General features: G+C 36.6%; 1 protein-coding gene across 1 annotated transcript; it reads left to right on the top strand.

Moving 5' to 3' along the window:
• The first annotated feature begins 21,733 nt into the window (after nucleotides 1-21,733).
• On the top strand, nucleotides 21,734-91,283 carry LUZP2 (leucine zipper protein 2). The gene is made up of 6 exons (XM_015825618.1): nucleotides 21,734-21,787; nucleotides 22,894-22,968; nucleotides 23,696-23,860; nucleotides 74,979-75,068; nucleotides 88,956-89,009; nucleotides 90,902-91,283. The coding sequence occupies exons 1-6, from the start codon at nucleotides 21,734-21,736 to the stop codon at nucleotides 91,004-91,006; spliced, it is 543 nt and encodes a 180-aa protein (XP_015681104.1). The 3' UTR covers nucleotides 91,007-91,283.
• The last annotated feature ends 16,970 nt before the right edge of the window (nucleotides 91,284-108,253 follow it).

Below are 108,253 nucleotides of genomic sequence, written 5' to 3'. Positions count from 1 at the left end.
GCTACTCTTACTACCAACATGGGAAAAACTAGTAAAAACTAAAAGAATCAAAACTTCCTATGAAAATCAAGAGTCTGGATGAAGACAATTACTACAAATATCTGGACATCCTTCAAGCTGACATTAAGCATGCTGAAGTCAAGAAGGCTAGAATGCCTAATATCAGTTTGAAGGATGTCCAGGTATTTGTAATAATTATCTTCATTCAGGCTTTTGGTGTTATTTCAATGCATAGCAACACTTGAGCTAGCACAAGACAGAAACCACTATATTTAACTTGAAGCAGAAAAGTGTGAACAGTAGTCATGCTTCCTAGAGGCTGGATATGAGTAGAAAATGACAACATCCATATCTGCTGTCCAGAATGATTGATAGTCATGGCATGGCACTCTGGCAGTGGAGATGCACCCTAATCAAGGTAAATAACCTCTGATTAAATCTCAATTGAACTGGTTTTCTGCTGAATTTAGCCTCAGCTTTATCTTGTGACTGGGTCCAGAACTGGTTAAGAATTGCTAATATTAACATGTGATTATTCATATTTTTCCTCTAAATTCTAATAACATTCTTTCAGTATATATTATGCAAAATAAAATAAAGTAGTATTTTTATTTTATTTTTTCAATATCAATATCTACAAAGCATTATTAATATTACCTTCATTGCACCTTTTATATAAATAAATGATTGGTACAATCAGGAAATGAGAGAAATAAACAGGGAACATGTTTAGGGCTTCACTGGAAGTGATTTGCTCTATTGGAAACAAATAAAAGTTTCTTTATACCATTGACAAACCTAATATTACAGAAAGAACTCTCATTTAAGTTTTGAAGTTTTGAAGTTTGAAGTTTTATTGCATTTATATCCCGCCCTTCTCCCAATGGACTTGGGAGAAGGGCGGGATATAAACTTATACAAAAAGACAATAAAGTTCCTTTCTGTGCCAAGCTTTTATTTAATGCACCAATTTTGTTACTTCTTTCTCTGCTTCTTGCATAGGTGATAAATGGTTTGGATCCCAAAAGATTATCGTTTAACCAAAATGCAAATTCTGAGAGAAGTCGACTTCCAGGTAGCCACTCCAGTAGGATTTGTGGTAATTCAATTGGGTTGCTACAAACAATTTTCTCCTTTTCTCACAACATCCATCTAGCCTCCCAAAAAATCTGCTGAATGGTATAGATTTGAGTATAGTATATGACAATAGAATAAAGATAATTACTTAAACCAAGCAAGAAATATGCCTTCTCTGGACTTGTGATCATCTTCAAGATGGCCTCATAGTGAGCAGAGGATGAAAATTTTGTACTCCAAATTATATAGTTTGGCAACATCTTTAAAATTTAAAACAGTTCATCTGTTTTTCATACAGTGAGCATTACATGGATAATATTGTATATATCATAGGTTTCCTCTAAATCAAATGGATAGCATGAAATGCAATGTAGGTGCCCATGGTTTAACTCAGAACTAATTATGCAAAGTATGCTTCTTAGTTTAATTAATTTCTGTTGAAATAAAAAAAAGGAAAAAAGCACATAAAGTAAACATTGGCTGTATACAAAGCCAAACTAAAAGAACATCAGGCAGTAATTCCCATTATTATCCTTCCAAATACCCAATTCTCTTTAGTTTCTGGATCTTACATTTATAAAGTTTAAAAATACTTTGAATAATTAATTCCTTATTTTACATTTTAAAAATCCAAGCATCTGCTTTATAGGCTTAAAAACATTTTACTGAAAAATATGAACATTGGTTATCTTCTAATAATAGGTCGAAGTAGGGTAATCAGAGAATTTGCTTTTGTTCAAAAGGGTTGAAAGCTAAAGATAACACAAAGAGTAACAAGGGTTTTGGAAAGACATATCTTTTAGTATCTTCATCTTTAATTTATTCAGGCTAATGTTTATGCCCTCCTAGCAAAGGCTACTGCTATCAAAGATGCCTTGCATATGTCATTCCCCAGATGAATTCATAAGACTCTGCCACACATGAATAAATAATAATTGAGAATATATGTACCTCAAGGTTGAACTGTTGGCTTTTTGATATTTCCTGTTTCCTGCTTATTTCATTTTGGCTGCTAGGGAAGATGTGTGGTGGGGTGTTTATCTCCCTCCTTGACCATTTAAATAAACCCCACCTATATATCATGTAAAATATAGAAAAACGTTAGCAATGGAATCCTCTGGATTTCAGCAGAATAGTATAATTATAAATACATGATAAATAAATATCTGAAAAAAAGGAAAAAAAATATTGAGTCTAAAAACAGCCGTGTAAAAGCAATAGAACAGATTGCAATTTGTAAGATTAATACATCCCTAATCTCAAAATGTCAAACTAAAACGTATCACTGATAATGTTCATTCAGGTAACCAGGATCAAATGAAGCAATAAATTGTGGCCCGCCAAGGACTTTACTGTTTCAGTCAAGACCATTCTATCTGTGAGGCTTTCAAAATTTTATATCATCAAATCATCATTGTTTAGCAATCAATATTTATTACATTATTTGGGATCAGGGAAAAAAACCCTGATATTTCTAAAGATTTACATTGTAGAACCCAATATTACTTAATAAAAATAGTATTCTTTACTGAAGTGGCACTATACAATTATCAACTTGGGACAAATTTGACTAAGCCAGGCATGATTTTTCTTGTATTATTTGATATGTTTGAGTTTCTGGCTAATAAAGAGGCAAATCCACTCATCACATTAATTATGTACAGTGCAACTAACACTCTTTTTTATTTACTCTAGATTAAGCCCACAATTCTTAACTGAAATTGGGAGTATTTTGCGAGTTTGAGAAAACATAACCACCAGCATCTGTTTGGCTATGTCAAAGCTCAGAAGCGAAGCAGGGTTAGGCCTGGCTAGCACTAAGATATGAGATCACCATATGCCAGTGTAGATTGGGAAAGAAAGAAAAACCCACCAGAAGGTAACAGCAAGCTACATCCATACTGTGGCAAGAAAAGTATATGGCTGTGTGCCCAGAAATCAAATTCAACTCAAAGGAGTTTTGCCTTTACAAATCTATCCCACCTGTTCTGTTTGCTTCCCTTCTTTTCAGAGGGAAGGAGTTCCACAGTGGTGGAATGGGGAAAGGAGGAATGTTTCAAACATCTATCTGTCGTGTGTGTGTGTGTGTGTGTGATAGAAAGAGGAGAAATATTTATTTATGCAATCATTTCTCACTTCCAATGACTCAAGGACATTTACAATAATAGTAATATAATCAAAACCAGAATCCAATTTATGAGAAATTTCTTCAGATAACAATAGCCATCCTCCTGCTCAATTGATGTGCTTAACTGTATTATATTCTCATGCCTCTAGATTCCAAAGCAGGAAGATGAACTGGAGAATCTAAAACTGATATCAGCCTTACTAAAATTCCATCATGAATTTACTCCCAGAGACCCTCATAAGATAGATAGATAGATAGATAGATAGATAGATAGATAGATAGATAGATAGATAGATAGATAGATAGATAGATAGATAGATAGATAGATTATATAATGTTTATCATTTCTTTATTTATAATTTATTTATTTAATATCCTGCCTTTATCATTTCTACACATAACTCATGGCATTTGTACAAATAACACACTTACCTCTTCCTAGTTTCCCTAAAACAACAACCTTATGTTTAGCTTATGTGCTAAATCAAACTATTTTCCAGATAATTATCTTTTTGTTTTAGCATTTCAGTGTTTGTGACTGCCCACACATGGTGATGAAGTTCATCTTTTATTTATTCATTTTTTTAAAAAATCCACATATTTATTTATTAAATGAATGTTATTTTACTCCTCTGAACTTTCTCTTTCCCTTTATCAGTAATTAAATAAAAAAGGACTAAATTCAACATTTGGTTCAACCCTTCTTGCTGAAGTGCCATTCAAAATACAGCTAAGTTAGAAAAAATGTCTTATGTTTAAAAAATAACAATCTCCTGCATTCAGTTCTTATCCTTATTCCCAACACCTTTCTCTTCATCTTCTCTTATCTACATTGTAGTTAAATTTTAAACTGTAGGATTTTTAGGGCACAGACCTATCTGGTTTTGTTTTTTTAATTTGACATTAAGTGTCATTTATGTGGATGATGCTATTTATATAATAAAAATCTATCATCATATATTTATATAATATAAGCCTATGATCATTATTGCAATTTATATATTATTACTGCTAGTCGGGGGTGAGTTTGTGTGATGCTACGTCAAGCATTTTTGTCCAAGAGGTAAGGTCAGATATATGCTTAAAAAGACATAAAATAGAATTATTTATCTCACTGCAAATACAAATACACAGAGGGGAAAAAAAAATCTGTGAACAAATGAAGTGAACAAAATGAAATGATATTATTATGTCAGTTCACTGCACTAACACTATTTTAAAAATTTATAGAACGTTTGGATGTAAAAAAGAGGAAGTGGATATTTTCCCCTAGTGATAGAAATTTCATAGTGGTGAGTTTGTTGTAGATGAGAAAGAGATATAGAAACTCCTGGCTAAATCCAATATGTTATCTTAGTAACAAGATAAGCCTGGAGACAAGGATCTCTAAAGCATATTATATTTTTATTGCCAAGCCACTGTTAGCATATTGTTTGCCAGAGTAAATACCAAAACCTATTTAATTCTGAATGGATATGGATATGATGTGAAGGCATCCAAAATGGCAGCTACTTTTTGTAGACTATGTCCTTAGCAGCGCATCTCTTTTGCAAACTTTTTCTTTTTCATCAAGAATGGTTTATGTAGAAAATAAAATAATGTCTTGTCTTAGAATTTTACAAGTTGAACCTGGAAATCATCTGTGAGGACAAAAATGGATTTTTATTTCCCTCAAGGTGGAATTGAAATGTTCATTTCTTCAAAGTAATAAAAGGAAATCAAAGTGATTCTTGAAACTTGAGATAAAGCATGGTAATGCACAGCTTACACTTTTAATATAGTTCCTAAGCTCCAGCATTGATATGCTACAATGACTCTCAGTTAAATTGTTTAAAGGCAGAATGCTCACTTACCCACCTATGTTCAAAGTTGCTATTGTTAATCTAGCTTTAAGAGCTGTTGTGCCACAGTGGTTAGAATGCAGTATTGCAGGCTAATTCTGTTGACTGCCAATTGCCAGCAGTTCGGCAGTTGGATTATCACTGACTCAAGGATGACTCAGCCTTCCAGCTTTCTGAGCTCAGTAAAATGAGGACCCAGATTATTTGGGGCAATATGCTGACTGTAAACCACTTAGAGAGGGCTGTAAAGCACTGTAAAGTGGTATATAACTCTAAGTGCTATTTCTATTACATGACAAAGGAAGTCACAGCTCCTTTACTCTTCAACTCTGTACAGAAGAGACAATTATTATCAGATAAATAGGTCAAAAATACATCCAGTATAAGTAATTTGATTATAGTAATATGTTTGAAGTTAGATTTGTTATTAGATTTGTTATTCTATACATACATAATGGTTGGGCAAGTCATTTACAAAGAAACAAAACTATATAGAAGAACACACAGTTGGGCAAGTAATTTATAAAGAAGCAAGCAATCTACTGGAGAACTTGATGGATTAATTAAAAACACTTCATGAAATCTGATTTGGCCCATAGGTAAGAATGCCATTTGTGATCTTTTTCATTAAAGTAAGTGTTGTTTCATTATATAAAATGGTTGTTGGTGTGTATGTGTTCAGATGTATGTGTGTGTGATCTCTTCAGTCTCCACTTTATCAACTTTATAACACATTTTGTACAACATGTAAACTGAATGAAACTGAGTGAATATAGGGTGAAAATAATTAAGAGGAACAACTGCTCCTATGTGTCAGGTGTGATGACAACTTTGAAAGTATGATGGGAATCTGTCTCATCATCTTACGATCAAACGTTGGGACTGGGTGGAATCTTTGCTTAAAGAAAGTTTCCATTACTAAACCCAAAACATAAAGGGAATTTCTGGGAATTATCAAACCTTGATATAACACTTTGGAAATATCTCCTGAAACAGGCTTTAATGTAGCCTAATTAATTACAGCTGATAGCTCCTCCCTTACATCATAAGCAACAAAAATAGTAACAAGGCTGAACAGAAGCCAAGACTTACTTAGTTCCTGCTTAGGAGAACAAAACAAGAATCAATGTACATTTTAAAACAGAGCACTGTGGGCAGTTGAGGATCAAAAAACTTATAAATTATTTGACAAGCAGGATCTCATTTTGATTTTGAGTGACTTTTTATTTGGGCAGCTCTGGGCTGGTTCATAACCTTTCCAAAGATTTTCAGTAGTTAGACATGACCCACTTTCCTAGAAATGCAGAATCTAAATTACACAGCAGTATCAGAAACAGGATATCCTGACTTACACAACCTGCCTCTTAATATTTATCTAGTCAAGGGGAAAGGGTGATATTTTATTGAATTGTCTATAAATAATTTGAAATCATCAAAGAAAAGAAAAATACACATGCAAAAGTGTATAAGTTCTATAAAACTTATGTTTTCTTTGAGGAGAAATTTCAATCAAGAAAACAAGAGAGGAATTTGAGTTTAACCCAAATGCTTTTTCAAGAGACAACTGAACTTTTTTTTTTTCTTTGAAGACCTTTTGCTTCTCATCCCAGAAGCTTCTTCAGCTCTGGATGAGCTTCTTGGATGAGAAGTGAAACATCTTCAAAGAAAAACAAGAAAGTCCAGTTGCCTCTTGAAAAAGCACCTTTGGGACAACCATGACTTAGATGACTGAGAATTTCCATAGACAAATCTGAGTTTATCCAAATTATTCTCTTCTCTTTATCTCCTAAAAATAATTTAGTTCGTTCTTGACTTATGATCATTTACTTAATGACAATTCAAAGTTACTACAACCTTGGAAAAAGTAACATATGACCTGTATTCACATGAGCATTGCATTACCTTCGCAGTTATACAATTACAGTTCAGGTACTTGGCAACTATCTTGTATGTAGATCAGTTGTAGCATCCTGTGGTCACATGACCACAATTTTCCACTTGTTTTCTGATTTCTGGCAAAAAAAAAAGCAGCTCATTAGGGAAAGCTAGATTTGTTTAACAACTGCTGTAAAAATTGTCATAAAATCGGTTCCAACTTGATTTATAAGCAATTCTGGTCCCAACTGTGGTTGTAAGTCAAGAATAACCTGAATTACAAAAATACCTCAGCTCTCACATGTCAGCTGAAAAGCAACAATAGGAACAAAAAGGATAGACCAAAGTAAATGTTTTCCATTTAATAATATGCACACATCAGTTTAAGATTTAAAAAAAAAACATCTATCCAAGGAATCCAAGGTGAACATAGAATGCAATAGGAGCATGTATACATGAAATAATTCTTATATAAAGTTATGTGAAATGATTTTGATATATATTTGGGAAGACTGATCACAGGTCCGTGCTTTGTCAGAGAGAACAGTTAATTTTATGTATATGGAGTGATGACTTAGTTATCAAATAAGTGCATTTATTTCAGGTACATTGACAATGGGGTGCTAACCTCAAACACATCAAACAGATGTGTACAACGCATTTACCAGCTGTGTTTTAATGCTTTTAAAAGACTATTGTTTCAGATCTTGTCTTGAGGAGCAAATTAATGACATGAAAACTGCATGCTTAATGGACTGTAGTAAACAAAACATATATATTTACTCTTGATGTGAGGGTTTGTTTGTTTGTTTTTGGCATGCTCATTATATACAGTGAGGCTCATTAATTCCAAATTCCCCAGCACAAGAGAAAAAACCCAGCCTTTGATATGGGTTTGACTGCTGTTGCGCATAAATGGTGCATCTAATCCATTTGGATAAGCACACTTGCATGAAAGCAGCTTTCTGAACACATGTTAGATGTTGACTGAAGGAGCACTGCAAGGCTGTTTATAATGCAAGTTATTTTTAAAGCACACTTAAAACTGGTCCAGGACACACATTTTTTAGGCTGATCATCATTTTATTTTTATTTTTCTCTTTAATATGTCCTATATTTAATTGAGACTGTGTTACATTTTTTAAATATAGAATCCTACTTAATGACAATAACAGGATTCAAAATGTGGACGATACCTTCCTTAACATTTTGTTAGGATTTAAGTATCCAAAGTATTAGAATCAGACATAACCCGGAGTTTACATCTTGTAACCAATAGCTTTAATTTCTTCTGCACTTCTAAATTGACAGCCTTCCCCCCCCCCGGTAGATTTCTTAAAAATCTATTTCAAAGAAGGATATCTAATAACTGTTTCTTTGTGTCAAAAGTATTAACTATCTAAACTCTGAACCTGGGAGCCTAGTGGCCTTTAGTCAAAATGTATATGCAAAACAGCCTTCTATTTAACAATTAAGGAGGACAATAGGAAGCCATGGAAAATACCTTTTGATTTCATTCTGTGATAGCATAGTTTTGCGATAGTGGCAAATATTTGTAGGTCGGGTATAGGATGATGGTGGAGATTCATTCTCTGAGATTGTTTCTGAATGTTTGTTACCAGGCTAGGTAATATCTTCAGTGAAATTTAAGGGATGTCCACACAAACAACCACACAAACAATAAAAGATTAAAACAAGCAAAGACATAAAATGTAATATCTGGGGAAGCTCAATAATTCAAGAACCGTACAGCCAATTTATGGCCTCCATGCCATTCTTTTGGTCCTTCTGGAAGGCCATCAAGGTTGGGGGCCAGCCTGGCCTGGAGGTAGGAAAATGATGTTTTATAATGAGGGTCCAATAACAATAAAACACTTCCTCCTGTGTTACATGTCTAGTGGATTGAACCAGTACAACCTTCTTTTCTGAGACCTGATGGACAGATAGATATCACTGGAGAGACGCAATCTCTCAACCCATCCCATATACCTAGCCCATTTTTCAATAATATTGCTTTCGAAATAATTTAACATAGATGAATCATTTTAAATCTTCCACTGCAAATGAATAAAAATTGCAGATGCCTGTAGTGTCTGCTAAAAGGGCAATTGCTATCTTAGGATACATTAACAAGAGCACAACATCTAGACGTAAATTCTCCAATATCTCCTCTGCTTGATTAGGCTCCATTTGGAATACTGTTGTCTGGGTACCAGAGTTCAAAAAGGCTATTGACAAACTGAAGTGAGATCAGAGAAGAGCTACCAAAAGGGTGATAGGTCTGGAAAACAAGCTTAAACAGCCCAAAGCACATCTTCCTTAGCAAACAACATCTAGATAAGCAGTCAGAGGAAAAAAAAAGAAATACCCTAATCAAATAACCTACAAGGAAGAAACTATACTCCAAACAAGACTGGTAGAGCAAGTTGCTACAGGTAGAAACAATCAGAAACTTCACTTTCTCATGCAATGTTGAGGTTACCTAGCCTGATAATTAAATGTCTGTAGGAAACAACCAAGAATAATAAGAATCCAACAGAACCAGAGTTGGTAAGTTAAAACTATGAGAAAGTAGGTTAAGGCTAGCCATTAGGAGGAACTTCTTGACTATATGACTTGTGATAGATTAGATTAAGTCATTGATTGAAAGATGGATGTGATAATATTGGAAGAATAATGGTAGTCCTCCACTCATTTAGCAATCATTCTAAGTTATGATGTTGCTGAACAAATGAGACTTATTATTGATTCTCATAGTGGTGGTTGCTGCAGTGTGTCCTTGATCACATAATCATGATCTGAGCACTTGGTGACTGGCTCATAATTATGACAAGTAGCATCCTATGCTCAAGTGATTAGCATTTGGATTCTTAACTGTTGGTTCTGACAAGCAATGTCAATGGAGAAGCCAACAGGAGGTCACAGCTGGTGACTACATGACATCACAGAGCCCTGGTGGCAAAGTAATTAGAATGAAGTATTCCAGGCAATCTCTGCCCATAGCCAGGAATTTGATCCTGATGGACTCAAGGTTGATGGACTCAAGGTCCTTCCGAGGTCAGTAAAATGGGGACCCAGATTGTTGGGGGACATATGCTGATAGTGTGAACTGCCCAGACACTGCCGTAAAGCATTGTGGGGTGGGATATAAGTCTAAGTACTATTGCTATCACTCTTAATGATGGCATGGCATTCACTTAATACCAGCAATTGGAAGTGATAGAACTGCCATAGGATTTTACTATGACATTGCATTTTACAACTGCATCACTGAGTGATGGAAATTCCAGTACCAATTATTATAGTTAAGCAAGGGTTACCTGTATACTATAATCTATAACAAACGTAGTTGATAAAAATCTTAACATCCACACCTATCAAGAAAATGAAACAGATAGTTCATCCTTGTTCAGCTTGGAAATAACTATAAGTACAGTTACCTTACTAACACTAAAAAATTAAGGTATTATTTGAAAAATTTTCACTGTGGAACAATATGCAATAAAACATCAGTATACAATATATTGTAAAGGAATGTGTGGATGGGGTATAAGGGAAAGAAACACATCCTAGGGAATGATTAGGTAAAAGAGGGAGGAGCCCATAGTCACTTAATGGTCAAAGAAAAAAAAACATAGGAAGGACCATACACACACACACACATACACACACACACAAATACAGACTCCAATTATCAAGAAAACCACCAGAACTAGGAGTCCTTCCTAATTTTACAGTGACAATGTCTTGAAACAAAAGACATGGGATTAGTTACCTGATCTTCTAATAAATGTACAGTAGCAAACTGAGTTTTTCTAAAATAGAATGTTATTGTCTATTGATAAAGAATTAATATTATATTGTTCAAACTAAAATTCAAATAATTGTTGATTAATGAGTCTGAAGTCTTTATACATCTTGCTACATCTGCTTCCAATAGATTGTACAATATTGTTTAGCTTGTTTATCAACCAGTCATTTATTCAGTTTCTCACATTTTCCTCTATACTGTAATAAAAAAAATATTGTTGTTGAAGAGTAAAGCTTTTAATGTTGCTATAGACAAAATATTTATATCAGTCAGAAACTGATGAGATGAAGAATGTGATTTATAGTTTTTTCAATATCTAGGATTTTTTTTTTACTTAGACAATTGTTTTGTCTTTTTGTATGAGGTATGCAATAGTATAACCTTGACTGAATGCTTTAATGGCTGCCTTCTCTAATGGGTCATGTTAAGTCTGTTCTTTTGTTTATGAATTAGTAATAGTAATAGTAAGTAAAGTTGGAAGGGATCTTGGAGGTCATCTAGTCCAACCCCCTGCTCAGGCAGGAAACCCTATACCATTTCGGACAAATGGTTGTCCAGTCTCTTCTTAAAAACCTCCAGTGTTGGAGCATTCACTGCTTCTGGAGGCAAGTTGTTCCACTGGTTAATTGTTCTAACTGTCAGGAAGTTTCTTCTTAGTTCTAGGTTGCTTCTCTATTATCTATGACTTGCTCATCACAAAGTACCTTTTTGTATACAGGTATAGATGCCCCTTTCCACCAGCACAAGTTAATGTTCTATGAAGGGGAAGGAATGGTATTCTATTAAATTCTGAAAGCTGCTACTTTATCTCAACACTGAATCATCAATGTATTATTTTTATAATGGCCTATATAAAATACCTTTCCTAAAATGCATAGTAAAGAGAAATAAGAACAAAAGGAGTTGGGGGAATAGGAGACAAAACCAGAACTACATAGACATTTTCAGTTGCTTCCATAATAATTTAGTGTAATAATAGGGTTGATTGATGGTTCATATCAATTTAAGTTTTCAATTTAAGTTTGCTGGGATTTAAAGAAGTCAGAGTTTTAGTTGATAAACCTCTTCATATTTANGAAGTTATTACATCTTTAATGAACTGAGAAATCCAATTTAGAAACCATCTCTTGCCTGCAAGGTGGCCTTAAGCTTCTTGACTTACATTGGAAGTTAATGGGATCCTTAATACCTAGCTCAAGCTGTTCTGTGTTACAAGGTTAGATAGATAAATTCAAGTTGAGTGTGAGCATCATCTCTACAGCCATTCTGAAATGTGCCATGAATAGCCACAGCAAGATGAAACCTTCCAGTTTGTTATTATGGCTATTGTTATTATTGGAAAGTCACAGCAAGTGTTGTTATTCACTCTGCAAAGTTGTAGAATTGCTCCTTACTTGCACTTGCTCTGACTGGGGCCTAAGAGACAGTAACAGAAATAATTAAGATACTAAAAAATCTCCAGAACTCAAAAATAGGCAATCCCATGATTTACAAAATACAAGAGCAGAAAAAGGAAACTGAAAGAGGGAGAGAGGGGAAAAAATCTAACTATATCTGCCTTACTGTAAAATTTTGGAGGGATTGGTAATTTTTGACTTAAAATAAATTATCTCATTTTGAAAGAACTGGGTTGCTTTGTTACTTCTTGATCTTTCTAAAACCAGAGGCCTTGTATAGAATAGAATAGAATAGAATAGAATAGAATAGAATAGAATAGAATAGAATAGAGCTGGAAGAGACCTTGGAGGTCTCCCCCGGCTCAAGCAGGAGTACCTATATCTGTTTAAACCAAACAGATTTGGTTTTGGTTGTCTTTTAGTTCTTCCCTCTACATGAATGCACATTTATTTTCTTGATGTGGAGAAAAAGTGGCTTACCAAAGAAACTATAATTCTTAAATTTGGAAAGGCTTGCTTTGTAAAAGAACTTGGAAAATAAAATAGGGGCACAGAAAGGGAATGACAGAACATGAAACTTTCCTGCAATCAATGGATGATGAAATAACATTTGTAGTTGTAAACTGATATTCCTTGGCCTTAATTAATAAACGTGAGCATATGAAAGCACCTGCAGCAACAGCCACACCTGATATTTTTACTTTTGGAGTCCTCATGTTGAATGGAGTCCTCATTATTGCTAAGGGATTTCCACATTCATCTTTAAGGGAGTAGCTTCTATTTGGTAGATCCTGTCTTTATTGGGGAAAGGAAATAGAATAGAATAGAATAGAATAGAATAGAATAGAATAGAATAGAATAGAATAGAATAGAATAGAATAGAATAGAGCTGGAAAAGACCTTGGAGGCCTTCTAGTCCAGCCCCTGCTCAAGCAGGAGAACCTATACCATCTCAGACAAGTGACTGTCTAGCCTCTTTTTAAAAATCTCCAGTGATGGGGTGCCCACGATTTCTGGGGGCAAGCTGTTCTATTGGTTAATTGTCAGGAAGTTTCTCCTTAAGTCCATGTTGCTTCTCTTTTTGGTCAATTTCCAACTGTTGTTTCTTGTCCTGCCCTCTGGTGCTTTGGTGAATAACGTGACCCCCTCTTCTTTGTGACAGCCCCTCAAGAACTGAAATACTGCTATCATGTCTCCTTTATTTCTTCTTTTCTTTAGACTAGCCAAACCCAAGTCCTGCAGCCATTCTTCGTATGTTTTAGTCTCCAGGTTTTTGATCATCTTAGTTGCTCTTCCCTGAATTTTTTCCAGACTCTCAACATCTTTTTTGTGATATGGTGACCAAAATTGGCTGCAGTATTCCAGGTTTGGTCTTACTAGGGTTTTATAAAGCGGTACTAATACTTCGTGTGTTCTTGATTCTATGCCTCTATTTATACAATCCAGGATTATATTAGCTTTTTTTGGTTGCTGCTGCATCATGATGGCTCATAGTCAAGTGATCATCCACTAGAACTCCAAGGTCCCTCTCACAGTTACTGTTTTTGAGTCAGGTCTCGCCCAATCTGTACTTGTACCTTTGGTTTTTTTTCTGCCTAAATGTAAAACTTTGCTTTTTTCCACATTGAAAGTCATTTTCCTGGATAGGGCCCATTGTTCAAGTTTGTCAAGATCTTTTTGGATCCTGCAAATTTGATGAGTTCCCCTTCAATTCCCTCATCCAAGTCATTGATGAAGATATTGAAGAGTACTAGACCTAAGACAGAACCTTGTGGTACCCCACTGTTTACTTCTCTCCATGTCGATGTAGTGCCATTGAAGACTACTCGTTGAGTACGGTTTGCCAGCCACTACAGATCCATCTGGTGGTGATGTTGTCTATTCCATCTTTTTGTAGCTTACCAAGGAATAGGTTGTGGCCTACTTTATCATATGCCTTACTGAAGTCTAAGTATACCATGTCCACAGTATTTCGTGGGTCTATTATTTAGTCACTTTGTCGAAGAATGAAATAAGATTGGTTTGGCATGATCATTTTTTAACAAACCCGTGCTGGTTACTAGTTATAACTTTGTTTGCTTCTAGTTGTTTGCAGATCTGCCTTTTTATTATCTGTTCTAAGATCTTCCCAGGTATTTATGTTAAACTGATTGGTCTGTAGTTTCCTGGGTTGTTTTTTTTTTTTTTTTTCCTTTCTTGAAGATGGGAACCACATCAGCCCTTTTCCAATCCTCAGGTACTTCCCTGGTGCTCCAGGATTTTTGAAAGATGTGGTGCAATAGTTCTGAGATAACATCTGCCAGCTCCTTCAGAACTCTGGGATGTAATCTGTCAGGCCCCGGTGATTTTTATTTGTCAAGGTCGGGTAGGTGTTCTTTTACCATTTTCTTGCTTATTTTAATTTTTGTTTTTAATTTGTCTTTTGCAGTGTTTTTTTTGGGGGGGGGTATGTTGGGCTATAGTTTCTTTTTGTGTGAAGATTGATGCAAAGTATGAGTTAAGCAGCTCTGCTTTCTCCCTATTGCCTGTTATTTCTTTGCTATCTTCTCTCTTTAGTGGACCTACAATTTCCTTGACTTTTTTCTTGTTGTTAATATGTTGGAAGAAAAAACTTTTTTTTTATTATTCTTCATGATTTCTGTTGCAAGTCTTTGTTTGTTCTGAGCCTTTGCTTTCCTGACTTCATTTTTGCATGTTCTGGCTGTTTGCTGATAATCGGCCTTAGTTATGTGCCCCTCTTTCCATTTTTTTGTATTTGTCCTTGTATTTGTCAGAGAGATCTTTGTGCAGGCATGCTGGTTTCTTCTTGAATTTCTTGTTTTTCTTTTTCAGTGGTCTGGGCTTTTGTGATTGCATTTTTCAGAATTTCCCATGCTTCTTAAGTTGTTTTCCCCTTTAGGATTTTCATCCATGGGATCTTTCCTAGGTTCTCTCTGAGTTTGTTAGTCAGCTCTTTTGAAGTTCAAGACACTGGTTGGATTGTTTTCTATTGTTAGTGTTTGTGTTATATTAAATTCCAGTATGACATGGTCACTTTCACCAAAGATTCCGGCAACTTCAACTCCCTCTATCACATCTTCTCCATGGCTTTACATCTAGTTCCCTCCTCCACCTTTTAGATGGCAAAATTGTTGGCTAGGTTGGGTAGGAATCTGTTTGATCTCCCACTCACTGCAGAGCTTGTGTCCCAGTTGCTACCTGGATAGTTGAAGTCTCCCATTACTACTGTGATATGCTTCTGACATACATTTGTTAGCTGGTTAGCAAAGAGTTCATCTATTTCTTCTGATTGGTTGGGTGGCCTGTAATATACACCTATGATAATGTCACTTTTTTCTCTTTTATATTCACCCATATACATTCTGGAGAGATTTTATCTTGGATCATGTGCATTTCTGTAGAGGTGTAGTGTTCTCTTACACATAGTGCAACTCCCCCTCCTCTTTTTGTAGACCTGTTTCTTTTGAACAATTTGTATCCATCCATCAATCCATTCCATTCATGGGTTTCATCCCACCAGTTTCTGTAATACCAACTTTGTCATACCATCCCTCCTATACTATTGCTTCTAATTTGCCCTGTTTGTTCCAGAAGCTTTGAGCATTTGTATATAAGCATTTAAAACTTTTATGCCTGTTCTTGGGCATGTTTCCTGCATCTCCTGATTGTTGTTTGGGTTTTTCTTTTTTCTCGTCTCTGCCTACTCATTGTTTGATTTGTTTTCTTGGGATTTATGATTGGTTTTGGGTTCTAGAGATTCTAAAGTTTGGTCATCCTCCCCCTCAATTTTAGTTTAAAGCCCTCCTGATGAGTTGGCCCAGTGTTTTTCCAAGTACATTTTCCCTGTTTTTGTGAAGTGCAGCCCATCCCTTGCTAGGAGTCCTTCACGTAGGAAATGCAGTCCATGATCCAGGAAACCAAAGTTTTCTTGGTGACACCAACCCTTTAGCCAATTGTTTATTCCTAGAATTCTTTTTTCCCTCAATGGGTGTTGGCCTTTTATTGGGAGTATGGATAAGAACACTACTTGTGCTTCTAGATTCTTAACTTTATTGTCTAGATGTATGTATTCTCTCACTATTGTACTCAGGTTCTTTGTTGTGTCATTCATCCCAATGTGAAGGAGGAGGAAAGGGTAGTAATCAGTAGGCCTAATTATTTTGGTTAGGTTCTCAGCCACATCTTTGATTTTTGTTCCAGGGAGGCAACATACATTCCTGGATTGTATGTCCGGTCTGCAGATGGATGATTCTGTTCCTTTGAGGAGAGAATCTCCTATTACCAACACTCACCTTCCTTTTTGGGGGACTGCAGTCTGGGGTGCTTTTCTGTTTATCTCTGGTGTGTTTGTTGATGTGACTTGTTTAGGGATATTTGAAGTTGTTTCTTTGCTAGGCGTCTGCATGTTTTCTTTGACAGGGAGGTTTGGGTCTGCATGTTTCCATCTAAGGGGAGAAATCAATTGCTCAGTTTTAGTGGGGCTGTTTCTGGTTGGGTTGGATTGGGCAGAAGGTGTTTGTTAGTTGTATGCTCTTCTTTCTTTGAGTATTGTTTTGTTCTATGTGTGACATACCTCCATTTGTTTTCCTCCAAGGGTTTATCAGTAGGATCAGATCCTCTGGGAGTTATTTCTTCATTAATTGGTTCGGTTTAGGTAGAGCTTTCTTTTCTATGTTGGGGTTTGGCTAGAGTTACCTCTAAGTTCCTTACTTTTTCCGCCAATAGTTTACATAGTTTACATCTAATGCATGTATACTTTGGGTGTTCTTTGGGCATAAGCACATACATGGAACATGTATTGCATACCACAATAGTATCAGTCACCTGTTCCATGAGTTTGTTGTTTGAAAATCCCTTTTTTTGTTTTTGTGATCTGCAGGCTCTAGTCTACCACTATTCATAACATTTGGTCTGCTGCTGTCTGTAGGCCTTGCTCAACCACCGTCTGTAGCACCTGGTCTGCTGCTGGCTGCAGGCCCTGGTCTACTGCTGTCCGTACCACTTGCTCTGCTGCTGTCTGTAGGCCCTGGTCTATTGTGCTGTAGTGTTCCACCACCCTCACCACATGGCTCCCATCTGTCATGCCAGTGATCTGCTTCCTTCAGCAAACAGGGCTGCCTGGATGGTTCACAGTAAACTCTCCTCTTCTCTCCCTGGTTTGCTCTCCTCCCTTCTCCACTATCTCACCAGCTCTCTTGTTTCTCCTCTCTGCCAGTCATTGCGCTGCCCTCAGTCATCTTTCCTCTCTTTCCCACAGCCGATTCTCCTCTCTGCTCTGCAGATACCTCTTCGCTTTTTCTCTTCTTTAGTCTTTTTTATTTTTCTGACTTATCTTTCCCTCTTTACCTTTTCTCTTACCGTTTTGTCTTAGTTTAGGATAACTTAGTTTAATAGCAACTTCTCTTCCCACGATGTAAGCAAGCTTTCTCTGTGGCCGCCAAAGGCAAGCTATAAATATTTAATTTTTAAATTATTAATTTTGTTCTCAGTCCTGAAACAAATCTCATACAGGCAATTTACTCAGTTCAGTGCAGAGTATTCCTAAAAAAATACCAAATAAAGTTAAAGATTGATTTAGAAAACATTTTAGTCATTGAACTACAATTCCTTAGAGTTCTCCATATTCTTCAGTCTCACTTATTTTAAGAGAGATGTATCCTAGTGAACTATTAGTATTTTAATTCTTTAGATCACTTCTGTCCTGGTTCCTTTCAGCCTCTGAAGAGAATTTGAAAGCTTCACCACCACTGTTTATAAATGTACATTTGGCTCTCTTCCAGCTGTATCCCATAAGGTTTTTGACTAAAGAACTTCAAAGCCTTTAATGGGGTTTTCAAAGGAATTTAAAACAAACTAATTTTGTTTTAAAACCAATATAATGCCAGATTCGTTTTAGATTTCTGTTGCAACTCAAGGACTCAGAATAGCATATGATTGCTCACTTTCTCTTTAACTTTAAAACAAATTTCTGAGATGGATTAAACTGAACTAGCAATTGACTCAAATTTACCTATTCAAAAGGGAATTTATCATGAATCCAAACCAGACTCATCTTTATATATTGACTAGTACATGCTTCGTTGACCTAAGCACCATAATTTATAAAATCAGTAATTTGTATTTTTCCCCCAACAACTCAACAGCCTTGAAAGAGAATTCAGGAATAAAGGTTGCCATAATCTAGTGATTTTTCTTTTTTTAAAAAAAAAAGTTGATGTTTTAAACATGGTCTATGTCTAAATGACCAATCTCTTCAACCAAATAGCTTTTCACTACAAGAATGCAAGTAAAGTGGTTATACAAGTAAAGTGGCAGCAAGATTGATATTACTACCCTTTTGATTCAATGGTCTGTGAACAAAATGGGATTTATGCAAGATATTCAGACATTAGCCTCAATCACNCACTTATTTAAAACAACTTTTGCTTGTATGTATAACTGGTTTAAATTAGAGGAAGCCTTGGATTATGTAATTATAAAATTACATGGCAGAGTAAACCAAACTGCCTATGAAATTATAAAATGATTTTATAAGTATGATAGATGTTTAAGAAAAGAAAAATGTAATGGAAGCTTTGGATATTTTGAAAGCAAGAGAATTATGAAATTCACTTTATTTTACTGAACTCTGTTCAAACTTCCCTAGTGTGATATTCTCTAAATATGTGAGACTAAATTGCAAAGCCAGTGCAATATATTGACTTTTGCCTCCTCCCACATTTGACTGTTTTAAATTGTGTATACTCTGTATATCAATAGATGTACTGTACAAAAAGTATACATTGTTTTTTTCATTATTCAACTAACTTCTATGGATATGGTGCACCAATTCATAGCACTAAATGGAGCAAACCTATCAGCCATTAAAAATTCAAACATATAACAATAAAATCCCTGCAATTCTGCTGATTGACTAAATGACCAATATTGCATAGTTCATACAATTGAAAGCAATCATTTAGAACATAGAATAATAGAGTGGGAAGGACCTTGGAAGTGTTCTAGTTCAACCCCGTGCTCAGGCAAGAGAACCTATACCATTTCAGACAAATAGTTGTCCAGTCTCTTTTTGAAAGCCTCCAGTGATGAAGCACCCATAACTTCTGAAGTGAAGCTATTCCATTGGTTAATTGCTCTAATCATTAGGAATTTTCTCCTTAGTCTAGGTTGCTTCTCTCCTTGGTTAGTTTACAACCATTGTTTCTTGTCTTTCCTTTTGGTGCTGTAGAAAATAGTTTGACCATTGGTGGTCAAACTATTTAAGCCATTGGGTGAAACCACTTGGTTAGGAATCCAAAGGAAAACATTTCTGAAAGAAGAACCTCTAGCCACCATTTAAATATATCCAGTGAAGGATACTTTGTGGAGTTAGAGATATTAATACTTGTTTACTTATATTTGAATATTATCCTGGGACTAGGTTTGGGAAGTCCGGGGGGGTGGGAGGTGGGTTTTCATATAGTACTGTGTAATATTTGTGATGTTTTTTTCCTATGATGAAAATAATAAAAATTTTACATTAAATATATCCAGTGAAGGGATCTCACCATTTTTTGGGAAAACTGATTCCACCATCAAACTATTCTGCTATCAAGCTATTTCTATTACTGAACCAGAATATGTCCTTCTGTAATTTAAAGGCATTTGTTTGTGTCTTTCACTTTAGAATGACAAAGAACAGTTTTTGAATTTCATCTGTACTATAGCATTTTAGATATTGAGTTCTATTATATCCATGCTTTATTCAATTATTCTTGATATTCTTTATTGTCCTTCTGTGAACCTGTTTATTATCTGTGATAACTAGACCTGTGATAACTAGACATTCAGACAATGTTGGTGGTGAGGGCTAACTACAATATAATAAAATGTAATTTTTACTCCCATGTTTTTTTCCAGCTACATTACACTTAGTGACCCCTGTAATACACTTATTCCGAGATCTTTTTTTCACTAATACTGTTACAAAGTTAGGTATCCCCCATTCAAAATACATGCATAAGATATATGCAGAGGTTTTTTTTCTGACAACTTTGATACTTTTATGTTCAGCTCATTTTTCTAATCTATTAGGATTGATTTGAATTTTATTTCAACCTTCCAGGTTACTAGTTACAGATCCAATTTTATGTCGTCTCTAAATCTGATAAAAATGATCTTCCCCAGTTTAGCAAATACAAAAAATGTTAAAGTATATACCTATATGCATGAATTGACTTATCATCAACATCATAGCTGAACTATCATCTTCTTTTTTTTCAATTTACATTTCCTATTGGAACTGAAACTAAAGTTGGACACTTCTGTACTTTATCTAGAACATTCTGGTTTATGTAAAATTGGTATATCTGGACACTTGCCACAAATGTAGTCCTAAATTATACAAAACTGCTCACCAGGAATATTTTAAATTGTTATCTATTTATGCGAACAAATTCAAATCATTAATTAGTATTCTAGTATATGTATGTAGAAATTCAGAAATTATTCATGTTTCATTTTTTTTCCAACTATTCTGCTGCAGACAAAAGCAACATCCCTCATTTTACTTCCTAACTCTTACTTGACTCTTCATTCTGATTTTCATTTCTGAAACCTGCCAACTGAGCTATAAAAAAAATTACACAAAGTTACATTTTAGTCAAGTTAGTCCAGATTTGCATGGTTTGAGAGCAACTATAATGTACGCCTGGACTATGGTTAATTCTTTAGGTCCTAGGTCCTTAGGCCTGTACTAAGCAGTTGAATTTTGCCCCAACAAGGCCCCTGGAGGCCACAGATGGATTGCAAGTCCTCTTGTTCAGTCAAGGATGGGACACAATTCTCCTCAACAAAGTATGTTACATCTGAAGCTTCTTGTCCAGTTCTCCTAGTTGCTAGGAAACTGGATGAGAGGCTCAGAGTAATATAAGGCAAAGAAAAGTGTTAACTTCACTTTATTTTAAAAACTGGCCAGGGAATCATATTGCTTTATCAAGCAGCTATCAAGAGATGCTGTGCACAAATTTTCATTAAATGAAGCATCCCTTAATAGTTTTGCACTATTACCAAAAAATTTAACTTTTCCCTTAACTGTCTTAATTTACTCGCCATATCTGTAGAAGGATTCCAAATTAGTTTTATATTTATTTTGCTTTGAATGTTTTGTTAATTGTGGTAGAAGGTAAGCCATTCCAGTTTTTTCTTCCATCCACTGGCTTATCATAATGACACATTAAAATATAAAAGATGAAACTGTCTCTTGCTATAATTTTATAAAGGAAATATGAAAGTCAGACATCTGGATGGTGGTAACTTTGGGAAAAATTAGCAATGAACTCTAGTAATTGCTTGTTTGGCAATGTTTAGCGAAGAGCCCTAAATGCAATGTCCTTTATGACTTGTGAGATAAAACCTTGCAAAGCAATTCATATGCTAAAAATGTCCAGTGCTGTATAAAAATTTCTTTTAGCCAACATAACCATCTGGTCCACTATCGTTTCCCCACTCCTTTTACATAAACATTAGACATAACCATAAAATTATTTAAATTTGGGGATAAAGGCAGTTATCTACCAATCACTGTGGTAGTCATATTTATTTTAAAAAAATACCAGTAGTACCCATGGTAGTTCAACATGGATGGATTGTAGGTGATCCAAGTGTTCATGTTGCTGGAGTAATAGTTAACCAATTTCAAAGCATAGGTTTCCAGTCCTAATGACACTAAGCTCAAACAAGGAGCATTGCTCTATTTATTATAAGGAATGGCTGTATTGGTGTTATTGTCAATGATGCATTAGAGATTGATTCACTAATGTCAGAAGTTGCTAATTATATAGGGCCCTCTCTTATATCTGGATATTTTTTTTTTTGGCATGCTCAATCGTGTGCATTTTCATTCCATACTTAGTAATGTTGCCTTGATATCAGTGGACAGAATGTTGTCCTGTCAGTTTTGCCCCAAAGGGCAGATTTTCCACAAGCCATTTGAAAGCATGGTGTGTCTCCATAAATCTTTTATAAAATGACTGGCCAACTGACATAGCAGTTGTTTCATGCTGAGAGAACAATCAGAAATATTGCAAAGCAGCTGATTATACAAAATGAAATCACTGTCTATCTGGTAGCAAAGATCAAAATGTATGGAGTGAAGAAAAAGTTATGAAATAATTAACATACCTCTTACAAACTGAGAAGGGGTATCAGAGAAAGAAAAGCCAGAAGAATTCTTTATTTTCCCTTTTTCAAATTATGACTCCTGATTGGTTTTCTCCCTGCAAGATTCTAATATATGGATAAGAATAAAATAGGGAGACTCATGATGCAGCCTACAGAAACAGTTAAGCAAAAACTTACGATCTTTCAGTTCTTTTGTTTAAGAAAAAGAATGGAGAAAATTTGTCTTTTCACATGTACGTGAATTGTAGTTTTTTTACATGAATAAAATACTTTCCTGTGATCCAGGGTTATGAAAGCATTACCACACACTGTATGTGTTTCAATGAAATTTCTAAATATTTAAACACAAGATGGAATATTTTCTGGTCCCTTGAAATTGATAATAAAATAATCATCAGAATTTTTTAAAATCTTCCTTTTTATGTCTTTCCTCCACACTCCCCGATATTCCCTAATGAAACTATTACATTGTCAAGATTTTTACCCCAATGTTTGATCTATTTTAGTTACCTTATTCTTCTTCCAGATATGTTAGATGAGTTTAGTGTGTGAAAAATTGGTTCATAATTTATATTAGCTAATTTGTTTTTAAATTTCCCACAGGCCCAGCAGCTTACAGACTTGGAACAAAAACTAGCAATTGCAAGGGAAGAATTAGAAAAAGCAGCTCTTGACAAAGTAAGTAGTCTTCTCAGCATATCTGTGAGCTCTATTAATAAGCAGCTTTTGGGCACCCTAATTTAGAACTAAAAATCTTATTCTTGTAAAAACATGACCATAATTTTGATTTTACCTGTAATGAATGTTTCTTTTGAAAAGTGAAAGCTACCATGTCGAGTCCAGACATCCCACTGAGCCATTATTTCTTTCATCTATGCAATATTGAAAAAGATACCATGAGTTAATTCATAGTGAACACTAAATTATAAATTGTGGGTTTTTAAATCACATGCTAAGCCAAAAGCAAACTAACCATATTATGGTTCAATGTGGTGAGTTACTCCCACCATTTGTCTGAGCGTGTCTAGCTAATCCAATGTTCTTTGCAACAGTTGTCATACTATGCCAGGGGTAGGCAACCTTGGCTCTTTTATGATTTGTGGACTTCAACTCCCAGAATTCCTGAGCCAGCCATGCTGGCTCAGGAATTCTGGGAGTTGAAGTCCACGAGTCATAAAAGAGCCAATGTTGCCTATCCCTGTACTATGCCCTTCCCTTCCCAGGGAGTGGTCCCTGCACAGCTGAGGTGAGGAACAACATATTTTTATCTATTATTACCAGTCTCAATTTTCCTTAAATGCATTGTATCTGATCATTTATTTGGTGAAATTGATTTGGTTGAAATTAGGATTTTTTAAAAGCCTGAATAAATTATTCCTTATAATCCCGTGATATTTCCTCCCAGGAATCACAGCTGAAAGCTCTGAAGGAGACTGTACAACTATGCCTCTCATCGGTTTTACACACTAAGTCTCCTACTGCCAATATAATCCCTTCAAGATCAATCGACAGACAGACATCTTCTTTTAGAAATGGTTCAAAAGCTCCACTTCAAGTGACAAACCCCAAGGTATCTGGCTTTGCTTTTTTTTAAAATGGAAATTAAATCTCAAAATTCTAGCAAAATAAAACTGAAACTTTATTAAAACAGCAGAAATTTTAAAGGCAGTACTAAAGCTATCTTTATTTCCACTAAGCTTTGTTTGTTTGTTTAAATAAGATTTTGGGTATTTATTGTCTGCTACATATATCTCATTTACTATATATAGTACACTATAGAAATGTACTATAACAGTAAATAATCGCTTCTATACTATTCCATTCATTGATTCAATAAAGTTTCTTGTCAGTTAAACTCATCTCCTGGTGACCTCATACAAACAAACAGCCATGCTGTTTTGTTACAATACTAGTGCTTTCTTCCAGATTCTTTGTTTGTTTATTTTGTTTACTTCCCAGTCTAGGCTTTTTCCCTTTTGCCCTGAAAGTCACAGCTAGGAAATTTCCATTCAAGTAATTGCTAGGGTCTCCCGTGCTTAAATTCTGAGTCCAGAAAAGGTCATAGCTATAAATTCAGATCCTATTATTTGTGCTTATTGAAAAAAAAAGTATTATCCAGCAAAAGGTTAGCTGTTAATGGTTGCCATTAAAATCAATGGCACATGTTGGCCCTGACACAATTCTGTTTTATTACTGTCCACAGAGTATTGTTTATTTTAAATTGAGGAGCGCTTGGTGTCCTCTGAGCTTGGTTGTTTTCATCACCCAAACTAGGCAATATCATCAGTGCACTGATGATGTTACCTGGTTTGGGTAATGAAACATCTGCAAGAAAACTATCAAGCTCAGAGAGTACCAATGACTCCTCATTTCAACCATGAGCTACAAATATTCTCCATTATTTTGATTTTTTTATTACCCCATAAACTGGCAGTCACTTTAAATAGTGTTTTAATATAAGTCAGAGCAATAAAATGCCATACGTGTATTGTGACTATAGCTGAACATGGTTCCCAAACTAGGATAATTATGATTGCTGTGTCAATATGCAGTTGATAATTTTATGCTAAGCAGTATGCTTCAGCCATGATGTATAGGCACTTTTAGAATTGTTTTCTATTTCCAAACTCAATTTATTTAGCCAGGTACTTTGTGCACATCTAGAGTCCAGCAAAAGTTATCTTAGCAATCAGATTATTTCAGAATGCTTTATTCACACTGTGATTGTTGTCCTGTGTCACAGACATACTTTTGTAGGAGAGTTCAGACATCATTACTTCCCTCCCATACAAATATATTGAAATAACTCCTAATTAAACTATGGTTTTCTACCAATAATGTGCCTGAACATATGGAGTTAGTATTATGGACCAATGGCATTGAACCTTTTCTCATCAATAGGAACTTTGGTCATGTAAGTAATTACTTGAATATGTCTCAGTTATGTAGAGATATTCATTGTCATCTTTCATTCTAAAGGTAGGAGGGATCTATCTACAGGTAATCCTTGACTTATAATATTTTGTTTAGTGACTTATTACATTTGAAATTACAACGGCACTGAAAAAAGTGACTTATGATTGTTTCTCACACTTGGGACCATTGCAGCATCCCCTTGGTCACATGATCAAAATTCAGACACTTGGCAATTGGCTCATATTTATGAAGCTTGCAGTATCCCAGGGTTATGTGATTACGTTTTGTGATTTTCTGACCAGCAAAATCATTGGGAAAGCCAGATTCATTTAACAACTGTGTTACTAACTTAACAATTGCAGTGATTCAATTAACATTTGTGGCAAGAAAGGTTATAAAATGGGGCAACTGTCTTGCTTAGCAATAGAAATTTTGGCCTCAATTGTGATAATAAGTAAATGACTACATCTATCTATCTATCTATCTATCTATCTATCTATCTATCTATCTATCTATCTATCTATCTATCTATCTATCTAACGATCTAACTATCATCATAATCTATCATCTGTCTATCTATCATCTATTTATCCATCAGTGTGTCTATCTATCATGTTTCTGTCTAACTTTGTGCAAATAAGATAGGAAAAAAACAGAATAAAACCAGATTTTTTAAAAAAAGGCTGAGTAAATATTATTCCTGATTCTCTTGTGAAGCACCTATGACATGTTTCTTTCCTCAGCAGTCAGAGCTGAAATTTCTTAAACAGAAGTACTTCATTAATTTTATACAATCAGTCCCCTACTATTAAGGATGAATAGGCAGGAAGGTCTGCAACAGGCCATTGTGCAACATGTTGCTAATAAGGCCAACAATGTTCACTCAAAATTTAACTCTTCATAGGTGGGACTGAAGTGGTAGCAGAGGCAATGTCATTTTCTGAAATCTGGGATTCCTTTTGGTAGATTCTGATGAAGTAGATAGGAGGTTTTCTAGGCTACTTCAGGTTATTGGGGTGGTGCATCCTCTCTTGAAGAAGACTTCCCTGAATCTCTCAGAAAACTATTATCTTAAGTCTATCCCTTATTCCCTTTTTAGGGAATATTGTTGATGAGGTGGTAGAGAGAGGGTGTGATGTAGTGAGTAACGTGCTGGACCAGAAGCAAGAAAACTCAGCTTCTAGTTTTCCTGTAGGCATGGAAATCAATTCAGTGATCTTGGGCCAATTACTCCCTCTGAGCGCTAAATAGGGATGAACAAAATATGGCTAAAAAACAAACTCCTCTTCACATTATGCATTGATAAGCTTTTCTGTAAGAACTAGGCAAGCACAGCTTAAAACCAGCAGACTCTACAATTAGGCAAAACAAATATGAAGAGAAACAATAATAACATTTCTGAGGAATTGGTGAGGCCTCAATTACATTTCAAGGCATTTGATAGAAGCAGAATTGATCATTCTAATAAATTATTCTTGTCAGAATCTAAATGTGGGAACTATATGCTGCCTGATCTTATCTCCTAGCTGCAAGGTACTGGGCAAATCATACTGGCATGATTTACAGTGAGTTTGCTCTTTCCTAAGGGGATAAGCACTAGTTGGTGACAGTGGAGTAGAATGGCAACAATAATGCATGCTTTTATGCTTTTATACTGTCCAGTTAGACTAGTGCATTTACATATGCTTGACTTTGAAGACTGCTCAGTACTGGTGGCTGACAGCCACTATAGTATGTAATACATTGCATCTATGCTAACCAGTTTCAAAGTGCTGGTTTTAACCTCTGAAGTCCATCACTACTCCTGGGTAGAATTTCCTCATCCAATGTATTTGCTCCAGTTGGGAATGGTTCTTGTACCTACAAAAAAATGACCTGACTGGAGACCATGAGGCAAAGCTTTTCCATAGCAGGACCCTGTTTCAAGCCTGTGCTTGAAGATCTGGTTTATGCCTCACTCATTTCATAAGGCAGATAAAATGGAATTCTTCTACAGGGCTTTTCAAAGTTCATACTGCCTTCTTCAATTGGTGTTGGCAACAATTACTTTTATCTGTCCTTTTTACTTTGTCAACTTTTGTCTCAAATGTTGTTTCATGGTTGCGTAATTGTGGATTTTAGAAATGGTGATATTTATAAACATGATACATGCATCATAAAGTCATCTCTTTTAAACAAGCCATCCGAGATGGAAGTAAATTGTCCCAAACAACTTCTCATATAAATTGGACAGAATATATTTAATTATAAGGTTCTTAATCAATAAGGTGGAGATTGTTGCCTGTTAAACATAACAAATTCAAGGCTGTTTCTATAGAAAAACAGAAAATTGTAACTTCAGCCTTCCATCTTATTTGGTATATAGTGTATCTAAAGGAGAGTTATTTGGCCTTTGACTATTTCAATTATTTCTAGAATCAAAATGCTACAGCAGCAATAAAAGTATTATTAGTAGTATTATCCTTATTATTACTATTAGTATATACACAACAATGTGAAATCACAATTGTCAGTACCTGGGGTTGATCTTCATTTGCATCGAGATTTCCCCAAGGTTTTTAAGTGGTGCTCCATATGTTTTGGGATTGCATCCAGGATGCTTATTGCTATTGGTACTATCTTTGCCTTCTTTTGGCAAAGTTGTTTTTCAGAAATGTTTTTTTTTTCTTTTTAAGCAAGGTCTATTCTCAACAATGTCTCCTAGATTCATTTCAAAATGTCTCCTTAGGCAGCATTTCTGAAACACCGTTATAGACTTTCTCTCCAGGGTTCAGAATAATCAATAGATTGTAATTCATAACATGTTCATTCAATATCTTTCACTGAGAAATGTGATTGCTTGTGAGATATTGCTGAGACTAGACCATGTCATGCATGTATCTGGGGAAAAAATGGGTCATGAATTTGCTGCTTTGTTCATAGAGATCTTATTGTAAATATATATTACCCGTAGTTACAGTTCTTGAAGTCTGCTACTGTACTGTAGTACTTGTTCTCAGTGAGTAATGATCCAGGTTTGAATTATACTCATCACAACCAAATTATATTATTGAACTATTATACTATATTATGACACTGAAACAGACCATAAGGTATAAACCAGATGAAAAAAACCCTTGAAATGATACTATCTGTGATGCAAGTCAATCTAGTTGCTGCTTATCAAAATGGCAAGATTCACAAGTATTACATTTATAATGGTCCCGGTCACATTTTTAAAAGTGCATATATCAATTCATTTTTAGGGGGGGAAAAACCAAAATGATTAAACTAAAGAATGGAATAGTTCTTTATATGTCTAAGGCTAATTAGCTTTAAAAATAACCAATTCCTAATATGATCTTATGAAAAAGATAACAGGATAACTGCTTGCAAGTCCAACCCCCTGCTCAGGCAGGAAATCTATATACCATTTCAGACAAATGATTGGCCAATCTCTTCTTAAAAACTTCCAGTGTTTTCACTTCTGGAACAACTTTTTGCTCCAAACATCATCGATAGTACACTCACTGTTTCTTGCAAAAGAATTGGACTGACTAGATCAGTAATTGCCATCAGAAATAAAGGATTATATTAGTTACTTTTAATTTATTAAGAACTGCATATCAACAACATAGAGAGCAGTCTGAAACAAGTAGTTAAAATGATAGGAGGAGCTGCTTAAAAGGAACACATTCACTTTATATTTAACTTTGTTAAATTTCCATGATTAGCCTGTGGTTTTTTTTTTTACTGTAATTTAAAAAATCAATATCTTTTAATGATGGAGAGTGTAGAAACTGAAAAGCTACATTGCTGTTTTTGTCTTAAGGGAATCTGTTCTTTATCATTTAATTCCTGACAGTCAGAACAATTAACCAATGGAACAACCTGCCTCCAGAAGCGGTGAATGCTCCAACACTGGAAGTTTTTTAAGAAGAGACTGGACAGCCGTTTGTCTGAAATGGTGTAGGGTTCCTGCCTGGGCAGGGGATTGGACTAGATGACCTACAAGGTCCCTTCCAACTTTATTATTATTATTATTATTATTATTATTATTATTATTATTATTATTATTATTATTATTATTATTATTATTATTATTATTATTATTATTATTTATTATTATGCAGTTCTCCAATATGTGCATGGACATTTCCTATAAAGTTTTTTCTCTCTCTCTCTCTCTTTGGAAAAGGATCTTTCTACCTTCTTCTCAGAGTATTGATTGCATGCACAATTAAATTTAAAAAAAAAATAGAAAAGTCATAGCCCCAAACAAATTAAAAATGCAAACAGGTAGGGGGGACAGAAAAAGAAGAAAAGGTTTTAGAATTTCTTTTGTTGGTAGTTATGGACTGTCTTACTGCTCTGGAGTGCTGTTGCTTGATTATTAAATATTTCTCCATCCTTTTGAAACTTCCCTCTTTATACCTCTTTTTTCATCTGAAAAAGTTCCAGACAAAGAGCTTCTTAATGATGTCTTTAGGATATCATTAACATATGGGAAATGAAAGATGGTACTACTCTTTTAGAGTTTTTTGGGGGGGATAAATAAAGAGATGGTACGGTTGAACTGATACTGTTGTGTCAGTTTTACATTTTGGGAGAAAAACAACTAAATAGCAAGCAACTAAATGAAAATTAAAGTAAATGCAGGAAAAACATCAGTGAAGCAGTACCTCTAATCACTAATCTATACGATCAGTGTTGGAATGTTATCGCAGTTCAGTCCTTATTACTGCTAAATAATTGATCTGCTCCATTGTCATTACCTTTGGGAGATCTGGAATAATCTCTATTTGTTCTTAAAATTACAATCTATTTTTCAAATAAATCATTTTTGTTTGCTAAAAATGGAACTGCTGCTGATCATTTCATTTATCATAATATCCCAATTTAAATTCAGGTTTTGACCCTTTGTTCAGAACATTCTTCTCTACAGAAAAGAAAAGACAATATAAATTTAATTATTGGGGTGGGGAATTCTCTCACATAAAGTACAAATCTCAAACTCTCTTAATGTGTATACTTTCTTTTAACCTCCATATAACAGTCCTTAGTAAAACATGTCAAAATCTCTTTTTTCTTAAAAATAAATAAATTGGGCAATATTTCCAAGATGTTGCTATGAAACTCTGTCAGTAAGGTTTCTCACATCTAATAGATAATACCATTCATGACAAGGAATTGCTTTTAAGATGCATTTTGTCTCTGTAGAGATATGGTAAGCCTCAATTCAGAGGTAAGTTTTTGGCAGAATATTGTTCTGAGATAGATAGATGTCTTGGTAAGAACAGGCCAAAGTTCTGTGAATTTATATAGAATGTATATAATTTATATATTCTGTATATATAAACAAAACAAAACTGAAACTTAAAAAAAGATAATCCTGAAAGCAAATCTAGGAATTTATGTATCAAACAAAGCCCCCTGAGGTTTTTGTTTTTTGCTTTGTTAAAATAGAGTTGCTGTCTATTTGTTTTTCTGTTTCTAATAAACATTAAGAAAACAAATATACACGTGCTAACAAGTCAAGATTACAAACAAACACATATTTCTTTCAAAGAACTGTGAGTTGTACAATATGCAACATGTTTGGCTCCTTCCTGCCCCCATCATACCTTTTGGCTCCAGTTCCAGAGATAAATGCCACAGAATTAGACTGTGTCTGAGGCTGAATCAGAGATTGACCTATGAGAGGAGAATGTCCTGAATAAATAAATACATTAAAAATTGGGTGAGGACTAAAACAGGCTAAAACAGAACTTGCCCTCCTTAACTTTTAAGCCTTCCTTTTTTTCCTGCAAGATTCTTCATGAATTTGCTGTGTGGATTAGGTTAATTTAGTTGCCAATTGTATTTCAGACAAATGGCTGTCTCTTCTTAAAAACTTCCAGTGTTGGAGCATTCACTGCTTCTGGAGGCAGGTTGTTCCGCTGGTTAATTGTTCTAACTGTCAGGAAGTTTCTCCTTAGTTCTAGGTTGCTTCTCTCTTTGGTTAGTTTCTACCTGTTGCTTCTTGTCCTGCCTTCAGGCACTTTGGAGAATAGCTTGACTCCCTCTTCTTTGTGGCAGCCCCTGAGATATTGGAACACTGCTATCATGTCCCCCCTCTTCTAAGCATATAACATCATGCTTAGCATTCAAACACCTGATTAGAATCTGTTGAAAGATTTATGTATGTCCACTGGGATTTTCTTTACTTTCTCATCTTTGAACAACAGTCCATATCATTTTTTTTTAAAGAGAAATACTGAAGAAACTAAAATCCAATGATCAAATCCAATTGATTTGATCATATCTCTCAGAACAAAGTGTTCATTGGAATTACTATCCAAATTTTACATTACTTTATAATTGAGTTTGCTTACAAAGACATGAAAATTAAAAACTTATTTTAATCAATATATTAGTGCAATTAAAAGCAATGACAAAGGAATTGAGAATGTGAACAGAATATATCTGCGAGTAAATAACACAGGCTGAAACAATTTATGGATGAATGTATAGACTAAAATCCTTGTCTTTGAAATGCCTTCTTTCAAAAGTATTTTGCTTGTAATGTGTCTTTGTTACATGCAAATGTATAGCTTTTAGGCAATAATATACCAGCAAGAACAATAAGCAGAAAGAAAAGGCAGTATTGTGGAATAAATGGACTTTTCTAAAGAAATCATTATACTGCAGTTCAATATAAAACATAGGGCTAACAAAGCAGGAAGGTATCAGCCAGTTATTTAAAAACAAAACAAAGAAAAAACAAAAGTCAATTACTACACTAGTAAAGCATTTTATTCAGGATGCAATCTTCAGTGAAAGCACTGATGTGGCATCAGTCAGATACCTGATTGATAGAAAGGGAGAGATTCATTTCTCCCAGCCCTTTTTAACAAACTTCTCTGTGGTATAGTAAGCTAGCATTAGAGGGCATAGCAATAGAATAATGGTAATCTGTTGAATTCCATCTTACTGACCATATGTTCCAATCGATAGTCCACCATGATTGAGTGTGTGATCTCAGATGTGGCACCAGATTACCCTGATACCTTGTCCTGGGTTTGAGGTCCACACTAAACTGACAGTCAGGAACAGTGCAGGATTTTATATTATTCGTTATAATCATGAATTTTCCAAGCTGATAACTATCCCCATGCATATGATTGAATAATAATTGGACTGTGACCCTCTCGTAGTCAGAAGATTTCTTGGTTATTTTTTGCCTGACCGGTAAGATAAACCTTGCAAAGCTGGGAAACTGATAAAACGATCTGTTCTAGGCATCTGTTGGATCCATATTGTTTTCAGAATTTGCTTGGGAGTTTGCTTGCTGTTGATGATGTCAAAATGTTGGTTGCTGTTGGATACAGAGATTGTCTGGACAGTTGATGTGAGAATTAAGTTATAAACTAGTGGTTCCTAGGGCAAATAAACTTGATATATAACTATCAATAACTGCTCAACTTCAAACACCAACAGAATCCATTGAAGCATAGTATAGAAAAGAGTGTGAACTTCCAGGTGTGTAAAATAAAATTTGAATACTGATAGTGGGCAAAAAAAAATGCCTTATATGGCTTCATAATAGTATTCCACAAAGGTTCGAGCCATGCCAACTCCTATATAAGAGAGCCTCTAGTGAAGATCCAGTGTAGCAACCAAGCCATGCCAAATCAAATAGCCTACTGGGGTTCCTGATGCTTGACACAGATAAGATTGCTTATGCAGTAAGATCATCTCAAGGTGCATTTCAGTTCCATAATGCTGGAGGGTTGATTTCTTCTATTGCATCTGCAACCGAAAAAGCCAGCTGTAAGGACATCTCAGGTATTGTTCTAGTACTGAGTTTGTTCGTTCTGTCCCCCATTCATTTGCAGATGATAACTAGATGACAGGCCTTGATCTGTACCTAGCAGGTCCAAAAAGGCTCTCCAGAACTCTGAGGTGAACTGGACCCCCCTATCTGATATTATGCATTGTGGGCTCCATGCAGTAGATAGATGTGCTGCACAAATATCTTAGCTAAGGCTTTAGCAGTTGGGATTTTTTGGCAAGGTATAAAGTGGACTTGTTTAGAGAATAAATCTGTCACTACCCAAATGACAGTATTTCCAGCACTTTCTGATAGTTCCATGATAAAATCTATAGAAATCTCTCTCCAGGGTGCTGAAGGGCTGGCTACTGCCTGTAAAAGGCCAGACATTTTTCCTTGCCTCTCTTTTGCTGCTGCACAAATGAGGCAACTGGCCATATAGCTTTCAATGTCTTTCTTTAGGGATGGCTACCAGAATTGTTTCAACATTAAGAAAACCAAGACCATGGCATCCGGCCCTCTCAATTCCTGCCAAATAGATGGGGAAGAAATGGAGGTAGTGACAGATTTTATCTTCCTGGGCTCCAAGATCACCACAGATGGGGACTGCAGCCAAGAAATTAAAAGATGCTTGCTCCTGGGGAGGAAAGCTATAGCAAATCTAGACAGCATACTAAAAAGCAGAGACATCACCCTGGGGGCATGACCAGGGGGGCGTTTTATCAGGTTCGCCTGATTCACCAGTTGCGACCTTTTCTGGACCGGGACGCCCTACGCACGGTCACTCATGCCCTTGTCACCTCCCGCCTGGACTACTGCAATGCTCTCTACATGGGGCTCCCCTTGAGGAGCACCCGGAGGCTCCAGCTAGTCCAAAATGCGGCCGCGCGGGCGGTGTTGNGGGGGAGGGCCTTCTCTGTGGGAGCTCCCACCCTCTGGAATGAACTGCCCCCAGAGATCAGGGTGATCCCTGATCTCCCTTCCTTCCGCCGCACCCTTAAGACATGGTTGTTCCAGCTTGCGGGACTGGCCTAGGGGAAACTTTTAGAGGGGTTTTAATTATATTTTAATTAGATTAAATTTAAATATTTCCTTTTTAACTAATTTTTAAATTGTAATGTTATTTGTGTATTTTATCCGATTGTTAGCCGCCCTGAGTCCGCAAGGAGAAGGGCGGGATATAAATTTAATAAATAATAATAAATAATAATAATAATGACAAAAGTACGTATAGTCAAGGCCATGGTTTTCCCAGTTGCAATGTATGGCTGTGAAAGTTGGACCATAAGAAAGGCTGAGCACAAAAGAATTGAGGCCTTTGAACTATGGTGCTGGAGAAGACTCCTGCAAGTCCCCTGGACTGCAAGGCAATCAAACCGATCAGTCCTAGAGGAGATCAACCCTGACTACCCTTTAGAAGGCCAGATCCTGAAGTTGAAACTCAAGTACTTTGGCCACCTAATGAGAAGGAAGGACTCACTGGAGAAGATCCTAATGCTGGGAAAGATTGAGGGAAATAGAAGGGGACGACAGAGAATGAGGTGGCTGGATGGAGTCATTGAAGCAGTAGGCGTGAGCTTAAATGGACTCCAGAAGATGATAGAGGACAGGAAGGCCTGGAGGAACATTGTCCATGGGGTCACGATAGGTCGGACACGACTTCGCAACTAACAACAACAACAACCAGAATTGTCTCTTTACTAGGTGGAAGGTTTTCATAAACCCAAAGTGTCCAGCTAGTTTTGAGTAATGGCAGAGTTGCATGAATTTTAATCTCTGGGTTGTGGGGACATATAATTTCCCCCCTGCCCATGGCAGTCCATTGTTAATTGAACAGAGATTTTTGTGGCTAAGGAACCACTCATCCTTCTCTAGAGCTTGCCTGAATTCAGTGCCTGCTGTGCTGTCCAGGTGGGGTAGTTTCTTTGCTTGCGTGCTTGTGGTAATGGGAGCAGCTAGTTGTTTCATGTTCAGCAATGGTTTGACCACTTCGGCTTTTATGCTGTTGTGCTGTTGTATTGTGGCATTATTGACAGGGCGTCTGCCAGGAAGTCCCCCCCAGGCAAATATCAGAGGGTAAAATTGAATCGATGGAAGTGTTGAACCCAGACAGCTTCCTAGGGGTCTTTAATGCTTTGAGGTTTTGGTGGCCAGTTCATACTTGAAAAGGGATTTGTTCCCTTCTAGGAAGTGTCTCCAAGTGAGGAGGGGCCAACACAAAGTATGCCTCCTTGTCCCAGACTGCTGGATCTCTGGATCTCTGTGAGTTTCTTTGGGGTGTAGGTGCACAGTTTCATCTGGCCTTCCTGGTTTTCCTGGAGCAGCACCAACTCCACCGCTATGTCGCTGGCATCATCCTGGATGACAAATGCTTTTTTCTGGATCTGGGTGTTTGAGCACCGGCTAGTGGAAAAAAGTCTTTTTAGTTTTTCAAAAGCTGCCTGGCATTCCATAATCCACTTCAATTGCTGGCTCGGTTTTGGCTTGTCCTCCCCTTTCATTTTCAGCAAGTTAGTAATGGGGAATGCAATCTGTGCGAAAGAGGGGATGAATTGTCAATAGAAGTTAATGAAGCCCAGGAAACTTTGCAGCTGCTTCAGGGTGCATGGCAGTGCCCACTCCAGTACAGCTCGCAGTTTATCTGGGTCCATTTCCACCCCTTTGTGGGAGATACGGTAGCCCAAATAATCAATCTTTTCTTTATGGAACTCGCATTTTGAAAGCTTGGTGTAGAGCTTGGCTGCATGGAGCTTATTCAGAACTGCTCCGACTAATTTGACATGCTCAGCTTTCGTTTTGGTGTAGATTAAGATGTCATCCAAATACACCAAAACCCCTTTATACAGGTGCTCATGGAGGACCTCGTTAACCAGCACTGTTACTCCACAACGTCTCCTTTATTAAAATACAGAAGGAAGGAAGAACAATGTGAAACAAATTGCATCATTCTTTGCAGACAACTTTGCAGACAAAGTTGAATGGTTCTGTTTCTACTTAAATTCCATAGCTGTGCAGGAGATAGAGATATGCTTTAGTAACCACTTTTCCCATTCCCTTTGTTTCTTTTCAGCTTATAAATCTTGAGGATGTGGACCTCTTGAGGATTTGAATGATGAGAAGCACAACTAACAAACTCATCACTTCTGGCAAATTTAATTTTTCAGGGTGGGACTGCTCCATGGTTAAGGGTAGTGATCAATACATTCTTGAGGGAAAAATGTGGTCCCAATATCTAAATAACTGTATTAAAGAAACTGTATTTCAGATCAAGTAGCCTGGAAAAGATTATCAAGAAGGCACAACCTTTCAGTTTCAGATACATTCAAATGAAATTGGTTTTATGGATCCATTTTAATCAGGCTTTCTATAGAATATGGTTATCCAGATAATTTTGCTGGAGTGCTACTACTTTATCTAGGCACTGATCTTTGATGTTACATTGGATAAATCTTGTCTTCCATTTGAGGCTTTGGAATGGGGAATCATTGGTATTCTAATTATATCTAGAACTGTTGCTCATTACCAAGGAAGTGATCAGTTTAACAATAATCTGAAAAAAAAGCTAGAACAAGGTAAAATAAAATGCAAGCAAGATAGCGGTACTATTAGCCAATAGGAAATTGAAATTCAGAATTTCAGTTCCTTCTAGTTTGGACAAGGCTGTCCTCTGCTTGAAAGATCAGTCTGGGGATGTTGCTTCAATCTTACTAGTTACTAGATTTATAGATAGCAGCTATGGCCAGGCATATTTTAACCCATTTATATCTGATGTTATAACCTGTTTTGCTTAGTATAATGCTTTGAACTTGGGGCTAGCATATTTGAAATTAGTGCAAAATACAGTAGTTAGCATGCAAAAAGATGCAAGGAAACGGATGGTATATGGCCCTTCTTGAAGATCTGTATTGATTTCCTGTTGGTTAGCTTGTATAATTTCATGTATTGATATTGATATAGGTTACAGGTATAAATAATGCAAGGCATACAGTCAGTGGTGGGATTCAAATACCTGAACAACCAGTTCTATTGAGTGATGCAAGCCTGGGCCTCTGATGTCTAGAATGGACTTTCGGAAGTGGCATTATGCACTTCCAGTGAGCGGTTCTAGGCCTGGGAGGTCTCTGAGGCCTAGACAATTTCCAGAACCCATCCAGTTCTCCAAATTCAGGTAAATTTAACTACTGGTTCTCCCAAATTGGTGTGACCCGGCTGAATCCCACCACTGCATACAGTAAATATTCCAGACTGCTTTGTCTCTGGGATGTTACTGTACATAACAAGCCCCAAACTATATAATTCCTAGGACTAATATTCCTGGTAAGAACTGAGAAAGCCAGGAAAATGATATGACTGCCAGCCACAGAGAGTTTTTCAGTCATTTCAATATTTTCAGAAGCAACTGGGTTATAAACCTTGTCTATAGGGCTATTGTGCTATCAGGGAAAAGGAAAGAAAAGAAGGAGGTGCAGTGATACTCCATAGGGCAGCATTTTGACAGCCCAGGGCCAAACCGATTAAGACTTAGACAGGCCAAGCATGAGCAAGTCAGCTTGCTTTAGGGACTTTCCATTTCAAATTTTGGACTAGTTGACATCCTGAGCTTGACAGCTGAAATGACCTTGCTTTATAAAATGTTTCCTATGTTCATTTTTCATGACTGTGTGATTCTTGACAGACTTCAGGAATGCAATATGAGTCTTATTCTGTTTATATTTGTTGAAGGAGCAGCATATTTATATGCATCGTCAAGAGGCAGCAAGACTTCTACCTATTTTGTAAAAACAATCAAATTGGATCCCTAAAATTGTGACAATGTGACACAGCTGTTTTTATTTCAGTTCCTACAAGACTTATTACTGTTGCAGAAGATTCTAGGAACTTATCACAAGCAACATTTTTGGAAGTATTATGTGTTCTATTAGCACATAATATATTAATATAAAGACATTATACATAATACGTTATTAGTATTGCTTTGGGTGTGTCTGAATAGAAATACAGAGGCATGCAGGTGTACGTATATCTTGCTAGATATTTCACTGAGATTTACAGTATGTATGTATGCATGCATGCATGCATGCATGCATGCATGCATATATAAGGAAATGTATGCCCTTTTGACTCCTTGACATATCTTTGTAGTGTTCCTGGCAAACGTTTTGGAAGTTTTGGAAGTCACTGCCTCCAAGTGTAAGATAAAGATCTGAGGTTGCTCCTTTTTATTTTTAAAATGAGTGTTCATGATAGCATTGATGCAGGGGAGGGAGCTTCTTTTCTCAAAGAGTTTCTAACTTAATACTAAATCAGACCGTATGGGCATTTCTACAAGAATTAGAGAGTGTCTGTTGTGCACTCTGAACACAAGCATCCCACTTTCTCTTTGGTAATGTTTGCCCATTTGGTCACAGATGTAACTGCTGCCAATGGGGAAGAATTTTCTTTGGCATATTTACGGTGGTGTGTGTGTGTGTGTGTGTGTGTGTGTGTGTGTAAAAGAGAGGTAGGGAGAAAGATGAAAGCAAAACTGACATTCTCCATCCTTAGGAGTATGGGTTTTCTTTTTCTTTTTCCAGGACATTCAGTCAAAACGGAAAATAGAGGGGAGACAGTTGAGTATCCTGCTTCGGGCTTCCATCACACACATTTAGACAGAGTTGCCTTGAAGATGATCAGTTTTACTTCAAGGCTGAAGAGTTAACAGGAAACAAAGAATGTAAACAAAAGCAGAGGCTTGCCTGCAGAGTTGCTTTGAAATAGAGCATAATTATAGGTGGGTTGTGGGTTTTTTTTCAGAACACAAAAACAAGGTTCTTAGTCTCCTCCATTCTTCAGTAAACATTATTTTGTCATTGCCAGAGAGAGAAAAAATCTACCATTATAGATTTTTCTTTCAGTAAGGCAATAATAATCATAAGCCATGATTTCACATTTTTGTGTAGATAATAATAATATATTAAACTTGTATGCCACCTAACTCTCAGTTACTCAGGACAGCTCACAGCAATCAAATAAATTACAATAATACTTATAAAACGTTTTTCAAAACTATGTTAAGCAAGTATCTGTGGAGATTCTCAATCATGCAGATCATGGTTGTCGTAAAGGTGCTTTTTCCAAAAGACAACTGGGCTTTCTTGGTTTTTTTTTTTCTTTGAACACATTTTGCTTCTCATCCAAGAAGTTACTTCAGAACTGTAGAAGCTTCTTGGATGGTAAGTGAAACATTTTCAAAGAAAAAAACAACCCAGAAAGCCCAGTTGCCTTTTGGAAAAATCACTTTTGAGACTATGTTAAGCGAGCACAATAAAGTGAGGGGTTTCAATTTTCAATTTTCAATTTTCAATTTTCCTTACCAGAAGAATCAGGGCTTTGTGTTTTTTCTGACAACAGCAAAGTAGGGACATCTACATCTCTGGGGACATTCCAGACAATAGGCACTGCTACAAAGAAGGCTCACTTCTGCAATCCTGAAAGATGACATTGTTCGATGAAAGGAACCCAGAACACGTTTTTAAGTAACCAGGTCTTATACCAGTGATGGCGAACCTTTTAGAGACCGAGTGCCCAAACTACAACCCAAAACCCACTTATTTATCACCGGGTGCCAGGTGGGCGTGGCCCACTGGGTGGGTGTGGCTGTGGTGATCATAGCAAACTGGGTTGATGTGGCCAAGGTGGGTATGATCACCTCAATGTTGCTCGTGGGGAGGGACGCCTGTGGGGGCCAGGCAGGGTTGGGGAAGATCCAGGGGGTCTCTGGCAGGTGGGGCGGTGGGCAGGATGCTCATCCTGCAGGGTGAGGCAAGACGAGGCGAAGCAGGGTGGGGGTGCCATTGTCACAGTGCAAGGTGAGGCAGGGGCTGGGGCGGCTGCTGCCTGACACCATCTGCCCCTGCACACAGAGGCCAGCGAACACATGGGTGCTGGGATGCATCCAGCCACTTGGGACCTCGGCAAGTTAGCGGGTGGCTGGTTGAAGAGGGACAGTTGCCATCTCTGGGGAATGGTGCACATGCCCACAGAGAGGGCTCTGAGTGCCGCCTCTGGCTCGCGTGCCATAGGTTCGTCACCACTGTCTTATACCATGCAGGGTTTTATACGTAACAACCAGCTTCTTCAATTGTACACAGAAGCAAACCAACAACCATTTCAGCTCCCTTGCCTTAAATGGGATTTTCATCATAATTCTTGAAATTGTGATTGCTATTGCTCTGATGAAAACTAGAATTTAAAATAGAATTGAGCAGACTTTCTAAATCTGATATCTGCCAGATATTTTGGGAAAGGCTTTAGTGGGGTAAGACATCTTCATACTTTATGCTGTGTTTGGAAAATATATGAATATATTTTATATGTACTGATGTGGAGTTGCACTACTGAACTTATTTTGCCATTTTTTTAAAAAACAATAGATAACTTTATTCCAAATATGAAATGTTATTTTGTCATTTATCTGTGAATTGAACAAATCTTCTCCTTTTCAATATCCCAAATTTTTCTATTGAATATCAACAATTGAGTAAGTGTCATTGTCTGGATATTACTAGCCTAAGTAACTATTATTAGGGTGTGTTGCTGTATTCATGGGGACATGGTAGCTCAGCTGTTAAAGATACTGAGCTTGCCAGCTGGTGACAGCAAGGGTTTGAGACCCAAGCATCATACAACAAGGTGAGCCCCTGTTATTTGCACTAGCTCCTACCCACTTAACAGTTTGAAAGCAGTTTGAGAGAGAGAGAGAGACAGAGAGAGAGACAGAGAGACAGAGAGAGAGAGAGAGAGAGAGAGAGAGAGNTTAGAGGGCATAGCAATAGAATAATGGTAATCTGTTGAATTCCATCTTACTGACCATATGTTCCAATCGATAGTCCACCATGATTGAGTGTGTGATCTCAGATGTGGCACCAGATTACCCTGATACCTTGTCCTGGGTTTGAGGTCCACACTAAACTGACAGTCAGGAACAGTGCAGGATTTTATATTATTCGTTATAACAATGAATTTTCCAAGCTGATAACTATCCCCATGCATATGATTGAATAATAATTGGACTGTGACCCTCTCGTAGTCAGAAGATTTCTTGGTTATTTTTTGCCTGACCGGTAAGATAAACCTTGCAAAGCTGGGAAACTGATAAAACAATCTGTTCTAGGCATCTGTTGGATCCATATTGTTTTCAGAATTTGCTTGGGAGTTTGCTTGCTGTTGATGATGTCAAAATGTTGGTTGCTGTTGGATACAGAGATTGTCTGGACAGTTGATGTGAGAATTAAGTTATAAACTAGTGGTTCCTAGGGCAAATAAACTTGATATATAACTATCAATAACTGCTCAACTTCAAACACCAACAGAGTCCATTGAAGCATAGTATGGAAAAGAGTGTGAACTTCCAGGTGTGTAAAATAAAATTTGAATACTGATAGTGGGCAAAAAAAAAAGTCATATATGGCTTCGTAATAGTATTCCACAAAGGTTCGAGTCATGCTAACTCCTATATAAGAGAGCCTCTAGTGAAGATCCAGTGTAGCAACCAAGCCATGCCAAATCACATAGCCTACTGGGGTTCCTGATGCTTGACACAGATAAGATTGCTTATGCAGTAAGATCATCTCAAAGTGCATTTCAGTTCCATAATGCTGGAGGGTTGATTTCTTCTATTGCATCTGCAACTGAAAAAGCCAGCTGTAAGGACATCTCAGGTATTGTTCTAGTACTGAGTTTGTTCGTTCTGTCCCCCATTCATTTGCAGATGATAACTAGATGACAGGCCTTGATCTGTACCTAGCAGGTCCAAAAAGGCTCTCCAGAACTCTGAGGTGAACTGGACCCCCCTATCTGATATTATGCATTGTGGGGCTCCATGCAGTAGATAGATGTGCTGCACAAATATCTTAGCTAAGGCTTTAGCAGTTGGGATTTTTTGGCAAGGTATAAAGTGGACTTGTTTAGGGAATAAATCTGTCACTACCCAAATGACAGTATTCCAGCACTTTCTGGTAGTTCCATGATAAAATCTATAGAAATCTCTCTCCAGGGTGCTGAAGAGCTGGCTACTGCCTGTAAAAGGCATTTTTCCTTGCCTCCTTTTCGCTGCTGCATAAATGAGGCAACTGGCCACATAGCTTTCAATGTCTTTCTTTAGGGATGGCTACCAGAATTGTTTCAACATTAAGATAACCAAGATCATGGCATCCGGCCCTCTCAATTCCTGGCAAATAGATGGGGAAGAAATGGAGGTAGTAACAGATTTTATCTTCCTAGGCTCCAGGATCACCACAGATGGGGACTGCAGCCAAGAAATTAAAAGATGCTTGCTCCTGGGGAGGAAAGCTATGGCAAATCTAGACAGCATACTAAAAAGCAAAGACATCACCCTGCCAACAAAAGTGTGTATAGTCAAGGCCGTGGTTTTCCCAGTTGCAATGTATGGATGTGAAAGTTGGACCATAAGAAAGGCTGAGCACAAAATAATTGAGGCCTTTGAACTATGGTGCTGGAGAAGACTCCTGCAAGTCCCCTGGACTGCAAGGCAATCAAACCGGTCAGTCCTAGAGGAGATCAACCCTGACTGCCCTTTAGAAGGCCAGATCCTGAAGTTGAAACTCAAGTACTTTGGCCACCTAATGAGAAGGAAGGACTCACTGGAGAAGGGCCTAATGCTGGGAAAGATTGAGGGCAATAGAAGAAGGGGACGACAGAGAATGAGGTGGCTGGATGGAGTCATTGAAGCAATAGGCATGAGCTTAAATGGACTCCAAAAGATGGTAGAGGACAGGAAGGCCTGGAGGAACATTGTCCATGGGGTCACGATAGGTCGGACATGACTTTGCAACTAACAACAACAACCAGAATGGTCTCTTTACTAGGTGGAGGGTTTTCATGAACCCAAAGTGTTCAGCTAGCTTTGAGTAATGGCAGAGTTGCATGAATTTTAAACTCTGGGTTGTGAGGACGTATAATTTCCCCCCTGCCCATGGCAGTCCATTGTTCATTGAACAGAGATTTTTGTGGCTAAGGAACCACTCATCCTTCTCTAGAGCTTGCCTGAATTCAGTGCCTGCTGTGCTGTCCAGGTGGCTTTGCTTGCGTGCTTGTGGTAACGGGAGCAGCTAGTTGTTTCATGGTCAGCAATGGTTTGACCACTTCGGCTTTTGTGCTGTTGTGCTGTTGTATTGTGGCATTATTGACAGGGCGTCTGCTAGGAAGTACCCCCCCCCCGGCAAATACCAGAGGGTAAAATTGAATCAATGGAAGAGTTGAACACAAACAGCTTCCTTAATGCTTTGAGGTTTTTGTGGCCAGTTCATACTTGAAAAGGGATTTGTTCCCTTCCAGGAAGTATCTCCAAGTGAGGAGGGGCCAGCACAAAGTATGCCTCCTTCTACCAGACTGCCCACCTCTTCTGGATCTCTGTGAGTTTCTTTGGGGTGTAGGTGCACAGTTGCATCTGGCCTTCCTGGTTTTCCTGGAGCAGCACCAACTCCACCGCTACGTCGCTGGATGACAAATGTTTTTTTCTGGATCTGGGTGTTTGAGCACCGGCTCCGTGGAAAAAAGTCTTTTTAGTTTTTCAGAAGCTGCCTGGCATTCCATAATCCACTTCAATGGCTGGCTGGGTTTTGGCTTGTCCTCCCCTTTCATTTTCAGCAAGTTAGTAATGGGGAGCACAATCTGTGCAAAAGAGGGGATGACTTGTCGATAGAAGTTAGTGAAGCCCAGGAAACTTTGCAGCTGCTTCAGGGTGCATGGCAGTGCCCACTCCAGTACAGCTCGCACTTTATCTGGGTCCATTTCCACCCCTTTGTGGGAGATACGGTAGCCCAAATAATCGATCTTTTCTTTATGGAACTCGCATTTTGAAAGCTTGGTGTAGAGCTTGGCTTCATGGAGCTTATTCAGAACTGCTCCAACTAATTTGACATGCTCAGCTTTCGTTTTGGTGTAGATTAAGATGTCATCCAAATACACCAAAACCCCTTTATACAGGTGCTCATGGAGGACCTCGTTAACCAGCAATGTTACTCCACAACGTCTCCTTTATTAAAATACAGAAGGAAGGAAGAACAATGTGAAACAAATTGCATCATTCTTTGCAGACAACTTTGCAGACAAAGTTGAATGGTTCTGTTTCTACTTAAATTCCACAGCTGTGCAGGAGATAGAGATATGTTTTAGTAACCACTTTTCCCATTCCCTTTGTTTCTTTTCAGCTTATAAATCTTGAGGATGTGGACCTCTTGAGGATTTGAATGATGAGAACCACAACTAACAAAATACTTGATTGTCAAATTTAATTGGTCAGGGTGGGACTGCTCCATGGTTAAGGGTAGTGATCAATACATTCTTGAGGGAAAAATGTGGTCCCAATATCTAAATAACTGTATTAAAGAAACTGTATTTCAGATCAAGTAGCCTGGAAAAGATTATCAAGAAGGCACAACCTTTCAGTTTCAGATACATTCAAATGAAATTGGTTTTATGGATCCATTTTATTCAGGCTTTCTATAGAATATGGTTATCCAGATAGTTTTGCTGGAGTGCTACTACTTTATCTAGGCACTGATCTTTGATGTTACATTGGATAATTCTTGTCTTCCATTTGAGGCTTTGGAATGGGGAATCATTGGTATTCTAATTATATCTAGAACTGTTGCTCATTACCAAGGAAGTGATCAGTTTAATAATAATCTGAAAAAAAAGCTGGAACAAGGTAAAATAAAATGCAAGCAAGATAGTGGTACTATTAGCCAATAGGAAATTGAAATTCAGAATTTCAGTTCCTTCTAGTTTGGACAAGGCTGTCTTCTGCTTGAAAGATCAGTCTGGAGATGTTGCTTCAACCTTACTAGTTACTAGATTTATAGATAGCAGCTACGCGCAGGCATATTTTAACCCATTTATATCTGATGTTACAACCTGTTTTGCTTAGTATAATGCTTTGAACTTGGGGCTAACATATTTGAAATTAGTGCAAAATACAGTAGTTAGCATGCAAAAAGATGCAAGGAAACGGATGGTATATGGCCCTTCTTGAAGATCTGTATTGATTTCCTGTTGGTTAGCTTGTATAATTTCATGTATTGATATTGATATAGGTTACAGGTATAAATAATGCAAGGCATACAGTCAGTGGTGGGATTCAAATACCTGAACAACCAGTTCTATTGTGTGATGCAGGCCTGGGCCTCTGATGCCTAGAATGGACTTCCGGAAGTGGCATCATGCACTTCCAGTGAGCGGTTCTAGGCCTGGGAGGTCTCTGAGGCCTAGACAATTTCCAGAAGCCATCCGGTTCTCCGAATTCAGGTAAATTTAACTACTGGTTCTCCCGAATCGGTGCGAACTGGCTGAATCCCACCACTGCATACAGTAAATATTCCAGACTTCTTTGTCTCTGGGATGTTACTGTACATAACAAGCCCCAAACTATATAATTCCTAGGACTAATATTCCTGGTAAGAACTGAGAAAGCCAGGAAAATGATATGACTGCCAGCCACAGAGAGTTTTTCAGTCATTTCAATATTTTCAGAAGCAACTGAGTTATAAACCTTGTCTATAGGGCTATTGTGCTATCAGGGAAAAGGAAAGAAAAGAAGGAGGTGCAGTGATACTCCATAGGGCAGCATTTTGACAGCCCAGGGCCAAACCGATTAAGACTTAGACAGACCAAGCATGAGCAAGTCAGCTTGCTTTAGGGACTTTCCATTTCAAATTTTGGACTAGTTGACATCCTGAGCTTGACAGCTGAAATGACCTTGCTTTATAAAATGTTTCCTATGTTCATTTTTCATGACTGTGTGATTCTTGACAGACTTCAGGAATGCAATATGAGTCTTATTCTGTTTATATTTGTTGAAGGAGCAGCATATTTATATGCATCGTCAAGAGGCAGCAAGACTTCTACCTATTTTGTAAAAACAATCAAATTGGATCCCTAAAATTGTGACAATGTGACACAGCTGTTTTTATTTCAGTTCCTACAAGACTTATTACTGTTGCAGAAGATTCTAGGAATTTATCACAAGCAACATTTTTGGAAGTATTATGTGTTCTATTAGCACATAATATATTAATATAAAGACATTATACATAATACGTTAATAGTATTGCTTCGGGTGTGTCTGAATAGAAATACAGAGGCATGCAGGTGTACGTATATCTTGCTAGATATTTCACTGAGATTTACAGTATGTATGTATGCATGCATGCATGCATGCATGCATGCATATATAAGGAAATGTATGCCCTTTTGACTCCTTGACATATCTTTGTAGTGTTCCTGGCAAACGTTTTGGAGGTTTTGGAAGTCACTGCCTCCAAGTGTAAGATAAAGATCTGAGGTTGCTCCTTTTTATTTTTAAAATGAGTGTTCATGATAGCATTGATGCAGGGGAGGGAGCTTCTTTTCTCAAAGAGTTTCTAACTTAATACTAAATCAGACCATATGGGCATTTCTACAAGAATTAGAGAGTGTCTGTTGTGCACTCTGAACACAAGCATCCCACTTTCTCTTTGGTAATGTTTGCCCATTTGGTCACAGATGTAACTGCTGCCAATGGGGAAGAATTTTCTTTGGCATATTTACGGTGGGGTGTGTGTGTGTGTGTGTGTGTGTGTGTGTGTGTGTGTGTAAAAGAGAGGTAGGGAGAAAGACGAAAGCAAAACTGACATTCTCCATCCTTAGGAGTATGGGTTTTCTTTTTCTTTTTCCAGGACATTCAGTCAAAACGGAAAATAGAGGGGAGACAGTTGAGTATCCTGCTTCGGGCTTCCATCACACACATTTAGACAGAGTTGCCTTGAAGATGATCAGTTTTACTTCAAGGCTGAAGAGTTAACAGGAAACAAAGAATGTAAACAAAAGCAGAGGCTTGCCTGCAGAGTTGCTTTGAAATAGAGCATAATTATAGGTGGGTTGTGGGTTTTTTTTCAGAACACAAAAACAAGGTTCTTAGTCTCCTCCATTCTTCATTAAACATTATTTTGTCATTGCCAGAGAGAGAAAAAATCTACCATTATAGATTTTTCTTTCAGTAAGGCAATAATAATCATAAGCCATGATTTCACATTTTTGTGAAGATAATAATAATATATTAAACTTGTATGCCACCTAACTCTCAGTTACTCAGGACAGCTCACAACAATCAAATAAATTACAATAATACTTATAAAACGTTTTTCAAAACTATGTTAAGCAAGTATCTGTGGAGATTCTCAATCATGCAGATCATGGTTGTCATAAAGGTGCTTTTTCCAAAAGGCAACTGGGCTTTCTTGTTGTTTTTTTTCTTTGAACACATTTTGCTTCTCATCCAAGAAGTTACTTCAGAACTGTAGAAGCTTCTTGGATGATAAGTGAAACATTTTCAAAGAAAAAAAAAACCCAGAAAGCCCAGTTGCCTTTTGGAAAAAGCACTTTTGAGACTATGTTAAGCGAGCACAATAAAGTGAGGGGTTTCAATTTTCCTTACCAAAGGGCTGAGTGAAGAATCAGGGCTTTGTGGTTTTTCTAAGAATAGCAAAGTAGAGACATCTACATCTCTGGGGACATTCCAGACAATAGGCACTGCTACAAAGAAGGCTCACTTCTGCAATCCTGAAAGATGACATTGTTCAATGAAAGGAACCCAGAACACGTTTTTAAGTAACCAGGTCTTATACCAGTGATGGCGAAACTTTTAGAGACCGAGTGCCCAAACTACAACCCAAAACCCACTTATTTATCACCGGGTGCCAGGTGGGAGTGGCCCATTGGGTGGGTGTGGCTGTGGTGGTCATAGCAAACTGGGTGGATGTGGCCAAGGTGGGCATGATCATCTCAATGTTGCTCTTGGGGAGGGACACCTGTGGGGGCTGGGCAGGGTTGGGGGAGATCCAGGGGGTCTCTGGCAGGTGGGGCTGTGGGCAGGATGCTCATCCTGCAGGGTGAGGCAAGACAAGGCGAAGCAGGGTGGGGGTGCCATTGTCACAGTGCAAGGTGAGGCAGGGGCTGGGGCGGCTGCTGCCTGACACCATCGGCCCCTGCACACAGAGGCCAGCGAGCGCATGGGTGCTGGGATGCATCCAGCCACTTGGGACCTCGGCAAGTTAGCGGGTGGCTGGTTGAAGAGGGACAGTTGCCATCTCTGGGGAATGGTGCGCATGCCCACAGAGAGGGCTCTGAGTGCCGCCTCTGGCTCGCGTGCCATAGGTTCGTCACCACTGTCTTATACCATGCAGGGTTTTATACATAACAACCAGCTTCTTCAATTGTACACAGAAGCAAACCAACAACCATTTCAGCTGCCTTGCCTTAAATGGGATTTTCATCATAATTCTTGAAATTGTGATTGCTATTGCTCTGATGAAAACTAGAATTTAAAATAGAATTGAGCAGACTTTCTAAATCTGATATCTGCCAGATATTTTTGGAAAGGCTTTAGTGGGGTAAGACATCTTCATACTTTATGCTGTGTTTGGAAAATGTATGAATATATTTTATATGTACTGATGTGGAGTTGCACTACTGAACTTATTTTGCCATTTTTTAAAAAACAATAGATAACTTTATTCCAAATATGAAATGTTATTTTGTCATTTATCTGTGAATTGAACAAATCTTCTCCTTTTCAATATCCCAAATTTTTCTATTGAATATCAACATTTGAGTAAGTCTCATTTTCTGGATATTACTAGCCTAAGTAACTATTATTAGGGTGTGTTGCTGTATACATGGGGACATGATAGCTCAGCTGTTAAAGATACTGAGCTTGCCAGCTGGTGACAGCAAGGGTTTGAGACCCAAGCATCATACAACAAGGTGAGCCCCTGTTATTTGCACTAGCTCCTACCCACTTAACAGTTTGAAAGCAGTTTGAGAGAGAGAGAGAGACAGAGAGAGAGACAGAGAGACAGAGAGAGAGAGAGAGAGAGAGAGAGAGAGAGAGAGAGAGAGAGAGAGAGAGAGAGAGAGAGAGAGAGAGAGAGAGAGAGAGAGAGAGAGAGAGAGAGATCACATACCAAGATGATTTACAAACCTCTGAAAAGTATATTACAGTGGAAAGGGGCCATATCTTTAATGGCACAAATGTCAGTAGGGCAATAGGGAGTTCTTTAGCTGGGCAATAAAGCATCAGATTGGCTGACATATTCAGTGACCTGTCTAACCAGATTTAAAGGGAGAATGAAAAAATATTACAAAAAGCCTTTTGGCATTTCTTCTGCAGTCTCTATTTTATTATTTTTTTCTTGGTTTGGGGACCACATACATTGCGATAGGCAAAGGCAACATTTTGATATAATTACACATTATATTGAAATTTTCATATTTGTTTTTGGAATAATAAACTGAGCAAAATGAGTCAGAAAGTGGCTTTCAGATTCTCATACAGCTTCTTTCCTAAATATTAAAAAAATAAAAATAATCAGAGTAAGGAGATTTATGTTTAGCCAATTACTTAGGAATAAATAGATCTGAAATACAATTATCCTCCATTCATGCACAACCATCCTCACTCCCATAAATATGCTTGGGACCTGAAAGTTAAGATGTCCTTCTAAAAATCTGTTATTTATGAAGTTAATCCTGAAGAATTGTATCAATTGCAATTGCACTGATATCCCTAGGTGTTAAATGGTATCTAATATATGAGAAGAAGTGAAGATACTTTACAATTTGCCTTTTATATTGCAAGGAATATATTTATTTGAAAGCAAACTATTTAAGAGCTACAATCATAAAACTCCTTAATCTATTATGATCAAATTCTATTTAAAAATCAGTCAGAAACAGTGGTGTGATTCAGCCAGTTCGCACCAGTTCGGCAGAACCGGTAGCTAATTTGTTGTTGCCCAGGCCCAGAATGGACTTCCGGAAGTGGCATCCACACAGAGAACCGGTTGTTCACATATTTGAATCCCACCACTGGTGAGAAAGGTGTTAAATACATTGATCTACTCCAATCTGTCTCACAAGAACAGTAGCGTGGCAACAATTAGCTTTGATCAAAGATGTTAATGTGATTAAGTGAAACAACTAAATAATATAATAATAATATAAAGTTGGAAGGGACCTTGAAGGTCATCTAGTCCAACCCCCTGCTCAGGCAGGAAACCCTATGCCATTTCAGACAAATGGCTGTCCAGTCTCTTCTTAAAAACTTCCAGTGTTGGAGCATTCATCGCTTCTGGAGGCAGGTTGTTCCACTAGTTAATTGTTCTAATTGTCAGGAAGTTTCTCCTTAGTTCTAGGTTGCTTCTCTCCTTGATTAGTTTCCATCCATTGCTTCTTGTCCTGCCTTCAGGTGCTTTGGAAAATAGCTTTACTTTGGAACACTGCTATTATGTCCCCCCTCGTCCTTCTCTTCATTAAACTAGACATACCCAATTCCAGCAACCATTCCTTTTATGTTTTAGCCTCCAGTCCCCTAATCATCTTTGTTGCTCTTCTCTGTACTCTTTCTAGAGTCTCAACATCTTTTTTACATCATGGTGACCAAAACTGGATGCAATATTCCAAGTGTGGCCTTACCAAGGCATTGTAAAGTGGCGTGATCTTGATTCTATCCCTCTGTTAATGCAGCCTAGCACTGTGTTGGCTTTTTTGGCAGCTGCAGCACACTGCTGGCTCATATTTAAGTGATTGTCCACTAGGACTCCAAGATTCCTCTCTCAGTTACTACTATTGAGCAAGGTACCACCTATACTATACCTGTGCATTTGGTTTTCTTGCCTAAAGGTAGAACCTTACTTTTTTCACTATTGAATTTCATTCTATTAGATAGCGCCCAGTTTTCAAGTCTGTCCAGATCCTCCTGTATCTTAAGCCTGTCTTCTGGAGTGTTGGCTATTCCTGCCAGTTTGGTGTCGTCTGCAAATTTGATGAGTTCCCCATCTATCCCCTCGTCCAAATCATTGATGAAGATATTGAAGAGCAGTGGGCCCAGCATAGAGCCCTGGGGCATCCCACTATACACTTCCCTCCATGTAGATGTGGTTCTGTTGAGGACCACACACTGAGTACAGCCGGCAGCCAGCTATGAATCTATCTGGTGGTGATGCTGTCTAACCCACATTTTTCTATCTTATCAAGTAGTAGGTTGTGACCTACTTTATCAAATGCCTTACTGAAGTGGAGCTCCCACATCTTTGTAGTGTCCCATCATTTCCTCCAGTGTGCTACTTTATGTTTTCACCAACATTTCTCTTTGTTTTGTATGGGATAAAAAGTCATTACAAGTAGTCCTAGTAGGGCAGAATTGAAATCTACAAGTCTTAAAGTTGCTGAGGTTGGAGAACCCTGTTCTAAAGTAATCTCCAATCCCGTATTGTAATTATCATAAGTTTTAATTCTGAGACTCCTCACTGTCTTCTGAACAGGTGGTCCCCTGCTTCATAACTGGGCCTGTACTGTGACATCATCTTCATTTGTGAATAATAACATTCATTACATACTGAATGTAGTCTATATATAAAGCTGGAGCTTGCAGTACGAATGGAGACCAGCCTTCCTTTTCATATTGTATCATCACAGATGGTACTCTACTTAGGAAAATGCCTGAATCATTAGCTAAATTGCCTTTAACAAAATGCAATTACATAACAGAAAAGTATTTGCCTCTCCTTCAGAATCCAGCAGGGATAAAAAGAGGCACAACGGAGCAAGAACAAGTTAAATGAGTCTTATTTTCTTTGTAGGTCATCAAAGAATTTTTTAACCTTGTTCTTTTCAATTCAAAGAAATTGCATGCTGATATGATTGCATGTGATAAGGAAAGTTGTAGCTGTGCTATTTTTTTTTTACAGGTTACATCAGGAGTCTTCAAACTTGGCCCTTTTATGACTTGTGAACTTCAACTCCCAGAATTCCTCAGCCAGGCACGCTGGCTGAGGAATTCTGGGATTTGAGGTCCACAAGTCATAAAAGGGCCAAGTTTGAAAACCCCTGGGTTACACAGTCTCCCTATTTTGATTCTCAGTCAAAATGAAAAGTAGCAAGCTGTTGATGTAGAAACAGTTATATGTTCTAAATCAGCATAATTTCTCTTTCTGAGCAATTAATGTAGCATCACTGTTGTCGTCTCAAAATATTGCTGTCTTATTATTATTATTATTATTATTATTATTATTATTATTATTATTATTAATTCGTTAAAACATGAACGTCAGTCAATTGAACATTCAAATTGGCTGGCGCTAATGGCTGACATGGGTTGCTACCAGCATCCTAGGTGTCAACCAGGTACCTCCTTAAAATATAAGGTGTTCCGAGTAGCGCAGTTTTTTGTAACATTGCTGGAGTTATTGCAGGAAGCTGCAGTTTCTTCATGTATTTTGCAAAGTTTTTGGACATAGTTCCCAGTGCCCGGATGACAATGGGTACCACTGTTATACGCTTCACCCATAATCGAGCAGTTTCGATGGCCAGGTCGTGATATTTTGTAATTTTTTCCAGTTCTTTTTCTTCGATTCTGGCATCTCCTGGTACAGTGATATCAATCAGCTGTACGCTTCGGTATTCTACAACTGCGATATCTGGCGTATTGTGTTCCAAATGGAGATCTATCTGTATTATTATTATTATTATTATTATTATTATTATTATTATTATTATTATTGTTGTTGTTGTTGTTGTTGTTGTTGTTGTTGTTGTTAATGTTGGAAGGGACCTTGGAGATCATCTAGTCCAACCCCCTGCTCAGGCAGGAAACCTATACCATTTCAGACAAATGACTATCCAGTCTCTTCTTTAAAACTTCCAGTGTTGGAGATTCACAGCTTCTGGAGACAGGTTGTTCCACTGATTAATTGTTCTAACTGTCAGGAAATTTCTTCTTCATTCTAGGTTGCTTCTCTTTAGTTAGTTTCCATCCGTTGCTTCTTGTCCTGCCTTCAGATGCTTTGGAGAATAGCTTGACTCCCTCTTCTATGTGGCAGCCCTGAAATATTGGAACACTGCTATCATGTCCCCACCTCGTCCTTCTCTTCATTAAACTAGACACACTCAATTCCAGCAACCATTCCTTATATGTTTCAGCCTTCAGTCCCCTGATCATCTTTGTTGCTTTTCTCTGTACTCTTTCTAGAGTCTCAACATCTTTTTTATATCATGGTGACCAAAACTGGATGCAATATTCCAAGTGTGGCCTTACCAAGGCATTGTAAAGTGGTATTAACACTTCACGTGATCTTGATTCTTTCCCTCTGTTAATGCAGCCTAGCACTGTGTTGGCTTTTTTGGCAGCTGCAGCACACTGCTGGCTCATATTTAAGTGAATGTCCACTAGGACTCCAAGATCCCTCTCACAGTTGCTACTATTGAGCAAGGTACCACCTATACTATACCTGTGCATTTGGTTTTCCTTGCCTAAATGTAGAACCTTACTTTTTTCACCATTGAATTTCATTTTGTTAGATAGCGCCCAATGATCAAGTCTGTCAAGATCCTTCTGTATCTTAAACCTATCTTCTGGAGTTTTGGCTACTCCTGCCAGCTTGGTGTTGTCTGCAAATTTGATGAGTTCCCCATCTATCTCCTTGTCCAAATAGTTGATGAAGATGTTGAAGAGCACTGGGCCCAGAACAGAGCCCTGTGGTACCCTACTACACACTTCCCTCCATATAGATGCTAATATAATAATTGCTAATAGTGATTGTACTACATTTTTTGTATGTGTGATATGCTTCCTGGAAGTTTTGAATTTGCTGTTGTGAATGACCACATTTACCATGAAAATGTCCTTGTTTTTATGTCGGCATAGTCTGTTTTCTTGAGTAGTAGGGCTTATGGTGCTTGGCAAAAAATTTAGAAAAGATGCTTTACAGTACATGAGGAAGCAAGAACTAGATCTTCTCCAGAGATCACAGTTTCCTTTTACAGCTGCTTCATGATCCCAACAAAAGGCATGCTCCAGATGCTCCTAAACCCCTATTCAGAACAAAGTCCAAAGTGCTGCATAACCCCATTTTCCAGTATAATCTTCACAGAAGTTTAAGAATTGAGCATTAATACTCAATGTGTAGAATAACATTTTATCCTTTCAGCTCACCTTGAAACAGTTCATCTAACAGCCACAAAATTTGCAAACAATAAGCTAACCCTCTACAGGTAATAAAGGAAAAATTATGTAGATTCTTGATGCTAAACACTACATTTTGCATTGGATTAGCATAAAATTACTGGCACAGGTGTTCTGTAATTGGGAGTCACTTGGAGAATTGACTCTGTTCAATGACCCTCTGCTGGATTGTTTGCCCAGTTGTGATGGAGGTAATGTGTTAATATTGTGGATTCTGTCATGTAAAATAATGCAGCACTGCTGTCTGGCGTCCCTGTCCTGACAGCATTTACAATGATAATTTTATTCTTCGTGAACTTCTGTCCATTATTTAACTGGATTTTTTTTTATAGAGAAACACTAGAGAACTTCATTTTTAAACAAATCGTTTTTTGATTGGGACTAACAGAAGGGCAGGTTTATCGCACTGGGAGAGGAGATTCAATTAACCTGAGTATTTATTTCTGACAATGGCTGGTTTTTCTAGTTCGGGTTCAATAGGCCAGGAGAGTTGGAGAATTATTTGAAATGCTGGTTGCATCTATGACTTCTGGCCCTATAAGAAGGCTCATGAAGTTGTCAAGTACAGAAACTTCCACCAAACCTCTAACAGAATTTACCACATGCAGCCTCTACTTCACTTTGAGGAGGTCTGCATTTTTTGTGTATGCCATCTTTACTTTTATAGAAATATATTAATTTTCATTGAAAGGTAAGGTGACAGTGAGACAAAAATAAATAAATAAAATTCTGTAAAACCGGTGAACTGCAAAATCAATGCAATAGCAGAGAACACATGTAGCCCAGGGTTGATCTGTAGAGTCTTTGATGTTGTCCAGGCTTGGTAGACCTTTGGTTAAGGTATTGCATTGTGCTTGATTGTCAATTTGGTTTTAATCTCTGCTTATCTGGGTGTTGACTGGTGGACACTATGTGTTCTGGTGTTTTGTTTTGTTTTTTGTTTCCTTGTTAGGTTTTTTTATTGCCTTTTTTGAATAGTGTATAAATATGATTTATCTCTAGGTGTCCATAGATGAATGATTTGTCTGAAAGCCAAGCTTCCAGAAATTCTCTAGGGTTTTAGGATTTATTTTGGTCTAAAATACTCAGATTCCCAATTGAAACTATGGTTAAATCTGTCCATGTATTGTAACATTAAGGAGATTTCATTGTGTCTTCTGATTGCTAGTTGATGTACATGAATGCACGCTATTATTTTTCTGCTTGCGTGTCTTACATAATGGCTGTTACAGTCCTTATACTATATATTGTAGATGACTGCTGGTTTTATTTTTCCCTTGGGCAACTGCAGGGGTGTTAAACTGCTGGCCCTTGGACCGGTTGCATCATATGAATACCGCACCCACCCCAGCTCCAGCAATGCAAAAAAAAAGTCGTGCTACGTCACGACATGTCGTGTGATGCGGCGAGTTTGACATCCATGGGCTACTGGGTCTTTTGGTTTACTTAAGATGTTTTGAAGGGCTTTAGATAATTTATGTGCTATCGTGATGCTGTGTGGTTATAGTAGTCTACTAGTAGTGTCTGAGATTTCAGCATGACAGCATTATCCTTTTCATTGCTTGCACTGGGGTGAATGATCAGATTTTTTAAAAAAATATTGCCTGGGTATTCATTTTGTTGGGGGATGTTGTATATGCAATCTGGTTTCACTTTTCTGATGTTTTGGATTGCTGCAGTGGATTTGTACCCAATCAATCAATCAATCAATCAATCAATCAATCAATCAATCAATCACAATAGAGCTGGAAGGGACCTTGGAGGTCTTCTAGTCCAGGAGACCCTATACCATTTCAGATAGATGGCTGTCCAGTCTTTTTTTTAAAAAAAAAACTTCCAGCGATGAAGCACCTACAACTTCTGAAGGCAAGCTGTTCCATTGGTTACCCATCTGCATGATGTTTTTATACAGCTCCTCTTGTGGTAGGTTGTGTTTTTATTTTGGAAATGGAACACTTAGTGTGGGTTGTTTTTCAATAGACTTGTATTTCTACAAACAAGGACAAGATAGCCTACCAAGAGACTATCAGAGTAAACAGTGTTTCTGCAACCACCTTTATTTCCAATTGTTAAATAAAATCTTAATTATTTGGAGTTCAGACTATAGCAGGTTTTCTTCAAATATTCAGGACTCCTTTTACAAGATGGTTCGAATTGCATTTAAAAAAAATCAACAGGCTCAATATCACTGCCCAACAAGTTCAATAAATGAGAATTGCATGGGACATAAAAAGTTTAAAAGTCTAACTCCTGGTTTCATGTACAGTATGCATTTTCCTATTCTTAACTTTCACATTGATATGATTATTTTAACGGTGACTTCTCATGTCAGCCATCATACTTTCTAAATCTCCCAGATTTTAAAAAGTGCATAATTGCATCTGTAATAACATCTAGGCCAGTAATGTCTTAGTATGTACTTACTATGCATACCACTTACAATGCATCTTGGTATGTTTTAGTACCTTTTAGTACCTCCTATTTGTTGGAAAGCAGAAAACAGTATAGCAGAGGTGGGGAACATGGTTGGCTCAGGAATTCTGGGTATTGAAGTCCACAAGTCATAAAAGAGTATCATTCCCCACCCCTGCAGTACAGCATGCTAATTAGGCTCCAGGTTAGAAAGATAGTTTGCATAGAATAGGTGAGCACATTTGGAATAAAAATAAGTTTGGTGTGTTTGTGACATACTGTACTTTATATTGTTGAATATTGTACTTTATAATATTTGAATAAAATGGCATACATTTTTTCTTTATTACTATCTTTGAACATTGATAAGTGTAAAAGGCACTTGAGAACTCTGAAGTTCATTACTTTGAAAAAGCCATTCATTGCTTCAAATTCAGTACCTCTAAATATGAATTATATTTGGACATTTTGTTTTGGAAATTAATTCTACTCAGACAATGTGAGAAGTTCCTTTCCTTTCCTTTCCTTTCCTTTCCTTTCCCTTTTGTGTTGATGATGCCAACTGAAGCTCATTATCTAGAATTAGATGTATGTTAGTACCAAGCCATTCAGAATGTGTCATGATATAATAGCATGCCTAAAGGAGATTGAAGGAAAACATACTGTGGTGAGATGTATACTAAAAATAACTCAGGGTAGTTATGAGTTCAGTTGTACTGAGAAAGCAGCTTGGATTTCAAACATTGGTGTCAATTAATGTTGCTGGATTGCTGTCCCACTGAGGGCTGGTTCCTCTTGTGTTTGGCATGCTAAAAGATGTGCTTGTGCTTGGCATGTTGGGGTACCATCACAAAACTAATATCATCTGGCAGGACTCAGGAATATATCTTCTCCAGTAGGGATCCTGTCTGTTAGAACTGCATTCCCCTTGAGATTTAGTTTGCCTGGTCCTGCCTGCCTTTGGAAAAACATTAAAGACCTGGCTTTAATTTTCTTCTTTCTTTCAGACATGGAATCTGAGGGATAATAACCTATTGGATGAGCTTTTTCTTGAAATAGATGTGTTTGTTATTTTGAATTACATTTTTATGTTTCATTTTAGTGTTTGTTTTTTATTGACTCATTACTATTTATTGGAGATACACCTCAGCCTGACCCATGTGCTGACTAGGGGAGCTATATATATCCATAAATGTTTGCTAATCAGCTCAGACCAGAAACTTCCCAGCATTAGTAGAGAAACCTGGGCCTGATTGCCATAATCCCTACAAACTACAATAGAGTCTGGGGCTATATTTCTCAATCTTGGCATCTTTAAGATGTGTCGACTTTAAATTCTGGCTGCGGAATTCTGGGAGTTGAAGTCCACACATTTTAAAGTTGCCAAGATTGAGAAACATTTTTCTGAGGAGAATGTGGTGATGCAATAACTTCCTGTGGTGCAAACAAAGACTGTTCTATTGTGCCTTCCCATGCCTCTTTTAGCTAATGGGATAACTGTATCTTGCATTTTCAAATGCAATAGCAAAATGTTGTGATATTATGCCCTGCTCTTCCATTCACTCACATCTTTTCTGCAGGTATGTCAATTAGTCAAGCATGAAATTGCTGCCATTTTAAAATAACTGATTATGACAGATTATGTGCCATTAAGTTGTTGGCAACAACATAAATAGATTTTCTCCATGGCAATCTATCCCTAACCTTCCAACAATGGTCCAACAGGTCTTCCAACAATGCACTCATCACACCACTGTAACTGGGACTTCAATATAGCATTCTGGTTTTTTTCTGATAAGTCAGAACCACTGTCCAGACTCTGTGTGTTCAACCCCCAATTCCTTCAATTAAATGGGCTTCAGGAAAAAAAGCTGGCACTGGTATTTTAACTCTCGTTTCAGGACAAGTGCTGCCTGCTCTGGGGAAACGTCTAGGGTGGCAAAACAAGAACAAAAATGTTGCCTTCTGCAGCAGGGTTTCTATCAATCAAGTATTTATCTTCCAGCTATATCAGTAACTAATAAGATGGTTTCCTTTGGCTCTTCTATCACTGGAGCTGCCATTGTCAACATTCAGTCTCATTGCTGCAGCCTCAGATGGAAACTGCTAACTGTTTTCACACTGATTGCAATAGAATAGAATAGAATAGAATAGAATAGAATAGAATAGAATAGAATAGAATAGAATAGAACCTTGGAGGTCTTCTAATCCAACCCCCTGCTTAGACAGGAAACCCTGTACCATTTCAGACAAATGGTTGTCCAATCTATTTTTAAAAACTTCCAGTGTTGGAGCATTCGCAACTTCTGGAGGAAAGTTTTTCTAACTGTCAGGAATTTCTTCTTAGTTCTAGGTTGCTTCTCTCCTTGATTAGTTTCCATCCATTGCTTCTTGTCCTGCCCTTAGGTGCTTTGGAGAATAGCTTTGGAGGTGCTTTGGAGAATCTTTCACGATTTAAAGAATTTTGGTACCAATCCTCCTCCTTTATTTTCTCCTTGGCAGCATTTTCACATAAGTAAGCAAACTTTTTAATTTTTTTTGTTGGGCTTGTGTTAAACAGTTACCCCTTGTCCCAGCAACATGGCCCTTCTATTGTTCTTCAGCTGTGGTGACTCTGAAGCACCACGGTCCCTTTGCATGGCCTCAGGAGTTTTTGCAGTTGTTCACTTTTCTACTTGCCTTTATCATAATAAATATGATTGTGATTAGAGGATTTGAGGGTGGAGGCTGGTTTCTCTAATCTTTGTGGATCAGGTGGAAAAATGACAGGTTGGTTCTGGCAGTACTTGCGATGTCTACAGCAATTTCTCTTGCAGGCATGTGGCCAATTGGCAGGATGACTCTGAGTGTTTGTAGAATGTTAAAGGCATAGGGAACGTGCTTGTGGAGCAGTCTCCTAATGGTGAGCAGTGGTGCACATGAGATTATTCCCTGATCAATATGTCTCAAAGATAAACATTTGCTGATGAGAGGCTAAAGCCTGCTGAAACCTGGCAAAGTTGTGTGAAAGAGAAAATCTTAGCCAAGCATTTAGTTTTTATCATTAAGTAGCCCTGTCTGATTTTAACTGAGGGAAGCTTATTTTACTGGAAATACACAGCTTTATTTAATTCTGCTCTGTAATTTGGTAGAAGGAAGGCTCACAAATTAATTTAGAAAAATAAAGGTGTAAGATTATTTTTTAAGCCACACGTTTAAAAAGGATCAGTGTTAAAGTGAACTTGTGTATTTGTATAGTGTGATACAAAGCCCTGACAACAATGGCTGTGGAGAGGACAGTCCCAAAATAGTATTTAGAGACTTGCCAAAGAATACCTAGAACACCTCATCTCCAGCTGGCAAAACAGATGCTATTCTGTGGTCTGTTTGGCTGATAAGAATTTTTCTCAGTTATAAGAAATTTAAGTAGAACATCATGGAAACTGGATAAGTGAGGAAAACATGGATTTTATATGTTATGCATCATTGTTTGTAGGAACAGTCTGTTCTTTATAGAGCTCTTTCTCTATGACTTTAATCTACTTTTTTTCCCAAACAGCAGCTCTGCATGTTCTATAGAAATTATCCCTAGAAGAACTCATTAAATCAGAGCAGCCTTTCAATTTTCTAAAAGCACAAAACTCATATCTGTTAAAATGAGTAGGTCAGATGCAAACTAAGTATCACTAGATTTATCATTCTAAATGTTCCATTAGCATTTGGAATGAGATTCCATAAAAGTTGGCTTTGTTTTGCAGAAATGATAGCAAAAATGCAGAATGCTAAATTACTAGAAATAAATCATGATGCTATTAACATTGCCTGAATAAAAGTAACTGGTAGAGCAGACAAAGAAACCTTAAAATTAAGGGATACTGCATAGGAAAATACAACAATCAGAAAATCAGTTTTTAACCAAGCCTACTCATATAATAAAATTTAAATTAGTTGGTTTTTTTTAATTTGTTAGATGTATATCCCATCATTTATCTAAAATATTAAGGTGGCATATATACTTCATATTTTTCCACAATTACCTTCTGGGTAGGTTGAGCTGAAAGAAAGTCCCAGCTCAAAATCACACGGTGAATTGTCATGGCTGAGGTAGACTTGAGGCTGAGTGTAAAGGTAAAGGTTTCCCCTGCCCAGTCATGTCTGCTTCTAAGATGGGGGCAGGGGGTTGTGCTCATCTCCGTTTCTTAGCTGAGGGAGCCAACATTGTCTGAAGACACTTTTGTGGTCATGTGGCTGCTATGACTATATGCCAGAACTCTATTACCTTCCCCCAAAATAGTATTATCTAATTATCTATTTGTATTTGCATGCTTTCAAACTGCTAGGTTGGCATGAGGTAAAGCAGGAATGGGAGCTCATCCCATCAGGCAGTACTTGGGTCCCAAACTGCCAATCTTCTGGTTGATAAACCCAGTGTCTTAACTGCTAGGCTGCCACACCACACCCCTACTGAGCTTCGGTCTAGCCCAGTGGTTCTCAACCTTTTTAATGCCGCGACCCCCAACCGGTTGTAAGTCGAGGACTAAACCGGTCATAAGTCGAGGACTAAACCGGTCATAAGTTGAGGACTAAACCAGTCATAAGTCGAGGACTACCCAACCAGTCGTAAGTCGAGGACTTTCCCTGCCTGGGAGCACCACGCATGCGTGGTTCCGCCCCCTGCGCCGGCTGAGGCGTAGCTGGCAAGTGGCAGAGACGGAGCAGGCCGACCACCAGCTGGCCCAGCTCAAGGGAGGTAAGGCACCCGCTGGAAAAGGGGGAAAAAATGGTGGACAGCCTTGCTTGGCGACCCCCGTGAAATGGTCAATCGACCCCAAATGGGGTCGCGACCCATAGGTTGAGAACCGCTGGTCTAGCCAGTCATAATTCAGTATCATATCTACTACACCACACTCCCTGTATTCAATAGGCCTGAACTCAGACTATGATCATGTTTTTTTTAAAAAAAATGAAACATTTTAATTCTGTTTCAAAACAAGTAGCTGCATTGGCATATTTCATTTGTTTAACCTTTCCAACATTCTCAAACTCATAAAAATGCATTCATACAAGTCCATTTAGAAACAGAGGGAAAGCCACTGCTTCCCTAGGCTTTGTTTAACTTCCGCATTTTCTTAGCCTCTCTCTCAATTGGTCATGCTGGCTAAAACTGCTGGGAATTTTGGTTCAGTAATAACTGTGGAGGCTGGCATGCCTCAGTCCTTTCAAATTAGATTAGATATACTGTTAGATAAATGCAATCTACCTAGACACCTAAGAGATGTTCAAAACAAAAATAAATGCAAGGAAAATGTTTGTGGCGCATTAAAGTTCAACACATTGATAATTACTTATGACTTTGGGATATATCTTGCAATGCTTCTCTATTTCCTCCCTCCCAACACATACTTTAGAAAACACCTTTTCTTGTGCTTCAGAGATTTTTTTAAATAAACCACCAAAAATCACTGAAATAATAAAAATATAAGGATTAAGCTCCAATGTTTTGCTGATTCTTTTTACCCTTTCCTTTCCTATGAAATATTCAACTGAGTATCAGGTCTTATTTATATATTTGGTTCAGTTTAGAAAACATCTGACTCCAACTAACTCTGGGAAGTTTACTGATAATAACAGAAAAGCCAATATAAAGCAAGATGGGATCTAGGCACAATATGTAGACAGAAACAAAAATAACACGTTTTTTTTCATTAACAGTGTGGTAAGTAGCACAGGGAAATTCAGAAGAAATAGGAAATTGCTAAAAAATCACTCTTTATGTGGTAAGAATGCAGATTGTGTGCATGCTTCTTAGAACTAAGGCAGACATGTCAAACTCGCGACGTCACGTGATGTTGCACGATGTATCGGAGCTTTTTTGCCATTGCCGGCAATGCGGTGGGCGCGACTCTGGTATGATGAAACTGGCCCGCGGGCCAGCAGTTTGACACCCCTGAACTAAAGTAATACTTGGAATATTTGAACATTATTTGATTTTCTAGAATATAGAAAAAAGAGATTCTGAGTGCAAAATTTGCAGTCAACATTTCAGTGATTTAGGAAGGAAAACAAAACAAGATAATAAGAACCTAAAAGTTAAATAGATATTTTTTTTCCTTTAGCATAACTGGCACTAGGAACTATTAGTCAATGATATACAATATATGAAGTTCTTTAGTACCATATGTTGACAGATATAACCCCACTCAGGTGACTGCTCTGTAAGTAAATCCTCAGTTACAGATACTTGTATAGTAATCATATTGTATATGATAGATGATGATGATGATGATGGTGGTGGTGATGATGATGATGAAGATAGAGAGATAGAAAGACAGAGGATAGAGAGATAATCTAATATATATGTAAAATATTATATACAACTTTTTATAATAGCTTTCTGTGCAGGTATAGACAACTTCCTAATATAGGGACATTTATACTAACTACTTCAAATTTTATTCCGCATCATCAAATATATGCATTACATGTGATTTTTGAGCCAAGAAATATTTTAAGACTTGTGTTTATGATTTTCCTGCATTTGCAGCCTTGTCAAGTGTATTTTATATCCCCAGCATCAACAGATTTGACAGACCTATCATAGACCAAGTTACAACTTCTTTTGTCCAGTGATTGCAGTAAGGCTAGTTTTTCCCGATTCCTTTCTATAGTATGATGATACTATACTGTTATATTCTATTTTAAATGAAAATATACAGTAAGAACATTCAGGTTTTTTTTCTAAAATAAAACAGCTTGTTGGAACTTAACATCCAATACTTTTATGTCAGCTACTATCTGAATGACTATTTTATTCTTTAGAATAAAAAAAAGTCTTTCCTACTAGAAATCTCCATTTCAAAGAGGCAAATATAATGCTTTGTCTGCACAAATATGTGGCTGCCTTTCTTTTTGTGTGTCATGACAAAATAGTAACTGGCAAAAAAAAGAAATAATAACAGCATAATTTCTGGATATTTTATTTTATGTCAAAGAAATGAATGTTAATAAATTCAGAAGTTTTTGCAGCTCAAAAAATTTCTTGTTTGTGTAGATAGCTTCTGAAAGGTTTGTTGGGTAGATTGGCTTAATTTTGAGAGAGAGTTGTTGAGTTTCTGCAACGGATGAACTGTTTTCAGAAAATGTTGGAAAATAATGTTTGTGCACTAAAGGATGTGATAAGCCAATATTATGACAATGTATGGAAATATTTTGCTATACTATCCATTCAGAACAAATATATCCACTTCATCTGTGCAATCGTTATTTCCAGGTGCTGAAGTTACTTCTTACTATAAGAAAAATATTATAATAAATGAATTCCTTTCCATAAAGAGGAATTTACATATTGATTTCCCACTTCAAGTTGTATACTGAAACAGCCAATTCAAAAAGATTTTTAGTCTTCTAACTAAGTGAGGAGTCATACAACAATGGACTTTATTTGTTGAAATAATGTCTCACATTATATTCATAAAAATTCTGAATAAAATTCCTGATTATTTATAATGCCTGCCGGGGTGGGGTGGGGGAATCACATTGCGGTTGACATGGCCGAATTCCAGTTTGCCATTGCAGCCACCGCAGACTCTGGAAGGCGAGCTCCATCTTCCACGTTTGATTTTGCTCCACTGGGGGACCCTGGAAAGGGTCAAAAGTCACCCTGTAGGGGTGACAAGCAAGGAGGGGACCCCTGTTTGATTGTGGGAGGGCGGCAGCCCTTCCGCTTGATCCGGGGCAGCCCTCCAAACTGGCAAAGGAAAGACCAGCCATAGCAATATGGCTCGTCATTAAGCTTCAGACAGCCAAAGTCAAACTTACCATCAAGCACTTCTGAAGCAACACGGATGAAACTGGGTGAGATCTGATCTTCTCTTTAAGATCTTAAGTATTTTTTTTCTTGTAAAAGCTGTCCAAAGTATCTTTTTCCCCTGTGAGGAGAGAGGGAAGGGAATTTCTACCCCACCCTCTAAGAACAGCGGTGACTGATTACCCAGGAGAGTTAAAGCACTAAAAGAACAATTTTAATCTAATTGGATTTATATGTTTCTGAAACTTGGAGCCCAAAAGTTTTCTTATTTTTACTGGAGACTTTTATTTTTATCTACAAAAAAAGAAATAAAACTGGAAAAAGGATTATAAAAATTTTGGCCTTAAAAAACTCTAAATGGCATCGGTGACATCTTGTGACAGAGTTTGGTATTACAACTTGTTATTGCCTAAAAGAGACTTGGCTTGAAGCCCAGACTTTAGATAAAACTCATTCAACCTTGATAGATACCACCTGTGAGAAATTCAGCTATAAAGAGAATTTCTGGGCGGCACAACTGACCTGCTTGAACTATGAATGTAAACCTTTACTGACTTTCAGAACTATATGTGGGGAATTGCTTTCCTATTTCTTTATCTGAGGAACATTTGTTATTACATGACATGATGAAATACCTTGGACTATAAAATCTTACTTGACAAGTGACTTCTACTATAAAGACCACCTACAATACATGAAATAGAGGTCCCATACCTGGTTATAAAATTATTTTTAACATCTGATTTTAAAGTCCTCAACTTAACACACTATTAAGAGAATATGGATGGAGACCAGGAAAAGATCCTTTCCATGTTGAAAGCAATATATTCTTTCAGCTTGTGACAAAATAAGATGCAACATAAAAGAACAAGATGCCAGCTTAGATATACAAACCCAAATTTTGACTATAACCAAAGAACTAACAACACAGAAGATAACAGAAGAAGTGGAACAATCAAATACTAAAACAGAGGACTCAGTTGACCAACAAATACAGTTAATGGAAAATCCAGAAAAGGGAGTGACAACACTGAAAATGGAAAAGACTTTCTATATAAATCAGAAGAAATTTGAGGAGAAAGAAGAAGAACAGATTGAATGGAAGATAAACATATCAGGACAATCATGGGGAATTGGAATAATAGGGAGACGATCTAATGAATACAAATGGGCTAGCCCTTCCCCAAAAAAATGGCAACTAAATGGTCTCTTTTATTTCAAATATTATATATAATAATAGAGGGAGGTCTATTTGATGATTTAAAAGCATTGACATGGAAGGCTAGTTGGCAAAGGAAGAAAGCCAGAATAAGGCTGAAGAAAATTGGGGTTGTGATTTATTAGAGGGGATTTCATATTACTAATTAGAGGGTTAAAGGAAAAAGTTGAGATAAGGGGAATTTTGGTCATTAAATTTAAAATATTTGGAAATTAGTTGAAAATAAGGATTCTATTTGTTTAATATTTAAAAAATTAGACCCAAAAGAAAAAAATATGAATATGTTTGATTTATTGATTAACCCAGACAATATGTATATAATGGTTTTGATTTATTGAAGGGGATACTGTATTATTAATTACATGATTTAATATGGTGGGATTCAGTCATAAAAGTTACTCTTTAATTTCAGACCTGTTATAACCTCTTCCACTGTCTCAGTTTCCTTTTGTAGCTTTGCTCTGCAGACAAATCCTTCATATGTTATGTTTTTCACTGCATACAGTAGACCTCACATTCGTGCAGTATAACTTTAAAGCTATTTATTCCTTTATCCATGAAAGTGAATGTATTATAAACATCAAGAGCATCTGTTCTGGCCACTATCAGGAAGAATGTTATTTTCTATTCATCCTCTTATATGTGGCAGCCAATTGCTCTTGTACAATAAAAACCTTTGTTGAAAGCATCAATATTCATGTTCTGCATTGCTAGGAAGTTTGATTCTGTTGGTGACCTGAGAGCATGCTAAGAAAGAAAGAACTAAACTGAGCTTGTTACTTCTCAACCCACTCCAAAGAGGGTGCTGCTCTCTGACAGAAGAAGGGAATTGACAGAAGAAATATTTATTAATATTAAGTTGGACTCAGTGCTGCTCTAGAACAAAAGGAGCTTTATTGTTGCAAGAAACATTCAATTACTTTTCTTCTTCCACTGTTGCATAAATTACCATGTCCACATAAGTAGACAGTAATTGAGAACAATCTTTTTTTTAAACAAATCTGTTATTTGATGAAAAAATATTTGAAGCAGAGGGTACTACTAAAAAAAAATAAAGCTTTATATTAAACCCTTTCAGAAGTGATTTTTCCCCTCTTATATGCCAACTCAAAGATTTTGTTCTTATGTATGAAACAAGGGGAACGATGGCACAGTAGTTAAAGACACTGAGGTCAGCTGGAAAGCTGACAGCCCAGGTTCAACACCCAAGTGCCATGCAATGGGGTAAGATTGCATTACCTTTCCCAGCTCCTGACCATCTAGTGGTTTAAAAGCATGCAAGTGTGAGTAGATAAATAGGTACCACTTCAGTGGGAAGGTAACAGTGTTCTCTGCACCTCAGCATATAGTTTTGCTGCCACATGACCACAGATAATGCTGGCTCTCTCAGCTAAGAAGCAGAGAGGAGCACCACCCCCTGGAGTTGGACATGACTGGACAGGGGAAAACTTTACCTTTATGTATGAAGCATCCATACATATAAACCAGGTACAAAACTGAGTTTGGCTTTGCATGGCACGTCAAGGAGAATATTCCAAAAGTGAATATACAAAAGGGAAATGTGAGATTCATAAGTAGATTTTAAGGAGACCCTTTAACCCTTGCAATTCCTAAAATAGAAAACAATGTTCCACATATATTTCAAAAAAATATTTCTCACCATCCACTCTGAGAGTCTCTGTTGGCCACAGTCAGAATGTTCTTGGACCACAGTTTTAATACCACTGTTATGTATTTTTGATGGTGGCAAATGCGTACATAACAGCGCAAGAGCCCCCAAATACTAATGTCAACTTTTCCCCTTCAAACTGTGCTACCATACTTTTATTTCAAGCCGCAAGCACCCCCAATTGATCCATTTAAATAACTTTGAGCTGGCTAAATTGAAAATGCATGACCAAAAGTAATTTGAAAGTGAGTAATTTAATAGAGAAGGGCCATTTTGGTGAGGCAGTTAAGATACCAGGCTAGAAGTCAGGAGATATGACTTCTAGCACCACTTTAGGCACAAAGCTAGCCCTAGAAAGAAGGCAATGGCAAACCATTTCTGAAATCTTGTCAATAAAGCTTCAGGGACTTGTCCAAACAGTTTACAAGTGTCAACAATGACTCCAATATATCTATGTGTGCGCACAGGATACAATCAAAGTACTCTTTGATAGAAGGCTCACAATATTTTAATCTGAGATGTCATACTTCCAGGGCAAAAAAAAAAGGGAAAGAAAGCAAAAGAGAGAGATCTTTGACAAATTTTGAAACATTTGTTCCATTTATTTGTTAGGAGTGAAATATTTCACCTTTTAATAACATAACACCCTTCTCCCTTTCCTTCCAGTGATGTTCCCATCATTTTAAATCATTACACTGGGCAAATGTTATGAAGAAGGATGTTATTTCAACCGTGATAGTGATGGTTACCTGAAAATGCTTTTCTTCTACAGGTCTTATATCAAAATGATGAAAGCTGTACCTTCTTTCAGTGTGTGTCATTCACCCTTGTCTTCTCTTTTATCCATGTGTAAACCACAGTCACAGTCTGGCATCCCTTGAACATCTTCACAACACTTAGAAAACAAATACAGTTCAAGAACTAGACATTCATACAGTCACTAAATTGCACATGTCTTCAATTTACAGTTTCTTTCCTGTGAAAGATAATATGCAGGGATTATTTCCTCTCAGAAGATAATATAAAGTGAGCTACTGTGCAATTGAGAATTTGTATAGAATATCTGTTTGAGATTAGTTTAACTCTAGAATAGAGAAGAAAAAGAAACTTGACTTTTTGGAAATGCAAGGATGGTGCTAATCTTGCTCAAACTAAAAATCAGGATACAGTTTTAAAGAAAACAATGGGAGAGAAATAGAATCTAACCTTGGTCATAAGTGTGTAAAGATGGAAAACCTTCATAAGAACAACTTTCTTTTGCATCTAACAAATATATAGCTGCAATAATTGATTGCTATTCAAAAAATATTTTAAAAAAAACATTCTAAGTTATATTTAGGATAAATCAACTAGGATAAAACACAGGTTATACCTTGTCTGTTTCAATAAATCAGAACTAAAATTGTGGTTATTACAAGTGGAATGTTTCAAATTTCTTCCTGCCATCAGCATTGATGAAAAGAAGAGAAGGGACTGAAGGAGCTGAAGTTCTGCTGAAACGTGTTCCTATAACTACTAAAAAAAACAAGTACTTAAGATTATGACTGACAAGGTACTATACATTTTGAAAATAATTTAGAACAGGGTGTCAAACTGCCAGCCCGCGGGCCTGATGCATCACGCAGAAGCCGTGCCCACCCCAGCTCCAGCAAGGGGGGGAAAGGCATGATACGTCATGACACATCACGTGACATGGCAAGTTTGACACCCCTGAATAAGAATAAATGCATTGGGCTTAATGCATTGAATAGCAGCCTGTATTCATTAAAGTAGCCCTACTTTCCTTCGGCTTTTTATTTTCCCTCAAGTGTCATTGCTTTAAGAGATATATAACTTTAATTAATGGCTTTCTTAAAGCAGTGTCATCCTTATTTCAGATTCAGGTAGAAGACTGGGGGGAAAAAAAGATGAGCTTATGTTAATAGCAGAAGGGCAAATGAACTTGCATGGCATACAAAATGAATAATTGTCAAGGTGTGCACGAGCCTAATATCTAACTAAGCCTGAAAGCTTTAAGCTAATTTTCACTCAAAAGTAGTTGGAGCATGTTGTTAAACCCAATTTTTAAATTTGTTTTCCCCCTTTGAATCATGGATGTGGAATTATTTCTTGCTTACCTCTTTGGGTGAGTTCTTTAAAATGCAAAGCATTACTATCCGAGTCGTGTGTCAGAAGTAGTCTAAGAAGGTTAAATTTACTTTTGGTGAAGAAATAACACACCAATATTAAAGAACGTCTCTAACTAGCATTATCCTGCATAGAGATATGGCAGCATTAGACAAGGCAGAGATAATGAAAGACCAAGAAGATTACAATAATGGAAAGGGAAATGCTAAGCAGTTTCCAAAGAAAGGAGAAATAAATAGAAGCAGTTAAAAATTAGGAACCATGCAATGGAACCAGAATGTGCATTATTTACTCCAGCAGTAAATTTGGAAAGCATTTTAGAGAGAAATAATGACCTTGGCTGGCTTTCTGGTTTCAAGTAACATGTGTTTTTTTTTAAAAATGTGTTTTCATTTTGTACCTACAAACACAAATGGAGTTTTGCTTCATCTGTATAAATTAAATGGATTGCAAATTTAAAACTTGATATTCAGTCAAGCATACTGTAAGAAGATTTCACCTGTCACTCTAATTTTGTAAAACTCATGAGCCAACTTCTGTGTGGTTCCACAAAACTGTCTTTTAGTCTTTAGTTGTTCATTTTAATTTTAAAGATTACAATTAAAAATTATTTTAGTTGCCTAGTGTAGTAACACTCAATAATGGAAATATAGTTCATAGGAGTTAAATATTATTTAAATGTGGGGATATGTTTTAAATTTGCTTAAAGGAATAAGATAATTTGAATCAGTTTTCATTTACACAGGGCAGAGCATATAGGATCAAACCATCTCCTTGACATAGGTGCTTTTCCAACAAGAAATATTTTTATTAATTATTATGTCATCAACCTATATAAGTGGTGCATAATCTGAACTGTAGCCCCTCCAAGTATTTTGAAAGTTGAATTGTAAATATAACTGTGAGTATTGCTTAAAGTTATATTAAAACTAGGGAAAGTGTTTTCTCCTTTTAGGTTTTTTTTTTTAAAAAAGATTGAATCTATATAGAGGATTCATATTATCCCCACAGCGATGAGAAGCAGAGACGGTTAAGCTGACCCTTTTATCCAAAGATGAGAATACATTTAAGCTAGCTTCTATTTTGAAACTGCTTCCAGATTTTGTGTTTACAGTGAAAAAGAAAATGAAAATTTGATTTTGTTTTTGTTAATCAGATAAGTGTATTGTTATAGAAATGATTTGTACATACTGTTGTGTAAAAGCAAAAAGTTGTGACTGTAATGTTGTTATCTTCTACTGTGCAAAAGAGAGTCGGAAGTTGGTGCCTTTTTCTTTTCTCTTCTTTTCTTACACTGTCTTTTTTTCCCCTTCCCCCTAATTTTCTAATTCTCTATTATTTTTTTAAATTTCTTTTTGTATTTTATATTTTGATAAACCAATAAAATTATTAAAAAAAACAATTATAGCTTTTAGCCAGCATGTGTATGCAGAAAGCTATTCTTGGATTTGAATGTGGTATGTTAGGTCTATATTCCAAAAGTATTATAGGCTAGGCCAGGATTAAAATATTCTATTGTGATTTTGTTAAATTCACCCATTTTGGAACTTTAAATCAGATCCCTCCAATCAGATTGTGTAATCTCTACACAATTCAAATTATATAGAAAAGTAAATCCTGCTTTCAAAGATGCAAAACTAATATTTTAAAATCAAGCTATCTGTTTCTCATTCTTTAGAATAAAAGACCTTTTGAATGTCAATATTCTTGTACCGGAAGTCATAAAGCAATAAAAAGAAGCCAGAACCAAGAACATTCTAACCTACAGTGTTTTTAAATTATTTATCTAACTCTGTATTCTCCTTTCTTCTTACAGTCATTTTAATTAACTTTGTATTGTTTCATTATGAGAAGAGTGGATATTGGAGATAAGCTCTCATTTTTAACATTTTGGTTTTAATTGGGTGGGCTTTTCAGGTGCTGAATTATCTACCAAGAAAATAACTAGCTTTTATCACCTTTCTTCACATTTTATTCCAGTACTTCATAATGCAGGAGGCTCTTAATATTAACTCCGTGCACTACAGTCTTTATTTACCACCCTTTTCCATTGTGTCTGTCAGCTGGAACAAAAGTGGCTTAATGTGCTTTCTTTAAACCAGGATTTGACTCAAACCTTTGCTGATTTTTTCCCCACAGCCATCTAGGGTCAAGAAAATATTGAAACCTATCTGCCTACCCACTTATCCTCCTTCTATGCAAGATTTCTGTCACATTCTGTGAACTCTTGGTATTACTTCCTATCTGTGAATGGGTTCATCATTGTCATCATCATATGTTTTAAGGCTAAAATGAAAGAATATTGCATTTTGTTAGAAATGCCTAATTCAGCAAAATTTGCCCTTATAAACTGGACTGATTCAGCATATTAACATGGAGCTGATCCAAACTTCTTGCTTGCCTGGGGTGAGAATGGACTACTACTATTTTAAGAGAATAGTTCTTTGGAGTTCTTGGTTCTTTCTGAGCCTGGTAGTTTGCTTGCAGATGTTTAATTATTCAATTAAGTAACATCACCATTCTCACCACCCAACTAGGTTACATGATGGCATTATGTAATTGGGTGATGATATGGAATGTATGGATGGGCTTGGGGAACAAGGGAAAAAATTCTATATAGGAAACAATCAGATTGAGAGAGATGAGCCTCCAATGGATTAGTGGTCAGAGGAAAAAGAATTAAGAAGGTCAGAGGAAAAAGAATTAAGAAGGACCTGCCCTGATTGATCAGGTGATTAAAAGTACCTTCAGAGTTGCAAGATTCTGTAAACAATAAAGTAGAATTAGCTCATTGAATTGTGTTGCCTATCTGGTTTAGCCAGGAGAGCTGACAAGTAATGAACCATATATATGCAAATAACCAAGTTCAGCGAGCACCAAGGATTCCATAGCTCAAGCCTGAGATTGCTAGATAGCTAGACAGATACGCAGACAGATAGATTATATAGATGATAGATTAGATCTATCTATCTATCTATCTATCTATCTATCTATCTATCTATCTATCTATCTATCTATCTATCTATCTATCTATCTATCTATCTATCTATCTATCTAATCTATCATTTATCTATCTACACACACACACCACACACCACACACACACACACACACACACACACACACACACACACACACACACACACACATATATATATATATATATATATATATATATATATATATATATATATAGAGAGAGAGAGAGAGAGAGAGAGAGAGAGAGAGAGAGAGAGAGAGAGAGAGAGAGAGAGAGAGAGACAGAGAGAGACAGAGAGAGACAGAGAGACAGAGAGACAGAGAGACAGACAGAGAGAGAGAGACAGAGAGAGAGAGAGAGATGTTTTTGGGGCCTGAGCTGAGTGAGGAGGAACAGATGGGGCTCATCTCAGATGCGCGTATGCATAGAGAGGACTGCTATGGAAGGCAATGGGCCAGCTCTCAGGGAGAAGGAGGAGACGTTAGCCAGCCACTCCCTGGCTAGAACATAAATAGACATTGACATTGTCTCAGCCAGTGTGAGCAGGGACTGCTACTGCTTGGTTAAGCATTTAAAGTGGTTATCTGGCATTCTCATGTGAACAAAGTTTGTTCCTGCCTTGTTTAATAAAAGGGGTTTTACTCACGAATAAGAAGTTTTCCCCCTTAACCTGCTGTGAAAATTAACTCTGAGTTTTCTTGCTCCACATAAAGAAAGTTTTCTTCCCTTTACTGGCACATCCAGGACGATTGTCCCTGGTGTCTGCCTTAGTCCACCATTTCATGTCGATCAGCCATGAAAGACTAAACCTTTGTGAGTTTGTTTTTCCCCATTAGATTCAGGAGAGGAACTACAGTAGCTGTTTCTTTGTTCATGCTTCAATAAGATGAAATTGAGAAGAATTCTGCTTTTCTTTCCCAAGTGATGGATAGAACTTGAAAACTGCTTTGTTTTCAGAAAACATATTCTCCACAGAAAGAAAAGAAATTGATGCTTGGTTTCCCAGCAAGAGGAGAGGGGTGGATGGATGAGCAGTTACAAGGGAATTCACCAATTCAAGGCCATGATAACTGGGATTCCAACAAAAAAGCCTGAAAAAAATGTCTCAATATGGCCAAAGTGGAGGAAAATGTTGAAATCTAGAAACTGAGTCATTTGCTTCCAATTTACACATAGAAACCCATGCAGTTGAAGGCTCCAGTGAAGAAAAGCACTTAGCCTGGAAGATAGAAACACATTAATGTATACAGTATTACAGTTTATGACTTGTAGGATACAGATGCACAGATGACTTTAGCTCTGGACTATCTTACTTTCTCTAAGTCAAACTTTAAAACATGGAAGCAGAAGCTAATGTAAGTACAGTTGAAAAAGCTATGGAAAGGAAGAACCCAGCTTTTTAAACAGTTAATTTTTGAAGCAAGAATGCTATGAAGAAACGTTTCTTTCAAAATGTTATAGATCATAAGTGTCTTTTCACTAGGGATAAAAACTACAATGATATATGTAACATTAAACAAGTTGTAGATATTTAATTTGACTCTTTGGAAAACAATATTATCACTTTTCCATCAGTAAATCAGAATCAGAAGCAACCCATAATTAAGGAGAAATATCCTAACAGTGAGGACAATTAGCCAATGGAACAGCTTGCCTTCAGAAATTGTGGCTGCTTCATCACTGGATGTTTTTAAGAAAAGACTGGACAGCCACTTGTCTGAAATGGTAGAAGGTCTCCTGCTTGACCAGAGGGTTGGACCAGAAGACCTCCAAGGTCCCTTCCAGCTCTATTCTAATTAATAAAATTAAGTTTCCTTTTAAGATTCCCCCCCCCACATTTTAGATTCTTCTGAGAAATATGATTTTACTATTTAGTCTAAGAGGATAAATATTTTGCACTAGCTGAGCCTAGAAGTAAAGCTAGCCTTGGGAATCTGATATTTTTGTCAAATGACAAAAGTAACATTGCAATGCAAGCTGTACCCCTTTCATAAATCTATATAGTACCATAGGGCATTCATAAAATGCACAGATTGTGTTATGCTGATGCAATGCTGTTTTCATATTTTAATTAATCAATTTGATTCCTATAGCCACCCATCTCAACAAATGATTCTATTATTATTAGTCTCTACCTTGAGCACTCTACGGACTTCTGTTTAGAAGACAAACAATGCAGTATATTTTGCAAAATTACTGATAGCAATGACATAGAAATGGAGGAGGTGAAGACATTTCCCAAAAAAAAGCATCCATAGGTAGAAGAGGGGGGCAAAGGTATTTTTGTTACTACTACAGACATACAAATGTTGTAGGTAAGTTTAACATTGTATATAACCTGACTTGAATTCTATGACCTTCTGTTCTTTTGGGTAGATGTTATGATAGACCAAGAAAGAATGGATGGTAGAAACTTTCTAAAGCATTGCTGTCACCTAATAGAAACTATTCAGATCATAGAAAACACTTCCACTCAATATATAGTGTTTCTCCTTCCTAATACAATCCCTGTAACTCATACTAGTCCATACAAGAATGGGATAGGAAGATATTAGGGGACAAAGTTTCCTTCCATTTCTATATCTCAGGAGCAATCCAAAGACATTTAAAAAAATGTACCACTGAATGTTTGAATGCAAAGCTTTATAATAGAACTCCAATTTCCAGGAAGTAAGTATTTTCAACTGTAATCAGGAAAAAGATTGACACGTGTGATGTTTATCTTCCAGCAAAGAATTCCTACAGGCAAAGAGACTCCTCAAGTTTCTTCAAAAAAGGTGGATACCGATAAAAACACATCAGAATGCAACTCAAAAGACGTAAGTGCAATCCATTTAGATTGGAAGTCAAGATCTAATCTGTAGTATATGTGAACCATGAAATATATGGATCTATATCTATTTAACTTTAACCATGGAAATATGACATACAGTTTTATATTAGGTGAATACAGATGTTTGATATTCAGGTGCTACAAAAGAGATCCTTTTTGATGTAATAGGTTTTTTTCCCCTCTCTGTGGCTGTACTTGACTAATAGAATTTGTAAGATTGTTAGGAGAATGAAGCAACTAGAGAAGATGTGATCTAACTACAAATTAGCTCCAGTCCACTTGGAAAATTTACATGTGAATTCACCACAGCAGATCTGTTTGTTTTCAAAATGTGTGCTACCTTTTAACGTACCTTGAAGCTTATGTGTGCTTCAATGTTAGAAAGTGCCTGGTGCGAAGAACAAGCTATAATAGAACTTTATACTGTAACATTAACAGAAATGATGGTGTGTGTCTTTTCTGGTTTTCCAAATGCACAAAGAAGGGAGATGCGAGAGAAAGTGTAAATTACTAAACTATAGCAATAATTTCTCATGCAAGAAATAAATTAAGATCTTATAAAGAAAAAAAAAGAGTTACACATGGAGAACAAAATGACTAATAACAAGGCAGATTTCAGAGAAAGGCATAGAGACACATTATCAGATAACTAATGTAAGATGGATAACAGAGAGGCAAAACAATATAAGGAGATTGACCTTTGCTCTGTGAACTGTGAACAGACTTTTGAACCTTCAGATCCTGGCAGAAAATGAAATATATTAAGGTTAATGAGAGTGGCAGAACACTGATTATTTTTCTGGGCAACTGCTATAATTATTCCATAAATTGAATCTGGAGAAATCAAATGATTCAAAATAAGAAAGGAAGTAAGATAAGACTCTGTATTGCCCCCATATCTGTTTACTTATATATAAAGATATTATATTGGTAAAATGGGGAGGGGGGATATATGACAGCTGCAATTAAACTAGGAGGCCCCAAAAATCACCATGTATCTGTGTGTAAGTTGGGAGATTATATAAATTTGCTAAACAAATAAATAAATAAAATAAGACCGTTTTGTTACTGGAAAGTAAAGAAGAGTTGGAAGATTCATTCTCAAAGTTAAAGTGGAAAGTAGAAATTTGGGCATTAATGCTAAATATTAAGAAAGTAAGAGTAATGTTTATTTTATATCTATTTATATTTCCTATTTCTAAACTGCCTATCTCCCTGAAGCATGAGCTCTGAGCAGTGTATAATACACTATCAGCATATAAAGAAGTGTATAAAATTAATATTAAAATATTAAAATTAATTTACGATTAAAATTTTAAAGTTACAAAAGTTATAAATTTAAAAAATTCAAAGAGACAAAAAAGGCAATTTAACCCTGTTAAGATTGTACTAATAGAGACAGGGAGAGGGCTCTCTTGATGCTAAACAGCCCCATGATTGCATGATCTTTTGAGCCCCCATGCAAGGCCACAGAGTCATATTTTGAGCCCTTTTTGGAAGGTTAGGAGAATTGGGGTCCGCCTCCACAGTGCAAGGGCCAACAGCAGTGAAGGGTCTCTTCTTAGACCAATGTTAACCAACATGCTTAGGAAATTTACAGTTCACAGTGAAGAAATGAAAGTGACAATTGGTTTTATTTCTTGAATTCAAAAATAAAGATGACCAATATGATGGATAAATAAAAAGGAGATATGTGTTAGAGAAAGAAGACATAAACTCAGACAAAATCAAGACGAATAGGACATTTTCTGATAATAAAGATCAAAACGATAAAGCAATGGTATTTCCAGTAATTATGTATGGTTGTGAAAGGTAAACACAGAAAGTATGTAAGCTAAATACCTTTGAATTATGGATCCAAATGTGATTACTACAAGCACTATGCACAGCAAAAAAAAGTGATTAGTTGATATTGGGAAAAAAAAGATGAACTCACATGCTTTAGGCAGGTAGTGCTAATGGACAATAAACTAGGAGAAAAATAGTATTCCTGGCAAGCTGAGGAAGAAGGAAACAATTAGTAAGATGAATGGACAGTATCATGATTACAGGAATACACTTGGAAGAGATAGTACTTATTACAATAGACAGATTGAGATGGCAAGCATTTGTCTATGCAGATGACCAGGAAATGAGCTTATTTTGAAAGCATCCAATTAAGTAACTAGTTGGGCTAGACATACAAATAAAATAAAGTTTTCTCACCTGTGTAAGATAGGCTGTGTTTTCCTGTTCTTCTCTGACCTTTACATTATTTTCTGTGCTTGACATGTTACAAACAAAGTAATAGGAACTCAGTAACATATTCAAATGGAATAATCAAAATAAATTCCATGGGGTTTGATGTGAAAATAAATTACTACTCTTTAGCACCAAGTGTGAATTTCTTAGAGCTACTATTTCTCATTAAGCTTCTGTTTCCAATAATGATCTACAAGGAACTGTGTACAGTGGGGAAAGAAAAAAGAAATAATAAGTAATTAATGAGCCCAAACTATATAAAATGATACTCTGCCGAAAATATATGGCTCATTTTATTGCAAAGGAGCAAGTTTGCCCCTGTGTGTATTTCCTTCCTTTCCATATACATGCTGAAATCCTTCAGTGTCTGAAACTGAGCACATAGTTTTTCAAACTTTGCAAAAGTAAAATGTTTTAGTTTTATTTAATGCTTGATTGCTGTATTAAAAGTTTGTAAGTACAAAACAAAAATAATTTTTATGAGAGTTTTAAATCTTAAGTTCCCATTATTCTATTCTATTTTATTATTCTATTCCATATTTTAAAAATCTAATTAAATTATATCCATACAAAACATAATCCGTATTTATTCATTCAAGTAATTGATTGAAATTAATAAATTTATCATAACTAAGCTAGCTACAATTTATTGCAATTAGCCTCTTGTCAGCATGATACCATAGAGAACATGTGATTAATCTTTTGTTAGGTAGGACATATAATCCCTTAAATTAACTAAGGGGTCATTTATTGAGTTTGCACATCATACCAAGCCTTAGTGATCAGCTTATTTCATTTACACCTGGCATGATGTCCAAACAGCTATTGTGGCTTTTAAATAATGATTTATGGCATAAAACAAAATGTAAGGTATGTGGAATGACCAATGGAGCAGTCAGATTAGAGACAGCATAGCCGGCAGCTGGACGGTAGGACAGTCAAGAGGCTCAGAAGAAACCTTCTCTAGTTGTTTGGGTTGTAAAGGAGATGTGGGGGGTGGGGGGTGGCAGAGAAGTATGGTTTCAGACTTGTAACATTCTGTTAACATAGCTTTGTAATAATCTAAAATTGGCTCATCGGGTTTTGTTTCCTATCTGGTTTGCCCTGCAAGGCTGACACATAGAAGTATTTAAACAAAATATTAATCTGGTGATTAAGGCACCAGAGACTCACCAGGAAACTGTAACTTCCAATCCTTAGGCCTGAAAGCCAGTTGTGTGACTTTGGGCCAGTAACTCTCCCTCAGCCCGACTCACCTCACAGGGTTGCTGTGGGGAAAATAGAAAGATATGTTTGCCACCTTGATTTATTTATAAAAAATTAATAAAGATATGTATATGTAGTGAAATAAGCCAAAGGAAATGCATTGATGTATCTGAATATGATGATTTATTTGAAAGAAGCCAAGCAATGTGAAAATTCACTCCAATCAGACTAAATCGAGGGAATCAATAATTTAAACAAATAATATGGGATAATTGGACATCACGCCTCATATTTTGAGATTATTTTCTCTCAAATTCTCCTAGAGTTTGGCATTTGAGATTACTAGAATATATATTCTAGTACTATATATGTTATTAGAGTTTCAGTGAAAACAATCTCAAAATATTAGGCTTGATGTCCAGTTATCCCATAGTATTTGTTTAGATTATTGATTCCCTCAATTTTAGACTGATTGAAGTAAATTTTCACATTGATTGGCTATTTTGATATAAATCATCATGTTCAGATAAATCAATGCATTTCTCTTGGCTTATTTTACTACTTAGCTTTGAAGGAAAAGATTTAAATAAGCCCAATTCCTGAGTCGATATTTTTTTTCTTGTTTTTTTTCAATCCTATTTATAATGAACTACAAACATTCCTACTTGTTACATATATTCCATTTTTATCTAAGAGTTATAATTGATAAAATAAACCAATTGCTGAGATGATCCTTGTCTGTAGCATGCAGCTTTTCTAAACAAAAACTTGCTTCACCAGTTTAGTTGAATATCTTTGTAGTCCCATTGTTACAATTTAAAGCTCCAATTGCACAGTGTAATTGTCAAGAAGCATGTGATTTTGCGATTCTGATTTTTTTTTCCCTCACAAATTATTTTAATGAAGATGCATACTTGAGTAATCCACTTTCATAATTTATGGTCCCAATTGTGTACCTTGCCAGCTTTCCTGTTTAATTCACTGGCTGAACTAACTTTGGGAATGGTTGAATTTTTACATATTTTACTGATCAAGCTGCATATTTCATCATTTGAGTTTTGCGCACCCAGGTACTTTTGCTGATCAAAGTGCATGGTAAACTGATCAAGGAGGAATTACTTTTAAGCAGAAGCTATGCTCCTGTTTGCTATAGCTATTTTAATATCTCTCTTTATGATTTTCAGGGTTTTTCTTTTACTCCTTTCTGCATAATAGGAATAATTATATTGCATCATGATTATATTTTATTTTAAAAAGGCTGTTTTGCATAATAAGCAGAGATTCAGCATCAATAAATTTTGCCCACTTAAGTTGTTCTTTTTTAGAGCCAATCTACTGTATTTTAATAATGACTGATAACTAATATTAGCATCCTATGCAAAATAAATATAACTGACATTCCTAAAGAAATAATTCTGAGTTAGAATGTCATAAAACAACACAGGGTTTGGTTATCAGGTATTATGGAAACTAGAGCCCTACTAATGTTGTTTAAATTATGTTGGAACCTTGTGGAGTTTTTTTTTCCCCTTCATTGCAGAGGAAAGTCTTCACATCCATGACTGTTTGATTATGGCTTTCATGCATACTAAGACCTTGCATTAACTGGGAGTAGCTGACTAACCCTGATGGCTGAATTATAATTAGGAACAATGTTGATCTGCTATTCTATGATCTGGTATTGGAAAAAAGAAATGCTTAATACTATGTAGAACTTTTTTTTTTACAAAATGAGCATGAATTTTAACCAGTTTTGAAGGGACAAGCAATGGGAAATTCTATTTTAAAAATCAGAGCAGGGCTTTGGAACTACACACTTTTAAAATTTGATTGTTAAACTTTGGAACTTTTTATGAGAATGAGATGAAATTGACTGTACAGGTAAATCATTGGTGGGAGATGGAAAGTAGGCCAAAGTTTATAGAAATTAGTGCAGAAGTGTTCAAGTTACATCAGCTGTTGATTGTAAAAATTGCTATGACAGACAATTTGTGCAAGGCTCACAAAGGTACCAGTAATCTTTTGCAAATACCATTTAACTGAGACCTACCCCTAATCTGCTCATACTTGATTTCTTCAGTGACACTAGTATGCACATAGACATTATCAATGTAACCAACATGGTACGGTTACAGAAACAAATGACAATAGACAAACACATACACACACACACACACACAATTAATGTAATCCAGTGAGTAACCTTAGGCACAGAATATCTAATACAATAAAATAATATATAATTAGATTGTATACAGTGGATGCATAGAAACATATTTATTTCTTAATTTAGAAAGCCACCCTGTGTGGTGTTTCTAAATTAAGAAATAAATCAGTATATTTTGAGCAATAAAAATCACACAATGAAAATAATGCAACACTAAAATCACACCATTAAAACTCACTAGCTATCATCTTTACAGAGAGTGGTTAGGACAGCCGAGAAGATCATAAGAAGCTTGCTCCTGGTATTCAGGATGCTGCTTATAAGTGCTATGTGCTTAGAACTCAAAGCATTGTTAGAGACCCCACACACCCATTTTACAGTCTGTTTCTGATGTTCCCCTCTGGGAAGTATTTCTAGCAGGACTACCCGATTCTGTAATAGCTTTGTTCCTTATGCCATCCGTCTGGTAAACTCACAAGATTCATTTTTCTCACCATGTACATGTATACATCCGAACTAGACTGTGTTGTTTCTCTATGTCATATAATATATGTGGGTATATGCATAATTATTTATTTATGTATTTATTTTAGTCATATTAATGTAGTGTATATTGGAGGTGGTGACCCTTTGAGAGCTGTATGCAATGAAATTTCATTTTAATGTATGCTATTTAGTGTACATTCAAAGTGACAATAAAGTTATTATTCTATTTTGTTCTTTATGAGATAAACCAGGTCAGAAAATAAGCTCCATAAAGAGTACTGGAACTCTGTTATTGCAAAGTATGATAACATTATTTTTATTGTCTCTCTTCTCCCTTTTTTACAAAAGAAAATCAAGGTAGAGTAATCTTGAGTTTCTTTCTCATCCCCTCATCCCTTTCAGGGCTATGTTGGTGTTTATCAAACTATTCTTCCATTCCTTCTGCAAGGAAATCTACATACTCTTCTATACTGGCAAACATTTTGCATAGATTCTTCTTTTTTTTTCCTCTGAAAGGGCAGAGTCCCTTTTTTCCCAGATCAGTCAAGCATTGAGCCATTCGTTGCAACAGGAACCAACAAAACAGCTTGTCAACCAAGCAGAACATAGTGGGCAGAGAGACAGAGTGACTGACCCAAAGTCAACCAGCCAGCTGCATAAATGCCCTCAGTAATTATCCCACGTCTCCAATGACAGTATAATATCTAAGATCACCCAAATTATATGTCCTTAGGGTAGTACCATCCCATCAAGCATTGAGGTTAAGGCCATTTCTAGCTATAGAATGCCCAGCAGAGAATTTCTGACTTCTGGAGATTCAGTGTAAAACCATTGGTTTCTTCATCCAGTCTATGCAGCCCAGAAGCACTAATAAAAAATTAATTGCTTTTCCTGGTTCAGATGAAAAGGAGAGATAGAATCAAATGTCATCTAGGTATGGTTGCCAAATTAGGGCAGCCCAAATCTCTCTCTGTCTCTGTCTCTGTCTCTGTCTCTGTTTCTGTCTGTCTGTCTGTCTGTCTGTCTGTCTGTCTGTCTGTCTGTCTGTCTGTCTGTCTGTCTGTCTGTCTGTCTCTCTCTCTCTCTCTCTCTCTCTCTCTTTCTCTCATAGATAGATGAGAGATGTGTGTGTGTGTGTGTGTGAGAGAGAGAGAGAGAGAAAGAGAAAGAGAGAAGAGAGAGAGATACAGAACTCATTTTATTTGAAACAATTCTGTCATGATAACATGATGTGAAGGAAGTATATTATTTGCAGACTGATGCATATGCTACATTACATCACTTGACTCTGTTTTGATCCTAACTCCCTGACATTCATGTCTCAATATGAAAACTGTGGAAAAGTCATGTACGTGTATTTGTGTGTGTAACTTATATTAAATTTCCTTGCTATGCCATTACACATTAAAACCGATAGTTTTATTGATTAATCATCTTCACCCATTCCCCATGATTTTATTTCTTGGCAGTCCTGCATTCATTTATGCTGTCCCTATAATCCATTTCATGCTAAAGGACAGAACCATAGCTAGTTTGCTTGCTGTTGAAGAGTAGAATGGTTTGGATTTATACGACAGTGGGAGAATTTGGTTTTAAATTATCCTAATCAATGCTTCAATGAAATTGAGCTGTCTTCCATTTTTTTCTCAGAGAACATAACTCATGTTTAGTACCTTGCTCTTAATGTGGCAGCAATATTCCTTCTTCAGATTAAACAGTTCAAATATATGTTTATGTCAGCCATCGCATTGTGCCCTGCCTGCTTAATGAATTGTGTTCTCCTTGCTTAATACAGTAGTCTCTCAGGTATACAGCGTCTTTCATTTAGTTATCCTCTACCTCCATGTACTTTGTCTGCCAGTCCAAATAGAAATTCTAGGAATAAACACTGCAAAAATATAACTCTGTTTCCAGCATTGATCCTGAAACATTTGCTGAGCTCTGTGGATCTGCAAGAATGAACAGAGCAAGGAAATTATTTACGGCAGATTGCCCTAATCTTCCACATACTGTAGTTCTCCAAAATTCCTTTTATTATGATGATCCACAAAAAAAAAATGCTGTGGAAGCAGAGAATCAGTTCACTTTGTAAACCCCAAAGGATCCCCTACATAAGAAAAGTTACTGTTTTTTTCCAATATGAATTAAGATGAAACTTGAACAATCAATTGATTTTTAAAAGTAGATTTAAAACAGATTCAGAGGGATAGTCACTTGCTTTATTCTTTGACACTGATTAGAAACAGTGCATGTTGTGGTTATTAACATTTTCCAGTCTTTATCATAGCTGGAAAGGCATAATGGAGTGGGAGTGATAGTTCTTCATAATAAACTGACATTTGTTTATCAGTTTTATATTGCACTTTTTCACTCAAGAGCTCAACACTTACACAAAGCTCTTTCCACTGATTTCTTTCCCAATAACAAGAACCCTGTTGGGTAGATTTGATTGAAAGAGAATAATTACTACAAAGTTATCCTGTGAATTTCAGCAGCTAAGTGTGGACTAAAACAGAGCTCCCCAGCCTGGAGAGAAAGGGAGGAGCAGGGAAATGTGCACACGTGTGCATGCATGCGCAAGTGATGGCGCTCACAGCAGTGGTGTTAACACCATTGTGCATGTGCAAGCCAGTGGTTGCACTGGCATCTGTGCAGCTGGCCAGCTAGTGCCCACGTGCATGTGCAAATGGGCTACTAGCGCCCACGTGACACTGGTGGCAGCACTAGCAATCCTGGGCATGTGCAAATGGGGCTGCTAGTGGCCAATAGGCTGCAGCCTGGTACTGGACTGTGGACCATAGGTTGGAGACTCCTGGACTAGAACTTGGGTTTTCCTTATACCAATTTAGTACTTCAATCATTATTTGTTGTATGTTGCCCAGAGTCACTTCTTGAGAGATAAACAGCTAATTTGATTAGCAAGTTAATTAATAAATCATTATACCACACTGGTTTCTGTTCCATGTATTATTCATATCAGAAGAAGCGAGCAAAGCTTTATTTTTTTTTTAAAGTCTAGGGCTTTTTTTTTACTTTGGCATAATAAATTCAATCTTGGATAAAGGATAGTAAAGGATCAGTCCATAGTAGAGGAGATGCCAAATCCCAAATTTTAGAAATTTTGGGGATTCTTGGGGATCCAGCAGGGAGTCTGTTCAATGGTTGCACTGTTTAGATGGATGCTTTTCTCACAGAACCTTGCTTTTATTTATTTGTTAAGTGTTTAAACACTTGTGATATTGTTTTAGTTGTTAGTTATATGCTGCTCAGAGTCATGTACAGTAAGATGGCAACCATATAGATTTGTTACATAAATAAACCCCAGTGGTCAAGAGTGGAACAATAGTTTATGTAGTTATCTCCAGAGTTCTACATTCTGTCATCTTTTTCTAGATAATATTAATGGCAAGAGAGTGTGATCCAGGACATTCAAAGTTTCTTTTCCCAAACAGTAATAAGATAGCAGAGAAATAGTATCTGCTATTGAAAAGCAGACACTTCTGAAAGCCCATCCTTTCTTCCACAGATAGATCTTTATATAGAATAGAATAGAATAGAATAGAATAGAATAGAATAGAATAGAATAACAGAGTTGGAAGTGACCTTGTAAGCCATCTAGTCCAACCCCTCTCCCCCTATCCAAGCTGGAGACCCTACACCATTTCTGACAGATGGCAGTCCAGTCTCTTTTTGAAAGCTTACATTGATGAAGCTCCCAAAACTTCTGAAGACAATCAATTCCATTGGTTGATTGTTCTCACTCATATCTAGAACTTTAATATCTTGGGGTGAATCCTTTTCAGAATATTTTGTTTGGGATCTCTAATTTATTGCTGCTTTCACAGTTGTTCTATGATAAGCAGTATAAATCCTGTCTATTGGCTTTGTTTATTGTGCATATCATGGATCATAGTATACATAACAAAAGATAAGATAGTGTATTCTCCAGCACTGGAGATGGAGAATCCACCAATGGGTTTAGACTGTGTTCCTGCCCAATCAGATCAAGTCAGCCAAAGTTGCAATGCCTGTCCTGGGCTAGAGTGTCCCAGTCTTGACTTGATCTTGCCCAAGACAGATGTAGCAAGTTGGCTCTTAGGCAGGTACAGTTTCCATTGGTGGATTCTTTATTCTCTATTCTCTTCAGTCTTCTGAGACAGTGCTGTATTCAACACTGTGTTTTTTCCTCTCAGTTGGCTGAAGAACTGTTTGCCTTTAACTAGGAACGGAGACTTTCGTTCCCCCCCTCCCCCCCACTTCCAACCATAAAGGCTTGAGGCTGAGGGGACTTGCTTCCCCTCTGTAACACAGCCCTCCTTCTCCTCTTGGACAGTATACATAGCAAAAGATAAGATAGTGTATTTTGCACTATCAGCATGTAACAATTGAATTCTTTGTATAACGGTTAAAGGTAACTTTCAATGCTCTCCTAAACTATGCTTCTTTCTACTAACGTGCTTATTATAATAGGAAGATAGATTTATTAATTATTTTATTATAGTTTTATACCCAATAAAATAGATAATATCTAATAATTCAGGAAAATTTCCAGTTTCAGTTTAGCAGTTTAGTGTCTGATTGTCCCATTAAATCAATGTCATAAATCCATACAATATTAATTAAACATATCTTTGGTCTGTGGGAGGCTTACCTTATTCATTCTTAGAATTATTGTAATATTCATCTAGACACCTACATACAATAGGATGGGGCAATAAAAGTAAATGTAATCTCAGTTGTATGAGTTTCTTGAGCTAGAATAATTGAATCACATTATTATTTTTTTTGCCATGTATAATAGTAATGCAAAAATCTGTTCCTGTCTATGGTTAATAAATGTGCTCATAAAATTTTACAGCCTTATTCTCAAGCACTAGTTAACTCAAACATCCCCCCCTCCATTTCATGTTCTGGGTACAGTGAAGGCATTTTCTCCTTCTTTTGTATATCTGGATTATCACGGCAGACAAAGAGGCAGGATGAAAAATGGCATTACAAATGTTATTAGCAATGCACAATAGATTCATCCAGCTTAAAAGCTCATCCTACGGGTCAGGTTCCTTCACCAACTTCAGCATGATGTAATATATCCAACTTTGTTTTTAGCATTAAAAGTTTTCCTTTACATTTGGGGTAAGAGGGTTGAGCACAATGTTAATGGCCATTTTGACCCAATAGTAATAGTAGCACAAAAGAAGCAGAGGAAAGAATGCACAGCTAGAAACACGCAATGGTAAATGTGTGAATGAGGGCAGAAAGGAGCTTTGGCACAAAAATGTTCAAGACATTTTGGCAGGATGAAATCTTGGCATGTTTCTAGGCATCTTTCTCTGGCACAAATTGACTTTGCTAGCTCAGCTGTCATAACAGCTTTTTTAATTATTTTTTTTGCATCAAGTGAATTCTTGGACAAAAGACTATCAATCACATAATAGCAAATCTACATAACACGAGGAAAACGTACTGAAATGATTGCATTGTGGAAAAAGTAAGAAGTTATCTGAAGCATGTGCAATATTGCTCATTCACCCAAAAAGCACATGCAAATAGGCATTTCAGGTTCATATTTGTCAAAGCATTGGGGGGAGAAATCTATTTCTAATTGAGATGAAAATAAACTCACTCTCAGAACTGCATTCATTAGAAGGCAAGAGACGATGAGGGAAACTCATGATATGGTTTTGATATTAGGGTTATGGGTTTGGCTTTATGAAAATAAGTCCTAGAAGGCCTGAATTTAAACACATATCCCATCGTTCCTACATACCTTGGGGTGAGATTTCTTTTCCCATTTGGAATAACCATGTTGTTTCTTGGCAATATTTTGTAAGTCACTTGCCACTGCTTTCTTTCTAGAGCTGAGAAAGATTGACTGGTTGATACATGTGTTTTTGTTTTTGTTTTCTGGAGGGAACTAACAGACATTACTCCAGATGTCCAACCTGCTTTCCATTAATTAGAGAAAGCTTATTGTTTTTCTGAGAAGGGCAATGCTTACTGCAGACTGTCCTTCAGTGAAAAGATTTATACTCCTCATTGCACTGCTGATTGCATAAAGAGCTAACATAAAGAGCCAACAGTCACTTCCTCACAAATCATGTTCCTCTCAGTTTATTTTTACCTTTACTAACTGACACACTGATAGAACTACCACTGTTCTCAATGCAATCTAGTGTATATGAGAACTAAGTCAATATGTAGGGCAATCATAGTGAAAAGAAGACGGTAGACTGAAGCTTGTGATATATACAGCATAATCTCCTATTTTCACTGTTGTGATATTAAAAAAAGGAAATAAATGATCTCAAAATGGATGATGTGATATTATGCTAGGAGGGGAAGAAGGCTTCTTAATTGCCAGCAGCATATATACAATACCGCAACTTGTTATGCGTGTTTATTGTTATTACTTGATTCCACTTATTGTAGAACAAATAAGCTATTATCTCTATGACAACTACAAGTCCATCTGCATAAGACAAAGAATATCCCAGAAATACAGCTGTGCAATTTGTGTTGTTCTCCTTCCTACAATTTCCCTCAGGTCATATTTATATCATAGGAACAAGTCATAGGAAACCAAATGAGACTTCTTTCTGAGGAGGCCTGAGTAAACTGATAAGATATCTTGATGCAATTGGTTAAAAAAAAAAAAAAGCTTATAATCACAGCAAAACTCTAGCCTTCTGAAGGGTCCTGCACATCACAGCTTGATAAGATTTTTTTTTAAAAAAATCTTGTTTTCTCTGGCTATCTAATCAATAACTACAGTAGTCCTAGTAGACCCACCACCCTCCTTGCCTTCAGGAATGCTGCTAAGACCCTGCTCTCTTTCCCCCTCCCCTACATTGGGTCAACGGGAGGAAAGCTCACATTTGTCATTTTGTGATGAGGTTGTTGTGGTGTTTGGTATTGTTAAGGAAGTTTTAAATTGGTGTTGTTATTTCTTCATCTGTTGTTAGCTGCCTGGAGTTCTTAGATATAATATGATTTATCAGTTCCATAGGAGCTCTGCTGGATCAAAATATTGGCTCACCTTATCCAGCATTTTCTTTTTCCCCCAGAACCAATGAGATAGCTCTGGGACATTCACAAGTAAAATCTGCAGAATGTAATCTCCCCGTGTTGTTTATGGCAATTGAGAAATCACCAGGGACAGGCAGAAAATGTTTGTATCTTTCCATCACAGATATGTTTCATGCCATTTCAACAACAATCTGCAGTTTAAAAATATTGCAATAGAAACGTGCCTTATTTTTTTAAAGAAAAATGTATTTTGAATGTAATTATATAAATGTATGTTTTGTCTCCCTTTTATCTTGACTTTTATTAAGTCAAATAAAATAATTTGTTCAGATATCTTTAATCAATACTGTAATTAAATACTGCTTAAATTTTTTGCATCACTATAAAACTACAGAAAATTTATGTGGTTTAATTATGAACTAGGATAGCTTTAAATAATCTCTCTCTCTCTCTCTCTCTCTCTCTCTCTGTGTGTGTGTGTGTGTGTGTGTGTATGTGTGTGTGTGTGTGTGTGTGTGTGTGTGTGTGGTGGTTGAATGCATATTTATTTATTGTTCTGTGCATTCACACCTTTCCTTCAAATCTTAAAAGTAAAGATGGACAAACATATTCTCAAACATGAAATCCTATGTTAGGCAAGTAAGCCTTCAGTCATGAATCATTCCTACATGCATTTGAAAGCCTAGTCAAATTTGTATGAATTATTTTCTAAATTAGAGCTTAATACCATTTTTTTCCACTTTTCAGATTGGCAACGCTTGCTTAGGAAACCAGAGTAATGTAACAGATCCTAGCATGCAGGTATAAATCTTGTTCTTTTTATACATTCTGATCACCCAAATTAAATTCCTGCTTTCTCCCTTGTTATGAATCATCAGCGTTCTCTATACAGTGTTATTTTTATTCTCTCAGTTGGTGGTTTTTTGTTTTTGCATTTTGTTCTGTTTTGTCTGAAAACTCATTTCTAATCTACAGCTCTAAATTATCTAAGGCAAATCTACTGATGCAGGAAGATGCATTGGTGTAGGAAGAAGACAATGAAGAAAAAATTATAATTGAGGCCCTCCTATCACAGCTTTTTATTCATTATCCATATTAGTATTTTTATTTATTGATACTATATCAAAGTTTAGCTGGACAACATGTTCCTGTTTTAGTTTGTAGAAGTCAATACTGGATAAAAAAATTAGAAGCCAGCAGTCAGGGCATTCATAACTACATCTGAATGACTTTGCTAGAGTAACCCTCTTGTACTAAGGGTATGCTACCAGAAGGAGAAGAATGAACAATTTGAACATTAGAACCACTGAGACATACTGTAGACTTGTGATGCCTCACATGTTGATATGTCTACATTGTGAAGTAGCAGATATCACAATAATCTAGATAGGTTTCTGGAGAGTGTTGGGGAGTGATCGTTGTCCACAATCACATCAGTAATATTGTAATCAATCAGTTCTGGAAGACAAATGTAGGCTAATGAGAAGTCCAGAACCACCAGGATATTTTCATTCTCAGAAATTTTATTTGTATCCTATGCAGGGTTACAGAGAATGAAATCCAAAATTTCAATATGTGGTTCAAATAATGACAGTATTTTAAGATATTTAGAGACAAATTTTATATGTTCTTAAATAGAAAATGAGTGATTTGTCATAGCAGAACATCTTATATCTATAGTCCAATGTTACTGCAATTTTCATCTTCATTTTCTAGAGAAATAAATTTAGCTTTATATTTGTCCTAAGTCCTAATCACTTTTCAACACACTAAATTTGGGAATACTGTAGCATAATCTAATAGATAATAGGGAAAGCCAAATTTTACAGATGATCATGTTACTTGCAACAAGGTTGTATATTTTTTCTTCTCTCTGTTATTTTCTGTTATGAATTTTAGATGGTATGGGTCTGTCTTCCTTGCCTTTTCTATATTGACAAAAATATATAGAACATATTGGTAATATACTATCACAATTCTATTCCTTCTCTGCTGCACTCCAACAGTCCATCAAATGGATTATATTGGAAAAAGGGAATCATTTCTAGATTTTCCATCCTAACCCATATTTTCCCAAGAAGTTAATAAAACATTTTCTAGAAAAATCTTCCTAATACACAGAAATGAGTGCATAGTTATTTAATGAGAAGAAAATCTGCATATATGCTATATTTACTGTGGATTCCACTCTATGTGAAGGCATACGAGTTCTCATTGTGCTCCATTTTCAACTGCTCTGTTCTCTATTCACACAAACCATTGATATAATTTCTTGCCTTTAGTCACATATTTCTTTCCCCAAGATAATCAGACTTGGGGGAAAAAGGCAGCAATTCATTATGTTATTTCTGCTATATTAATTATCATGGCTGGTCAATAGCTGAGCAAGCAAATGTGCAATTATTTTTACTTAGGAAGGATTGGGCAGCTGATAATTTCTTCCATTTTTCTCTGTGATTTTTTTTTCTTACACTTCTTCTCCAACAGAAATATTTTTTATTGGCAATGGCAGTTTTGTGGTGCAATGTAATCTATTTATTTGCTTTTCAAGGGGACCCAATTCTCCTCATTGGAGAGTTTTCTTTTGAAGCAGATCAACCTTATTCTTTGGTGTCCAAACCTATGTTTCCATTCCTTGCAAGTACCATTGTAACATTTTAATATTGATTGTGTTTTCTTCATTATACCCACAGAAATCGCACAGTCCTCCATGGATTAAACCAGAAAATAACAAATCAACCGAGAGAAAAGGAAACAATGCTGAAGAGTCAGCTAAAATCAATGAAAAGACTCTGTAAATGCCATCTTGCTATCTTTAAAATGTTATTCATTTGCTATCGTCTTCATCTTTTTAGTCCAGAGGCATGAAAATGTACCAGGTTTCTAGAGCATGCAATTTTTTCACTATTTTATGGATGTTTGTAAATTAGTCAAGAAATTTCTGAAATAGATTGACTAGTATCTTTCAGCAATAATCCAACACAAATGGATGTTTGAAAAAAAATGCTTTGTAATACAGTCCAGTTTTTTGAAATATTATTCTGCCCTGATCTGTAACTTGCTTATTATAAATCACTCTGTTTTGTAAAGAAAAGCTATTAAGAAGTTTTATTTTATTAACCAATTCTGTTTTGTAAGTATCTTTATTGTATACAACAAAGATGATTGGGGAGTGGAGGCTAAAACATATAAGGAACGGTTGCTGGAATTAGGTATGTCTAGTTTAATGAAGAGAAGGACGAGGGGGGACATGATAGCAGTGTTCCAATATCTCAGGGGCTGCCACAAAGAAGAGGGAGTCAAGCTATTTTCCAAAGCACCTGAGGGCAGGACAAGAAGCAATGGATGGAAACTAATCAAGGAGAGAAGCAACCTAGAACTAAGGAGAAACTTCCTGACAGTTAGAACAATTAACCAGTGGAACAACCTGCCTCCAGAAGTGGTGAATGCTCCAACACTAAAAGTTTTTAAGAAGAGACTGGATAGCCATTTGTCCGAAATGGTATAGGGTTACCTGCCTGAGCAGGGTGTTGGACTTGATGACCTCCAAGGTCTCTTCCAGCTTTATTATTATTATTATTATTATTATTATTATTATTATTATTATTATTATTATTATTATTATTATTATTATTATTATTATTATTATTATTATTATTATTATTATTATTATTATGTCAAAGCAGAGAAAGAAGTGACTCTACACATATATACATAGTCAGACACAGTAGTGTCTGTATTTCAGAAAAAAAAATACTTACCTATTTCAAGTTTTTGATCATTTTTGATCAAGCAGAATCCTATGTGCATAGCAATACTTATTATCCAAACAACTACATAAAGTTTTGGAGATTACATCTAATCAAATAAAATAGATTTTATAGAAGATCGGTATGGAAAACAGCTCAGAAAAAAGTTGGTTGCAATGAAATCTTGTTAAAAGTAAATGGGGCTTAAGATGATTGCTTCAAGTTTTTATAAAATTGTACAGAAAGCACAGTTGGTTAAAAGGGTTGGTGCAATATATTTAAGAATCACTCTCTTTGAACTGTAGCCTGCTTTCTAGTTATACTCTTTGTAGGGATTTCATGACTTTGAATATATTTTATGTAATTATGTCCAGATATATAATTAGCTATTTTCTACATAATAGATAATTAGATTTCTGGGGAGGAAATGGTGCTCATTTAATGAGACATACTAATTTTCTATTATCAAAAGTTTGCCTTCAAGTAATAATGATCATATAGTTAACATGAGAAAATTTGTTTTTTGGGAAGTTGTATTTTTTTCTGTATTGTATTAATAACAGCTATTGCTAAAAATAATGATTATGAACAACTTCTTTACACTAACACAGTACATCCTACACAACTGGCTCCTAATCTTTAGCAGCATACTGCAAAGAGCTTGCGAATATTCCTTGTTAATTTGATCGGGGAAAGGAACATCCTTGTCCCTTATTAATCGAGACAGAAACCATAGAAACATTACATGTCACACGCTCATAGTCTACAATTCTAGTTTTCGTTTTATATGAGATTCCTCTTTGCCCATCTGGTCATCCTCATATCCATTCTCTGAAACAAAGAGCTAAAGGTAGCTAAGCACTGGTAATGGATTCCTGGGTCCTTTAAGGTAGAGTATCAAAGGTACCACCTTCAACTCCCATGTCATTAGCATGAGGATTGGGATGGGGATGGTGAAAAAGAAATGGAAAAGTTTTACTTACCACTAGAGTGATTGCTGAACAGACTGTAGTCTTGACAAGGCACTGAAGATGTGTTAGCAATGGGAAAGTCAATACCATTACTAGTAAGGAAAAAGGAGGAAGCAGTATAGTTCCACCTTCAGTTCCATCCCAAACAACCTAATACTTCTTCTTAGTGGAGCAGCAGAACCTCCCCACACATACTGTGTACTTACATAGGACTATGCATAATGGTATTTAAGCTGTAATGGCATAATGGTTAGAGTACAGTTTTGCAAGCTAACTCTGCTCACAGCCAGGAGTTTGTTCCTGACAGGGCTCAAGGTTAACTCAGCCTTTTATCCTTCCGAAGTCGATAAAATGAGGATCCAGATTGTTGGGGGCAATATGCTGACAATTGTAGACCATTCAGAGAGTGCTGTAAAACACTATGGATCAGTATATGTCTTTTGCTATTCCTAATTAAACCTTACAGCATTTGGCAAGCAGCATAATCAGCTTTAGCTATTTTAGTGATTTCCAAACTATATATTTAACCCTTATTGTTCTGCTGGCAGCAAGATCTGATTGCTGGCACAGCAACGGATTCTATTGCAAATCAGGGCTGTTTCCAAAGGAGGCAGAGGAGGAGAGGTCCCGGGGCTTATGGAGCAAAGGAACTGGGTGAGGCTGTCAGCAGTTCCAGAGGAAGGGAGAGGGGCTTTTGGAGGAGTTGGAGGCGGAGGCAGCATGCTCCAGGGGTCAAAAGAAAAGAGGCCCCTTTAAGGAAAAGGTGGAAGAGACAGGATCAGAAAAAGGAAAGGAGGTGAGGTTGTCGTGCAAATTACAAGCTAATTTGAGGGCTAATCGACATGGAGCTCCATTTCCATCTGTCCTGTTTGCCATTGTTCATTCCCTTGCCTAGAGACTAAAATAGACATTCTGAAACTTGAGCTGGCCACAAACAAGGAGTGTATATCGGAGGTGGTGTCCCTTTGAGAGCTATATGCAACAAAATTTCATTTTGATGTATGCCAATTGGTGTACATTCAAAGTGACAATAAAGTTATTATTATTATTATTATTATTATTATTATTATTATTAGTAGTAGTAGTAGTAGTAGTAGTAGTAGTAGTAGTAGTAGTAGTAGTAGCAGCAGCAGCAGCAGCAGCAGCAGTAGTAGTAGGTACAATAATGCTACTTCTAACCTCTTTTGTCATTATCCTCCTTGGTCTCCATATATAAATGGAGCCCATTCCTTCCGCCTTTCTTCTATACCAAAGGTAACATTTGAAGAAATAAAAAATAACTTATTGTATTTATACAGAATAATCCCAGGTGAGTACCATATAATTTGTTCCTTAGAATGGTTATCATGATCTTGAGTGTAAGTAGCATTGTATGGGATCTACTAGTAAACGTTCAAAGGATTGCATTGTCAGTGACTTCCAACTTGTATCTACTTCTAAAATAATTTTAAACCCAGAATCACCATCTCTGCTGATGTCATGTAAGTACAATGTAAGTACAGAATTATTGTTGATGTACTTTATTCACAGCCAATTCCACATTTTAGAGGACAATTTAAGTTTTAGCACAACCACTGAGAAGGGTAGTTTTTATGCAATAAAAATGCAGTTATTGCTGTAGCTCACAAATGGATTATGCAGCATAACAAGAAACACAAAACATAAATGAGTGAGGATCAGGATAGTCGATACAAAAATATGAAAAGAAAATAATCTGATAGCTGACAATCTCTTTAATCATAAAGGGGTGCCTTGTACCCTAATACTGTGCTTATCCATCTTCTGATGCATCTTCTTGGTAGAAATCCATGATTATAAGATTATAGAAAAAGCACAAATGTGAGCTGCTTGCGTATTTGCCACAGTTACAATTATACATTTTGAAGCTTTCTTTCACTAGGTATGTTTCTTCATATATTATGTACTGAGAATTTAAATTACCCAGTCATTTCAAAAGAGATTACAAAACATCACTTCTAAAAATAAACCTTGTCCCGTCATCCACTATTTGACATTCAATAAGAGAGTAGAGAGTTTGTAATGGGACACGGTGATGATCTATACATTCCGTAATTTCAGCCTTTTAGTGCAGAGAGACCTAACTTCTATTAGCTCAAAGATTACATCAGTCTTTTTTATAGATATTGAGAGGTATACTGCAGAAGTGGATGGTGACAGAATCCCTTCTGGGAGAGAGTTTCAGGCATTTTACAGAGTGAATTGATGTCTTGCAAAAACAAACAAACAAAACCAGCAGTGTTTGTTTTGTGTTTGTACGATTTTTGCCCTATCTATTCTAGAAGAGGTTTTGGTGGGCCAAAGTAGGAATGCTTGCAGATAATTACATGGCCACACTTCTTGCCCTCTTGTATTAGAGCCTAGTATAAAGTGGAACAAAATTAGGATAGCTCTAAACATTCACTTTTCTATTTCTTCCAGTGCATTGGTTTGTTTTAGGGTGGTTCAGAACATTTGAAGAAAATAGCTACGGAACTGCCTTTCTCAGCTTCTGTACCATTTGATTTTCTCAGGTGTATTGTTTGCAGGAAGAATAGAGTAACTATTTTAGTTCCCATGACAACTTTATCATCACCCATTGAAACGTCTTTGCCAAAAGTTCCCTTAAGGCAGGCAGTTGCAATTCACTTGGCAATGACAGAGGCAACTCTTTCTCAATGGATTTTGAGTGTGAGGAATTGTTAAGTTTATATTTATAATTATTAGCAGTATGCTTCCTTTCTAGCAGAAATGGGGGATTTTAGTGTGAACTTTTGAATTAGTACTCAAGCAATCTATTGCCTTCAAAAAAAAATTCCCCTAGATTCAGAAATATAGTTATTCTGTATTGGAAGATATGAATACATAAAGAGAAACAATTTTCTGGTTATAATAACTACCTGGACTCTTTCAATCTGGGTTTAGGCTGGGCCATAGCACTGAAATTGCATTGGTTGAACTTGATGACCTTTGAGGGCTCAGGATGGAGTTGATGCAACAATTCTTGCCCTCCTGGACCTCTCAGAAGCTTTCAGTACTATCAACCATGTTATTCTTCCCAACCAACTTCTGGGGCCGGGAGTGGGAGGCACTGTATTACTATAGTTCTCCTTCCTCTGTGACTGGTTTCATTTAGTATGGTAGGTGATGAGATGTCAATCAATAGAATAGAATAGAATAGAATAGAATAGAATAGAATAGAATAGAATAGAATAGAATAGAATAGAATGGAATGGAATGGAATAACAAAGTTGGAAGGGACCTTGGAAGTCTTCTAATCTAACCTCCTGCTCAGGCAGGAAACTCTATACCATTTCAGACAAATGGTTGTCCAATCTCTACAATGTCCCTAAAATGTGGAGTGCCCCCGGCTCCTTTTTAACATCTACATGAAACTGCTAGGAAGATCATCTGTTGATATCATGTTGATGAAATCCGATTGCATATCTCCAGCCTTAGCTGGTCTGATGGCAGTGCTGTGAGTGCTGGAGGCTGTAAGGGTATGGATTGAGAGGAATCAGCTCTCAAGCCTCACAAGATTGAGTGGCTCTGGGGTTTTGGTCTCCAGATCCAGGTGATATTTCATCTTTGACTCTGACAGGATAGCACTGGTGTGCAATTTAGGAGTTTTCCTGTTTTTTTTTTCCTTCTCAAGGAGTAGGTGGCAACTGTGACTAGGAAAAATTTGCATTTCTTCATTTAGTGTGCTACTTGCACCCTTTCCTGGACTGAGAGGCTTTGCTCATGAACACTCATGACCCGATTACCTCTCATTTGGATTACTTCGATGTGCTCTGCATGGGGCTGCTTTTGAAGACCACCCAGAAAGTTCAACTGGTCCAGAACACAGCAGCGCATACAATTATGGGTGATCCTAGGTTTACACCTCTGTTGTGTAAGCTACACTGGCTTCCAATTTTCCCCCCAAATGCAATTCAAGATGGTGGTCATCACCTTTAAAGACCTATATGACACAAGGCATATGGGGCTGCCTCCACCTTAGGACATCTCTCTCTCCTACCAGGTTTGATAGGGTGCATGTGCTCCTCATCCCTTCCTTTAAACATAGTCATCTTATGGGAGCTAGGAAGGGTATCTTTTCCATGGCGGTCCCTGCCCTAAGGAACAGTCTTCCTCCCTAAGCTCCAGAATTCAGGGCTCTACCCTCCTAGCTTTTCATAAAGCACTGAAGAGCTGGATTCCCTCAAGTACTGGGATAAGTTGAGGGTTACTGCATATTGAAAGCTTGACTTGGTGCCAGATTTTTATTTTTATGGTGTTTGGTTTTAATAGTTTTAATGTGGTGTTTATGTTATTTTAATTTTTGATTGGGAACCACCTAGGGCTTGTTATAGGATGGGTAGCTATATGAATGTTTTAAATAAAATAAATAATTTTATGAAAATGTATTATATCAAGGGAAATTGTCTGCAGAAAATCCACTTTAGGAGGAATTGCAAACAAAAAGGTGCCTTTTTAAAGAGATCAGTGTTCTCCTCATATTGTCAATTCAATAATTTCAGAAGAATTTCTTTTTACAGAAATATCAGATGGAAAAGAGGCAAGAGTATCTTGAGTGATTTTGTATTTTAACATTTTTTGATTAATTTTGTCTCTTGGGTTGGCATAATAATTGTATACATGCACACATTTTTCAAGCTCTTTCTGATCAATGCAACTTTGAGCAGAAGAAAAGTCTTGCATCTTTTGGTTCTTAAAGGATTTTAATCTCACACACTTAATCTAAATGAGACTTTAAAGAAGAAATCTTTCAGCCCAGCCTAACAGCTAATTTAGTATGGAAAAATAGCTGCAAGTGAGTACACACAATGTTCATTTCGATTGTAAAGAAATATGAACATCGACCTCTGAGCATTCATCTCTGGGAATGAAGACAACTGGTTTATTAGTTAAATGTTAGTGCCAAATTTTGGGATAAATGAGACTGTGAATTGAAAGTATGCAAAAAATGGAAGCGGTGGGTCTCAAACACATTTTACAGCTCTAAAACAAGTTGTAGGGCAAACTGGATTAATATTTCTAAATAAGAGGAAAAAACGTAACTTGTCTCAGAGCAGTATCAAGTTTTTATAGGAAGAAAGCAGGGCACTCTTCTTTCCTTCTTGAGGGTTTGCCCAAAAGTTTTTATAATGCAGAAGGTTTTACCATGTTGATCACATGGTAACACAGGAAGGGAGTCAAAGCTGTGACATAATGGAAGTGAAGCATTTAGCCAAGGGTGCTTTATCAACCAAAGCTCAAACTACACTACAACAGGTTTCCCCAACCATGAGACCTCCCAGAATTCCTAGCAATAGGCACTAGTCTGAAGAAAGGACTGTGAACCATATATATACTTCTGCTTGAACCTTTTATCCTTATAGCAGTATCAGTCTCCCCTGAACTGGCCATAGAGATTGGCTTTCTTTTCAAAAGAAACCTATTCAGATTAATCCTGTATCCAAAGTCTTGTTTCATGTGGCCTTCAGTTACCCTTATATGAGGTGACCTGGCCAGTCTCTGTCAGCATCCTGCCCTTCACAGTACATAGCTTTGCACTCTGTGTACAAATCCCACCTTTTACACTCCATGACTTCTAAATAAATTAATTCAAATGCAATCTTCTGGGATAAGAGAATGGGAATATAGCCATATGAAAATGTGTCCCCAAGTGTTCATTCACTACTCCAGTCAGGGTAATTTCTGATTTAGGTCAGGAAACTTCAGGTCAGGAAAATACTCCATTGACAAAATAAACCTATTTCCACATATAGAAGCTACTAACATTAGTAATTTATTGCATCATTAAGCTTTAATTATGGTGCTAGTTGGCTGCTATGAACAGGAATGGCTATGTAGTGTTAAAATGATAGGAATAATCTTTTTAACAAAAAAAAAATGTAAATGGGAGCCAAACTTACTGAAACTTAGCATTCCTCTGTTCTTTTGAAGATAGAACTCTTATTCAGTATCTTAGATTCATTATATATTATGTTAAAGGAAAAATCTTCATGGGGGTCCAGTCCAACCCGGGAATAAACAACAAGGAGACTGCTTTAGAAAAAAGATTGTAGTTTATTGAAGAGGAGAGCCAGACAGAAAGATGGCTCTGGGGAAAAAAAGACCACATGGAGCAGAGTGGTGGGCTTTTATGCCTTCTGGTTGTTTCCTGTTCCTGTTTGAGGCTTTGTATTTCCTGTGTCGTATACTTTGACCTGAGTCTGAGTGTGCTCTTTTGGTATTGGTGGGTTAATCCTATTATGTCCTGTTTTAGAGGTTGGGTAGGGTATGTAGATTTTAAGGTCTTTGTTTTCCTAACTTCTTCAGTTTCTAGCTGGAAGGCTCCAACCTTTCTGAAAAGATTATTACATCTGCATTTCTAAAAGCTGGTTTCTTCTGAGTTGTCTGGCTGGGGGGGGGGAGTTTCTGCCTTTTTAAAGATCTTCTCCATTATTCCTGTGGAGAAATATATTCTGTCTTTTTAATATTTCCCAAAATATTTTTTTCTCTGGATTCTTCCCACATTTATTTATTTGGGAAATAACCCCATTTAATTTTTAAACACCATAAGTTGTGTTTTAAGAAAGGGTCTGGATTTCTTTTCTTGATCTATTCTCCAATCTTGAATCCTTGATTTATTGCTGCAAACCATATTTCTCATTTTGTAATCAGTTCAGTCAGAGCCCTGAAGTTTTTCCACAGAATGTCTTTTATGCAAAGACTAAAGAGACCATATCTCAGAACACCCACAAAGAGCTGACACCTCTCTTTTCTCGCTGCCCATATGGGCTGATCTGCACACCAGATTGCCCCAGCATGAGTAGAGGCCATTGACTATTTCTTGAGAGTGAGAACAAAGCATATTATCTTTCACCCATACCCAGACCATAAGGAAGACAAGCTCTGCTGGTCTTTATTTGCTATATAGTGCTTATATTGGTGTTTTCTAACTTGGGCCATTGAATTGGTGCTGTCTGATGTCCTGCTGTGTTTTATGTTATTGTAGGCAAATACCTCCACTCCATCTGGTTACTGTGCAATGTGGCAGAAACACCTTTCCAGGCACTTTTTTTTACTGCAAGTTCACCAGAGGAACTGAGAAAAACTGGGTTTTCTTTTACTTACCTTGCTTTTTGCCAGCTGAAATTAACAAGATTTTTGGGCTTTTCTCTTGTAACCAAAGCAATAGGAAAAAATGGTAAAATATCTTTATTTATTTCTTTTCTTCTGTCCAGGAGGACTATACAAATGGGGCAATGTATTCACAGGAGTTGTGATAAATGTGGCCATTCAACTAACCCACAGTCAAAGCAGGGAACAGAGTTGAAATCTTAAATGGGATTTCTTAACCTGCCTTCATTTGCTGCTCTTGATGTATGAGAAACAAACTGCTAAAGAACACAGGGCAGAAGAGCCCTTTTATTCAGTGTCCCTGCTGGGCTTTCAACTTGTTTTTGTCAATTTCTAGGTCTCTTCCTTGATTTAAAAGTGATATTACCAAATCTGTATAAAAACATTTAGCCTAAATCTCATACCAAAGCTGACTTAGACATCTTCATCAACGATTTGGATGAGGGGATAGATGGGGAACTCATCAAATTTGCGGATGACACCAAGCTGGCAGGAATAGCCAACACTCCAGAAGACAGGCTTACGATACAGGAGGACCTGGACAGACTTGAACACGGCGCTATCTAACAAAATGAAATTCAATGGTGAAAAAAGTAAGGTTCTACATTTAGACAAGAAAAACCAAATGTACAGGTATAGTATAGGGGGTACCTTGCTCAATAGTAGTAACTGTGAGAGGGATCTCGGAGTCCTAGTGGACAATCGCTTAAATATGAGCCAGCAGTGTGCTGCAGCTGCCAAAAAAGCCAACACAGTGCTGGGCTGCATTAACAGAGGGATAGAATCAAGATCACGTGAAGTATTAATACCATTTTATAATGCCTTGGTAAGGCCATACTTGGAATACTGCATCCAGTTTTGGTCACCACGATGTAAAAAAGATGCTGAAACTCTAGAAAGAGTACAGAGAAGAGCAACAAAGATGATTAGGGGACTGGAGGCTAAAACATAAGGAACGGTTGCTGGAATTGGGTATGTCTAGTTTAACGAAGAGAAGGACGAGGGGGGACATGATAGCAGTGTTCCAATATCTCAGGGGCTGTCACAAAGAAGAGGGAGTCAAGCTATTTTCCAAGGCGCCTGAAGGCAGGACAAAAAGTAATGGATGGAAACTGATCAAGGAGAGAAGCAACCTAGAACTAAGGAGAAACTTCCTGACCATTAGAACAATTAACCAGTGGAACAACCTGCCTCCAGAAGTGGTGAATGCTCCAACACTGGAAGTTTTTAAGAAGAGACTGGACAGCCATTTGTCCAAAATGGTGTAGGGTTTCCTGCCTGAGCAGGGGGTTGGACTCGATGATCTCCAAGGTCCCTTCCAACTTTATTATTATTATTGTTATTGTTATTGTTATTGTTGTTGTTGTTATTATTATTATTATTTAAAAAATCTTTCATTGCAGCCAATGGAAATTTTATTATATAACTGAGAGGGGAAATATATTTTTTCCTCCTTGTGTAGTATTTTTCCAATTAAAATCCCCTTGTGCCAGTAATTAAAGGAAGTTTGATGATGTAATTGCAAGCAATAGTGCCATTTGTAGTTGACCCTTATAGCAGGACATGGTCCAAACTTCCTAAAGAAACATTAATGTTAAAGTAACTAGACTAATTAGCAATATAGCAAAAATAGAGGGTTTCTTTTAAAGGAAACAATGCTAATGTTGATTAGCAATTGAAGAGGATTACATCACAGTTCTTGTAAGGAATGAATTTAGACAATTTACTGAAATAAGATAAAAGCTAGCCAGACTAAGTAATAACTGCATATCTCATTCACTAGAAAACTCCATGCAAAGAGAATTGATCTGCATTATTTCCCACAAATTTATAAGGATTTATAAATTGACTTACTGCAACTTTGGGATTAATAAAAATAGAAACTTCTTTTTTAGCATCTCCAAGTTTGTGAAGATTACTGATTTATTAAATTTGTGTGCTGCCATCTATCTACCCAGAGTGACAAGTTACACAGTGAATGTTCCAACAAGCCACTTGGGTCCAATTTTTCTTCATATTTTTAATTTTTAAAATTGGAACAAGCATTTTCTGGGTCAGAATCCCATTCTCCAAATGAACAGTAGGTTGAGGAAATAATATTTGCATTCTTGAAAAGATCCTTGTCTGGCACAAAAGAACAGGTCCACATGTAAAGATCCGATTAAACTACTACCACATGTAAAGATCCGATTAAACTATTCCTATGAACAGGAATCGTCTCATCTTCTTGGAGTTAAATAAGGGTCAATAGAATTCAAGGGAGGTTGGACTTACTTTGCTTGTGCCTATGTAAAGATTCTAGGCTGATCCCTCTTTTAATTCCATTCCCAGGTTCTGACACTCCTTCTCCTATAATCCTAGTTCTGTGATATGCAATAGGTAAGCACTTGATTTAGGCTGCTTTTCTTTTTTGTTCTCCTCCCATCCCATTCTCAGGAACTGGAAAGACCTGAAGCAATAATCTATGAGAATGCTTTGCAAAATATGACATTTAGCAGCTTGAAAACTGTTACATCAGTGTAAAGGGTGCTTCTTTGTGACATTTATGGTTTCTGGTACAAAAACAGAGGATAGTTTTGTACAACCTGATAATGAATATTGCAATTTCCTAGGTGCAAGCATTGCAACAAACACTAATTACAGGAATCAGTAGTTCTTTATTGCCTATCTGCTGAGCAAGATCTGGCTAAACAAAATGGATGTAAACAAGAGTTGTCTTGAAGGCACACTTTGGTCACTGGTTGTAAATGCAGTGGATCTTGAAAACAAAACTTTCTTACTGTTTGTCTGCTTGATAAAATCTGAATATGATCTTCTTATGTGGCTTGTGTCACATTCAATTCTCTGATTAAAGTTCTCTAGGCATTAACTGTTCCAACTCCTAAAACAAGATAGTAGGTATAAGCAGAAGTGAATATCTGCAGGAAGGGTGTTGTAGTTCAAATACTGGAGCTTCTTCCATAGCAGTTTCCAGGTCTTAAAAAGCTTGTGCCCATACTTCTAATGTGCCCACCAATTTCTGTAAACTTGAAATTTAGCAAAATGTAAAAGGAATAAAATATCCTCATCTTTTTCAATTCCTCCAAATTGCCTCCTTATTTACACTGTATTAAACAGCTCTGAATACTTTCATCTTTCTGTCTTCCATACCTTCCATCTTAAAGACTCTTTTAATAGCTTTTACGTATCATTTTCAATTCTTTGATTTTGTTTTAAAATCTATGAACTGCACACAGTAGGATCACTTGTTCCTTCCTTTCTTCTTTTTTTAGATTTATATCTTGCCTTTCAATTAAAAGCTTTTCCTTCCTCTAGAATAGGCTGAGAGATAATTGGCCCATAGTAACTCTATGAAGCTGAACTACAATCTGAACTTCCTAGTTTTACAGTTTTACCACTGATTGTATACAATAGAGGGCACCCTAACTTTGAGAGCTCCTCCCGATGGTTGAATTTCTTTCTTAAGATGTTGAAGTGGTTAAAGGAGATGGTGAAAACTAGGCAGAGTTAATTTCATGTGAATACTTCTTGAAGTGTGCTGAAGCTGCCAAAAAAGCCAACAGTCCTAGGCTGCATTAACAGAGGGATAGAATCAAGATCATGTGAAGTGTTAATACCATTCTATAATGCCTTGGTAAGACTGAAGTACTGCATCCAGTTTTGGTTGTCACAATGTAGAAAAGATGTTGAGATTCTAGAAAGGGTACAGAGAATAGCAATAAAGATGATTAAGGGACTGGAAGCTAACACATATAAAGAACAGTTGCAGGAATTGGGTATGTCTAGTTTAATGAAAAGAAGGATTAGGAGTGAGATGATAGCAGTGTTCCAATATTTGAGGGGCTGCCACAAAGAAGAGGAAGTCAAGCTATTCCCCAAAGCATCTGAAGGCAGGACAAGAAGCAACGGATGGAAACTAATCAAGGAGAGAAGCAACCTAGAACTAAGGAGAAACTTCCTGACAGTTAGAACAATTTAATCAGTGGAATGACTTGCCTCCAGAAGTTGTGGATGCTCCAATACTGGAAGTTTTTAAGAAGAGATTGGACAACCATTTGTCTGAAATGGAATAGGGTTTCCTGCCTGATCAGGGGGTTGGATTAGAAGACCTCCAAAGTCCCTTCCAACTCTGTTAGTCTGTTAAATGTAATGCGGTATATTCACATCTCTTGAATTATAAGAACAGTGCTGAAACACACAATTTTTCTTCTTTTTTGCAATTCAGTTTGCAATTTAAAAATGCATAAATCCATTAGAATATAGTATGTATGCATGCATGTTTGTATGCATGTATGTATCTATGTATGTATGTATGTGTGTATATGGGAACATATTACTTCAGTAGAAATGAGTAGGAAAACATTGTATTCGGAAAAGTGTGCATGAAAATGTAAAGCAAATTAAGATAACATGTTTACATGTGTGTATGTCTGTGTGAAATTGGAAGCAAATGAAAATACATTTGACATAGCTACTCACTGTCAAGTATTAGAGCTTTTTGTCTCCTCTGCTTTCTCATCTTCCAAGCTTTACATTTTGACATTACAGACACTTTCCTGGCTCCTGACCCTTTGTTATCAATTTTGACAATGTGATGTCACATTGATCCTTTGGTAACAATTCTCTTCTTTCTTCATTTTATGGACCATAGGCATCTGGAAAAGACAAAATTGGGAGATGCAAGTTTTTGAGGCCTGGAGCACTCAAAGCTTCTCCAGCTTTACCTTGGACTTGCTATAGAATTATCTCCTCCCAGTATCATCATTAGAGCAGCAAGTGTGTGAAGAAACAAGCTTTGAAGAAGCGCTATTTCTCACCAGCTGAGGACCCCTCTGTCCATAAGAGAATAGGATATTCTCATTATTTTGTGGTTCAGTCTACTGAAATGTTATTTTGACAAGTAGAAAATATATATAACCTTCTTCTATTCCTCTATTTATTTTGGAAAGGATAAATTAACTCCTTTAGCCAACAATGTGGCTTTAATGGATCATCAAATACAACTTTAGCCAATACTGTGGCTTTAATGGATCATCAAATACAACTTTTTTGAACATTTATGATAACTATTTCAATTGCTTACAGGGAGATGCTACAAAAATAATTGCTGGTATTGAAATAATGACAATATAGATATGTACTGAATATATTATTTCCCCCACATCTTTTAGTATTAGGATAACCCTTAGTAGGATTCCCAAGATTTAATTTTAAGAAATTGAATGTTTGATGGCTTTGGATCTACATATATCCATCCCAACAGAAGTAGATGCTGAATTATTATTTTTTTCCAAATGCTTTCACATTTTATACAATTTATACTAATTGTTTGAAGGATTGAGTCATACAACAATGCCATGTAAATCAAGACAAAAAGTTGTCACTTTGGTGGAGACAAAGAGAAGGGATCCAATGTTATCCACTTAACAACTGTCATATAGGCCTGATGACTCATTTCATTTTCTTTTGCAACAGAATTTTGGAGACAGAAGACAAAAAGTAACTCATTCAGCATCAAATCAAATAACAGATTGACTCTGAATACTGGTGGCTATTCAGTTTAAAACTGTGTAACCATCAGGTTTCCAGAGACAAACTTGAGAAATCTAACTCTGAATGCCTTATAGTTCAGCTTTATTAAACCCTTTTAGTTTCTCATAGTTTTTCCTTAAAATTTGGTCTGAGGTGGAATCTCCATTTTATTTGGTTGTTGGTTTCGATTTATAATAAATACTTCTACCATCCCTTTAGAAATTTAAAATTATTCCTGATCTTCACAATTCCTCTGTGGATATAGCTCATTAAAAACCACATTGGAAGATAATTTTTTATTTATTATTTTTAATCTTAACACATTGAAGTTAATAGGCAAGTGTTAATAGGCATGTGTGAAGTACATTTTGATAGAAGGACTATGAATATTGCTCTGATAAGTGGCGATATATCTAGCCAGAGCAAAATCCTCTAGCTAAATTTACCTTATCTTTGCTGGTGAGGGTAAAATAAGTCTCCAATAGAAATATACAAAATCTAACTTTTTGATCCAAAGATTTTAGAATTTTAATCAAAACCAGGGCATAGAATTATGTCCAAGACTAATTCTTATATTTTGTCAAAGAAGTATTGTGAGTTTTACACAATATGATCACAGTTTGTTATATATTGGCCATATAGATTAAAGACATATCAAAAGGTGATAAAAATGACACAGGGAGAGTCAAAAGTGATAGATAGATAGATAGATAGATAGATAGATAGATAGATAGATAGATAGATAGATAGATAGATAGATAGATAGATAGATAGATAGATAGATAGACAGATAGATAGATAGATAGATATCTGAGTCCACTACCCCAATTTTTAGTACTAATGGACAACTTCAAGAACCATGATTCTTCTTCTGGTGGTTCATTATTAAATTGCACTTAGACTGGTTGTTTTCAAACAGGTATGTGAAGGGCTGTCTGAGAACAACAAAAGACACTTCTTTGTAAAAATAGGACATGCAGCTACCCCGCTCATTCTTTTAGCCAAGAAATATCTAGTCAAAGAGCTGTGTCAAATAATCAAGCATCAATATGATACCTGATCTAATCAAACTATAAGTAAAATTGGACATTTTTCAATTTCCATGTTTGAGAACTGACTACTATTCAACAAAGAGTGACTGGCAGAATCACTTCCTACAGGACCAAGATATATATTACAGTAACTTTGGAAAGAAATAGCCATATGGATGGGGGCTAATTTTAGGAGAACATTGGCATGGAGTTTCAATTTGATAGGGGACGATTTTCCAAATTGTGGTCCATTGCTAGTTGGTAATTAAAGCTTATAGCTCTGTAGAAAACTAAGGTACTATTAGCAAGCTGGAGAGTATTTCTCTCCCTTCAATTTGCTACCTTTTCATTCTAATAGCTATTAAATTTCCAGTCTTGGTTTGATTGCATTCATTTAACATTTGGAGGTCTTCAAAAGAATAGTAGAGAAGTAAGTATGGCCAGGGCAGGTTGCTATGCAAAGTTGGCTGAAAAGCAGAAAGGCCTATGCTTTACATACTAAAATCAAATGTTGCCAACCTCTTAATTAAACATCTCATAGAAAACCAACTGACAATAACAGAAACAGATGCTTTTGCAACTTACTAGCTTCTTTACCTATAGAATGTTAATCTGTTGAATTTTTGTACTATTTCCTAGAGTTCGATAACTAATGTCTAGTCCAAGCCTATGTCATAAAAAACCAAAGGCTAATTCACATGAGAAAATGTTTGTGGGATGCTACTCTGGCATAAGGACAAAGTGGTGACAAAAATAGTGATATGGCAATATTTGCACAACACACTGATTCATAAAGCATCTAAACACACACATTAACCTGGTGCAGCCAGTAGGGTTAATTTAAAGATTAGTGTGTCATCCACACCAGAACACTGTGAAAATTGAGCCAATCAAATTAACTCAACCAAGTCTAAATTAAGCAAGCATAGATGCAGAATAAATTATCCTTCAAATTCTATACCATCATTTAGTTCAAAGAATAATGTAATATAAAAAAACCGTAACAGTCATCTAGGGTTCAAAATTAAACAGAAGTCACTGAATTTAAACATACAATTTACTTAGGTCAAAACCTATTTCCTTTCTTTGCATTCAATTAGACTATAAAGTCTAAAAGTTGCATAGAGTGATAATTTCTCTCCCAAAATATGTTGGATTGCTCTAGTTTTTCTTACAGAAATGTTGACTCAACAGCTCTTTTCTGAAAAACAAAAAATATAAATGAAAAATGACAATTTAAATCTCTTTGTTGCATCAAGAATATATAATATTTTTATTTATTTATTTATTTACTTACTTATTTAGGAATTTAAAATATATTAAAAGCATAAAGAATCAAAGAAAACATATATCACATTCTTGAATTCCTTTCCATGTATCCTTGGCTTCTCTCTGCAATTATGTTCATACAAAGCAGAAACACTTGAATATGTCTTCCAATTTTAATGATGGATAGGAAAGTTTTTGAACTTTTAGGCAGCTATCAAATTACCTTTGGGAGAAAACCTCAAAGAAAGACACTAACCTGGAATGTTAAATATTTCCTTGTTTATAAAAAAGGGGGGTAAGTTAAAATAGTGTTCCAGTCTAAAAAAAATCCTAAAAGTTTGATAGGGAAGGGGGAAGGAGGAGGA

This window comes from Protobothrops mucrosquamatus, unplaced genomic scaffold (genome assembly GCF_001527695.2).
Source record: "Protobothrops mucrosquamatus isolate PMUCROS unplaced genomic scaffold, P.Mucros_1.0 scaffold2720, whole genome shotgun sequence".
NCBI lineage: Eukaryota > Metazoa > Chordata > Lepidosauria > Squamata > Viperidae > Protobothrops > Protobothrops mucrosquamatus.
The sequence above is the reverse complement of the archived record's forward strand: the minus strand, read 5'-3'. Positions and strand labels throughout refer to the sequence as shown.

What these genes read in the sequence shown, in the direction of transcription:
- LUZP2 (XM_015825618.1), top strand. Translation starts at nt 21,734, where the DNA reads ATGGTAGTTCAACATGGATGGATTGTAGGTGATCCAAGTGTTCATGTT. An exon ending in AAAAAGCAGCTCTTGACAAA is followed by an intron (nt 22,969 to 23,695) that starts GTAAGTAGTCTT and finishes ATTTCCTCCCAG; the next exon opens with GAATCACAGCTGAAAGCTCT. An exon ending in TTCAAGTGACAAACCCCAAG is followed by an intron (nt 23,861 to 74,978) that starts GTATCTGGCTTT and finishes TTTATCTTCCAG; the next exon opens with CAAAGAATTCCTACAGGCAA.